The following is a 140,947-nucleotide window of genomic DNA, read 5'->3' as shown; positions in this document are numbered from 1 at the left end:
CATTTCACTGCTTCCCTGTTGAAGTGAAGAGATAAACGTTCCATTCTGGCCCACCTTTGAAAAAGTTATTTTGCCCCATGGATTCCTTGTTCATTTAGAAAATCCTGGGGCAGGTGACCCAGTCTTAAAGACCAGACTAATCACTGCAGAGATTGGTTGCTTTTTGCCTTTCGTCAGCTGCAAGATTAACATAAAAATCACTTAAGCTGGAATTCAACAAAAGGTATGTTTGAATTTTTATTCTCAAGTTGAAATGCTGAGTTCTTGCATCATTTTCAGACTTCAGATAAATGCTAAGAACCTAAATGAAACAAATGAACACTTCGTGCTCGAGTGTAGATTGCTTCACTAACCCGAATGATAAAGCTGTTTTATTTTTTTTAAAGCTGTTTTATAATTCTTTGGCTTTAGGAAGAATAATACGGTTTTTCAGTACAAGTTGAAAATGAAAAATTTGAGTTTTTCTCTACGCAAGTATGTTACTAACATCGTGTCTTTTGTGTGGTATTCATGTAAACATGCTCAAACTGGAAATACACAATCTAGGTTATTTGGGAACCGGTAGTCCGAAATAAGTTTTGAGTTTTATTTCTCCCAGTACATTATGGTTTTTGTAGCAATAAAGGTATACGGGTTAAACAAGCAGGTATTTAGAATACAAAGGATGTTTGTGTACTTTACCAGCAGGCTGTCCTTGAGAGTTTGAATTACAACCATAACACATGGACTACCCTTGCCACTTACTAATGGTGTTATTTTTCAGTCTGTTCTTAGGAATTCTATCCCCACCCCCTCTAGTTTTTCAAACAGATTTACAATAAAATAGCTGGTAGTATGGTTTTTACACAGATCTTACCCCAGTGCTGACTGCTGCTGTTTACCAACTACATTTCATCTGCTAACTCATTTGAAGCTGTGTGTGCCTGTGCTCAGAAGCTAGTAACTGGTAAAGCTTTACACACTAGGACTGGGGCAGTTTAGGGGGATATATTTTAGTACCTGAAACTTCTGTCAAGCCTTTTCTCAGATGGGGAGTCATTCTTGAAGATACTGACATCAGACTTTTTGGTACTTTTAAAGAAATTTGATGCGAGGAGAACTTAATGAAAACAGAATTCAGGTGATACCTGGCATATAAGGAACTGGTAAAAGTTCCTCTTTAAAAGGCTTGCAAACATCACTAAGACCTATCATCCAGCTATTTCCTGTGACTTTAACCTTAACATTCCCCAGACAATTGTCTCCAGTTTAGTAACTATTTAATACACTTTTTCATTGCATCTGAGAATGTTGTACGGAGACGTTTTGATAAAAGCATTTGAGTCTCTGTTGTATGTGTGTACAGGTGTGTGTCAGGCCTATACACGTAGACATTTGTAACTGTGTGTACTTTTTTAAAAAAACTTTAATTGTGATAGAATTTTAAAGGGCATTTTACACTGCTTGAGTTAAGAGTTTCTTGGGGATCCTTTCTTAAAAGGATCTGCTTTTTTTCTCTCTAACTGCTTTCAATATTGTTAGTTGCCACTGGCCCCAAGATTCATATTTATTGGCACTAAGTTTAGAAATAATTACTTTGAATTTTAACAGGTAGTTTTAAAATTGCTTTCTTTTCTTCAAATGTAAATACTGCCTTGCTCTATAATGCAAGAATGAAGAAGGTTTAAAGTGGATTGTATGGAGAGAGTTACCCTAGTTCCTGCAGGATAATGGGGCTGTTTGCTTTCCCCCTGCATCTGGAATGACAGTCACATGTTAATCACTCTTAATTTCCAATATTTTTGTAATGATAGACTGGGTAGGCCTCTAGAAAATTGCTTTCTGGTACAACTGCACAAATGATTTCTCCCACATTGTAGGCAGACATTTTCACCATCTGAGCCACCAGGGAAGTCCTTCCTTGAGTCACTATAACTCAAATTGCAAGTAATGTTGTTTTGTATAGGTGTTACACATCACAGGATTGGCCTTCAAATTAAAAAGAAGTAATAATCCTGACTATTCTTGAGTTTCATGACCAAAGGTTTCAAGCTCCCTTTAATCTCAGGAACAAATAAATCTATTGACATTTTCTTTGGCGATTTTTAACATATCTGATACTGTCCTTCCTCTTTGCAGAAAAAAATAAGATTACTGCAACAGTCGTCTTCGGCCTATTGAAGTTTAAAGATACTGCCTCTCCTCTTTGCATCCTTATTTCAGGCGATATGATAAGAGTCTATTGATAAGCTTTGTGGGGAGATTTTGTCCATAGTTACATACACATATATATACTTCAAAAAGTGTATTTTGGATTGTCTGAAATGCTGGATTTTGTACTTACCTGAAGGTATGCAAATAATTTAGTCTCGTCTCTCAGTCTCTGCCATCAAACTTTTGTATATGACTGCTGCCAAAAGTATAGCAATTGTTTATTTTTCATGTTTGAAACCTATCAGTTTGAAAAAAATCTTTTGTAGTGAAATGGTTAGTAGTTTTTGCTACTAACCAAATCAAAACCAAGCTGCTTCACTGAGTCCTTAGGTCATTTACATGAATACAAAGGTGCCAGAGGAATTTGTGGGTTGAATTATTTCTTGTTATTTCTGTAAATCTCTTGTTTTCTTCTGAAAGTGAAGGAAAATCATTAAGCTAGATGTTAAGTTTGGTAATTTTGAGATGCTCCTGAGCAAGTAAGCCTTAGATTGTATCAATAGTGAGGGTTGACACCATTTCCTCAACAGACAATTTGTGGAGTATAATTGACAGTTATTTTGACTGCCATCTTGACTTGATGTACCAGTTTTTTTTGGCATTGATCAGTGTGTCAAACAGGAGTGGAAAAACGGTAAGGCTTCCCTCATAGGATACTCAATTTTCTTTTTTTTTCCTTAATGCTTTGTCATCTCATAGTTGAATAATCTTACAGGGAACATTTGGGAGTTCAATTTCTGACTTTTATATAAGTCTCTTCATGTTCATTTGTCGTTTTAGTGGGGACGGTGCAGTGATCTTTGGGGATTCTGCAATTATAGATGATTAATACTGAGAGAAGGACTGATTCAAGTCCAGGGTTGGATACAAAGGGAAAGGCTGGAGAAAATGAAAAGTAGGAAACTTAGCTGAAATGGAGGAAGTTAAAGGTTTAGTAATCAAAATGAATTTGCTGTGGTCGTAGATGTTCATCAAAAGAGGTTTATGCACCTTGGTCTTTGGCAGACAGTTTGGGAAATACTACTGTAGGGATTCTGTAACTCATGAATCTAGGACAAAGTCTACATTCAGTTTGTTTGTGAACAAGCGGGTCAAAGTGGTAGTGAGGTTTATGACCCATATTAAGTGGAGACTGAGCTTGGGGTAAGAGTGATGAAAAGCATAAAGCACATTCCTACAGGCATTTTTAAAGAAGTTCAAATAAGTGCTCAATGCCTTTGTCTCAGTGTTTTATAAAGGGAAAAGATTTAAGCTGTCTTAGAGACTTGGATGATGATAGCCTCGTTCCTGGTACCTTTAAGTTGTGAAGGCATTTGTGACTGCATTCCTGATGATAGAAGGATAATTGAGTGTAGGCCAGACACCTATCATCATAATAGGGGCCACAAAATGGAGAAAAACTGTCATTAACTGCATTCCTGTGTTTGGAGAATATTACATCAAACACTAATTATTTCAAACTGTACATTGATAAAGACATATTTACTCATGGGTATACTTTAGTAATTAGATAGGTCATCCCCAAAGTTATGTCATTCTTTTAAAATGTTGCTTGTGTTTTCATGTGTGTATGCAAAAGCACATGGTACATTTTATAAAGAGATGTATGTATATTGGGGATATACTAAAAACTTTATTGATGGGGTGCATGAACAAAAAATGGAAACTATTTCTCTAGATTATCACTAAAGTAAATGAGTGTTTTTTCTCTCAAGAGTAAGCTCATTATTATATTCTTTAAGTGATGATATTGTCTTAAAAGAAGAAGCTGTTGTAGCAACCCAAAGAAAGTTGTTTAATTTTTGTTAATCTGCATGAGTGCTTAGTTGTAAAATTAAGACTTCTTTTAACACCCAACAGGTACCCCAAATTAAGTGCTAATACCAATTCAAAGTCCATGTGCTCCTGTATATTAAATTATGTGTTGACATGTTTTCAAATTCATATTTTATGTTCTTAGAAATTTTCTTTTTAAATGTTAGGGTTCTTGTAACATTTCATTTATTTGCATGATTGTAAAAAAACGGACTTAATGTAGTAGTAGGTCAGTGCTTATTTAGTTTTTGCAATTATGATTTAGCCAGCAATCTCGTTTCTTTTCTCTCTTGTTCTGAGCAATCCCTAAATTTTTAGGAAAGGAAGATGACTAACCAACTGGACTTTATTTGAGAAGATTCTATATATGGGCATAAACCTAAAATGGTAATATGTAACAACTATGCTATAAGTTAGACTGAGTGCATTTTTCAGTCCTGATTTATGGCAGTTTGTTCCCTCAAGTCAATAGACTAAATGGAGTTGTATTTTCTGTAAGTTGCACTTGTAAGCCTTTAGGTTACCAGTGTCCGTTTTTATTTGACTGCGCAACAACTGGGTGAGATTGGCAGGTAGGTAGGTCAGTATTTTTAATCTTTATTTTATGGATAGAAAATTTGAGGTTTAGGGAGTTAAATTTGCACCAAAGATAAACAGCTAGTAAATGGTTAATTCATAATTTGAACTCAGGCCTTATTGAACCCAGAATCCAAGTTGTTAACTCTCAGTATATTGTGATATAGATTGATTTATCTTGTTGTCACATTGTTAGAACATGCATGCCTTAACTTCTCATGATTAATTAGTCATCTTTGGTCATTTTCAGCCTTGAAATCGTAATCTTTTTATTCTCTGTGCCCAGGAAGCATAAAACTGTCTTAAACTAGGCTTCTTTCTCGAGGAGGCAGTTAGAATTTAGTATAAAGAATACTTATCTTGGACTTCCCTGGTGGCTTAGATGGTAGAGTCCACCTACAATGTGGGAGACCTGGGTTCAGTCCCTGGGTTGGGAAAAGGAGGGCATAGCAACCCACTCCAGTAGTCTTGCCTGGAGAATCCCCATGGACAGAGGAGCCTGGGGTCACAGAGAGTCAGACAATTGACCGACTAAGCACAGCACAGGGTCTTGGACTTGAAAGAATGAGTAGGAATCCAGGCCTGTACCAGCTTGCACCTTGTGGCTTTGGACAGATTGCCTAGCCTCTCTGGGCCTATTCACTTCATATGTGAAACTGGAGATAAAAACCAGTCTGTTGTTAAGGTCAGACACCTAGGAAAACACTGAACATGGAATGGCTGGATTCCTAGAAGTTGGGTCTATACTCTGTATCATGGAAGCAGATGAAGTATGGAAGATGGTTTTCTTGGTTTCTTGAAAGTTACATGGTGTCTCCTGACAGTGCTTGGAGTTTCTTGAAAGTCTTGCTTTAGCCAATAGCTGTGAGAAATGTGATTGTGTTTTTGAAATAATATAGGAAGGAAAATGAACTGCCCCTCCCCTGCTCCCCTCTGTCTTGTAAGGGTGAAAATACAGATAACCTAGGTCTTGCATATTTATTTTACAGACTTTCCCTTAACATTGCAGTTTTCAGAGCTATATTCTCAGTAAAGTTGGGTGGGGGGAGAAATTTTTCAGATCTTTTATTTGTATTGAAGACACACTTTAAGTTGGGACAGGGAGTGAAATTATCAATTACCACTATTCGTGTGTACTGTATAGCAGTGGGACCCACACAGTGCACATTTGCATCTAGTATCTTGTTTAATCCTTACAGCTCTTTGCTATATAAAATATGTTGCCTTTTCTCAGGGTTTGCAGTCCTTTGAGCCATATGTATTTGGCTGTGTTTTCACAAGAGATTTTCAAACAGAACTCAGTGGTTCTCAATCTTCTTAATCTAGAGTGGTTTGAGTGCCTCCTTTACAGCAAAGAAAAGCAGTCTTTTTTAATGAGCTATCAGTTTGGGTTTGAGTTTCTTCTTGTGATGTAAGCTGATGCAACGTTTGCTTGAATCACTAGTAATATAATTGATTTTTTTCTAGTCAGTCATTGGTGACTCATTGACCATGAGTTCTTTCTGGTTTTAAGCTCAAGTCCCTTTTTCTGTGAAGATGTCTTCATTGAGCTAGATTGTGTAACACTGCATAACTCTATGAAGTAGGCACGCTCAGCCAGCAGAGTTTCTTGCTAGTTTATTTTGCAGTAGTATATATTGGAAACTATTGGAAATATATATATAGAGAGAGAGGAAACAAAAGCCTTCAAGAGACTCAGAGGCAAAATTCCTTAAACCCTTTCAGAAGTCTTGCATCTTAAAGCTCCTGTGTGGTTCAGACCTTGCTTGGAGTTGTGTGTAGCTTTGTAAATTAGTCATTGTGTTCCTGTCATGTTTAAGATTGTGAGGTAAGACTAAGCATTGGGAACTAACTGAAACAAGGTTTGGGTGACCAGTGTTGTCAGAACAGTTATCCCTTGAGACAGCAGTTATGGTTGTGAAGTTGAGAGATGGGGTCCTTGTGTAATATTGAAATAATAGATGTCTGCTGTCTTCTAGTTCCCAGATTCTTGCCTTTCCTCATTTCCCTGACCTTTTAAGTCTACTGGGATCCTTTCTAGTGGTTGACAAATGATCAGTGTTCTGTTCTGTATCTGTTACATTTATTGAACAAATACTTGCTGAGCCCTTCTATGTGCTAAGTACTGTGCTATAAGCACTGAGGATACAAAAATAGTCCCTGTCTCTGCTCTGAAGGGGCTTGGAATCTAGTGGCAGAGAGTTACCTAACAAATGTAAAAATTGGGCCTGAGAGATGCTCAGGGAAGGAACATGGTAGAGTGGTGTCCTGAGAGACATGACTCCTGTAGAAAGACTTCCCCGAGAAAGGGCTACTTGAGCTGAGACCTGAAGGATGAGTAGGGGTTTTCAGTGAGGAAGGCAGGGAAGAGTTAAGTGTATGGCTGAATTCCCAGGTGGTTCAGTTCAGTTCAGTCACTCGGTTGTGTCCAACTCTTTGTGACCCCATGGGCCACAGCGCGCCAGGCCTACCTGTCCATCACCAACTCCCGGAGTTTACTCAAATTCATGTCCATTGAGTTGATGATGCCATCCAACTATTTCATCCTCTGTCATCCCCTTCTCTCACCTTCAGTCTTTCCCAGCATCAGGGTCTTTTCAAATAAGTCAGTTCTTTACATCAGGTGGCCAAAGTATTGGAGTTTCAGCTTCAGCACAGTCCTTCCAATGAATATTCAGGACTGATTTCTTTTTGGATTGACGGGTTTGATCTCCTTGCAGTCCAAGGGACTCTCAAGAGAGGGACTCTCAAATACCACAGTTCAAAAGCATCAATTCTTCAGTGCTCAGCTTTATGTATAGTCCAACTCTCACATCCGTACATGACTGCTGGAAAAACCATAGCTTTGACTAGACAGACGTTGGCAAGTAATGTGCTTTTTAATATGCTGTCTAGGTTGGTCATAACTTCTCTTCCAAGGAGTAAGTGTCTTTCAATTTCATGGTGGCAGTCACCATCTGCAATGATTTTGGAGCCTGAAAAAATAAAGTCTGTCACTTAATTCCATTGTTTCCCCATCTATTTGCCATGAAGTGATGGGACCAGATGCCATGATCTTCATTTTCTGAATGTTGAGTTTTAAGCCAACTCTTTCACTCTCTTTCACTTTCATCAAGAGGTACTTTAGTTCTTCTTTGCTTTCTGTCATAAGGGTGGTATCATCTGCTTATCTGAGGTTATTGATATTTCTATCAGCAATCTTGATTTCAGCATGTGCTTCTTCCAGCCCAGCGTTTCTCATGATGTACTCTGCATATACGTTAAATAAGCAGGGTGACAATAGACAGCCTTGACGTGCTCCTTTCCTGATTTGGAACCAGTCTGTTGATCCATGTCCAGTTCTAACTTGCTTCCTGACCTGCATACAGAGTTCTCAAGAGACAGGTCAGGTGGTCTGGTATTCCCATCTCTTTCAGAATTTTCCACAGTTTGTTGTGATCCACACAGTCAAAGGCTTTGGCATAGTCAATAAAGCAGAAATAGATGTTTTCCTGAAACTCTTGCTTTTTTGATGATCTAGTGAATGTTGGCAATTTGATCTCTGGTTCCTCTGCCTTTTCTAAATCCAGCTTGAACATCTGGAAGTTCACGGTTCACGTACTTTACCAGGTGGTGCCAGTGGTAAAGAACCTGCCTCCCAATGTGAGACACCCAAGAGATACAGGTTCGATCCCTGGGTCATGAAGATCCCCTGGAGGAGGGAATGGCAACCCACTCTAGTATTCTTGCTGGAAGAATCCCATGGACAGAGGAGCCTGGTGGACATAGGAGCCATAGGGTCTCACAGAGTCGGACACGACTGAAAGCAACTTGGTGCAATACCTGCGGAGGAAGACCAGTGTGTCTGGAGAGGAGAGGAAATAAGGAATGAGGCCAAATCATGTGGGGTTTTCCAGGTAGAGGAGTGACCATGTAATTTGATCAATAAATTTATCAATCAGACTGTGACTCTTTAGAATAAAACAGGGTGCTGTTAATAATTAAACCCAGACTATAAGCATCGGCCAGAACATACTCACTTTTATGAGCCATGTTGATAGGATCTCTTTGAATAAGGGCTGGGCAACCATGGGTGCCTCTCCTTCCTAGTGAACAGGTCAGAGGATTGGAACACCTTATCCAGTCCAAAAGGAACTCAAATAGAATTCAAAGGTGTGTTTTTCAGAACAGTTAGATTTATGGTTTGCTTTAGTACGGGCATAAGTGACTTTTATGTTATAAACATTTAGCATGGAAAGTTGGGTTTTCATGTGAGGTACTTCCATGGTATATGATTCAAATATTTCTCAAGTATTTTCCACATTTTCGTTGTTGTTAAATAGCGCTTGTCATTTGCAATGAGTGTTTATTTAAATGAATTTTTTTAAAGTTTCATTCTGGGTTTACATTTTGAGTATTAGTGAGCCACTTAAATTTTTTTCCTTTAAATTGATGTAAAAACTTTATATACAGTTAGATGCATCGAGTCCAGTGAATTTTGCACACCTATGTAATCCACACTCAGATCCAGAGATGGAACATCTCTCTTTTACCCCAGAAAACTCCCTTTTGAGGCACTTAAAATTTGATTAAGAAATATGGTTGTGGAGCCAGGCCTCAAATTAGAAATGAGTTGTTTTCTCTCTCCTTTTATAATGTTATTTTTGCTTCCTAAACATGCGGTAGCGGTTTCTTTAAACATGAAGGAAATTGTCCCCAGAAGAAACCGTTGCCTTTCAACTAGTTATTATTTAGTGGTTACTAATATGGTTCATCCCTGCCCAACTGGCTATGGCTTTTTAGTCTTTTAAAGTGAGTAGTAACATTTGAGTCATATCTCTATCACTGACTCACAAACTTACTAAGGGTTGCCTAGTGTTTATTATTAGACTGAAATTTTAGAATCTTGAGCAACTGAAAAAGATTGTGATAATGCCAGATTTACATAATATTCTCTCCTGGTCCCCACCTTTTTCGTTTAGCCCAATGATGTCAGTCAATAGTAGACTTGGCAGGTAAGGAGAGGAGATAAGGCAATGTTAAACCTGTATGTAGAGCTGAATCCTTGCCTTGAGTACTTCCATCTCAATGTTCTCAACTCCAGGTGCCAAGGAGCAGTTAGAATATCCACCTGAGTTATAGCACAATTAGTTGTGAAATTGATTGAGCTCAAGAGCTGTATGTCACTGTCTTTAAAGATTCTTAAACATGGAGATGGAAAGACTTGTTCTGAAGAGACTGTTAATGAGTGTGGGACCTATGGAGGGATGGGGAAAGGGGGTCATTCATCAGTGACTGAAAAGGGAGTTTTTACTCCCCTTTTTCCCATAGCTTTAATGTGTTAATTTGTAGCCTGATCTGGAACCAGACCTTTTTCTTCTCCCAACTGTATCAGGTCTTCGTTGCGTCCCGTGGGCTCTGTAGTTGGCGGTACACAGGCGCTCTAGTTGGGGTACATGGGTTCTTAGTTCCCTGACCAGGGATTGAACCCACATCCCCTGCGTTGCAAGGCAGATTCTTAACCATTGGACCACAAGGGAAATCCCTGCAAGCAGGTCTTGAATTATTTTTCCTAAGGAAGGTAATGTGTTTTCTTAGCAAGCCCTTTGCTGCCAAAGCAGTGCTGTGTTGTGATGGTGATGGTGGTTAGTGGCTTAGACATTTCTTTCCCAGGGCAGTACTACCTAATATTTCAGTACTAGTTGGACTTTCCGCCCCGCTTATACTGCATTTTAAACAGTGAGTTTAGATGTATGGAAGGTTAAAGCCGTATTTGGTTAGGACGAGGCTTGTCAATAACACTTCCAGTTGGAGAGGCTGCTACTCTGATCACATATTACTAGCAGTTTCATTCCTCATTTTCAAAAACTTCTGTGCATTAAGCGCAGGAAAATTGAATACAGCATTTCCATTGTATGTACATTGAGGAATTTTCCTTCCTTCTTACTGCAATCCTCTTACTGGCAAGCCTTCTGGTGGCACCAGACAGCTTTAGACTTCCTGCTCTGCTTCTCCGCTTCCATGAAAAGCAGACCTGAAGCTTCAGGCACTTCCTGTAGGCTTCCTGAGTGCCAGGACTGTGCACCTATGTGTCCCTTCACTGACTCCTCATCACTGGCCTGTAAGATAGACAGACTGTTACTGTCATCATCTCTGATTCTGGTGGTATAGCAATGTTACAAAACTTGCCCAGGTTCACAGAGCTGTGGGACAGTTTGAGGCTGGAATCCAGGTTTGTCTGAGGTCAAGCACCCCTGGAGAAGGAATTGGCAACCCACTGTAATATTCTTGCCTGGAAAATTCCATGGACAGAGGAGCCTGGTGGGCTACAGTTCATGGGGTTGTAAAGAGTTGGACATGACTGAGAAGGCACGCACCAGCTCCTAACTGATATCACATCCCAGTGTCTTGCTGTCTGAGCTCATAGTATTGTAGTGGTTTGTATTCATGTCTGATTTTCCCATTAGAAGGAAAATCTTAAAGTCAGGAACTCAGCCAGAGCTTTAGAAGAGGTTACAATTGGTAAATGTGCTGATTCATAAGTATTTATTGAGCACCTCCTCTGTGCTCAGCATTGTTCTAGGCACTTGGAGTTACAGCAGCGAACCAAAGCAAAATTGTATCCTTAGAGCCGGAGGGAAGGAGGCCAGTGAAATGTACAGCATCTCAGACTGCTGGTGCTTCGGAACAGAGCTGCTGGGTTGGTATGCGAATATTGCTGTGTGTGGGCCCAGCAGAAAAGGGTGTGATCTTGGGAAGGGGTGCTTGGGGAGGGGGTCAAATGGCTATTTTAAGTAATACGGTCAGGAAAGGCTTTACTGATAAGGTGACATTTGAGCAGAAACTTGAAGGAGACCAGAGAAACAGCCTAGGAGATATCTGGGAAAAGAACATTCCATTCAAATAATTGAACGAATTCCCAAATCCTTCTAGGCTCATTTCTCCCCAAGTACATAATTGTAATTTGGCATTCTTGGACACCATTATAATGTCAACTCACCTGGTTTATGGCAGTGTTTTCTTGATCACTTGTTACTTAGTTTTCTGGTTGGTGTATGCCCCAGGAATCAGCACAACTTTGATGACTGGAAAACTCAGCTGGATTCCCACCCCCCCCCCCTTCTCTCCATCTTAGAATTGCAAATCATAATAAACAGGCTGATAAGAAGACTTGAACTTTTTACAAAAAGGGTCTGGTTTCTTTAAACTCTGTATCTACAATAACTATGAAATGGGAACTGATGCGTGGTATGATACAGCAAGGTGCTCAATATTTTGTTAGGATGTTTAGCTAGGCAAGCTAACACACAAGCCCTGCAAACACAAAGGTTTTTCTTGCTGACATTTGGATAACTGGAAAATTCAGTTATCCAAAATGCCTAGTTCTTACAGAATATGAGATAACAGAGACTTGTTATCATTTAGAGCCCCAGGTCTTTCATATATGAGATATGATAAAAGCAAGGGTAACATTACCTTCATCATACAATCACTTAAAAATCATTGAATACTTACTCTTTAAGATTCTGGAGGGGAATCTGGTCTATTCTTGAGTTACGGAAAGTCCCTGGTGTTAGGATATGAAAATGGATGTTTCTTTGGTTCCACTTGCCTTATCAAAGATGAATGAAATGTACTTTCTCAAATATGTTCCCCATGAATTTTACCCCATCCTTGATCCCAGCCCAAGAAGTAATATATTTCTTTCAGTTTGAAACTTGCTGTATCCATCCAGTCGAGGTGGTCTTCCTCTTGCTTTGTAAAAATTGGAGTACTTCAGGCATTTCAAGGTTGAGTCCAGATAAATACAAGATAATTGTGGCCATTTGATTAAATATGGTGGGGTGGAATTGTGGGAAAAGGGGAAGAGAATGAATTTAAAAAGGGAGGTACACTTTGAAAAGCAATGGCGATCTTATGTAGGATTTCATGCAGAACTTTATAAACTTTTTATCCAAAGCATTGTGCTAATTGCAAAGTCATTTCAACTTTGCAACCAACTCTTTGCAACCCTATAGACTGTTGCCTGCCAGCCTCTCCCCTGTCCATGGGGTTCTCCAGGCAAGCATGCTGGAGTGGGTTGCCGTGCCTCCCTCCAAGGGATCTTCCCTACCCAGGGGTCAAAACCCACGTCTCTTAAGCCTCCTACATAGGCAGGTTCTTTCTCACTAGTGCCACCTGGGAAAGCAAATATTTACAAAGAGTGCCATAAGGCCTTTTTGGGGGTCAAATAAGTAGACTCCCCCAGACTTGTTGCTCTTGCAAATGCTAACTGCTCTTGTACTATCTAATTATCTTCATTTCTGTGTATTTGCCTGATGATGACAGGCCCACAACCGAAGTTCCCTAATATTGCATTTGGGGTCAGAAATAAAATAGCCATGTTACCTGAAACTTGGTATATATACAGATAGTGATTAGAGCCTGTGAATCTGGTAATAATGCTGCTGCTGCTGCTGCTAAGTCGCTTCAGCCATGTCCAACTTTGTGAGACCCCATAGACAGCAGCCCACCAGGCTCCCCTATCCCTGGGATTCTCCAGGCAAGAACACTGGAGTGGGTTGCCATTTCCTTCTCCAGTGCATGAACAAGTGAAAAATGAAACTGAAGACGCTCAGTCATGTCTAACTCTTAGGACCCCATGGACTGCAGTTTACCAGGCTTCTCCGTCCATGGGATTTTCTAGGGAAGAGTACTGGAGTGGGGTGCCATTGCCTTCTTCACTGATTCTAATAATTATTGCAATAATCTGTGACTTCTAAAAGATCTCCCAGATTCATCTGTGCGGATTAACATTCCTTCTCTTATCAAGATGCTGGCTATGATTCTTTGACTATGAAAGGTGTGTTTTTGCCCTTCTGTTTCCACGAGAAAAACCCTGCCTTCATTTCTTAATGAGCGTGCCCTTTGTTTTTCTTCCTTCCACCTACTCACACTGAACTTATCAATTTAGACAGGAAGACACACTACTGTGTAGGATAAAATAAAAACATTTAAAAGTGTGGTTGGACAAACTTATTTTTAACCTTTTGGTGTAACGCTTTGTGTTAGGCAGTAACTGAAGTTCTGATAAAGCTAACTGAAATGGAGTTCTTTCATTGAGTCTTTCATAATTAAAGGGCTTTAGGGTGTTGTTAGAGTAAAACTATATTTCAGTATCTTGAGTATAACTCTCTGACCTAGTATATTTTTTTTTGTGAAAACTCTCGTTTCACTAGAAATTTATTTCGGGGGAATAAAACCCAGAATGCTTGTGTGAGTGGGTGTGTTACATATGTTTGCTGGAGGTTTGAGGTGGGTAGAGAGTAAGCATTGGAAAGAGAGGGTAAAATTCAAGAAACAGTACAAAAGGAACATTTCTGCGTCCTGTGGGTTTCACATGTGTATGCCTGTGTATGGTCTTAAACCAGTGCAGGGAAAGAAATGTGCTGATAAGCTTCAATTTTTTTTTTTTTTTTAAATACTGTTTATACTGATGCCTGGCGACTGATTTTGATAAAAGCAAGTAACAGAGAAAGAACAATATTTCTTTTACCCTAGTCTATCACCACACCAGGAAAGTATGCCCCTGGGTCCATACCACTTAAAACCTTATCCTGTTTGGTTGAGACTGGCATGCCTGACAAAGTATGTGAACCAGGAGGATAGAACTCGCATAAGCTTTTCAAAACACCAACCTTTTGGAAGCGCCTACTATACGCAGGGACTCTCCTTCTTAGAATTGAGTTTCCCATGTTGGAAACAGCAGTGTACAACTTGGCAAACCCAAAAGGTCCTAGTCAGTGTTGGCGGTCAAAGACCAAAAGCTATAGCATTAAAAAGGATAGACTAGCAAATGGAACCTTCCATTACAGAAAGAAGAGGTGAAGTTAGAACTCCCCTTTTATCCTTAGACCTGGATGAAATGTCCATCTATGAACTCAACTCCCAAGACAGTAACACGGGAATATGATTATAAGATGGGCTGCTCCAATTTCAAGGACAGAAGGCTGCTGTGCCCATGCGAGCCTCTGATTCTGTGGGCTTGGGTTTTTTTGTTTTTTGTGTTTTTTTTTGGGCATTAGTTTGGCCACCAAGCTCAAGTTTTGCTATTCGGATTTTCAAATTTTAAATGCCAATGATAGGTCTCAACCCTTTTCTGCTTTTCTAGGCCCTGGCAAAGAGCAATCACAGACCACATGTTCCCCTGATCATTTCAGGGTTATGTGTAATTTTGGATACACTCCGTTCTCTCCTGGGAGAAACATATTAGAACATAGGAGGGAAGAGTAATGGTGTTGTAAGTACCCTATCTCTGTATGTGAAAAAGTTAACCCTCCACACACCATGGTACCTACTATAACCTTGATGCCCCCCAGGGTCACCTGAGAGCTCAAGAGCTGGATCAGTCAGACCTCTGTTCTTCTGGTGTGATGAAATCCAGTGTCATTCTCAAGTTTTTTCACATCCCTAGGCAGCTCACCCTCTCCTCTGAACTCTGCCCTTGAACCCCACCTCTGCTGAAGGAGGTCGAGTGGCTTAGCATTGTAGTAGCCTGCATGGACTGTTGTGCCATCCAGCCCTGGAGCTCAGCCTTATCTGCATTTTGGCATCTTTTCTCTTAGAATTAGAAGCATCTCTTTGTGTATCCGGCTTTAGCAAAGGAACAAGAAGATGGAGGAGACTGACACTGCAGCAGCTAAGACATTGTAAATTCTTAGGATTTTTTTTCTTTTTTTTTTTAAATGCTTTGGTCACTTCTGGATCCCAAGCCCTGCTGCTAGTGCCAAAGGAAAAGGCACATTTCATCCTCACCAGGTTCTTGGCCTGGAAAATGGAGTTGAGAATATATCCAACCTTTTAATTCTGAAATTCAACAGCTGAAAGTAGATTTGGGGTTTTCTTCCATCCAGGTTTGGCAAAAACATTTTTGGCAGTCAAACCTGACCTGATGTGAAGAAGCAACCTTCTTTCTGTCTCTGTCCACACATTGTGCTGCAGGAATGTTCACGCGGTTGAGTTCCAGTCCCCAAGAGAGGCATTCATACCATGTGATACATGATCCCTATAGACTCTCCAACATCTGAAAAGTGCTGAATTGCAGAAACTCAAGTGGCCCTTAGGTGTGGAATAGAGTTATCCAATCCAGAGGGTATTGTTGTTGTTTATCGCCTGGTCGTGTTCAACTCTTTGCAACTCCTTGGACTGCAGCCCACCAGGCTCCTCTGTCCATGCAATTTCCCAGGTAAGAATACCGGAGTGGGTTGCTATTTCCTTTTCCAGGGGATCTTCCCGACCCAGGGATCGATCCTATGTCTTCTGCACCGATAGGTGGATTCTTTACCTCTGAGCTCACCAGGGAAGCCCTCAGAGGGTTATTAGGGAATAGCTAATAGCTGTGAGGGGGTTGGAGGATAATCTGTTAGTGTTGGCCACTTTTGCCGTCATACTGCTCTTGAATGACAGTGGGAGGCTATGTCTAGCTCAAGGAATAGCTACAGAATTTTGTGTTAGGAAGTACCTGTGAGCTTGCAGTTTATACTTTGGCTTATTTTATTTCTGTTGTTTACATTTATCTTGAGTGTTGAATTTTTATTTTAGTTTAAATTTATTTTTAATTGGGTATAATTGCTTTACAATGTTGTGATAGTTTCTGCTGTAGAACACCATGAATCAGCTATAAGTATATATATTTAAGGATAAGCTCTCGCTCTCTCTCTCTCTCTCTCTATGTGTATATATATATATATATATATATATATATGTATGTATATATACCCTCTCTCTTAAGCCTCCATCCCACCCCTCTAGGTCATCCGGAGCACTGGGCTGAGCTCCCTATATTACACAGCAGCTTCCCACTAGCTATCCCACTAGCTAGCTATTTTACACATGGTAGTGTATATATGTCAGTGCTCCTGACTGTTGAATTTGCTTGCGATTTTCTTTGGGGGAGACTTCTCAGTGCTCTCCAACTCCATTTTTTTATGAGGAAAAATAGCATTTTCTCTTTTCCCCCCATTTCTCTCTCTCTAGTGCTTAAATGCCCTTTCTTCCTGATCACAGGGAACCAGAGAGCTGATTATGGGTGATGCATCAGAACCTTTCTCTGACAGTGGTGATTAATGGTCAAAAGATGCTAAATGTGAAACAGTAATTCAGAAAAGCTCTCAGGACATTTTCTCTGGAGGCAGGTGCTAAGAACTTCTCAACAGGGACAAATTAGTGGGGCAAATGGAAAATGAACTCACACGATGTAAAACTTTGGCTATAAATATAAGCTGATTGTGGGAGAGAGTGGTATTTTGTTTGATGTTTTCTCTGTGGTATAGTCTGTTGCCTGAGGTAGCTAAAATTATTTTTCCAGCACATAAACTTAGGAGCTTGAGTATGGGGAAGAATAAAGGGAGCTAAGGTAGAAGAACTTGATTGATTGAAATAAAAAATCAAACACTTTTTGTCCCATGGTGATAAGATAATCAAAATATCCTTCTATTGTGAGAAATGTTGGTGTTTGGTAAAAAACAAAAGGAAAAGCAGGCAGAGAGTAGTGGATTCATTTTCCCTGTTGAAGCCTGTTTCCCAGACTCTTACTGAATGGAGACTGTTTTCTGAAAATGCATTCTACCAAATATTTCAAGTTGTTAGAAGTATTTTTGTTTTTGTTGTGTTTTGTTAAGATTTTGTCTTCTCAGATTCTGAGGTCTCAATTTCTATGTTGTTGTCTTCATCAAAAACAAAACAAAAAATGTAAATGAGCAAAATAAATCATAGTTAAGTGGAAAGGAGATGTAAACAGCAATGAGAACTTAAAATTTTAATGTTTTACATTTACTTTGTAAACTTAGCCACAAGTCTTTTCTTTTCTTGCTGTTTTAGAGGCCAAAGAAATAAATTTGTCTTGAGCACAGTTACTATGAATTTTTCATAGAATCCATATTTTTTCTCTTTAATTGTCATGGCTTTCTGAGTTCTGAATGGCACACAGCTCCCCCACTTCCCCAGGTTATATTGTCTCAAGACAAATAGAGAATTTGTTGAAAATTAAAGCACTCACCATTGATGTTAGAGGAAAAGGAGAATATCACCAGAGCTCTCTCCTTTTCCTGTAACAGAAGAGCACGGGTAACCATGTTTTTGTTGGCCTTCTCTAAGGGTGCACACAGACCATGGAATCAACTTGAAAATAAATCAGTATTACCCACTCCCCCCAGCCCCCACCCAAAGTGATCAGGGCTGCATTTATATTCGGTCCTTAGGTATGGTACCACACCAGACAAAAGTCTGATCTTCCCCTCAAACACAATAGAATTTAATCTCTTGTTTCTTAAATGTCTTTGTAAATTTCTGAGTCTTTGTTTCTTAATTTTCTTTTTCATTCAATGACTGATTTTCATTTTGATTTTTGATAAAAAGTAAATCTACCTCCCAGTGTCCTCCTCCTTCTGTACTAAAAACACATCCATGATAACTTTCCAAAGAATAAGGAGAAAATAGCTCATTCTTGAGTGATGTGTTCAGTAGAAAAAGAAGTTAGGATTTGCAGTGTTTCTAATATATATGAAAGAATCTGCACAATCTCTTGAGAGAGGACTTTGAGGTTTTTAAACTTTGTTTCAAGCTGTTGTTGGGTCCACTTTAACCAGTGCAGGCCTACTTATTGGATCTAAACCTCTTTTCCTTTCCTTTAATTTTTTTTTTTAAACTAAAAAATTATTTATTTACTTGGTTGTACTGGGTCTTTGTGGCAGCACTTGGGATCTTTAGTTGTGGCATGTAAGATCGATTTCCCTGATCAGGGATTGAACCTGGGCCCCTTGCATTGGGAGCTTAGAGTCTTAGCCACCAGGGAAGTCCCTTCTTTCTCTGTAAATGTGTGTTCAATATCTGACTTTATGAGCATCAACCAACGTGCAGGATTTGGCTCAGTTGAATTCAAAGGTCATAACAACATGGTTTATAATCTAATGCAGAAAAGGGATGTGACAAAATCTCACAGTAAGAGTATTTTGTGTCATGGTAAAGGTACAGAAAGAAATGTCTACTTTAGGGAAGGTTTCGTAAGGGAAGTGCCATTTAAAGAAACCTGATGGGTTGAGGGAAGCTGATAGTGAAAAGGGAATGATGTCAAGACTGAAGGCTTGAGTTCAGTGAACAGAGTATTCCAGTGTACCTAGAGCTCAAGGTATGTGTTTAAGACCTTGTCCTAAAAAAAAAAAAATCAGAGTCTGGTGAGGGAGAAATGTAAATAAACGAATGAATGCAAGTACATTTTGCACTCTGAGTTATGCACAAAGGCCTTTGGAACATCGAAGAAGAAACTCTAACTGTGATGGAGACTGGGGGTTGGTTGGAAAGCTTCACTGAGATTTGAAACTTAAAGGAGTAGTAGTTTGCCCACAGAAATATTAATAAGGGGAAAGTGCATACAAGTTCCCCTTGTCCTTTGAACTTGTAACAGACACACAACTTTTCTGGGACTTTCTAAGGAAATTTTATTCCCAGATTCTGCTAGGCATTAGTTCTCCCTTCTCTGAATTGAAGTGCAAAGATGCCAAGTTCTGCTCTTTCTTTTCTTACTGATTTTTCTCAGTTTTTTCTCTCACTGTTATTTTTGGTATTTATCTCTTTTCTTTCCTCAGCAAAGGTCCATTTGCTTCTCGGCCTGGACCCTGTAGGCAGCACCCATACTGTTTTACCTTCCAGAGGAGACTCTCAGGTCATCTTCCCCAACATCCCTTCAGTTTCATGAAGCAAGAAACCTAGTTATTACAAAAGCGTGGCGGGACCCTTGCTTTCTGTGGTAGAGTGGTATAAGAGACGTTCTTAGGATTGCACCCAGAGATGGTATTTCAAGTTGAGGCTCTGAAGTCTGATTGCTCAATTCTGCCACTTACTATATGTTTAATCTCAAACTAGTTGCTCAACCCGTCAGTGCCTCAATATCCTTTTCTGTAAAATGGAAACAATATAGTACCTACCTTACAGGGTTATTGTGAAAATTAGATGAGATAATTCATGGAGAGCATTTAGAACTGTGGTTAGGATGTAGTGTAGTCACATTTTAAGAAATACTGGCTGTTGTTTAATTTTTCGATGAGCCTTGTAGCACTTTCCTGCTTTGTATGCTGCCTAATGCCAACCTTTGATAAGACTGTAGATGTTTTCGGTGTCGCCTCGACTGGGCCTATGGGATGCTCAGATAGATTGTTTAAAACTGTTTTTGGTTGTATCCGTGAGGGTGACTCTGGAAGAGATTAGCATTTGAATAGGTGCCCACAAAGACACGGCTGAGCAACTGAACAATAACAGTGTGGCCTGAGTAAAGCAGATGGCCCTCTCCACTGTGGGTGGGCATCATCCTATCTGTTGAGGACCTGGAATTGGACAGAAAGACTGAGGAAGGCTGTTCTGCTGACTGAGCTGAGGATCAACCAAGCTTCTGCCCTTGAGGACGATCAAACCTTTGAACTACATCCTAGGCTTTCTTGAATCTCCAGCTTTCAGACAGCCCATGTGAGACTTCTCAGCCTCCATAATTGTACAAGCCGATTCCTCACAGCAAATCTCTTTATGTATATTCCTGTTGGTTCTTCTCTCTGGAGAACCCTGACTAGTCTACAGCCTTTCTAATCAAAGTGTGGTTTGCAGCAAGCAGCATCAGCATCATCTCGCTAGTTCATTAGGAATACCAGTTCTCAGGTCCTAGCTTGCAGTTTTAACTAGAGTCCCGAGTGATTCCCATCCACATTAGAGTACACAGTTCTGTGTTCCCCATGAAAACTTCATGGTTGTATCAATGCTCCAACTATGGAATAGCCGCAGCCTCATACCCCAAATTGAAGATCTGCCAATTAAAGACAATTTCAGCAAAGACACAGAATTAACAAAGATCTAGCCCTATTTCAGATGGTACAGTTCTTGGGGGAAAAATTACATGGGTTTTTAAGGCCTACCAACTCCGGAAAGATGAGAATAGGAGGAATGGGTCCATACTTTTTTTGATCATAGTTCCATACCACAGAGGGATAGAGGAGCTGGAGGGGAAGAGAAATCTAGTGACCAGGAGCAGTGTTCTTTACCCTGCTCTTAAAGAGGCAACCTATGGGGCTTCTCTGGTGGTCCAGTGGTTTAAGAATCTGCCTCCCCAGCCTGGATGGGAGGGAAGTTGGGGGAGAACAGGTACATGTATATGTGTGGCTGAGACCCTTCACTTACCTGAAACTGTCACAACGTTGTTAATCGGCTATACCCCAATAAAAAATAAAAAGTTAGAAAAGAAAAAGAAGGGATCTGCCTCCCAGTGCAGGAGATGCTGGTTCCATTTCTAGTTGGGGAGCTAAGATCTGACATGCCTCGGGGCTACTGAGCCTGCAACTACCGAGCCCAACAACGAGACATTACAATGTGAGTGATGCTAAGAAGACCCCGTGTGCCACAGCTAAGGCCCAACACAGCCAAATAAATGAATGAATAATAATTTTTTTTTTAAAGGAGCTACCTAGAAAAGAATGAAGGGGTCTGGGGAGAGGAGTACCTAAGAGTCAAGCATCTACTGAGGAAAGCTGACCAGAGATAAGTTAAGAACTAATAAAAGGACTTTGAGCCAAGAGCTCTTACACTGACCTGGTTTCCTGTTAGTTAAACTTTTTGCCAAGAAAGGGGAGAATGACAAGAACTTAAGAGGTATTTTTCTTAATGGGATTGACTGGGATGGGAATCAAGACATTTGTTGGGAGAGGTACCTATGTCTACCTTCCCTTCCCTCCTCAGTTTTCCTAATGGCTGAAAATAAACCACACTCTATTCTCTCAGATGTTCAGATTTCCAGCCAGAGTCCTCAAGAACTATTCAAGAGAACCAGGAAAACATTGAACGGATATGATGGTAATCCTCAAAGCTATTGGGCAATATCAGGACCAAATGAAACTGTGTCCAATAAAAGTTGAAAAAGTAGCAGGAAAAGTGGAATTTCCTTATAAATCATAAAAAAAAAATAATGGAAAAAGAATGCAACATGTGAAAGAAAGGTGACACATAATGCATGTTAAAATAGTAATTACTTCAGGAAATTAAAAACAATAGACTAAATTTCCTCCATCTTCTCAGAGGAATTTTAGTGCTGGTGAATGGATAGGTGAGCTGGCACGCTGAAGAAGGGAAGAATATGATCAGTTTTGAAGTGACAATGGCTTTAGAAGCAGAGAAGAGCAGAATCAACATGGAAAGAAGATCAGAGTTATGGAGGGTAGGCACGAGAAAAACCACGCAGAAGGCAGTGGAAAAATAGCAGGCAATGAAAGAAATTAACTTGGAGCTCCTAGAAGTGGAGACCCAACACTGGGATGATGCAATGCAAATCTAGAATGAGCTGTTTTTAAAGATTAAAAACATACTTCTGTATGTATAACATGTTGTGAAAATATAAAGCAATGGATGGAAATAATAACTTCTAATGTGAAAGAGTGACTACCTTGAGGGATTGGAAAATGGAATCTGAACTGTATACAGGGTGATGGCACTGGTTATGTCTTATTTATCTTTCAGGTAAGATAGTGGGAGGGTGGATATTCACTGTATTATTATTTATAACTCTTCGTTTTATGCTTATCAAGATGTGGTAGAACAGACCTCCTCATACTTTATAGATTAGGAGTTAAGTTCTAGTTAATTATTTCTGGAACTCAGCATTTTCAAAAATTCATATTCAAAAATTTCTTTATTCAGAATTTCTTCTATTTTTATCTTAACATTTTTATATTATAAAATGTTTATAAAGTATATAACCAGGTTTAAAGAAAATCTTTTGAAATTGTAGTTGCATTAATTTTATATTTTTTTTCAAGGATTAACATTTTAATGACATTAAGTCTTTCCATCTAGGACATGAAAAGTACTGCAATATCTGATCATATTTGGTTTCTAAAGTTTGGATGAGAAAGCCAAATAATCTGTTCTTAAAAGTTGAAAGACTGAAGAATTTGTTAAAGTTTTCTGAATATATTGAGCTCCTAAACTGTATAGTGAGAGCTCAGGTTAGTAAAGAGAACTATCTGAACTTTTACTTGTTATTTTGCAAGTCAAATTCTGCAGTAAAATGAACTGTCTAATGGTAAATTGTTCATGAGTTTCTTCTTTGGTAAAGAAGAGAGGGAAAGTGTTATTTTTGTTTTACATTTTCTCTTTTGTATTATCTATATCTCCATGTCTTTGCTTTTTTTGGGGGGGAGGGGTCTTTGTTGCTGCATGCAAGCTTTCTCTAGTTGCAGCCAGCCGGGGCTTCTCCAGTTGAGGTGTGCAGGCTTCTCATTGTGGTGGGCATGTGGGCTCAGTAGTCGTGGCGCATAGGCTTAGTTGCCACCCAGAGTGTGGGATCCTCCTGGACCAGGGATCAAACCCACGTACCCTGCACTGGCAAGTGGATTCTTAACCACTGGGCCACCAGGGGTGTCCACTTTGCTTATTTCTATTTGCTCGATTCACCAAATTCTCATGCAAAACTCCCCACTATGGCTTTGGTTTCTATGATGGTTACACCTGATTTTGTCAGAGTGTTGCTTTATGAATTTTGCTGCTGTAGTTTTTGGTCTGCAGGAATTCATTCATTATACTTGTGGATGTCATAATATGCCTCTTTTCCCTGCTTAATCGTCTTGAATTCTTCTTATCTGATCTTGATTCTGCCATTTCTGCTTGCTGTTTGCCTACATTTGCCTGGTATAATTTTCCACAAGCTTTTGTTTTCAAGCTTTTTTTTATCAATCTGTTTTAGGCGTGTTTCTTGAATACCACACAGGGCTGGTGTATCTGTTAGGATAATTTGGGTTGCAAATAAGGTGCACTGGTTTCAAAAGATAGAGGAGGATATATTTGGTCCTATATAGTTGCAAGATAGGTTTCGTTTCAAGCATGGCTTGTTTCGGTTTTGCTGCTTGATTTCTTTCAGTTTTTTCAGCTCTGTGTTCCTTTGTGTATTGGACTGTTTCACTCATGGGAGCAAAATGGCCAGAGAGGTCCCAGGTCTCCCATGTCTTTATACCTCACAGTTCAGAAAAGGAGAAAACTCTTCTTCTGAAAACCTTGACAACTCTTTAATCATGTGTCAAACCCTTTAAAAAAAAACAAAACACTATGACCAGTGGTGTGCCATGCCTGATTGAGTCTGGTCCTGTATTACCCATCCTTAAACTAATCACTTTGGGGAAGAGATTGGTATTATGTTAAGTGGTAGTTTGGGTGAAATAAGCTTCAAACCTATGGGACTTCCCTGGTGGCTCAGTGGTTAAGACTCTGAGCTTCCACTGGAGGGGGCGTGGGTTTGATCCCTGGTTGTCTGTCACATGGCATGGCCAGAAAAAAAATCTCAACCCTAAAACTGAAATTTGAGACTGATTTCCAGCCAAACTAATGTGCCATTATTCAAGAGAACAGAGTAAGTAAGTATTGTATAGAAAGAAGTTAGTACAATTCTCACTAACAAATAGCAAAATCATTGTATATCTTCAGAAGTCAAAAGGGTCAACTGATAAAACATCCCAGAAATAATTAAAAAATAATAAATAAGATTGTTGTTGCGATATTGACATTCACAAGGAAAAAAATAATAGTTTTCCTACTAGAAAGAATAACCAGTTAGAAAATATAATTGAAGAAAGTATTTCATTTATAAAAAGTATAAAATATATTGGAATATATTTATTTAGAAGTATGCAGTATTTATATCAAAACATGAGTTTTTAGATTTAAGATGTTTCTAGCTAGAGAAACTTAGTTTTGTAAAGTTATCTGTCCTCTTTAAAATACTCTTTTTTGGGTGTGTGATGGTGAGACGCGGTTTGGCAGCTGAGATAAAACATTTAAAAGTGCATCAAATAAAATGGATTGTTATACCATCCAGAAAATTTCTAAAAAAAAAACAAAACATGTAATGGGCCTGTGTGGAAGAAGAAAGCCTTTTGTCACCAGATACATAAACATAGTATAAAGCTAGAGTAATTAAAAGCAATGGTGTGCTGGTGTAAAAGCAAATAAAGAAAATAGCTAAACACAAAAGAAAAATCCAGAGAAAGAGTAAAGTAATGTAAAGATGGCTTAGAACATTAGCACATTAAGTATGTATGTATATTGTGTGTCTATAAATCCAAAAGTTATGAATTATTCAATATATAATTAGACAATAATTAATTATTTGGGGAAAATACAGAGCCAGATCCTTATCTCACATCATACTAAAATCAGTACCAAATGTAATTAAACTCTAAATTGAAGTAGAGTAGGCCTTTCTATGAATGATGGGAAAACCAATCAAGAAATATGACTATATAGGTTTTAATTTTTTATGTGAAAACAAATGCATTAGCAAACAATTCTTTCCCTCTAGCTAAGAAAACTATAAAATCTGAACAAAATTTTAAGAGGAATAAATGATTTAAATCACCACTGAGCTAATAAGTCAAAGAAAAAAAGGGGGAGGGGGGAAGGAAAGAAATAAAAAGGAAACCCAGAGAACTGAGATTCCCTGGGATTCCCTGGTAGCTCAGATGGTAAAGTGTCTGCCTGCAATGCAGAAGACCCAGGTTTGATCCCTGGGTCAGGAAGATCCCCTGGAGAAGGAAATGGCAACCCACTCCAGTACTCTTGCCTGGAAAATGCTGTGGACGGAGGAGCCTGGTAGGCTACCGTCCATGGGGCTGGTAGGCTACCGTCCATGGGGCCACAAAGAGTTGGACACAACTGAGCAACTGAACCTGCATACTCCCAGAGAACTGAGCTTTGCATTTGGGACTGCTTTACCCTAGGGGCATCCACCAAGTTTGGAAATTAAGCAGGAGGCTGATAAGGTGAATTGAAACCTGAAAGTCTAGTGAACTAAACTTGAAGATCTAGGGGAGGAAAAGAATTTCAGTGCTGCCAAGGAGGGAAACCTAAACTCATAGGTTTTAGGTTGGGACTCCAAACTAAAGAGCTACATTCCATGAATAAGGGTGGTCCTAAATAGATCTTTCCCAGAAGGGACTGATTTTGTTATCTTATGATTGAATTAGCATTATTTAGGATTGTCAGTGTCCCTAGCCACCTATCAGAAACAAATAAAGTCTTCTCTGAAGGAAGGTAGCATTTCATGTTCAGTTTAGTTCAGTTGCTCAGTTGTGTCCAAGTGTTTGCGACCCCATGGACTGCAGCACGCCAGGCCTCCCTGTCCATCACCAACTCCTGGAGCTTGCTCAAACTCATGTCCATCTAGTTGGTGATGCTATCCAACCATCTCATCCTCTGTCGTCCCCTTCACCTCCTGCCTTCAGGGTCTTCCAGCATCAGGGTCTTTTCCAATGAGTTAGCTCTTCGAAGTGGCCAAAGTATTGGAGTTTCAGCTTCAGCATCAGTCCTTCCAATGAAGATTCAGGACTGATTTATTTTAGGATTGGCTGGTTGGATCTCCTTTCAGTCCAAGGGACTCTCAAGAGTCTTCTCCAAAACCACAGTTCAAAAGAGTCAATCCTTTGGCACTCAGCTTTCTTTATAGTCCAACTCTCACATCCATACATGACCACTGGAAAAACCATAGCTTTGACTAGATGGACCTTTGTTGGCAAAATTACCTCTTACTAGTTTTTATATAGAAATTACCTCTTACTCTTTTTCAGATAAAACACATCTGACACTCAGTCAAAAATAACCAGACATATAAGAATCAAGATAGTGTAATGGAAAATCAGAAGAAATAGCAGCTGGTTTAAGGAGTCCACCAGGTATCTTAAAATTGGAGCTTTCATGCAATGGATTTTAAATTAAATATAATGAATATATCTGAGATAATAAAACTTGAGATTGGTAATTTCAACAGATAACAGTAAATTATAAAACCATACACAATGGAAATTCCAGAACAGGAAAAACTGAAATCAAGACTTTAATGAAGAGGTTTAATATGAAGCTAGACAAACAGAAGAGAGAATTAGTGAGCTGAAGATAAATGTGAAAAAATACACAAAATGAAGTATGAAAAGATTAACACACAGAGACAACAATGTAAGAAGCATAGAGGAACCAGGGAAAAGTTTTAACCTATATGTTAAAATTCCCAAAAGGAGAAGACAGAGACAATAAGGGAAAAACAATATTTAAGGAGACAATGAATGGTAATTTTCTTAAAAAAATCTCTGAACCCAAGCCAGATGAATACAAGTCATACAAGCTATGACTGTTATAACAGTGATGAAAATAATAGCATGAGGAAAAATAATGCCATGTAACATTGATTGACAGCATTTTATGCATCAGGAATTATTGCAGAATCTTTTAATTCCATTAGCATATTTAGTCCTCACTTTGAGACAGATACTATTGTTATGCATATCAGAAAACATTTTATAAGCCAGTGAAAACACTAAACCAGTGGTAATGGTAGGTTATGTTATTTACTTTATATGCACAGTAGACCTCACCTGCCTCTTATTTTCCTTACATATACATCTTTTCTCGAGTTTTGTGCCATAGGCTAAAGAGAGAAAGAGAGACAAAAACACAGAAGAAGGAGAGGGAGAGGGAAAGAGGCAAAGACAAGGAGAAAGAGAAGAGGGAAATGGGGAAAAGGAAGATCTTTGTGAAGTTATTATCCCTAACTGCAGTTTGAGTTTTGTTTTTCTTTTTAAAAGTCATTTAGGGAGAGAGAAAAAACAAAAAGGCAATGCTATCATATGAGTATTATTCTGTCTTGCTGATTTTCCCAGGTTGAGATTGGTAGGTGCTGAATTAGAGATTCTGGAAGATACATGGGGTTTAAAGTAGATGGAGAGTTTGTCTTCTGTACTTGCCTATCAAGCCAGACTCAAAGTAAGTGCTATAATGCAATTCTCCTCACTCACTGCATTTGCTCAAAATCAGGTTCTTAAGTAACAACTCAAGACAATCACTAACTTTCCACATAGAACTTTTACCTGGTTACGGGGAAAATTAGAAATGGACTTTTGAGGCTCTCAAAGTACTTTTAGGAAGATACTAATGGACAGCCCCTTAAGAGTGTAATTAATTCTGCAGAAAAATTATGATGGAATTGTCTATTTAGAAATTTAAATTTTGGAGTTAGATTAAAAATTTTTAAGAAGAAGAAAAAAAGACAACCTTGCATAAGCAGGGATTCACTTAGAGTTCTTTTTAATCCCTAACAACTGTGGGTTTAAGAGTTCTACAAAACGAGAGGAACAAAATGATGTGTAATTTTCTCATCTGCACCAGTCTCTCTTTGCCCAGTCCTTCCCAAATTTCAGCTGCCTGGCATGTCAGCCAAATCCTGCAGTGCACGTCACTTTAGAACAATCTAAATGCGGAAGCCACAGAGCTCCACTTCTTTAAAATTATGCACCAACAAACTGAGAATAATCAGAGGAAACACAAAACAGATAGATTTTGATCTAAAGTGGAATTTAAGACCGGTCACAAGTAATAGATTCTCTTTCTAGGATGATCTGAGGACAAAAGGTTATTTGACGTCAACAAAATAGCAGGTCACTATTTTAACAGTAGTGTCAAGCTAGAACCACGAAGACCTTTGCTGATAGAAGCGATCTGTTTTTTCATTTTGTCACCACTGTGGCACCCCGTCTGTTTCAGTACCTGCTGCCCTCTGTTGCAAATCCCAGTTTGTATATGCCTGTCTCCACTATTAGGTTATGAGTTCCTTGAAAGCAGGCGTCTCTTCTTCTTCACGCTTTTCTTGTTTCTTTTTGGCCGTGTTGGGCTTTCCTCTAGTTGCACTGAGCAGTGTCCGCTCTAGTGGTGTGTTGTGGCTTCTGCCGTGGAGCACGGGCTTTAGGACGTGGGTTCAGTAGTTGGGTGACACAGGCGTAGTTGCCCCATAGCATGTGGGATCTTAATTCTCTGACCAGGGGTCAAACCCTTGTCCCTTGCATTGCAAGGTGAATTCTTAACCACTGGACCACCACGGATATCCCTAATGTACTTTTTTTGTTTTTCCTTTTCTTATTTTGGCAAAGATTTCAATTACTCTCCTTTCTGGCTCATTTTCTTTCTTTCCCACAGATTCTTAGAGTGAGAAAAGAAGTGAGGGAAACAGTCATTGTATTAAGGATATCAAAGGTCAGAAAAAGTTTAGTTTTTTCTTTCTTTCTTTTTTTTTGAAAAAGTAGTTCTTAATGCTGGCTGCTAGGGGCTTCATTTCTCTGAGTTGTTTCCATTTCTTAATGCTGGCTGCTAGGGGCTTCATTTCTCTGAGTTGTTTCCATAGCAGCCTAAAGTAGCAACCTGGTCTCTTAATTGTGCTGTAATTCTACTACAGTTTATGACAGTGACAGGAGATGCAGTGGGAGAGGTAGATCACATTGGATTTTCTGAGAAAATTTCAAACCACAGGTTGGTTATTGGGTGATATCTCCTTTTTAAAATCATCTGGATTCTAGGGTTTCCCTGGGTGGCTAAGTGAGTAAAGAATCCACCTGCAATGCAGGAGATGCAGGAGATGCGAGTTCGATACCTTGGTTGGGAAGATCCCCTGGAGAAGGAAAGGGCAACCCACTCCAGTACTCTTGCCTGGAGAATCCCATGGACAGAGGAGCCTGGCGGGCTACAGCCCACGGGGTTGCACAAGAGTTGGACATGACTGAAAACACTCAGCATGCACATGCGCTCATGCACGCACAAATTCTATGTATAGGCAACAATTGCCCTAGAAAATTTCCATGCTTTGGGAAAGCTTACATAATTGCTTATGCAGATTGCAAAATCATCCCTTGATGTGAACTTAACCCAGAGAAGGAAAAATCCTACTTGAAATTTCAGGCTTCCCCTCCTGCAGAGATGGAAGCAGAGATGGGGGATATTTGTAAGGGTGGAAGAGGGAGGGTTTTGTGTAATGAGTGGAAAAAGCATTGAAGAGTTTATAAACAGTCACAGTGCATTGAGGCCACTGCATCTGAGATTTTCCGGTGGGGATGGGGGGGAACACAAAACCATAAACTCAATCATTTGTCCTCATTTCAGCAGAGAAGGAGATTGTCCATTTTGTGTCTTGTTCATTTATGTTTTGAAGATTGATGTCAAAATGAAAGCACTGAGCTACTCTTGGTCTTTTCTTTCCCAATTTGTCAATTGAAAATCAACTTCTGAGGTGGCGGGATTTTGCATGTGTTACAGATAAGTTTTATTCAGAACCTCTGTGAGTTGTGACTTCAGAAAATTCTTTCTCTTTAATTTTAAGAGAGCCAATGGAAGAAGCTTGTTACTGGAAATCAGTTTAGGAGTCTCTGATTTGGGAGCGGGTGGGTGGCTTGTGATATCAAATCCAAGGTGGGAGGGATTTTTCAAAATTAATGAAAGCAGGGTAGGTGCAGAAGATGTTAAACTCTTACTATTAATAGGGGGTTTCAAGGCCAGTTACTTTGTTTTCCCAGACAGTCCTGTAGCTTGGAAAGGAGAGTATCTCTAAATCCTGGTCTCCTCCATGTGTATATGTGTGTGTGTGTTTGCTAAACAAAAAGACAACGCCCCTTTCCCCAGATCTCCTGACTTTTGCAGGTTCAGGCCGGCTTGCCCTGTGTAAGACAATAAATATGCAAGATAGCAACAGGGCAGTTACTCTAAGGCCTTGGCCTTTGTTGGGATTAACTGTTATACCAAGAGGCAAAACAGGGCGACAGGGTTTTTTTCACCACTGGCCTTTGCTGTTCCTGGGTGCCAGATGGCATTATATCCATGAAAAAAAAAAAAAAAAAAAAACTGCTGCAAGTTATAATGTTGACCAGGCACTGTTACTTCCACTTGATCACACTGTTTGGGACATGCTTTGATGTACAAAACACTCCTAAGATAATGAAATGCGTTGGCAGCTGGCTAATGGCTGGGAAAGTGCAAACCCTGCATTGAACTCTTCCTCCAGACTATTCAATGGCAAGGTAACGACAGGCTGGGGCTGGACAGGGAGTAAAGAGGCTCGTTGCCAGGCAGGCCCGGGACTCCTGGGCAAGAGGCTGTGGAGTGGCTGGTATTTTTCTCCCTTCAATAGATGTGGTCTATGCCGGCAGCAAATGAGAAATAAATCCATCAAGGCCAAGCTCAGGCTGATTTTGAAGCAGCTGCTGGAATTTTCATAAGAGCCTGGTGCACACAGGTAAACAAAGTTGGACTGAAGTGGAGGTGATCTGAGAACTGTTAGCTTTTGTTTCTCTACAAAGTTGGGCCTCATCTTTATGCAAAAAAAAAAAAAAAAAAGTCTTTTGAATTAAATTTGACTTCGCTGCCGCTAATCTTTTCACTGGCCTGATTCACTGGGAAAGTAGAGCATGCATAATTGGACAGGGAGGCGTTTGCTCACCCCTCTCTCCTCTGATGCTACAGGCCAGCTCCATGGAGGTACATCTCTGGTGGGTACCAGCCCTGTTGGGAAGTCCTCCTGTACTAATACTCTTGGCCCAACAACCCTACCCCACCCTCCACTCATTTGCTGGCCACCAAAATTTCTTCTACCACTCAGACTTCCCCCATCTAAAGAGAAACCCTATTTCAAATGCCTCCTGATTCTCCAGTCTGTGCTCTTATCTATGTTGTCAGAACATAAACTCAGGGCAGAAACTCTCCTTTTAGACCAAAGGTCAGGAAATGACTGGCCAGCCCTGGAACCAGATCCAGCTGGCCACCTGTTTTTGTACAGCTCAGAGAGCTCAAAAGAGTTTTTATATTTTTAAAGGATTGGGAAAAGTCAGAGGAATAATATTTGGTGGCACAAGACCATTCTATGAAATTCAAATGTTCATGTCAAGAAGTGAAGTTTGATTGGCACCCAGCCACAGCGCTCACTCACTGTATGTATGGGCTGTGGCCGCTTTTCACAGCTGCAAGGCTGAACAGTTGCTTCAGAGACACTAGAATGGACCGCCAAGCCTAACATATTTACTAGCTGACCCTTTACAGAAAGAGTTGGATTCCTGCCTTAAGCTTTCTGCAGAGCCACAGAGGGGGTGCTTAGTACACCTTTCCGATCCTTTCTGAAGTCGAGAGTAAGTTTAGCTGGGTGAAAAGTTCTCCACAATCCCAGCGTTTGCATCACCTTTATCTGCAAAGGTTGTTAGTGTCACCATCTGAGACACTTTCCTTCCTTTCTAGCTTCAAATGGAACCAGTTTTTGAAGCTCTTGCTAAAGCTTCCTTTCTGTACTCTCGTTTCTCCACTGTCAAACTATGTGGCCTTTAAACAAATACTTCAGGTTTAAAATGCCCCAAGGGTGTCTGTTCAGCTGAAGTAGAAATCTGTGGGGGAAAGTTGGTGTGGGGGGAATCTGACGATAAAGCTTCTTCTTGTGGCATTTACACTTTGCAGATGCCTTCTGCCAATCTACAACCTTGGGTTCACAGCTCAAGGCTGGAAGCTTATCTGAGCCAACAGAAATGGATCTGCCCATCCCATCACTAGTGTCTGTTTCTGCTCGGAGCTCTGCCTGTCTTAGTTTCAAAAGTGTCTTCTTCAAAAAAGGTCACTGACCATATTTTTGTTTCCTCCTCATCCTGTTTGTCAGAAGGTTCTGGGCATGTGGTCTGTAACTTCCTACCTACTCCACTTTATCTTACAACGCTGGGACCTTCTTTTTGAACCCAGGCTTCGCAAGACTGTGGGCCAGAGCTGTTCTATGTATAATACATAGAATCTTTCTTTATGAAAAGATATATCAGTTGGCTCTCTATGGTAGATTATGGATGACTATTTCTTTCCTGTGCTTTTTTGTGTTTCTTAAAGGGGAACATGTATTTCTTTTATATCAAAGAGGAAAAAGAAGGTTTTAAAAGGAAAAAAGGGAAAAGGTTTCTAAAAATACTATTTGGTAACAATTGCCACTTACTGATGAGTGTCTCAATTCCTTCCTTCCTTCCACTTCTTCTTGAAGTGTGCTCACACGTGCACAGATAGTTATTTAAACCCATGAAACTAAATTGATCAACTTTGTATATTATGATTTCATCAAAAATTAGGTGTGAGACAGAATATCTGAGACTGTTGTATTTTCGTTATAAACCAAACAAAACTGGACTTCTAGTTTCCAAGGACAATAGATAAAAAGCTGAAAAAACTGAAAAAGAGACCTGTAATGATTCTCACAGAAATAGCAACAGTAAGTATCTCTATACAAAGGTTTAGGGGGGATGGGTACTTTTAGTTCATGCTAAACTTGTTGAATTGTTTTAAACTTTTAATTGTGATAAAGTATTGCATTTGGAATGGTAAACAATATTTGGAAATAATTTTAAAACTCCAATCCTACATATATTTTCCACAGACTCTTTGAATATCCATTGTCCGCACCTACATCTGTTATTCATCAGTCTGTCACTCCCACCCCCTCCCACCCTCCCTCCCCGGCTCTTAGACCCCCCTCAATCACCCTCCATGGAACATTTGAAAACTTCGAGTGTTATAGCTCATCTGGGATGGGAAAGGGAGTCAAACTTCCTTTATGGCTTCAGATTTTTGAGTTATGCATAGAAAACTCTCTTTACTCCAAGGTTATATTGTGTATATATAGTCAGCTATGCTTTCCTTTGTTATTTGTGCTGTTGTACAATTTCTAACCCATCTGGAATTTATTTGTGTATAAATTGTGAAGTAGGAATCTGATGTAGGATGTTTCGATCCTACCATTTTGTGATCAACACAAATTAAAGCTGACAGTTACAAGTGCGCATGGTAAAATCAGTTACTAACTAGTTGCTTCCAGAAGAATAAATCTTCTTGACAAATTTATATCTGCAGTATTTGACTTGGGGAAAATTGGATTTGATAGAAACAATAGTCATAGACAAAAGCTAACAGTGGCAGAAGTTTTAATTAGTAAGATCTGGTAAAGATAAAGGAATGTTTTGTAAGCCATTTATAAGATTTACATGACATAAATCTTTGGTTTCAATGAAAATCATTTTTGATAAGAAAAATGGAAATGATAATTAGAGAAATGTTTTAAGTATTTTGTGTAGCAAATTCATCAAGGAAAATTAAAATTGCTTGATTCCAGAAAATTTTCCAAGAAAAATTCATTCAGTGTTGGTAAAATCATTATTTTTTTAAAAAATAATTTTGTTTATTTACATATTTATTTTGGGCTTTGCTGGGCCTTGTTGCATCGAAGGCTTTTCTCTATTTGTGGCAAGCAGGGGCTAGTCTTCCCTGCAGTCTGCAGGCTTCACACTGTGGTGACTTCTCTGGCCAAGGAGCACGGGCCCTAGGGCATGGAGACTTTAGTGGTTGAGGCACGTGGGCTCAATAGTTCCGGGCTCCAGAGCGCAGGCGCAATAGTGGTGCACAGGCTTAGTTGCTCCGTGACATGTGGGATCTTCACACACCAAAGTCAAACCTGTGTCCCTTTCACTGGCAGGCAAATTCTTCACCACTGAGCCACCAGGGAAGCCCTAAAATCATTATTTTAAAACAATTATTTCTATTGATAAAACCAGAGTGAAAAGGTTCTTTGGTCATATCAATGGCGTTAAGATGCTGCTTTTTGTGGAGATCATCCTTTATCGTTCTACATGAGTTTCTTACTTTTCTGACACCATGTATGTACGCACTGATCATTCTTTAGAACTGCTTTGAAATAAAACTTTTGCATTCACTGAATTCCCATACCTGGGTCTAGATCTGAACTCTTTAATTTCATCAGTCTGCTTTGCCTCATCTGCACTGTTTTTAATTATGGTAGACTTAAAGTACTATTGATAACTAGTGAGTAAGCTTCTTCTGCACCTCTCGTGGAATTATTTTTCAACATGTTCTTAGCTGCTCTCTCACGTTTATTCTTCTAAGGAAACTTAGCATCAGTTAATTAGACCAGATTTTTTTTTTTTTAATGTGTTTATCTGGCCACATCGGGTCTTAGTTGCACCACTTGGATCTTCGTTGTATCTTGCGGGATCTGTTGTGGCGCATTGACTCTAGTTGTTCCATGTGGGTGCAGTAGTTGTGGTATGTGGGCTTAGTTGCTCTGTAACATGTGAGATCTTAGTTCCCTCACCAGGAATTGAACCTGTGTCTCCTGCATTGTGAGGTGAATTCTTAACCACTGGACCATCAGGGAAGGTTCTAAATAAGCCAGGTTTTTAATAACTCATTGATGAGCTGCATGTTATTGTTTAGGCAATAAGTCGCATCCAACTCTTTTGTGACCCTATGGACTGGGGCCCACCTGGCTCCTTCTTGTTTCCTTCTCCAGGGGGTCTTCCCGACCCAGGGATTGAACCTGCATCTTCTGCTTGGCAGGTGGATTCTTCACCACTGAGCCGCTAGGGAATCCCTTGACCAGCTGCATGATATAGATATTTTAGCTTTAATCTCCTACTTGGATTAATTCTATATGTGTTTAGGTCTATTTAATCTTTGGGCTTCCCAAGTGGCACATTGGCAAAGAATCCCCTTACCAATGCAGGAGACTCAGGTTTGACCCCTGGGTCAGGAAGATCCTCTGGAGCAGCAAATGACAACCCACTCCAGTATTCTTGCCTGGAAAATTCCACAGACAGAGGAGTCTGACAGGGCACAATCCATGGGGTTGCAAAGAGTCAGACAGAACTGAGAAGACACATCTAATCTTTATATATCTTTACATCTGCATATATATATATATATATATATGTGTGTGTGTGTGTGTGTGTATATGTTTGGTTTTTAACTCTTAAATTAATCAAATATATTTATTCTATTTTTGGTTTCAAACTTGTTTTCTTTTTTTGTATATATTATTTATTTATTGGAGTATAGTTGATTTACAGTATGTTAGTTTCAAGGGCACAGCGAAGTGATTTAGTTATCCATATACATCTATTCTTTTTTTTTATTCCTTTCCCTTATAGATTATTACAAAGTATTGAATATAGTTCCCCAGGCTTGTTTTCACATTTTGAGCCTTTAATGATCCTTTGTTGTTCATTTCATTTGAAGATAATTTTTGGTACTATGTTATATGTTGTCCAGTATCTGTTTATTTCCAAAAATGATAAGGCCTGAGAGCCCTAGGATCTTCAATATGAGATAATTTTGGCATCTACTTGGAAGTAAAAGTGGCAAAGGTTTATTTTTTTCCCCTGAAATTCAGTATGTCCTCTGAGTGTTGATGAAGGGCTAAGATGTTTAAGTGTCCTTGCGAGTGGGATTTCCCTGTCTTCTTTCTCTTTTCCAAAGAATAAGAATCTATTATTTATCCTGTCCTTTGCTGTGTCCTCTAAATTCTTGGATGAAATTCACAAGGAGCTTTTGAAGTCTACCTCCCCTTTGATGAGAGCTGGTGGCTTGAATTTGCATTCTAATGTCTCTCCTAAGAGGAGAGCCTTAACCTTCACAGTGCTATACTTTACAGATGTGATACTAGATAACGGACAATTCTTTGAACTGTTGTTTCACTTATATATCACTTGTTTATGGTTTATCAGGGGGCTCATCATGTGACCTTTGGGTTTCTGTGGGGTTTTTTTTGTTGCTGTTGTTGTTTGTTTTTTTGAAAAACCCCTTTCATATACAAGTCATATTCCATGAAGGCAGAAATTAGTTCTAATTCTTAATTCTATTCAGTGTATGAAATACACTCCCTGGTATACAGTAGGTACCCAGAAAATATTGTTGGTTGACTGACCTGTGTTCTTTTATTTCCAAATACAACTTTTGAAAAAAAGCCAGCTTATCACAACTAGCTATTTGTCTGCCCCAGATGTCATTATGGCATATCTAAAATGAATCTGACATCCCCAAGCCTTTGACTCTCCTTATTCCCAAATTCTGAGTGTGTCCTCCTCACAATGTTGAAGCTCATCCTTTTTCAGTTGTTGTGATCCCTCTCTCTTCCCCACCTGCCTTCACATCCCCAGAACAGGGTCAATTCTACTTTACAGCATCTCTACACCTGTTCCGTTCTGATGAGTCCCACTGCCCTAGTTCAAGACAATGTTTTGTTTCTCTTGGCTGCTCATATTTCCCCTTAATCATTATCCCTTCCTTTTCTCCTGCCTCTTGTCTCACCAAAATCCACTTTAATATTGCTTCTAGAACAACCACCCTTGAACAAGTACGACCCCATCCCTATATGCCTGTGATTTCTTGTTGCCTCTAGAATGCAGTTCAGACCCTCCAACCTGCTTTGCGTATTCTTCTACAATGTGAAGGACCCCAGTTATTATTTCCAGTTTATTCTGTCTCCTGCCATGCACATTTTTCTCTAGCCTGGGTAGGGTACTGTTGAGGCTTCCCTGGTGGCTTGATGGTTTGATTCCTGGGTCAGGAAGATCCCCTGCAGCAGAAAACTGCAAACCAGCCTAGTATTCTTGCCTGGGAAATTCCATGGACAGAGCAGCCTGGTGGGCTACAGCCCATGGGATTGCAAAAGAGTCAGACACAACTTAGTGGCTCAACAGCAACAGTGTACTGCTATCCCATGGACAAACCCGACCATCTCTATTGCTGATCTTTGTTCCATGTCTGCGAGCTCTTTTCAGTTAATTGCCTCCAAGGCCTCTCCCACTGTAGACTTGGCCAGCTGTGTCCTCCCTGGCTGGTCTGCCAGCTGCACTTGGTTGTTTAACTGTCATTCATTCTCCCGATCTCATTCCAAAATCACTTCACAGGACCGCCTTCCATGATCCTTTTTCAGAGATCCTTTCCTGATTCCCATTCTTAATCTAGGTCAGATGAAATAGATCTAGTTCAGATCATAGCTCTAGTATTAAAAAGTATGCGCTATTATACACATATTCATGGGATTATTTGATTAATAACTGGCTCCCCCACATTACTTTAAACTCGGGATGAAGAGATCTGGACCACTCTGCTCACCACTGAATCACCCCTTATACCCTGCACGGGAGTACATACTAAATTCTTAGTGAATGAATCTGACACAGTCTATACAAGTCTTGGACTGCTACTTACCCCATCTCAGAAACAATCTGAGATCCCTCATTTTGAATTCATCTCTCATCTCTTTCTACAAAATTGGTTTTCTTTCTTTCTTTTTTTTTTTTTTTTGGTGGCACAGCATGCGGGATCTTAGTTCCCCAACCAGAGATGGAACCTTCGCCCTCTGCAGTGGAAGGTCAGAGTCTTAGCCACTGGACTGTCAGGGAAGTCCCAGAATTCATCTCTTTCTCTCTGATATCACCACACTTAACCACTTCTCCAGTAGATGGTACTTTCTAGAGAATAGCTATCTGTCTTATCTACACCGTAGACCCTGCTAGGAAGACAGAAGAATGATCAAGTTTGTGTTTAAGGAAGAGCACTAACACAAGGTTTTGTTCAAGGGAATAAGTTGTAAAGGTTTGTAAATGTTGAAATATTGGTTCCATTTGGAATGTTCTGAGTATTACATCATGCTTCTAATGATATCAAGTTAGGGTCAGAAGCCGGTCTGAACCAGTGTCCTCCACTTATACCTCAATCTTAGGAGTCAATTCACAGATGTATGAGGATACTGATTAGAGTGACTGGAAGGGAATATGTGATGAGTTCAGTGGGGATCCATTCCTGCTAGTAGAAACCTATGCCCTGGTGCTTGTGGGTTAAGACTATCTTCTTATATTTTTATTTGGTCTTCTTTTGCACACCTCACTTGATAATCTTGTTAACAAATTCTAGTGGGTAGTGATACTCAGGAAATGGTAGGAAATGATGCTTAACTAATCTGTGTTTATCCTATCAACTTCATCCTAGCTGAGGACCTAAACATTCATGGAAAAATTTGGCCTTTGTCTATTTAAGTCTGTTTTCACAAAAGAAAGGTGGTCCTTGAGTTTAACCAAAATGTAAGTGAAAGTTGCACAGTCATGTCTGACTCTTTGTGACCCCATGAACTATACACAAGTCCATTGAATTCTCTAGGCCAGAATACTGAAGTGGGTAGCCTTTCCCTTCTCCAGGGGATTTTCCTAACCCAGGGATCGAACCTAAGTCTCCCTCATTGCAGATGGATTCTTTATCAGCAGAACCACAAGGGAAGCCCCACGGCTGCAGGTTTATTGCTCTTAATTCTACTCACAGCAAAATGAATTGTCCTTCAGTCTGCTTTCACCAACTATGTCATTTTGGACTATAGGATGATGTATTTTAAAAAGCCGTCAAGAAATGTTCAGAAAATGATATAACACAATTGGTTTTGGATTGCCACAGAGAGTTTGGAGACTTTCCTGGGGCCTATGCATTAATCTGAAGTTACAGTAAAGAAAATGGGAAGGGATGGGAAAAGTTATACTCTAACCTGTAGCTGCCATGGAGGAAGATATCAATGGTGTGGTGCAAAGTTGCATTCTATTTTTTTTCTTTTTGAACTTTTTATTTTGTATTGGGGTATAGCCGGTTAACAATGTTGTAATAGTTTCAGGTGAATAGTGAAGGGATGCAGCCATACATATACATGTATCCAAAAACAGAGATGTCACTTTGTCAACAAAGATCTATCTAATCAGAGCTATGGTTTTTCCAGTAGTCATGTACGGATGTGAGAGTTGGACCATAAAGAAGGCTGAGTGCTGAAGAATTGATGCTTTCGAACTATGGTGCTAGAGAAGACTGGAGTCCCGTGGACAGCAAGATGAAACCAGTCAATCCTAAAGGAAATCAACCCTGAATATTCATTGGAAGGACTGATACTGAAGCTGAAGCTCCAATGCTTTGGCCTCCTGATGTGCAGAGCCTACTCATTGAAAAAGACTCTGAGGCTGGGAAAGATTGAGGACAAGAGGACAAGATAGGGACAGAGGATGAGATGGTTGGATGGCATCATTGACTCAATGGACATGAGTCTGAGCAAAAAGATAGTGAAGGACAGGGAAGCCTGGTGTTCTGTAGTCCATGGGGTCACAAAGAGGCTGACATGACTTAGTGACAGAATAAAGGGCAATTCTCCCACCAACCCTCCTCCCATCCAGGCTGTGACATAATGATGAGCAGAGTTCCATGTGCTATACAGTAGGCCCTTACTTATATTCATTTTAAATATAGCAGTGTGTACATGACCATCCCAAACTCCCTAACTGTTCCTTCCCCCTGGCAAACATAGTTCATTCTCTTCCTGTTTTATAAGTTCATCTATATCATCTCTTTTTAGATTTCACATATAAGGGGTGTAATATGATATTTCTCCTTCTCTGTCTGACTTACTTCACCCAGTATGGCATTCTGTTTTTTTCTATCTTAACCATTAGAAAAGTAGGGTATGTGTGTGGGTAGGTTTTAATAGCAGAAAATGTACTCATTTATCTTTCTTGCTCTTGTGAGAAAAATTCCTAGGAGATATCTTTCTGAACATCAGAAAAGGTATTTTCCAATCTCCATAGGTGTCAGAGATGCAAATTCCTCAATTTTGATCATAGCACCTAGTGTGTTTCTTAATTGGTTCCTTGATAAAAGGAGAGCTTTCCTGGAAGATAAGGGCCAGGAGAGGGAGAAGACAAATTTCAGTGCTCTAAAAGAAAAAGCTGAGATCACTGGGATTTCAGGTAACCTGCTCAATGGCTGGGGGTGGGGGTGGGGGGGATGGGGGGGGTCAGATTCTATGGTCAGAAAGAAGGTCAATGAGATCATTGTCAGGTTCTGAGACTTTTGTCACTTCCAGGTTTGCTGTGGTGATCCTTTTCCATCCCCATCAGGACCACCAGAAAAATGCTTAAAATGAACATTATTCATGGGCAATATGTTAATATCTCCCCTCAGGAAGCTTCCATAAGCCTCTTATCCTTATCCATCAGAGGGCAGACAGAACGAAAACCACAATCACAGAAAACTAACCAAACTGATCACATGGACCACAGCCTTGTCTAACTCAGTGAAACTATGAGCCATGCCATGTAGGGCCACCCAAGATGTGGCTCCACAGGTCATGGTGGAGAGTTCTGACATACCATGGAGAATACTGAAGTGGTCCACTGGAGAAGGGAATGGCAGACCACTTCAGTATTCTTGCCTTGAGAACCCTGTGAATGGTATGAAAAGGCAAAAAGGTGTGACACTGAAAGATGGACTGCCCAGGTCGGTAGGTGCCCAATACGCTACTGGAGAAGAGTGGAGAAATAACTCCAGAAAGAATGAAGAGATGGAGCCAAAGCAAAAACAACCCTCAGTTGTGGATTTGATGGGTGATGGAAGTAAAGTCCGATGCTGTAAAGAGCAATATTGCATAAGGACCTGGAATGTTAGGCCTATGAATCAAGGCAAATTGGAAGTGGTCAAACAGGAGATGGCAAGAGTGAACATCGACATTTTAGGAATCAGTGAACTAAAATGGACTGGAATGGGTGAAGTAACCTCAGATCACCATTATATCTACTTCTGTGGGCAAGAATCCCTTAGAAGAAATGGAGTAGCCCTCGTAGTCAACAAAAGAGTCTAAAATGCAGTACTTGGATGCAATCTCAAAAATGACAGAATGATCTCTGTTTGTTTCCAAGGCAAACCATTCACTATCACAGTAATCCAAGTCTATGCCTCAACCAGTAATGCTGAAGAAGCTGAAGTTGAATGGTTCTATGAAGACCTACAAGACCTTCTAGAACTAACACCCCAAAAAGATGTCCTTTTCATTATAGGAGACTGGAATGCAAAAGTAGGAAGTCAAGAGCTACCTGGAGTAACAGGCAAATTTGGCCTTGGAGTACAAAACGAAGCAGGTCAAAGTGTAACAGAGTTTTGCCAAGAGAATGCACTGGTCATAGCAAACACCCTCTTCCAACAACACATGGCTCTACACATGGACATCACCAGATGGTCAATACCAAATTCAGATTGATTATATTCTTTGTAGCCAAAGGTGGAGAAGCTCTATACAGTCAGTAAAAACAAGACCAGAAGCTGACTGTGGCTCAGACCATGAACTCCTTATTGCCAAATTCAGACTTAAATTGAAGAAACTAGGGAAAACCTTTAGACCATTCAGGTATGATCTAAATCAAATCCCTTATGATTATACAGTGGAAGTGACAAGTAGATTCAAGGGATTAGATCTGAGAGACAGAGTGTCTGAAGAACTATGGATGGAGATTCATGACATTTACAGGAGGCAGTGAACAAGACCATCGCCAAGAAAAAGAAATGCAAAAAGGCAAAATGGCTGTCTGACGAGGGCTTACAAATAGTTGAGAGAAAAAGGGAAGCTAAAGGCAAAGGAGAAAAGGAAAGATATACCCATTTGAATTCAGAGTTCCAAAGAATAGCAAGGAGAGATAAGAAGGCCTTCCTCAGTGATCAACGCAAAGAAATAGAGGAAAACAATAGAATGGGAAAGACTAGAGATCTCTTCAAGAAAATTAGAGATACCAAGGGAACATTTCATGCAGAGATGAGCCCAATAAAGGACAGAAATGGTATGGACCTAACAGAAGCAGAAGATATTAAGAAGAGCTGGCAAGAATACACAGAAAAACTATACAAAAAAGATCTTCATGACCCACATAACCATGATGGTGTGATCAGTCACCTAGAGCCAGACATCCTGAAATATGAAATCAAGTGAGCCTTAGAAACAAAGCTAGAGGAGGTGATGGAATTCCAGTTGAGCTATTTCAAATCCTATGAGATGAAGCTGTAAAAGTGCTGCACTCAGTATGCCAGCAAATTTGGAAAACTCAGCCATGGCCACAGGACTGGAAAAGGTCAGTTTTCATTCCAATCCCAAGGAAAGGCAATGCCAAAGAATGCTCAAACTACCACACAATTTAACTCATCTCACACACTAGCAAAGTAATGCTCAAAATTCTCCAAGCTAGGCTTCAACAGTAAGTGAACTGTAAACTTCCAGATGTTGAAACTGGATGTAGAAAAGGCAGAGGAACCAGAGATCAAATTGCCAACATCCGTTGGATCATCAGAAAAGCAAGAGAGTTCCAAGAAAACATCTATTTCTGCTTTATTGATTATGCCAAAGCCTTTGTGTGGATCACAACACACTGTGGAAAATTGTGAAAGAGATGGGGATACCAGACCACCTGACCTGCCTCCTGAGAAATCTATATGCAGGCCAAGAAGCAACAGTTAGAACTGGACATGGAACAACAGACTGGTTCCAAATAGGAAAAGAAGTATGTCATGAAGAGTACATGCAGAGTACATCATGAGAAACACTGGGCTGGATGAAGCACAAGCTGGAATCAAGATTGCAGGGAGAAACATCAAGAACCTCAGATATGCAAATGCCACCACCCTTATGGTAGAAAGCGAAGAAGAACTAAAGAGCCTCTTGAAGAAAGTGAAAGAGGAGAGTGAAAAAGTTGGCTTAAAACTGAACTTTCAGGAAACTGAGATCATGGCATCTGGTCCCATCACTTTATGGTGAAAAGATGGGAAAACAATGGAAACAGTGACAGACTTTATTTTGGAAGGGCTCCAAAATAAATGCAGATGGTGATTGCAGCTATGAAATTAAAAACATTTATTCCTTGGAAGGAAAGTTATGACCAACCTAGACAGCATATTAAAAAGCAGAGACATTACTTTACCAACAGTGTCCATCTATTCAAAGCTTTGGTTTTTCCAGTAGTTATGTATGGATGTGAGAGTTGGACTGTAAAGAAAGCTGAGTGCCAAAAATTGATGCTTTTGAACTATGGTGTTGGAGAAGACTATTGGGAGTCCCTTGGACTGCAAGGAGATCCAACCAGTCCATCCTAAAGGAGATCAGTCCTTAATATTCATTGGAAGGACTGACGTTGAAGCTGAAACTCCAATACTTTGGCCACCTGATGTGGAGAACTGACTCATTGGAAAAGACCCTGATGCTGGGAAAGATTGAAGGTGGGAGGAGAAGGGGACGACAGAGGATGAGATGGTTGGATGGCATCACCAATGTGATGGACATGAATTTGAGTAGGCTCTAAGAGTTGGTGATGGACAGCGGAAGCCTGGTGTGCTGTAGTCCATGGGATCACAGAGAGACTGAGTGACTGAACTGAACTGATTGAACTATTAAATATGGTGAATTAATTATTTCAACCAATTTTTTGGAGTGCCTATTCTGTACCAGGGGTTCTTCCAGAGCCTGGTATTGAATACAGTGACGATCTGTGCCTTTGCTGAGCTAGCATTTTAGTGGCAAAACACACAGTGAAATAAATAAATAAAATCTTAGATTTTTAGAAGCTGTTAAGTGCTACATGGGTGGTGGGGGTGGGGAGGAAGGAGAATGGACATGTTGAAGAGGAGGGTTGCAGTTTTAAATATGATCATCAAGAAATGTTTCATTGTATTGGTGCCATTTAAGTAAAGATTTGAAGGAAGGCTTAACTGTGTGGTTATTTGGAGGAAGCGTGTTTCAGGAGGAAGAATGCAAGGTTCAAAGATGAATTCTAAGTTAGAAAAGCAATTTATTGACTCATGGTATCTGAAAACTCTAGAGTTCAGGCATGACTTGATAAAGGGATTGGGAAAACATATTTTTTTTTTTCTCTAGGTGCTGGTTTCATTTTTGCATAGATTGGTCTTTATAGTGGTAAGATAGTTGTGTCTCCTGTTCTTACTTCCTTGTAGTCCTTACTTCCTTGTTCTTACTTCAACTATATGGGAAGAGTAAAGGACTTTGTGTCAGCATCACCAGCAAAAATTTTATATTGCCTCTGCTCTGGTTGGCGTGTTGCAGATTTCTGAATCAGTTTTTGTGATCAGAGCAAATGCTGTGTGCTGATTGTTTTGTACTTGTTTTACTTGTCCCATTGGAATGGCAGGGACTACAAAAGTAAACATGTGTCTTCTTTTTTTTTAAAGGAGAGTGTCAGGGGATGTTCCCTTAGGGAAATTTGGGGAACGAAGAGAAAGGTGAGTGGATTTAGAAGAGCAAAAGCAGAAAGAGTCCATTGTACCTTATCTTGAAGCTTTAATGAATTTTTTTTTTTGTTTGTTTTAATTTTTGGCTGCACCCCTTGGTGGGGGAATCAAACCCACACTACCTGAAATTGGGAGGTGGAGTTGTAACCACTGGATTCCTGGGGAAGTCTCCTTAAATGAAATCATTAATAGAGCTGTATCTGTCACAAACTTGCTGGGGAAAGTAACTTCATCTCTATTATATCTCATTTTTCTTTCTCAAAAATTAAAAGATTAGACCCATGAACTTTGTCATATCTAATTTATACTAACTGTATTTCTTAAAGTCTTAAATTACATTATTATAGTATGATATTACACATATAATGTGTTGAAGAAAAAGTAAAAATAGAGAAGTTAGTCTTTATTATGGCTGTTGATATTTGCCATAAGGGCCAACATGAATTTTTTTTTTTTTTTTGGCCATGTGGCACATGGGATCTTAGTTCCCCAATCAGGGATCGAACTCACGACCCTTACAGTGAAAGCTCAGAGGCTTAACCACTGGACCAACAGAGAAATCCCATGAATTTTTGAGGATAAGATTAAAATGCAAGTTTCCTAAAAGTTGGTGTGATCAATCCCAGATGATTTTGTACTCTGATTTCCTGTTTCCTCTACTTGATAAGCTACTGGAAGAAAGAGACAAAGAAAGGTTAGTATATCAGAATTCTCTGCTGGGTGAATTTCCAGCCTGGGGTTGGGGGACTCTGTTGAAAGACCAGCTCCAGGAGCATATTTAACATAGCTTTCTATATTTGAAACTGAGAATGGAGAGTCTATGCACTCATTTGTGTTGGCCTTTGTGGCATTATGATAATGAGAGCATAAGATCCCCGAGAGAGAGGAAAGCCCTGTGACTCATTTCCTGAACTTTCAGGACTGCACAGCCCTTAGTGCTGAGTGGAGGGAGAATGGGCCAAAGAAGTGGCCTGTCCCCTGTGTGGCATCTTGAGCCCTAGATTCTCCTAACAGCTGAGATTTCCAACAACAGGTCTTCATAGCTGTTTTGCCTATGAGGAATATCAGAGCTCAGCATTTTATATTAAATTTGTGAATGTGTGTGTCTGACATATGGCATTGCATCATAGAAGCCAGTATCTCCTTCAAGCTTTCTGCATGATTTGGGCAACACCTAAAATACCTCCGTGTACAATTTCCATGTGTCACACACAATGCACTTAGGTAACCTGAGACCCGCCTCTGGGAATATTTTCTTGGAAACTTTCATGCACTTGAGCATAGTGCACAAAGACCATATCAGACCGAGCATATCCTTCTTCCTCTATGACAGATTCAGGGATTTATGCCCTTCTTGGCTTCCTTAGCCAAATCAAGATAAATTCCTATCTGGTTTCAGGAGGTCTTCAGGGTTCCATGAAGACCATTTGCTTTATTGCAGCCCGGCTTTGTCTCAACTTGGAAGGACTATACTTCAGAGGAAGTGGGGTCCTGCAAACTTGCTCCCCAGCCATCCAAAATATTCTTCTTATTGTGGTTTTTATGTGATTGACTCATCAGAGTGATATTTGTCTGTGAAATATTTTCCTAAAATAAAATATATGTAATAATTTATTACAGTACACCACAAACACATATTGTTTCCACACTCAGAGTATTATCATGTACTCTCAGCCAAGAGCTGACCCAGCAAACTAGACTATATGTGTTTGATCAATGGTTACTATTCTGTGCTTACTGAATGTGTCTGCAGTGTGTGTTGTTTCTTTTATTGTGGTCTCCTTTTCTGTCATTTCTTTTTTGTGTGTGTTATTTTCATGGCTTACAGAAAAAGGAATAGCAGTAGTCTGGCTGGAAAGAAAAATTGCAATAGATGTGAAAATGTCAGTTTTATCAAGAGATGAGATGAGATGAGAAACCAGGTTGCAGAGAAAATATTTGCAAGAGGCATATCTGATAAAGACTGTTATTTAGCATATGCAAAGAACCCCTAAAACTCAACAATAAGAAAGTAAAAAACCTGGTTAAACAGTGGGAAAAAGACCCAGATAGATACCTCAGCAAAGAAGATATACAGATGGTAAATAAGCATATGGAAGGATGCTCACCACCATATTCACTAGGGAACTGAAAATTGAAACAACAATGAGATGTCACTACGTACCTATTAGAATGGCCAAAATCTTGAACACTGACATCAAATGCTGGTGAGGATGGAAACAGCAAGAACTCTCACTCATTGCTGGTGGGAATGCAAAGTCGTTTAGCCACTTTGGAAGACAGTTTGGCAATTTCTTACAAAAGTAAACACACTCTTACCAAATGATCCAGCAATGGCACTCCTTGCTAACTACCTAAATGAACTGAAAAAATCATGTCCATACAAAAGTCTCAACAAGAATGTTTGTAGGAGCTTTATTCATAATTACCAAAACTTGGAAACAACCAAGATATCCTTCAGTAGATGAACTGATAAATAACCTGTAGTATGCCTAGACGCTATGGAATATTATTTATTCAGTGCTAAAAAATACTGAGCTATCAAGTCCTAAAATAGACTTGGAGGAGACATAACTGCATATTACTAAGTGAAAGAAGCCAAACTAAAAAGGCTACATATTCTATGATTCCAACTATATGATGTTCTGGAAAAGGCAAAATCATCGACAAGATAAAAAGGATCAGAGAGGAGGGAGGGGTGTGTGGTCCTGAGCACCAAGGATTTGGGGGCAGTAAAACTATTTTGTATGACTCTAGAATGCTGAATGTGTGTTGTTATACATTTGTTCAGACCCATAGAATGTCCACCACCAAGAATGAACCCTGTTGTAAATGGTGGGCTTTGAGTGATAATGATGTATCTTCATGTAGGTTCGAGGATTGGAACAGTTCGTGGGAGATAACAGTGGAGGAGGCTGTGCCTGTCTTTGTTAGGACAGGGACTATATGGGAAATCTCTATACTTTGCACTCAATTTGCTGAGACCCTAAAATTGCTCTAAAAATAAAGTCTATTAAAAATGCAAGTGGCGGTCCAGTGGTTAAGAATCCACCTGCCAATGCCGGAGACACAGGTTCGATCCCTGGTCTAGGAAGGTCCCACATGCCACAGGGCAACTGAGTCCATGCGCCACAACTGCTAAGCCCACACTCTAGAGCCCAGGAGCCACAGCTACCGAGCCCGTGTGCTGAAACTACTGAGACCTGCACACCTAGAGCCTGCGGTCCGCAGCAAAAGAAGCCTCCCAGAGAAGCTGGCCATCCGCACATAGAGGAAGCCTGTGTGCAGCAACGAAGACCCAGCACAGCCAACAATAAAGAAGAATTAAAATTTTTTTGAGATATGCCATTTATATGGATTTTTGAGGTGCCTTCTTGTGGAAATTCTTTGATATGATAAAGGGTGTCATCACCACATCCTCGGAAGACTAACACAGCTCCACGGGAAAGGGAAGGAGAAGAAGGCAAGGGGAAAGCAGCTGTGGTGACAAGGCCTGATCCAGCAGCCACGAGGAGACTGACGGTGCTTCTCAGTAAGGACTGTGCAGTGTCCGCCTGTTGAGAGCCGTTCAGATAGCCCGTTAAGCTTTCCCAGCCTCACCCTATGCCTGAGTCTCTTCTTCCAACAAAACCAAGGACGGAGAGTGGAGATGACTGCTTCTCACTCTGAGTTTCCAAAAGGCTTTCATGGGAGATCGTTCCCCTCCCTTATCAGAGCTGGGCTGTATCGAGTCCTGCCTTATCTGGGAGGACAGCTCAATTGCAGCTAAAACTGTTTTCCCAGCACAGCCGCCGTAGCCGCAAAGGCCCACTCCCCTGCTCACCCCTCTCTGCCTCTGGCTCGCTGGACAACGAGGAGGGTGTGCTGAGTTACTTCAGCTAATAATTATGGTGACAGCCAGCATGTAATGATTGCACATGTTGTGCCAGGCAGAACGCTGAATGTTTTATATGGCTGTCTCAATCTCAGAAGAATAACAGCCAGTAGCTCTTAGTAAATGTCAGGCACAGTGCAGACATATTATCCTGATTTACTTCTATGAGAACCCTAAAGAGGAGGCTCCATTATCTTTCTTGTTTGACAGATGAGGAAACTAAAGCTTATAGAGACTGTGTCACTTGCCCAGAGTCACACAGCTGCCGAGTGGTGGTAGCCAGTAATCAAATTCGAGGGCTCTAGAACAGTCTTTTAATTTATAATGGTGCAGAGTTGTCCCACTACAATTTTATTCTCTCTAAAATATTTTCTAAAAATAAAGGGTCTCTAAGAATCCCAGGGACGGGGGAGCCCGGAGGGCTGCCGTCTATGGAGTTGCACAGAGTCGGACACGACTGAAGCAACTTAGCAGCAGCAGCGGCTAGAATCCCTGATATGACCATGGGCACATGTGTTTTTCCTCTGCCTTTGGTGTTCCACATGATCTTGGCCAGTGAGAGCTAGTGTAACAAACTCCACCACACACAAGGTGATTGTGTCCCACTCTGATTGTGAAAGTCCAGAAGAGAAGCAAAACCAAAATTTGATACACAAGCAGGATCCCTGTTAGTATGCCAAACGCCGTTTAGATCTATCTCTGCCTGTTCCTCCGTGTTTATCCCTCCCAGGTGTTAGGGTGTCTTCTTTAGCTTCATTTTTATGTGCTTTATCCTGTAGTCACTTCTCTTTTCATTTTCCATCTGAGCTAGTTTGAACTTGCTGGCCTCTAATTTTAGGCCTTTCACCCTCCCGTCCAAATCACTTTTACCAGAAACACACTACTGCCAGAATGTTCCTTCTAAAGACCAGAATGTCTGGATAATAATCTTCATGGTTGGACCCAGGTTTTCCTTCCCAGCCAGACCTTCTACCACTTCCCAACTTGTCCCCTAAGACCAGCCACACACAGTCATTTGCTATCCCCCCAAGTCACCCCTCCTAGCTTTGTGCTTCTGCTCAGATTTCCCCTCTGCCCAAAGCATTCGGGTCCCACAGGGAGCTCCTTTCCATCCTCAGTACTCAAGTCAATCTATGCTATTCCAATTTCACCAGCCTCTTTTCTTTGAAATAATGGAACCTTGGACACGCCTTAATCTTGGTGAAATAGGTACGCATTTCAGCTAACAGTTTTTGTTTTTTTTCTACTGACCAATTTAATTCACATTGTGAACTCTCTGCCTCACGGTAAAGCAGTGTACTTCTCCCATCTCTTCTCTGGCGTTCTGTCTAAACCCATGTGAGTTCATAAGGCTCCTGTAAACCAGAGCATTCAGCTTGGGGAGTGTGGTCTTGGCCATCACCTCTTCCAGCTAGCCTCCACTTGATGCCGGATGTCCTTTGGCTATCAGTCCAGACAGGTGGCTATGATATCACTCTCCCTCCCATCTTTGAAGGCCTCTCAGGTTTAGCAAATGCCCTGCTTTGGTGCCCTTTTTCTTGGGCATGCAGACATGTTTCTAGGCTGTGCTGGGCAATGGGAAAGTTTAGGGTGCCAAGGCCTGCATCTTTCTGGCTCACTCTCAGAAACATGAACCCATTCTGTTAACTCAGGGAGGATTTCCTAGCTACAGCTTGCATTTCTTCTGTGGGGTCTGAATACTTCTCCTGGGCTCCCCGAGAGATGGAAACACAAATTGTTCCATTCCTGGAGCTCTCAGTTACGGCTGGGAGCCCTGTCGTTTGGTCTTGCCCTCTCCACAGGCCCTTCTTGCACTCCTGGTTGCATGTAAGTTCTACTGTGTTTATTCTGACTCTTCTTCCTCCCCACACTCTGAGGAAATGTTATTCAACAGTTGGTGAGTTGGGTGGAGGGTGAGGGGAGGGTGTGGGAAGTCTAGCTCTAACCCCATCCTGTCTCTATGTCCTCAGGCCTGGCCTTTTGAAACTCAAAAACTTTTACCCTGTTTTTTTGCTATCACAGCCTTTTGCAATGAATCCCATAATGCTAAGGTGGGGCAAAACCTGGGGGTTCTAGAGATATATCTTTATCTCCCTGTCATGGTATTCACCTTACTTGGATAATAGTATTCATTACATTAAAGGAAAACTTCTATCTTTCCTTTATGATACCTTCTAAGTCATGGAAAAACCCCAGAGAAAAGATGAAGTACCTGGATTTGTCTGAGCTTAGTATCTGTCAACTGGAGAAGGAAATGGTAACCCACTTCAGTACTCTTGCCTAGAGAATCCTGTGGACAGAGGGGCCTGGTGGGCTGCTGTCCATAGGGTCGCACTGAGTCGGACACGACTGAAGCGACTTAGCAGCAGCAGCAGTGTCTATCAACAGGCAGAAGGAAGGTTCAAAATGTAAAATTCTTTTTTGTACTTAATTTTACTTTATTTTCTTCCAGCTGTATAGAGATAGAACTGACATACAACACTGTGTATGTCTAAGGTGTATAGCATAATGACTCAACATATGTATACATTGCAAAATGATAGGATTTACTCTCTTATAACTTTCAAATAGTCAAAGTGTAAATTAAATTGAGCAATAGAAAAAAAAAAATACGTGAGTTGAAATGTATACCTAGTACTCTAAGACCAAGGTATGTCTGGGGTCCCCTGAAGGCGCAGGGAAGGAGAGTAGGAACTCAGTGTCTGGTGAATGAATCAAGCAATTAAATGATTAATGCTAACAGATTTTGTTTCTCTAGTGCCCACCACATGCCAAGTACAAGCTAGCCTTCTCAAAAGTCTTACAACATTTCCCTTGTTTATACTTAAGGAAAGCAATATAGCTCAGAAAGGCAACATATTTCATCCTGGATCAAACAGCTAATGAGCAGTAAATACAGAATTCTGACCCAAATCTATTTGATCCCAAATCCTGAATTTTTTCCTCTAGGCACACTATGTAATCAAATTTATTTAACCTTTGAGGTGCTTGCAGGTATAAAATCCCATATGAAATGTATATATATATATATGAAAATATGCATGTATATACAGATGCATATATCATATATATGTATATATGGTGAAGTCTCTTGCTTTGTAAGAAATTAAATGCACTTTCCAACTACTGGAAAGGATTGTTTAAAAATATTCTCTTGCTCTGCTATTCTTAGAATTTTTTTGTGTTATTATTTTCTGGGAAGCTTATTGATCCTGCTAATATTTACTGCCTCACTTATCAATAACAGTAGGATGCAATGTCACCAGTTTACACTTGGAATCTTAACATTTGCAACGGTGGTATATTTCCATCAAATGATGTATTTATCATGTACACCATTTAGATGTTGGTGAGGATGGAGAAAAAAATGTTTGTGTGACTTACATGGGGATAAATGTTTTCTTTTTGCACTGCCTGGCAAGATGGTGGCAGTGTTTTTTACAAATAAGATATGTAATTGTGTGTCTATTCCAAGCAGCTTGTTTATATTTTCCCTCAGGGTTTGACTTTCTTAGATGTCTAAAACACTCTGAGGGGAGGGAGGGAATGCCATAAATTTTTTACAAACAGACATTGTCCTTGTTTCCCAGGCAAATTCAATGCACCTTCTGTTGGGTAATTGGAATCCAAGAAGTAACATGGAGTGTTTTAACAAAATGTGAATGAGCTGTATTTATAATGAAACGACAGAGATTTGGAAACCCAAACTATTTATGTGAGAGAAAGTGATTAAAAAGACACAGTGAGAGATCAGAGTGTATTGACTCAGTTGTAGAATTTGGCATTTAACACAGTAAACATAGGTGAATGTGAGTAAATATTTCCAGAAGATGGGTCCCCCAGCCTTTCTATTTCTGGGGTAGCATCCCACTGCGTTTTGCTGGTGTTGCATTCTTTTTTGGGGGTGGTTGTGGTTATAAACTGTACTGTTAAAAATGGGCTGTAAACAAAAAGTGCATCTCAGAGTGGCTCCTTTTCTCTTTCTATTCTGGGTTAAGTTGATCAGAAAGAGATCTTGGGGGAGCTGTGAATAAGCTTCACGTTAATTTTTTGGTGCAGTAATGGCCCCTTTTGCAAAGAGCCATGTGTCCATGTGTCTGTAATTGTGTCTTTAGAACATCTGAGCTTCTACTGCCTTATAAATGCAGTCCCTTCATATTTGAGACCATTGTCCCAAGCAGTGCCAAGAACTGAAGGCAAAGGCCAGATGCCACGTTGCTAGGAGAACCAGGTGACAGGGTTGGGTTGTGCAGTGTGGTGGGAGGAAGAGAGAAATGCAGCTGGTTATGTCAAAAGCTCCGTGAGCTTTCCATTTCCTTTGCTGTTCGTTTTAGAAACAATGGTTTGATGACTGTTTACTCATATGAAGATATAAATATGCCTGCCGCCCTCTCTCTCTTCTTCCGAGTCATTCATTCCAATTTTCAGCTTTACTGATTGGTTGTCATATCTCTCAAAATTCTCAGGTTACTGTTTCTTCCATGTGAGAAGAGTGGTTTTCAACCTTTGGGGAGTCACATACCTAGGAGAATCCTGTGAATGGTAGGACCTTTCTCCTAGTTCACACATAGTCAGAATAGTAGGGGTTCAGAGATCCTCAGAAGTTCATCAATGGACCCCTGGTTAAAACAACCATCCCCTGTGACCTCCTTTCCCCATTTATCTGTAATGCCAAACCCTGGCTTCGTGTCCTTTTTTTTTTTTTTTTTTAATAAATATTTATTTACTGTTTATGGCTGCATCAGGTCTCAGTGCAGCAGGCAGGATCTTTGGTTGTGGTGCACCAGCTTCTAGTTGAAGTGCCCAGGCTTAGCTGCTCTGCGGCATGTGGGATCTTAGTTCTCCAGTTAGGGATTGAACCTGGATCCCCTGCATTGGGAGGCGGATTCTTAACCACTGGACCACCAGGGAAATCCCTTCTTGTCCTTTTATAACACCTTTCATTTGCAGCGTGGCGAATTGCTCCATTTCTAGTGTTGGTTGAACAAAGGTGTGTTGTTTCTTTTGTATCATAGGAGAGCAGGCGGTGTAAGTTTCTCCAGTTCTACACTCCTTTAGTATGAATCTTTTCCCCATGTTATTCTGGAAGTGGTGTCTAATGCATTCTTCTTTCCACTTGGTGATGATGACACATATGGACAACAGTAGAAAATGATTTTTGAGTTGAAATGTTAAGAGACCTTGTATATGACTATCTGTACTTCTGAACATGGACTCTCTTGAATTCAAAGTATTTTACACATATTTGCAAAATGACGTCCCCATCTGATGGAGTCTTTGATGGTAGAGTTAAATATAGTTAACTGGTTTCCACGGGAATCCAATCTCTGATTAGACAATAGGTCTGAACTGCTGGAAAAAAAGCTAAACGTGTTTCTGAAACTACAATATATCTGAAAAATAATGTAGATTTTCAGAATTGTGTGTCCATCCACTCCGATTTGAAAAGTGCTGATTTATGAGGCTAAAATCTTATTCTAAGAAATTGTTTTTTAGTTGCTAGTTATAAATGAAAAAGAATTCTAGTGTTATGCAGATTATTGCCTCTCCTCCCCACCCCCCACCCAAGAAGACATCCACACCCTAATCTCCCAAACCTGTAAATATGATCAAAGGGACTTTGCAAATGTGATTAAGTTTAAAGACTTTGAAGTAGGGAAATTTCCAGTTGGGCCCAGTCTAATTACCTGAATTCCTTATACTTAGAGAATCTTTCCAGGCTATGATTAGAGAAAGAGATACAGTAGCAGAAGCAGGGTTACAAAGACGCTACATCACCAGCTCTGAAGATGGATGAAAGAGGCCACAAGCCAAAGAATGTGGACACCCTCTCAAAGCTGAAAAGGCAAGAAAGTGGGCTCTTTCCTAAAGCCCTCAGAAAGGAGCCCAAGCTGGTTGACATCCTGCCTTTAGCCCAGTGAGACCTGTGTCAAATTTCTGACCTTCCAAACTAGAAGATGATGAATTTGTGTTGTTTTAATCCCCTAAAGTTATGGTAATTTGTTGCAGCAGCAAGGGAAAGGCAATGCAGTTCTGTGGTTATGATTGTAAAATAGTGGGAAAATATACAATTCATGTAAATACGCAAATGTTTAAAAACTTTTATGTGATTCATGAACCCTTGAGTCTCAGAGTGAGAAACACTGCTGTATTTAACTTTTTAAGAAGTTGGTAAGGGGATCCATAGATTTTCTTCATGTGTGCTTTTTCTGGGTGGTTTGTAAATTCTTTAATTTAGTGCTTTAAATTTGGTGAGCCCATTTTGGGAAACAGACATCTTTTCCTATGTGCTGAGCCACCTTCCCTTATATTGTTTGAACTTCTCATCTCTCAGCACTCGGTTACCTATGAATGATGTAACATGGTACCTAGTGATGTTTTAGTAATAAGTAATACATTTTTTAGTAATAGGTAATAAGATCTTAGTAATGCATTCTATAGTCACCAGAAGCTCTGCATTCCTTTTTTTTGCATGATTCACATTTACTCTCTTTAGGATGAAATAGCAGTTTGGTTTATCTGCAGTGATTTTTTTAAAAAATCTAATACAAATTTAACTAGTTGTTAGTAATATCTTGAAATGTAATTGTGTTATCTCTAGGAATAACTCATTTGTACAAGAGGGAAAATATGCACCTCTTTCAGATAATATTGTTGTCTCATCTCTGTCAAAATTTATTGATAAATTGATTTTAAGAAAGAGGAGAAAGAGAAAGAAGGAGAGAAGGAGAGAGAGAGACAGAGAGACTAAGAAAGGATTTTGACAGGCCGTTTCTTTCTTCAGGCAGAAATGTATTTAAGAGACCCTGAACAGATAAATATCTATCCTAGGGATGGAAATGGAATTTTTTCCCCCCTAAGGGAGCCCTAAATATATTTCAGCTAGTTCATTTGCATGAGTCATTTACATTGATTTCCATGAAACATTGCTGGGTCTCTATTCTCCACATAACCCTCGACTTAACAAGATCTCTCTCTCTCTCTCCTGCTGCCCCTTCCCTCTCTTCTCCCCCTATTTATCATTCATTCCATTCATATTGAATGTCTACTCTGGGAATGACTCTGTGAAGGCATCATGGGAATCTCTGAGAAATAAATGCAGAGTCTCACCCACAGCAATTTACAGTCTTCTGGGGGAGAGCATGGGCCTAAGGACAGGTGAAATGACAAGAGACGTTTATAAAGTGTCACGCAAGGCAGTGTCAGTGGAGGATAATCACAGCTGAGAGCATGGGTCACGGTGATGGCAGAAGAAGCATTCGAGCACCCCACGAATGTCAGGCTCCTTGTGTATGTTTCTCCCTTTATCCTCAACAAACTTGTGAAAGAGATTATCCCCATTTATGTAATTATGGGACATTGAACTCAGTATTCCAACTGACTCAGGTTCACTTGAGTTGAAAATTCAACTTCATCTCATTGGGACACACTGTCACTGATGTGCCAACACAGAAGTGTTCCGTGTGGATCTCAAGTCTTCCTGGAGGACGTGACTCATTTATCAAGCATCTGCTACTTGCCAGGCACTTGCTAGATCTATTTTCTCATTTGAAGAATGAGAAAAGTGGGCCCTACACAGGTTCAGTAACCTGCCCAAAGGCACATCCTAGGTGAGTCATAAAGCTAGGATGTGGACCCAAGTGGGCTAATTCCCAACACAACGCTGTCTGCTCTGCACGGGGGGCTGGCTTTTATAACCTACTGCTGGGCGGGATGGGAGGTCTTTTCAGTCCTTTTAGCATGACATGGAAAGAAAAGAATTCAACAAGTTGTTTCATGAAGTGTGATAAGTACTTTGATAGGGGGAGTAGAAATGCTGTGGGGACACCAGGAGGAAAGAGTTTCTAACCTGAACAAGAAAAAATTAAATTCTTCCCCAAGGAAATCATAGTTAAGCTGAACCCTGAGGGAGGAGTAGAAAATAACCAGATGAGGATAGGAGCACGTCCACAGAATCATAGCCCCCAGCCCTCAGTCAGCAATTGCTTCAGAAATATGTCAGCTGCATGTAGCAACCTCTTCACGTAGGTCACCACTAGGTTCTTGCCCCAACTGCATTTAGATCTTGACTCAGATGTCACGTCTCCATAAGGTCTTTCCTAACCACCCTGCTTAAAATGATACCACAGCCCCCAACCTTCCCAGTCTCTTTCCATGGCATCTCTTTTCCTCTATGGCATCTATAGAACTTACCACATCTTATTTATTCATTGCTTTTGACTGTCTATTTCTTCCCATTGGGATACATGCTTTATGCAGGCATATTTTTGTTTTTTCACTGTGTTTTGTTCACGGGTGAGTCTTAAGAACCTAGAATAGTGCTTATAACATGGTGGGCTCTCCATGAATACTTACTGAATGCACGTTGAGATATTCACTTGTTCCTGATTTCATGACCACCGTGTCCTGTGAATCAGAGACGCTCACTCGGGTGCTCTTGCTGAAATCTTCCTGATGCCCTTCGGGTGCCATGCTCTATTCTAGATAGCTTGGGAGCCGCCAGGCAGTGTGGTGGGCGGGCACCTTTCAGCAGGGTACTCCTTGCTCTACAAAGTCTACGTACAGATCACTCACAGAATTTTCTCTAACTTTGTGTGGAGCCGAGAATCTTAGTGTTCATTTCTACCCATCACCTGAGCACTCTCCGTTCCGTTTTCTTCCTCTGCAGAAACTTGTTTCTAGATCTCTTTGCCTGGTTAGTCCCTTGAAGCTCACCCCTGGGAAGCATTTCTGTGCCCTGATGTTTATTATACCAAAATTTAACATTGCCCTTTCTTATTTTCACTTATCTGGTAAGACCTTTGACTTTTGGTGACTAAAATGTTTACATTTAAAAGAGTGTACTATCAACAATATTTGGCATAGCAGAGTTACCAAATAGATCCTGTTTTGTCTAAGTTTACAGCTTCTTTTATTTTCTCAGATAGGCTGGTTTACTTTACAGACATGGGCTGACAGTTTCTTGCCCTTTTTTGTCCAGGTGGAGGAATTCAAGCAGAGAGCCCAAAATGTGTATGCAAAGAGCTCATGACTGCAAAGGAATCCAAAGACCTTAGAGATGAGAGTCACTCATTTTATGAGAGAGACAGAAACACAGAGAGAGAGAGAGGCATAGAAAGTATCCAAATGTAACAAGTACTGTATAGTGGTTGTCTGACCAGGAAACTGCAGAACAAAATTATTTCTCCTTTACCCTTCCTGCATGGAAGTTTCACAGAGGTTGTTTGGAATTTGTTAGTACTAACTAATGTGAAAAGATTTTGCTTACAGTTACTGTGTGACCTTTGGGGATAGTTTGTAGAATCACTGGTTAACTAGGTCAACTCTATCCATATGGTATCATTATGGTCATGATGCCCGGAGAGGAATAGCAAACTAGAAATCAAAGCTAGAAAGAAAAGTATGAGGTAACATTTAGTCTCTGACTGCCTGGGTGACCTGAGCTTCTGCCCAGTGGTAGCCGTATCTAGGATAGGTGGGGAAGGCCGAGGTCAGAATAGCAGACTGCTCCCTGCTGCTACTTCCCTACTAACCTCGTTCCAGATCTTGGGTATAAAACAAGCTTGGTTTCCAATTTTATCAGCTGCAGAAGTATCAACTTAAGGCTCCTTTTAGGTGGTCTGCCTCTTGTTCCTCCAATATTAATTCAGAAAAAAAGCAGAAGATCATCTCTAAGTCTTTTAATCAACTCATTAGATGTTTTTGTTGGTATCTGAACAGACAATTACCACGAATTCCTGAAGGCCAAATACATAATTCTGAACAAAATATTGAAGACAGTTTCAGGTTTCATAACTCGAATTTGGGGATAATTGTTTCCATGTGTTTCCTGCTGATGAATCAACCTATAGTCATTTAATAGGTTGATTTAAAACATTTTTTTTTCTTTTCACAGTTTTGTTTTTCTATTACATATGGGTTTCTCTTTATCCCACATGAAATATTCCATTCTCCAAGAGCATTCATGAATGGGAAAGAGGAGAGGACAAAGCAATGCAGTGCTGAGCAGGGGGTCAGTTGGGGCAAGTCCTAAGGTTCTTCACACGTGAAGGAACAACAAGGGTGGAGTGTGTGTCTGGTGGGAGCACTTGGTGGCTGAGTCATGTGGGGACTAGGGTTCCACACTGGGATCAGAAGCTCTTGGCAGACTGGCAAGAGTTTATCTCTGAGTGTTTTCTGAGGTCACTGGGATGCCTAAACCACGCCCTCTAATCACACAACAATATCACATCCCATGACTCAACTTTTAAGACTCCTTTGATTCATGGTCCTTATTGCCCCATAAAGATCATTTCCTGAACTGTTTATAGTTTAGAAAAAGACATGCAAGAAGGTTGAAAAGTATAAGGTAGCTTCTAGAGTTAGTTACTTTGTTCAGCATCCACGTATGGAATACCTGATATGTTTTGGCCCTGGTTTTTTTTTTTTTTTCCTAGGAACTAGAGATAGTAATGGGTTCCTTATCCATGAAGCTTACATCCTAGTGGGGGGTGGGGAATGGTGCAGATGGACATTCAGCAGATAAGCCAATAAACAAATATGGTGATTTATGATGGTAATGTTTACCAAGTAAATAGACCTGAGAGTTATGATTGCAAGTGATGAGAATGAGGTGGAGGTGGGGGAATTCCAGGCAGAGGGAACAGAATATGCAAAACCACAGCAGCAGACAACAGTGACTTCCACCCTTGCTTCATCAGCCTCAAAAGGTTTCTGGAAACAGTGGCAGAAGTTCTGACATCACCAAGGGGCAGGGCCCTGCTGTCAGTTGTTTCACATCAAGGAAAATACAAGCACCCCAGGCAGCCTGGCCTCAGCTAAGGACAAAGAAGACCATGGAAAGAGGTCAATGGAAATTCACCCGTATCCACTTCTTCATTTTACTATTTCACCTTTCCTTTTAGCTCTAGCCACTTCAGGGGAAAAAAAAAAAAAATCTCTTCTTTAGGGCAGCTGCATACACAGTCCCCAGGGAAATGCTGAATAAAAGTGTTTGAGGAACTTGTGTAAATAATTGTGTGAAGTGATACTGTAATTACACTGGGTTTTTAGGTAAAATGCTTCATTAGGGGATGGTGAGCTAGAGTCCATTAAGCCAATGATCTCAATGGGGGTGATCCTTCCTCACCCACAGGGGACATCTGGCAAAAACTGAAGATAATTTTAACTCACAACTTGAGATATCAGGTATCTAGGGAGCAGAGGCCAGAGATGTTGCTGAACATGCAACAGTGCGCTGGATCCTGCCCACAACAAAGGATTACCTGATCCCACACTAAGTGCTGAATTGGGGTTGTTCTAGTTCTTTTTACTACCACGAGTTTAATCCTCCACACCAGTATTCCAGTGTTTCAGGGGACAGAGGAGGTTAGGCACTTCTGAAAACTGCTAATCTTGTAGATCCATCATGTGCGCCTGCTCCGTCGCTTCCGTCACGTCTGCGTCTTTGCGGTCCTATGGAGCTTAGCCCGCCAGGCTCCTCTGCCCCTGGGGCTCTCCAGGCAAGAATACTGGAGCGGCTGCTGTGTCCTCCTCCAGGGGATCTTCCCGACCCACATCTCTTACGTCTCCTGAATTGGCAGGTGGGCTCTTTACCACTAATGCCACCTAAGAAGCCATCACTGGGGTTCCAATCCCAGCTCTGCATCTTACTGGATGTGTAACTAAATGTGTATATGAGACCTTGGCAAGTCACTTGATTTCTGCATTTCTGTTTCTTTTAGCTGTAAAATGGAGACAATGCAGGTCATAAAGTGACTTTGAGGGAAAAGTAAAGTGATGTATTTGATTATTAATGAAGTCTGGCATACAATGGTTGCTCAATGCATGTTAAATATTGTGTGTGTGTGTGTTGCAGTTGCCTGGCTTCTGGGAATGTGATTGGTAAATATCAGGAGAGAGCAGCATGGGGATCACTTACTCAGTATATACCATCCCCCAATTCAGTTCCATCTCTTCATTGATTAGCTGCTTCATGCCAGGCATTCTGCTGGGGATTTAGAGATGGATGACGAATATGAAGTAGATAGACATGGTGAAAGTTTTCTCCTTGGGTGAAGCTACATGATGACCCTGGAGAAAATCAGTAGACATATTTGTCTTTCCCTTGAAAGGAGAACTGATGTATTAAAGCCTCTCTAAACCATCTTGTCTATTTGAAGTGTGTGTGTGTGTCATTGCACCACTAGCTGCTGCAGCTAACCCTGAAGCATTATTCAAACTGAACTTAAATTATCTTTGGGATCTGCCAGAAGGTTTATTAGACAGTTTCTGGGGACAAATCCCTAAGTGAGTGTATTAGTCAGGGTCCTCCTGAGAGAAAAGAACCAACTGGACATGCGTACATGTAGAAAGGGATTTATTTCAAGGAGTTGACTCCCATGGTTATGGAGGTTAGCAAGTCTAAAGTTTGCAGAGTAAGCTGGCAGGCTGGAGATTCAGGATGCACCACTGTTGCACATGAGGTCCAAAGGCTACCTGTTGTTAGAAATTCTTCTTCTTTGGGGAGGCTCAGTCTTTTGTTCTAGTTGGGGCTTCACCTGATTAGATGAGGCCCACCAACACTATAAGGATAATCTGTTTTACTTAAAACCCATCATTTAAAATGGCCATCTCGTTCAAAGATACCCTTACGGAAAAACCCAAAATAATTTTTGACCACATATTTGGTCATTATGGCCCAGCCAAACTGACACAAAGAATTAACTCTCACAGTCAAGAAGGCAATGTGGTACAATACTGGTCCAATACTGAAACCACCTAGGTTTCAAAAGCACTCTACCTCTAAAGTGTCTCTGTCAGATGTATGCTTGGAGGAATAGGTCAAGTGGCAAAACTGGCTTTTCAATTGCACATGTTATCTGGCAGAAGAAACCTCATCACAAAAAGTGCCAGCTCCCTTTTTCTAGAACACTGGAGAACCTCTGGTTTTCTCATTGGCAGATCAAGATCTCACCTTTTATTAATGTCATTCTACACAGCATTTTTTCTGCGATTTTGTCATAGCTGGAAAGAAACAAATCTTCTTCGTGTTTGGATAGTTTTCTTAGATTCTCCCATCTTTTCAAAGCTTATTGATATGGGTAAGTTGAAACCTCATTGTCATATTTGTATCTCTTACTCTCAGAATAGTGATGTAAGAGGCTCAATCCTTACAGGAAATTTCTCTGAGGAAATTGAGCAGAGATATGAAAAATAAATTGTCGTTTGTTTATAATCAAATTCATTCCCCTTTAATAAATTTTGCATTAGAAGCTGCCAAATCTAGTCTCAGCTTCCTGTTTCTCCTGCAACCTGGATACAAAAGTGTTTCATTCAACCACCCCTCCTAGTGATTGATGCCTTGCCAGGAACTCCCAGCATGCACTGCCATCTGTTCACCTCTCAGCTGCTTGAATCCAGTCCCCTTTCTAAATTAATTCTAAAATCCTTTCTTCCAAATGCCAGTCCTTTGCCTAGCTTTTTAGGCAACAGTTTACTCCAACCTGAGACAAAGTATCAGTCTCCATCCACTACTCTCTAGGAGGAAACAACAGCTACACAACAAAGAAACCAAACCTGTCTCAAGGTATGTTTAGCTCAAATAGGTTGCTTAACAACAGTGCTGCAATCTTGAAGTGCATATCCCTAACAGAATATCTGAGTCTAATTATGTTCTTTGATATGAGATTTGAACTGAAGGACCCTTTAGAGCCACATCCTGTTTTTGTCTTCCTCAACTGCTGCTGGATCATCCAGGCCCAAGAGTCCTTAGCGCAAGCCTTTGGGGCAGGAACGCTCCCAGATCACTAGTTACTCTGTAGAATCTAACACAGCATTGTAGAGCAACTATACTCCAATAAAATTAATCAAAAAGAAGAACATTATTCTTTATTTTTAAATAGTTAAAATAGTTCTTCTTTATCTGTCTTCCTACTTGGCTCTTGGGTAGAATTCGCCACTTACTGTTACGTCGGAGGTTTCTTATGAACACCTCTTTGGAAATTAGGAACGACTGGATTCAAGAATGGAGAAGGAAATGGCAAGCCACTCCAGTACTCTTGCCCAGAGAATCCTGTGGACAGAGGACCCTGGTGGGCCGCTGTCCATGGGGTCGCACACAGTCAGACATGACTAAAGCAACTTAGCAGCAGCAGCAGGATTCAAGGAGGAGAAGATGGAGGGAAAACCTATCTCTTCTCAAACATTTCTCTATCCTTTGAAGATGCCTTGTGAATAAAGGAGTGAGAGGAAAGATGCGTGGTTGCAGGAGGTGACCTTGAGAAAATCCAAGTGTATTTATTTGCTAGGACTGCCATAACAAAGTAGTTGCTTTAAACAACAGACCTGGAGACTAGAGTCCAAAGCAAAGGTGACAACAGGGTTGACTTCTAAGGGCAACGGGGCTTACCCGGTGGCTCAGCAGTAAAGAATCTGCCAGTGCAGGAGATGCCGGTTTGAGCCCTGGGTTGGGAAGATCCCCTGGAGAAGGAAACGTCAACTCACTCCAGTATTCTTGCCTGAGAAATCCCATGGACAGAGGAGCCTGGCAGGCCACAGTCCATGGGGTCACAGAGTTGGACACGACTGAGCAACTAAACAACAACAAAGACTGTGCGAGAGAACCTGTTCCCTTCCTGCCTCCTAGTTTCTGAGGATTCGCTGGTCATATAGAGTCTTCACGGGCTTACGCATGCTTCATCCTGAATTCTGCCTTCATAGTCACATAGCTGTCTCCCTGTGTGCATATTTGTCTCTGAATCCACATTCCTCCTCTTTCATGAGGGCACAGTCATATTGGACTAGGGCCTTACCTAATGACCTCACCTTCATGTGATCATCTGCAGACCCATGTTTCCAAATAAGGTTACATTCACAGGTATTGGAGGTTAGGACCTCAACATCTTTGGGAGGGAACAATTCAGCTCATAACACTTGGATTGACTGGAGGTGGAAAAATCCATTTTCTTCTTCTGTATTGAACTTGGATATGGAGGTTTTGGGGCTGTGCATGAACGTTACCTGTTGCTTAGCATTATAACTCACCAGTGCAAAGACTGCTCTTTTCCACCTGTCTTGTGTTGTATGTTCTCCTATATAAAATTGCTTATTGCTTTGTTACTATCAGTACGACTTTCTCCAAGAGAATGATTATATATGGTTTTGGAAAAAACTAATGAAATGAAATTTTCCATTTCAACGATGAGAAACTGATCCAAACCATAGAGTACTTCAGTAAGTAAGAATTGCTTTTAGATTCTTGCTGGCTGTTCTTTCACTCACAATTCCCCATCTCCATCCCATGCAGGCATTCACATAATTCTAAAGCACACACATGCATCTGCATGCAGACAGGCAGACAGACACACACAGAAAGTATGGTTTCCCAAAAGAAGACCTTGCTTTGGTCTGAAACAAGGCTACCCAAACAAGGTATTGGTTTTAATTCCTCTGATATAAAAGATTCCTTTTATGTTCTTCTTTGTCTTATTTTTTTTGTTGTTATCTGTTTGGTTTTGTGTGTATGGGTGCGTGTTTTGTCTGTTCGGTTTTACGTGCATGTGAGGGTGTGCACGTGTGTCTTATTAGCCTCCACTGGTAGATGATTGTCTCTTAGATGCCCAACCAGCTGTCTGCCGGCAGTAGAGAAAAAAGATAAACCTCTACTGGTTTCCCCCAGAGAAAACCTGCTTTATCTCAAGGAGCCGAGCTGCCAGGTGGGGTTGAGTAAACTCTGGGGTTATGATACAGTTGAGGCAGAAAGTTCACCACCAACGTAAACCAGCCAGCCCAGTTCTGCTTTTTAATGAGCTCTAAACTGACAGAGCTGAGCAATGTAAACAAGGGCGAAGCAATAGCTTCAGGAGAAAAGGGGGCCGAGATCTATTGACCACTAATGGGTGAATGGCCGCTTTAGCATCCTTATGCTTGGAATACCATTTTGTTAACTTGCCCACAAAACTTACTAGGAAATTAAGGCTGAGAGGGGAGAAGGTGTGTGGAAATTTTAAGAGAGAAATTGTCCGTTGCCTGCTGGGCTTACAGAGTTAGAAGGACTTTATTATTAGAGCAACCAGTTCAACTATCTTGCCTTCTTAGGTGAGGAAACTGACACTTGGATAAATTAAATGCATGGGCTGTATGCTTTAACGCAAAGTTTCAGGACCTTGGGTGGATGTCTCTAACTTTGTAAATGGATATACTAATAGGTGAACACTGTAGGTGATGGGTTGTTATGGGGCTTTAATGAGAGAGGCACTGTCTGCATTTCTAATGTGTCACCTTGTGAGTTACCTTTCCTCCTTAGACCAGGATTACTCAGCTAATTAGTCCCAGAAGAGGGACTTGACATCATTTCTTAGCTGGATGTTTTACCTTTGCCTGTGTTACCTCAGCTAAGAAGCACATGATTTTGGAAATCCCCAAAAGAATGAGCTCTACGGTTAAATGAAAAACGCTCTTTCCAAATAGTTGTTTCTAGCAGCTCCACCAGCAACTTTCGCCAGAGCTGTTAATAATTAACCAAGGGGAGTGACTGGATGGAAACTTATCCAGGCCTCTCCAGTGTGTTCCTTGCCAGAAACGGTGTGAGAAGCAGCCAAAAGAAGGAGGAGAGGAGAAAGCCAGGGGCCTGTGAAAACACATACGCTTGAGTGAACGTCCTGGCTCTTGGACAGATGGAGTCGCGAGACACGGAAGCACTTTCTCCATTTGTGTATTTATGGGCTCAGGACCTCATTTCAGATCCATATTCAGAAGAGTGGACCAGCTCTAGGTTTTCTCAGTGGTGTTTACTTACTCGATAAATAAAATTGATTCGTGACTTTCTGCAGCCTTATCTGAACCCCAGTCACTGTGATGCTGTGACCTTAGTAAGGGATCGCGTATGGTGGGCTTTGGAAGAGAATGGGGACAAATAGAGGGGGCGGAGGAGGAGTGTGTTTGAGCATCAAGCACTTTGTTGTCCAGGCTCTGGTGCTTGGCACTGCTGCATCAAGACCAGAGGGCAAAGAATGCTTAAGTTAGATACAAAAATAGAAGAACTGAGGGTCCCTAACTTCTCTCTGAAACACCAGTGAAGAAATTTTAAGTGCCTGCGGTGAGCTGCCGGGTGAAGCCTGTGTCCCCGACCTTGTTCAGTTTCACTGTTTAGTTCCACTGAGCAGTTGGTAGCATGGCCATGTCACTGGAAGCTGTCCTTTTCTCAGGAATGATCAGAATTTTGTCCAACAGTGTCAAAGTAAGGCCACATCATTTTCCCACCCAGTTTCAGAATGGGAGGTCAAAGTGCTCCAGGTGATGTGAATTGATAGTCACCCCAAGGTATCAAACACTCAGAGGCTGTCATGGCCACCGCCGTCCAACAATTTCTCAAGGGTTCCTTGTTGAACAAATAAGTGACGGAAGAGGCTAATGATGAAGGCCATTGCCCTTGATTTAGATGACTCACACCAACCTTGACTTGTTGGGCAATTATAGCTTTATTGATGGTAACTGTTGAATTCCACCTTTTAGATGCAGACACTAAAGAAAACAAACCGCCATCACTAAAAAAGCAAATGAGATGGATGATTTCATTTGAATTTTTCAACTGTTCAGCTCTCAAGTTATAGAGGTTTAAGTGGGACTCCTCTCTTGTAGAAAATAAAGATATTAATATCTTCACTGTAGGGTTGCTGTGAGGATTAATAAGTCAATACATGCTTAGGACACTGCCTGTCAATAGTGAGGGCTCAGTAAGTATTAGTTTTTATATTATCATGTTTGAGCTTGCTTTTGAAATACTTTTTTTTTTCTGTTTATAATTTTTCATGTGCACACGTTATATAATTTTGCATAAATACATCCATTATTTCACACGTATATTTATCTGTTTCTTAGAGAAGTCTTGTTCCTTTCTTTTTTTATTGAAATACAGTTGATTCACAAGTTGTGTAGATTTCAGGTCTATAATAAATTGACTCAGTTTTATATATATATATATATATATATATATATATATATATCTGAATCATTATATGCTTTTTCAAATTGTTTTCCTTTAAAGGCTATTACCAAACATTGAGTACAGTTAGTTTTGTTTTATTCTTGATGTTTAGTCTTATCTTCCCTCTCTTTTCTCCTTTGCATCCCCTCTGGCATGTAACTATTGTTAGTGACCTGATACATGCTTCCACATTTTCCCCCTCACTCATATGATCACATATATACATATTATACTTACACATGTTTATGGGGGTGATCTGTCTATTTTTCATTTTATGACCACTGAATAATGCACATTTTCTTTCTTTTGCTATTTTTTTAATATTTCTTTGGCTGCTCTGAGTCCTAGTTGTGGCACACAGGATCTTTGATCTTTTTTGTGGCATGTGGGATCTAGATCCCTGACCAGAGATTGAACCCAGCCCCCCTGCATTGAGAGTGCAGATTCTTAGCCACTGGACCACCCTGTTATTATTTTTCTCATTTATGATGTATGTATAGAAATCCCTCCAAAGTGACTGTTCAGTTGTAACTCTTTTTTTTTGGACTGGCTACGTAATAACTCATGGTATGGATGAGCTGTAATCTATTTAGATGTTCTCACTGCTGAACATTTACTGGGATCCCTGTCTCCCTCTCCTTTTCTTGCTATGAATAGTATAAGCATCCTCTTATATTCGCCCCTGTGCTCTGATGATCTTGGAGCTGTCAAGAGGAGATTGCAGTGTTGAATGGCACATATAGGTATGTGTTTAATTTTTTATATATGCTGCTAAATGGTTTGTCAAAAAGTTTTAACAGCTAAATTTCTCACAGCGATGTATAAGCAGCAATTTTTCCATATAACCATCACCAGTAGAGGCTATTGATTATTATTTTTTTTGCCAGTCTGATGCATATAAATATACATTGTTGTTATTTTAATTTGCATTTCCCTGACTGATTTAATGTGAGCATGTTTTCGTTTTCTATGTGGGTTTATTCCTCTTATTTCTTTATTCATTTTCCTATGAGTTTGCCTACTTTTGTCAATTTGTAAAAACAAAACGAAAACTGTTGTCATCTGTGATACAAATATTTCCAGACCTATCCTTTGTCTATTTATCTGGTAAGAGAAACTTTCTTTTGTCCAAAAAAGATTTTAAATCCTTATATGATCAAATTTTTTGTTATGTCGCTAAGCTGTGTCCGACTCTTTTATGACCCCATGGGCTATCAGTGGGATTTTCCAGGCAAGAATACTGGAGTGGGTTGCTATTTCCTTCCCCAAAGGACTTTCCTGATCTTTTCTTTATAGTTTCTGTATTAGATCAAGAAATGCATCAGTCAAGAAAGTTGGCTTTCACTGGTGGTTTGTACATATAAGCACATACAATGTGTTAGATTTTCTTGAAAGTATTTTTTTGTACCATTGTCTTTAATTTGGTCATTTATTTTTTGGAGCTGATTTAAGACTGGGGTTCAGTTGTTTTTAAATGCAGTTGAATAACTGTGCCATAACCAGTTAAATCCATATATGGATATATGTGCACGTATATATATTCATATACAAATGGTCCTGACTTATAAGAGTTTGATTTTATGATGGTACAAAAGTGATATGCATTCAATAGAATCTGTACTTCGAGTTTTGATCTTTTCCTGGGTTAGTGATATGTGGTCTGATATTTCCTCAAGATGCAGGGCAGCGACAGCAGCGCCCAGTCAGCCCTGCAAACACAGCTGTGAACAATCGATGCACTTACAGCCATTCTGGACCCACACAGCCATTCTGTTTTTCACTTTCAGTTCAGTATTCAATACATCACGTGAGATATCCAACACCTTATTACAAAACAGGCTTTGTGTTAGACGACTTTGCTAACTGAAGGCTAGTGGAAGTGTTCTGAGCACGTTGAAGGTTGGTTAGGCTAAGCTGTGATGCTTGGTAGATTAAGTGTATTAAATGCATCTCTGACTTTTATGGCATTTTCAATTTATGATGGGTTTATCAGGATGTAATCCCACCATAAATCGAGGAAAATCATTATGTATGTGTGTATATGTACCATATGTATATGTGTACATATATATATATTTATGTCCATTTATGTATAAGTATGTATGGTGTGTGTATCTCCATATAGGTATATGAACAGATAAATATCCATGTGCTTGTGGGTGTGTGTGCTCAGTGGTGTCCTCTGTCCATGGGATATTCTAGGCAAGAATACTGGAGTGGGGTACCATTTCTTACTCCAGGGAATGCTCCTGACCCAGGGATGGAACCCGTATCTCTTGCATCTCCTGCATTGGCAGATGGATTCTTTACCACTGTACCTCCTGAGAAGCCCATATATCCATATATAATATATCCCCAAATGTATGTGTGTATATGTATACACATATTGGTATGCATATGTATACAAAAATTTTTTTATTCTCTGTATAGTTTCACTGAATTCTACTACTACCTATAGGCCCCATAAAACATTTGATTAAGGATTTGAAGAGAAATTTGAATTAGTTTGAAAAGGAAGAACGCTATGTTTAAGCCCCCAGAACCCCAACATTTCCTTTTAAATCTTTTGATCCTGTGACACTATAATTCATACTCGCTTCTCAAAATGAGCCACTATCTTTTTTCATGGATGTCATTCTTGTACTACTTACTTCTATTAGCCATTAAATGAGTTTGTTCATGTCCAGTTAGACTCAAAACAGTCGACACAACTTCTGTCTTCTTATTCTTCCTATAGAAAGCAGCTAGAGAAGCAACAGACTCTCAGATTGGTTGTTAGAGAAGAAATAGTTGATATATCGTTTTCCCCCTTAACACCTTTCATCACATAGCCTGTTTTGGCGTTTTGGTACCCGAAACCCCATTTTACTTACAGTTACATTAAAATGTGGATATTTATTTTGGAGATTTGCTGGCGACAGTTTTGCTAGTAAAATCAAAGAGCTACATCGAAGCATTTCAGAAAAGCACAGATGTACTTAGAAATATTTCCTAATAACCTAGGTTTACTTTAACATGAATTCTATATAAAGTCATAGGGGAAAGAAAAGACATAGCAATTTAATTGTTTAACCTAAAATGTAACACGCTATAACAGTTCTCCTCTATCCAAGGACAATGTGTCTCATACTTGAAAGTGACTAAAGGGCAATAATTCTTTATGAGTTTTCCCTTCGGTGACCTTTATAAAAAATCTAAGGTAAAGTTCTAAGTCAGGGCATTCCTCCTTCCCCTTGCCTCTCTCAAAGAAGTATTAGAGAAGTGTCACTTGTACAAATCAAGTCTGGACTCAACGCCAAAGCAATTTTAAGGAACGGAATTTTGTATGCAGATTGCCTAACCCAAGACAACTTTATAGTTTCTAGAACATGCTTTTTCAGTGTTGTTCCTTGTTCAATTTTATTACATAAAGCAGTCCTTTTCCTCTTTCTTTTTTGTACTTAAATGAGAAAATAGATTTGCTTCTTCTCATCCCAGAAATGTGCAGAATCATAGGGTGTTAGAATTGTCAGGGACATTATAAGCCAGACAACCTTAGGAATTGCCTACTTTAAACTCTTGCTAAATGATTCTTTTCTTTGCTTTTTTTTTAAAGCTGCCAGTTGATTCAAGGGAAGGCAAGACTCTGTGAATGCCTGGACTCTGTTTCATGTCCTACTTCTGTCTTCCTCTGAACTTTGTTTAAATGGCTCTGCCAGGAGGACTTTCCAGGGGGTGGGGTTGTGTGCTCAGACACATGTGAGAATCCACTTGTGCCTGGCGTTTTTTTGGGAGGTGATTTTTGGCAGGGGATTTTTGCTCCATGGAGGGAGAGTGTATGAGCACTTTTTTTTTTCCCCTACTCAGCACAACAGTAGTTCCCTACTGACTGGTATCTGTTTTGAAGTCACATGGCAAAGGGGGTTTCTGCAATGTTTATTCATTGCACATTCAAATATGACACTCTGATGACCATTCACAGGATCACATCAGTGTTAGCATCCAGTTTTTCTGCCAGCAATGGGAAGTTTATTCCCAGAGCTAAAGTTGCTTTATTTGAAAATGCAGGGGGTTTCATGCACAATAGGCATATTTTAGAACTTTTTTTTTAATATTAAATTTATTTAGTTATTTTATTTTTACATTGTATAAGATGACTGCTTGGCTGAGCCTTCTGAAATGTTTCTTAATCGGTACCACATTGATTAGTGAATACCTTCATGGTACATGGAGATGATGGATAAAATGACTTTATCTATCACTGCCCTAACATAAATTGAAACATTTTACTCCTGTTTGGGCCCCCACCCAGTGGAAAGAGAAAACATCTCTGCTCTATTATATGGGGTAAGCTCATGTGACTTGATTTGGCCAATGAACGGAAACTGACAGCCACTTTCTATCAGAGGTTTTCAGAGCTAGTGTGAGGTCCATCACTCTTGCTTTTCAGTCTGCCCCATAACTGCCTGTGTTCCAGGTAGAGGCTGCTCTGTCACCTGGATTCACCTATAAACAAAAAGTCAACCAAAGCCACAGGTGACATGGGACATGAGCAAGAAATCGAGCTATATTACTGTGAGCCCCTGAGATCTGAAGGCCATTTGTTACTGCAGTGTAACCTCGCTCATCCTGCCTCATGCAGACTGCATACCAGAAACAGTGAACAGAACCTGAGTTCACATCCTGGTTCGGCCTTTAAATAGTGATGTGAACTTGAGCATTTCTAAAACACCTGTGACCTTCACAACCTGAACTTCCGTTTCCTCAGGAATGGATACAACAACCATCACCTTGGGGATCTCACAGAAGATTGATATGAGGCTAAAATGACACTGTTTCTGTTATCATTCATACACTGAAAAGAGTGGTGCCCTTTATAAATGCAAGGCACGAGGACAACTGGATGTTCCATCTTTTAGTGAGTTGCATATACTAATCTTTGCTTCTTTATTTATTTATGGTGAATTGGGTCTTCAATGCTTCAGCTTCAGTGCTGAGCTGGGGATACTCTTTGCTGCGATTTGAGGGCTTCTCATGGCTGTAGCTTTTCTTGCTGCGAAGCAAGGGCTCTATGGCGCTCGGGCCTCAGTAGTTGTGCTGCATGAGCTTAGTTGCTCCAAAGTACGTGGGATCTTCCCAGACCAGGGATCAAACCCGTGTCTCCTGAACTAGCAGGCAGATTCTTAACCACATGACCACCAGAGAAGTCCATTATCTTAGCTCCTTTTCAACTTTGAAATAGGTAAACATTCTAAAATGTACCATCCTCCCAAGGCTTTATAAACCATTAAATGCAGACACTTCCATATACCTGTCTGAGAAAGGCACTTCTGACTGTAGAAGACCATTCCTTTTAAGCATCCAGCTTTGGAAAGGGCACACGTGCAGTAATGTTGAGGCATGTAGATACTTGCCTGGCCAAGATGATCAGCCTGATTATTTTTCCTGAGCCATGAAGCCAAACTGCTTCTCTTTTGGAGAAAACATAATTAATGATAAGAACACTATTATATCATTTATTTTACTAGGAAGAATTAGTGAAAAGAACATTAGCTTTCGAAACATAGACCTGGCATTGGTAGTCATTCAGTAAATATTTATTGACTAAATGACCAAATCAGCTCAAATCTCACCAACAATTTCTAGCTATGTGATTTTGTTCAAGACATTTAACCCCTCTGAGGTTCCGATAGTTCACTTGCAACATACAAAATAATAATCTCCTCATAGGGCTTTTTTTTTTTTTAAAGGATTAATGAAGTGGTTGATGTATGAGATCTCTCAGAGTGCTCAGTAAAAATTTAATAAGCATGAAAAGTTTAGCTGATTAGCTATGCTATGTCCTAGAGTGCTAGCCGGCTTGTAGAGAAAAGAGTGGGCTTTTGATACTGTTTGCAACATTCCATTAACAAAGTCTTGAGATTCCTTTTGAAAAAATCAATTCCATTTTGATAAGACCATGCTTTCTTTGCCACAGAAGCAATTCCATATGTGTGCACCTGAGGAAAGCATTTAAAATGCTTTTGACATGCAAAGGCTTCCAGGCCTCTGCTTTGGAAAAGCTCTCCTAACAAAAGGAACCACACTGCCTCCCGTTGCCTGGTTTCTGGATTGGTTTTCCATCTCTTCTTCACTGCACTGCCTTTATCTCTCAGTGCCTGGTATCTGCCTCTTTAATACACTTGCAGGTCCCTGAAAGGCCCTTCTGTAGATGTCCTTAGGAACTTACATCAGCAACAATAAGGTGGCTGGCAAACTTTTAAAGGATCTGCATTAACAAAGAGGGAGGAGAGAAGGAGCCAATGACACACCTGGTGATTAGCTAGGTATTTAGCATTCATTTAATCCTGGTAGCAGCTCTGTGCAGTCAATGGCTTTATTTATTTATTTATTTCAATGGTGATTTTAAAACAAGGACATCAAAGTACAAAGAGGTTCAGGAATCTGCCCAACGTCATACAATCAGTAAGTGGTATGGCTCGAAATTGAACACAAATCTGTTTAGTTCCAAAATCATCTTCTTTCCTTGCCATTACCTTGCCTTGCTCTTTACTGACATCTCTCTACCTCTACGCATGGTGCAACGAAGATGTTCAGACAGCACGCTGTGTTGTGGAGAGAGCCACCTGAGCTAGAGAACCTGGCTTCTCACGCTGATAAAGTCATTTACTACCTATGAACCCTTGAGCAGTTTACTTATCAACTCTGTGTCTCAAGTGCTTCGTTGCTCAAGAGAGGAAAGTCATCCCTTTCTGGCAGCGTCAGCGAGAAAACTAGACACAGTGTAAGTAGACTGAGTGCCTGGCATAGAGGACCTTCAGCCAGTGAAAGCTACTAATGTCATTATTGTTGCCCTCAAACGAATCCCTGAATAGGATGATTCACTCTACAAAGCCCTATTGGATGAGTATTCAGTGGGTGGTATAGATACAATGCAGATTTGAAAGGAGGTGCAAGAGAGAGTATTTCTTGCTTGAAGAACTGTTTAAGAGTGAAGCCTGGACAGTCACAGGAGTGCAGATCCCACAATGGTAGAAGTTGTGCCTGTCTTTCTTTTCCTTAGCATTGCTTCTCTAGGGCTGAGTACAACAGGTTTGAGCACAAAGTGGATGCTCCTTTAAAATGTATTGAATGATTGAATGAAAGTGGATCCTTCATGATGGATTTTGGAGGGGCAGTGAAGTGAAAGTTGCTCAGTCATGTCTGACTCTTTGTGACCCCATGGACTATACAGTCCATGGAATTCCACAGGCCAGAATACTGGAGTGGGTAGCCTTTCCCTTCTCCAGGGGATCTTCCCAACCCAGGAATCAAACCAGAGCCTTCTGCATTGCAGGCGGATTCTTTACCAACTGAGCTACCAGGGAAGCCCTAAAGAGACTGGTTCAGTTCAGTTCAGTTCAGTTGCTCAGTCGTGTCCGACTCTGACTCTTTGTGACCCCATGAACTGCAACACACCAGGCTTCCCTGTCAATCACCAACTCCCAGAGTCTACCCAAACCCGTGTCCATTGAGTCAGTGATGCCATCCAACCATCTCATCCTCTGTTGTCCCCTTCTCCTCCTGCCCTCAATCTTTCCCAGCATCGAGGTCTTTTCAAACAAGTCAGCTCTTTGTAGCAGGTGGCCAAAGTATTGGAGTTTCAGCTTCAACATCAGTCCTTCCAGTGAACACCCAGGACTGATCTGCTTTAGGATGGACTATCTGGATCTCCTTGCAGTCCAAGGGACTCTCAAGAGTCTCCTCCAACACCACAGTTCAAAAACATCAATTCTTCTGCCCTCAGCTTTCTTTATAGCCCAACTCTTACATCCATACATGACTACTACAAAAGAGACTGGAGGAAAAGCAAAAGGTGATTTTAAAAGGTAGGTGGGTCAGAAAACCTACAGCATTTATCGAAGACAAAAAGGAAAGTGATACAGCTGGAGGAGAGGTGGTTGGGTGGGTAAATCAAGAGATCACAGAAAATGGGAATTTCAAATGTAACATGATAGTCAGTAGGAATGAATCCTGCAGAGAGTTCGAAGAAAGGCTAATTTAGTCATCAGGCAATGAAGAGACCGATCATTGTCCCTATTTTAAGATAATTAGAGTACTAACTCATCTGAATGTTGTGAAGATTTAATGAAGTATTACTTGTAAGAAGCTTGGCCTGGTGCCTGGCCCTTATCAGGCACTCAGTACATTAGTTATTATTCACATCAAATTGTTGTTTTTACCTTTGTGATGTTTCGGCTAGTGATGATAACAGAGGCTACTGTGGAGGTGGAGGCAACAGACCAGAGGGAGTGTGGAGGCCAATATTTATGGAGAACCTGTAAGTATAAAGCATGAGCCGGGTCTGCTGGGCACACAGAGAAAAACCTTACTCCTACTGATTCTCGAAACACTGAAACATCCCTCAAGTTTACTGCCAGGTGTAGAGTTAATGTCTGCATAACAGGTATATTGTCACAAGCCAGTTTTGTAAGCTGATCTTTGGGACTCCTTCCTGTGACTTCTCCCAAACACAGTTAGTTTCTCTCCTGCACCCAAATGCCATCCTGGGGAAAAAAAGAAGAGGAGTCGGGAGATCTAAGGTCTGGCCTTTATCCAAATGTTCCTGGGTTACCTAAAGCAACTGTTTCAATTCTATGATCAATCTGAGATAACAAGATTGGACTAAAATGTACTTTGATTTTTTTCCACTGCTTGCAGTAGCATAAGATCTCATGAGGAAGGACAGAGATGTTGTAGACTAAATAAAGAACAGTTTTAGAACAAATGTTCTCTGCATAGCTGAGTGTTGTGTTAGCAGTTTTATGACCCACTATGTGAGTACTTAAATAACTATAATGCAAGGTAGAAAGTGATAAACACTGAGTACATAAGTGATATGGGAATTCAGAGGAATTATTTCAGCTAATTCAGGAAAGGCTTTGTGGAGGAGATAGAATTAGAGTTGTTTTTCACTCCAAAATTTGATCTTGAAAACTTTAAAACAGGCAGAAAAAGGGAAAGAATTATAAAATGAATAGCTGTATACCCTTCAGTGAGATTCAACATTTAGTCTTGCTTTGGTGTTTGCTTTCTCTATATATACATACATATAATATACATATTATGTATTTTTTCAGAAGCATTTGAGAGTAAGTTGCAGATAACATTCCTGAATAATCAGCATGCATCTCTTGAAAACAAGGACCTTCTCTGGTATAACCACACCATCACTATCACTGAAGAAAACTGAGGAGTCATGACAGAGCTGGATTTTGGAGGAAAGGGAGAGCTGGGTTTTTGATGACCAGTGGTAGGTCTTCCTGGGTAGGAAATGCTGTGTGAGTCCAAGCCAGTATATTTTAATCCCTTCATCTGATGAGAAACTGCTCCCAGACCAGAAAGCCCAAGTGATTTGCCACAAAGGTAGTTTGGAAAGAGCTGGAGCCGGCCGCTGCATTTCCTGATTCCTTTTACCTCACTCCCCACCACACTCCTCTTGCTGGCTAAATTTAGAACACAACACTCTTGGTTCTTACACAGGCCCACTTTGAAATCAGTCTCACTTTAAAAAGTTTTTTGGATGTCACCTTTCTGTGTGGGTTTCCAAGATGGTGCCAAGCTGAATCTTGCCAGTTCTCCTGGAAGATCAAGGTTGAAACAGGTGGAGAAGCAGAAATAGGGATGACTAACTGCACAATAAGTCATGGAAAAAGCCAGGAGTGATGTCTCAAGTTCCCGAAACAAACAAACAAACACTGCTGAAACCCCGCCAGCCTTGAGTTCTGTTCTAACCCACCGCACCCGTCCACCCCTGCCTCTACCCCAGCCTCCCACAGCCAAAGAGGATTCAGCAGATTTGGGGGTGGTGGAGGGTGGCATCGCTGAGCTGTGAATTAGGACTCCCGAATGCTGTGGTGCCTTTGCTTCTGGTTATTGGTGTGGCTTTACACAGTGGTTCTCAATCAGGGGTGCCTTTGTCCTCCAGGGAATATTTGGCCATGTCTGGAAATGGTTGGGGACACTCCTAAACGTCCCACGGTGCACAGGACAGCCCCCAACAACAAGGGCTACTCAGTCCAAAATGTCAGTGCCGCTGATGTGGGAGAGGAAGAGACTCAAGAGGCGGGAGCTACATGCATACTCACAGCTGATTTATTTCGCTGACAGCAGAAACCAACACAACTTCACAAAGCGATGATATTCCAATACAATAAAGTCAGTAAAGAAACGATACCATTTTGGACACATTGCTGCTTTTCTTCAGTTCTCAATATCCTCGAAATGGGAACAGGTGGTTTTCCATCGTGAGACTGCTGAAGAATCCCCTGATGCTTGTTTTAAAAGGCAGGTTTCTGTCCCCACCTTCAGGAATTCCTAGTCAGTCCACATGACACGCCTTGAGAAAAGCTGTTCTGAATGGTTCCTAGGGTCCTTCTCTGCCCTCCCCTTTTCCAATTCTAAGAAGATAGATGAGTAACAAAAGTACGTCAAGAGTTCCTGCCTAGGCACAGGATGAATATGGTAACCGGAAGCGCTAATCTTCCTTCCGACCTCCTCGCGCATGCGTGTTCCTCCGTGCCCGCGGGCCGCACGGAGCGGTCGAGCACGTGTGTGGCGAGGTTTGAGGCCTTCCCGTCTCTCCAGCTCGTTGCCCACTCCAGACTTGGAGCTGCCTTTCACTTTCTCTCAGGTACTGTGCTTCCTCCTGCCTTCGGCTGTTTCCCATTTGCTGGGCTCTGCCTGCCTCTTCCTCCTCCTACTTTCAAAACATGCACTTTGGCTAAAGCTTACTCATCCTTCAGGTCACAAGTTAACCATCACTTCCTCGGGGAAGCCCCCATTGCTTCCCAACAATCTTACTCATTACACGTCACTGCAATTGCTTATGTTTAGCCAGATCTGTCAGGAGACTTCCTTGGTGGTCCAGTGGCTAAGACTCTGCTCCCAATGCCAAGGGCCTGGGTTTGATCCCTGGTCGGGGAACTAGATCCCACATGCTGCAACTAATGATCACGCATGCCACAATGAAGATTGATGATCCTGAGTACCATAACTAAGACCCAGCACAGCCAAATAAAATATAAATAAACAGATCTGTCAGCCCTTCTAGATTATAAGCTTTGCCAGGGTGCAGACACTGTCCTTCTGATCTGTTACTAATCGCCAACCCCTACACCAATGCCTGAAATTTTAGAAGGGCTCAAAAAATACTTGTTGAATGATGAAATGATTGTGAATGATTGGCTAACAGCAGATAAATAAGGGTGTGTGGGATAGTGATTACAAAAAAGGGAAGATGCAACTTCCTTTGACAACTGGATATGGGATCCAGCTTGCACAGAAGCTGGGCTTGGCCTGGGTCAGGGGGATGTTGAGTGCAGCCATGTAAAATACTGATTCTCACTGAACCTTCTCTCTTTCCTGTGTGACAACACCTGACTTTAATTTTTTGGCCACATGGCATGTGGGATCTTGGTTCCCTGACCGGGGATTGAATCAGTATCCCACCCCCACCCCCACCATCACAACTAGAGAGTAGCCCCTGCTCACTGCAACTAGAGAAAGCATGCACACAGCAACAAAGACCCAGTGCAGCCAAAAATAACACAAGCAAACAAAATTCAACATCTTCTTAAAAAGTGAGCTCTTTTCTTGTTAAGAGTCCTTGGTGACTTTCTGTTACATGTGTGGTAGAGTCTGAAGACCTCAGCATGCTATATGAGTCCCTGAAAGTCTGACTTCCACTTTGCTTCCTCCCCACCACCTTCTCCATCCATCCCAGGCATACTCTGCTTTAATCATATCAGATGTTTCATCCTCTCTGAAATATACATGAAGCTCCCATCCTGCCACCTGGCCAACTCTTAACTTGTATTTTAAGAGTCAGGTTAAAATGTCACCTCCTCTGTAAAGACTGTTTTAAGTCCCACCGGGTTGGATACTTAGCATTTTGAGCTTCAATAATGCTGTGGATTTATGTAGCACATACAGCATAATTATTTTTTTTTCAAACTTTAAACTTTTTATATTGTGTTGGGGTATAGCCAGTTAACAATGTTGTGGTAGTTTCAGGAGAACAGCAAAGGGACTCAGCAATACATATACATGAAGCCGTTCTTCCCCTAAACCCCACTCCCATCCAGGCTGGCATATATCATTGAGTAGAGTTCCATGTACTATACAGCAGGTCCTTGTTGGTTATCCATTTTGAATATACAAATGTGTACATGACCTTCCCAAATAGAACATAATTATTTGTTTACCTGTGTGCCACTCTCACTAACAGATGAGCAGCTCTGAGTGGGGGCTCTGTGTAACTCACTCATGTTTTATTTCCTACTATAGTGCCTAGTCAAAAAGGAAGCTCTATGAACCCTTGTGGAATGAGTGGATGAATGAATGAATGAACAGAAAGAAAGCTAGAATGTGACAGTGGATGCAATTTCTAGTTTTGCTCTTCGTTTTAAAATATTTGCTTTTCTTGAATGAAAATACTTAGAGGAATGGAGGTAACATAGGGGGAAAATAGCTTCTTTTAGAAATCCAGTTTTCCACTTTTACATTTTTCCTTAGGATCAATTAGATTTCAAAGTGTTATATAATTGGACAGCATACTTAATACTTCAAGGCTATTTAGAGCTTAGTAGCAAAATTTTTATTCAGAATGCACATACCTTTGATTTCTGACAAATAGAAAAAAGCTTTTCCTAATTGCCTTAAAATTAATACTTTGCATATATTTTAAAATATGAGCTTTTCTTTTGAAAGCTTCCTTTCTGGGACACATAAACTTAACATTTTTCCTAGGTTGAGAGTGGGAGGAGTTTGATTTACATCTATCTTTTCTTCCAATTTTAAGTGTTTTTTAAATGATTATTTTTAAATTATTTTCAGTTATTCATCCCTGAGCCCTGGGAAAAGCTCATTTCCCCTTCACCATCAGGGATATTATTGTGAAAATTTATTAGTTTTGACAACTCTCTGAGATAGTGTCACTGGCCCATGATACTAGATTGATAGAAAAAAAAATTCACATATCTCAGTGGACTGACTGTTTTTATTTTGACTGCACTGCACAGAATACGGAATCTCAGTTCCCTGATCAGAGATCAAACCCACGCCCCCTGTATTGGAAGGGCAGAATCTTAACCACTGCACTGCCAGGGAAGTCCCTATTGGATTGACTTCTTAAGAACCTATTGAAATGATTCCCTAAACACCCAATGTTGGGTCTGGTTTGCTCAGACAGGTCTGCCTCATACCCTTACTGACTGGCCCCACCTCTCCCCACCCCAAAGAAGGTGGGAAGGTTTTGAAAAGTAGCTGCTTAGGCATTGGGGCAGACACTTTAGGAATAAATAACACCTGGAGGAACACCATGTGTAGCTCAGGATCTCCAACTGGGTGAAGGGGCCTGAGATTATTTGAAGGAGAGAGATTCTTACTCTTTTCAGATCAGTGTAGAGTTTTAGCAAAATCACACACAAAGAAGGAGTGGGAGGTGGCAGATTTCAGCTATATGTGGTCTAGACTTTCAGACCTGACATATTCCACTTCAACCTGGCTAAAAGATTCCCAGTGTCATCTCCGGGACTGTCAAGAACAATTTTTGTGTGGGTATGCGTGTGTATGTGTATGTGTGCTTGTGGGTTCATACATTTCCATCCTGCAGGGACAATTGCGTTTTAGCTTACAAGTATAAAGTTCTGTTTTCCTCTGTCAGGTGACCATGGATTTTGTCGTATTCAGCAGGCCTTTTGTCTAATGCATTGACATCTTAATGAAAAACAAAAGGTATATTCATCAAAAGAGACAAGATTACTCGAATCATAAATGGAGAGCATTGGGGAGGCTAGCAACAATAATAATAATAAATTGCAGCTATTGTCCACAGAAACTTGCTTTTCTAAGGTGCTTTTGATAATTACCTGTCAGTGTTCCTGTTTCAACACCCGCTCCTTGAATTGATGGAGTCTATTTATATCACATGAAATTCTTGTATTTGCTTCTTGAAGTGAATTCCATTTGCAGGCATGAAAAGGGTGGGGGTTATTTCATTTTTTTTTCCCCAGCAAGGGTACCTGCCATTGTTGAATCTGACACATGTAAGCATTGCTTTCTGGATGAAGGGAAGCAAAACAAAGCAAAAAATGAACATCCGCCTTAATAAGGAAGTGAAAGGTGGGAGCTGTAGCGTGGATGGTTTGGGGGGCAGTCTGTGTTTGCACCTCCAGCAGAGTGGTGCCTGGTCCTTTCCAAGAGGTTGTCTAACTCAGGTAATGTCTCCCTCATTATCTCTGTCAGGTGATGGAGTGAAGCTTCTGAGAAATGCCAGCACAAGGGAAGATGGGTAAGAATGGCATCAGTGAAGATCTATGTTAAGAATGTAGGAACTCCAGGGATTATAGTTTGTCTTTATTTGAAGACTGTCTTGGTATGAATGACTGAATTAGATAAAGCTATGAGCATCTAAGCAAACTCTAGGAGATGATGAAGGACAGAGGAACCTGGCATGCTGCAGTCCATAGAGCCACAAAGAGTTGAATACGACAGCGATTAAACAACAAGCATCTAAAGAAAAGGGGTGTCTCACTGATTCAGTTCTTTCTGGTTTAATTCATAGAAATAGAAGTGGGGGAACAGGTTGCACAGGGGAGTGTGGAGGGAACCTGCACTTTTCCATCAGAGGAGAAGGAAGCCCCAAATCAGGAGACGTGTGTCTCGGCATCAATTTTGCTACTGTGTGACTTGGGACAACTGGTTTTTCTTCTCTCAGGCTCAGATTCCTTATTTGTTAAATGAGAAAGTTGGGTCAGATCCTATCCAGCTCTAAAATCCATTTTAAAAAAATCTTAGTATCCTTAATTCTTCACACAGTGTCTGGACATGACCCTGGGTATCAACCTGTGTTTATTAAGTGACTAAAAAAAATGACTGTGTGTTTCTTTTTGGCATAATTGCCTATGCAGGTCTCTTGTTCAGTTAGTTGGATGGCTGGATTTCAGAATTACAAGGGTTATCAGTAAGGATAACCCATGTTTAACAAACGCACATTTCCCCAATTTCTTGCTACGTGTGGAAACAGCCTCTAAGATGGACTCTGGGGACCCCTGCCTCCTAGGGTCCAAGTTCCGTGGCATTCCTTCCTCTGGTAGACGCTGGGTATATTGACTTGCCTTTAACAAGTAGAATACAGCAGAAGTGATGGGTGCTCACTTCTGAAGTTAGCTTACCAAAAAAACCTGATGACTTCTGTTTTGTTTTCTCTCTCTCTGAGAATCTCTGCTCCAGGGGAAGTCAGCTGCCATGTTGTGAGCTGTCCTTTGGAGAGGCCCACGTGGCAGAGAACCAGTGTCACCAGATAGCACCCAGTGGACCTGGGACTCCAAGAGTCACATGTGTGAGCTTGGAAGTGGATCCCTCCCTAACTGAGCCCTAAAACGGCTGCAACTTTGGCAAGGGTCTCAGCTGCAGCCTTGCCAGAGACTCTGAGCCATGCCCAGACTTCTGACTCACAGAAACTGAGATCATAAATGCTTATTATTTTAAATGGATAAGTTTTGAGGTAGTTTGTTACACAGCAATTGGTGACTAATACACTATGCTGCAGAAGGAATCTCAGTCAGATATTTTAAAGTGCATATAATCCAAATAAGGGATATAACAAATATACCAATAACTATTATGTACAATTGTAATATTAATAATAACCAATTCCTACATAGCCCTTACCATGTACCCCAAGCACATTGTGTGTGTGTGTGTATATATATATATATATATACACTATACACACACATATATGTGCTTATATATATTCAGTAACCATGTATATATATATACACACACATACACACACACACATATATAGGTTTCCTCAGTGGCTCAGCTGTAAAGAATCTGCCTGCAATGCAGGAGCTGGTTCAATCCCAGTGTCAGGAAGATCCCCTGGAGGAGGGCATAGCAACCCACTCCAGTATTCTTGCCTGGAGAATCCCATGGACTGAGAAGCCTGGCGGCTCTAGTCCATGGGGTCACAAAGAGTCAGACACAACTGAAGCAACTGAGCACATACTAGTGCTCACATGCACACACACGCACATAATAACCAATTCCTACAGAGCCCTTATGATGTGCTCCAAGCACAATGTGTGTGTGTATATATATATGTATATGTGTATATGTGTGTGTGTTAATCACTCAGTCATGTCCAACTCTTTGCGACCCCATGGACTGTAGCCCACAAGGCTCCTCTGTCTGTGGAATTCTCCAGGCAAGAATACTGAAGTGGGTTCCCATTTCCTTCTCTAATATGTAAAATACATATATATTAATATATACACAGACATGAATAATATATACATGTATAAATATAAATATATATTAACCCATTCATTCCTTACAACAACACTATTAAGTATTTGACATGATTATCCCCACTTTACAGATAAAGAAATGGATTCATAGAAAGGTGATGTAAATGACCCAAGGTCATCCAACTTGTAAAGGTAGGAATCCTAGACCAAAAGTTCAAACCCAATTTCCAGATAAATTGATTGTCACTACTAGGTTCATTCACCATAAATGAGATAAGAGAAGTATCATGAAATGATAAAAGGTTCTGATTGCATTCGATCTGGGGGATAAGAATAGGACTTTACGGAGGAAGTGAATTGTGAGATGGGGAGGGTTAAACAGAGTGAAACAGAAGCATGATGTAAACAAAGTTCCCTATTGCATTGGACAGAATGTGTTCTCCCCAGATTCACTGTACTTTTTGTTAATTGTATATAGTTATTGCTAAAATTGCTGCACTCATATTGTATACAAAACAAAGTGAAGCCACTCAGTCGTGTCCCGACTCTTTGTGACCCATGGACTGTAGTCAGCCAGGCGCCTCCGTTCATGGGATTTTACAGGCAAGAATACTGGAGTGGGTTGCCATTTCCTTCTCCAGGGGATCTTCCTGACCCAGGGATCGAACCCAGGTCTCCCGCATTCCAGGCAGACTCCTTACCATCTGAGCCACCAAGGAAAAGCCCTATATTGTATAGTTATTGCTAAAATTGCTGCTGACATTCATTCATTTTTTCACTAATCATTTCTTTCTTTACTTGTGCCAGTGATGTGGACACATTGCCTAGTATTCAGTTCAACAGCACAAATATAAAGTCAGCCTGCAAAGGAAGAGTAGGATGCAGCTTCCCATTTTCCTGCTGGGTGTGGGCTGCCTGCTAGAAGGTTTCAAGGCTCCCATTCCACACCACAATCTGGGGTCTCAAGAGTTCAACTCAGATGCAGAGTCTCATTTTCAAAGGTGTTACATTTGCATAATTTTACATCTGAGGATATTGGTAGCTCAGATAAATCAAATAAGTTTGTGCCTCTGCACAAATAAAAACTAGCTCCCTTTCCCCAGGCCCCCATCATCCTCTTATAACCATTCCTTCAGTTCTGGCTCTTTCTCAAACCTCCCCACGTTGCATCTCATGCTCAGAAATGACTTGGGCTCTGTAGCCATTTCACTTCACCCTGGCCTGTGTGCCTCCCTTGAAAACACAAAGCTTAGCTGTGGTGGTGCAAAAGGGCACGAGCCTCAGTCTTAGGAGACAGATTCAAATTCTATTTCTGTACCATCAGAAGCCTAGTGATCAATGTTTTCTGCCTGGCCAGTTGCAATAGCTTCTTACTTTGTCCCCTTGTACTATCTCCCACCTTCAATGTTTCTTTCCATACAATGGACAGACGAATAACTCAAAACAATTTGCTTTTTAAAAAAAAAATTAAATACAGTGTATAAATGTAGATAAGAAAACATAGAGGAAAATTCAAATTTGCATGCAATCAGCAATCTCTCTACTCCATTAGCCTTCTAGTCTCCAAGGACTTCTTCCTAAGAAGCAACCACATTCGCCAGTTTACTGTTTATTTTGCAGAGGTAGCCTATGCATATACACATATGTATAAGATACATAGGCATATATTTTTGATAATTTTTTCTTTTACACATGAATATTTTTAATATGTAAATTTTTTTCGTGACAAACACCAGAAACTCTACATTAACTTTAAGAAAATGTCCAAATTTTTTTTTTTTGACAAATGAAAAGTAATTTTATTTTTGTTTAACCTTAAACTTACCAAACTGCTTCTTTCTTTGAACAGCAGTTATCTTCTGTTTGATACCCAGCTGCACTTATACTGAAAATTAGTGAAAACTACTTAACGATTCCACTTTGAAGTTATAAGCATACAACTAAGATGTTTTGAATATAAGCCTATCTGTATGTCAGATAAACTTTAGGAACTCTTAGTGTCTCTTCTTTTACAGAAATTCTCTCTCTATCCTGATATACTTTGGTTATCAAGAGAACTAAAGACTAAGGGCCAGAAAACTAATTTCCTTAAATGAGAAAATAGGAAAAGTTTTTCCAACTACTACTATAAATGAAAATCTTTCTTTCAGATACCAAATCAATTTTCCCAAGTGTACAATGAATTCTAATTTGATGGTTTTTTCCTTACTGCTTCACTTTAAACAGTGACCTATTAATTTGTTTCAACAACAATAATAATTATCTTTTCTGTTTTTCCAGAATAAAAAAATTAAATCATCTGTTGAAGATACTACTAAAAATACATCACCTTTCGAATATGGCCCCTACAGTGAAGATCTATGGGAATTTTTCCAATTAAGTTTTGGAAAAATTTAATTGGAACCTGTTTTTTAAAAAGAACACAGGTTTTAAAACACAACCTTTAAAAAAAATTACCTTTGAAATAATTTGAATGAATGCTCTACAAATCAAAAACTGAATTCACAAATTACCATAATCATCAACTTTAACAAGTCACTTAAATGTGTTCTGTATCAGTTTTCTTGATGATAAGATGTCAATAATATGGAAACATTTTTTAACATATAACAGAATATTTAATTACATCACTCTCCTATCAACAGATAAGTTAGTTAATGCTGTTTATATTGGCCATTTTCATTGGCTGGCTGGAGGCTGTTCCACTAAAGGCTCCCATGGTTTCCACTGGATCATTTTTCTTGCCAGACTAAGTTCGTTTTCAGCCTGAAGAATCACCTCTTCTATTTGGCCACCCTGCAGTCGCTCTTCCAGTTTTTTAGCATCTGGTTCCGCTTTAACCATACTCAGCTTCTCGTTTGTAATCTGTTCTGTATACTTTCTATACACTGCATTTTTAGGGATGTGTCCAAGAACATCAAGAATTTTTGTATACAATATTTTTAGCCTCTCATGTGGAGTTTCACAAACAGCCAATCCCACCAGGCCAGTGGTCTTCTTCAGCAAGCCCGCCATGGCAGCGCCCTAAAAATGTCCAAAATTTTTAACATGGTCTTCAAGTCCCTGCATGATCTGGCCCTTCCTGACTATGCAGCCTTGTCTCATGCCATTATCTCTTTCATTTAGAGGACTGTAAATTAAGTAAAATCTGGGCTATGTCTGTCTCATTATTGCTTGCAGTTCCAGATTCTAGCATGTGCCTGAGCCTTATTAACTGTTCAGTATATTTGTTGCAAAAGTGAATGAATAATAAAATTTATTATAGATAACTTGATCATTCACAATGATTTTGAAATTGGAGTTAGTATATTCCCATAAGTTGAACTATATATATATATGTATAATAAATATATATATATATATATTTATCTTTGATCCAACTCAGGCAAAATATTCTGAGTCCCTAAGATATTTTACTCGCTGTAATCTGATTCCCATCACTGAATCTCTGTAGAGAGGATGTGTAGGTGACAGTAAAGAGTTCCATTCTAGTGCAGATAGGAATCCTGGATTAGAAACCTGGGTCTTTCATACACTAGTTTCTGGTCTTGGACAAATTACTGAACTTCCTTAAGTCTTAGTTTGCCATTAATATGAAGATTATTATGGTATCAGCCTCACAGAGTTATTGTGAGGATTCAGTGACAAATCTAGACAGCAAATTAAAAGCAGATATATCACTTTGCTGACAAAGGTCTGTATAGTCAAAGCTATGGTTTTTCCAGTAGTCATGGATGGGTGTGAGAGCTGGACCGTAAAGAAGGCTGATCAGCACAGAATTGATGCTTCCAAGTTGTAGTGCTGGAGAAGACTCTTGAGAGTCCCTTGGGCAGCAAGGAAGTCAAGCCAGGCAATCCTAAGTCTGAATATTCATTGAAAGGACTGATGCTGAAGCTGAAACTCCAATACTTTGGCCACCTGATGAGAAGAACCAACTCATTGGAAAAGACCCTGATTTGGGGAAAGATTGAGGGCAAGAGGAGAAGGGGGTGACAAAGGATGAGATGGTTGGATGATATCATCGACTCAGTGGACATGAGTTTGAGCAAACTCCGGGAGGTAGTGAAAGACAGGGAAGCCTGGTGTCCTGCAGTCCATGGGGCTGTTAAAAGCTGGACACGACTAAGTGACTGAACAACAAGAGGTAATGCCCTATCTCAAAGAATAAGTACCTACATACAGTATTTTCCATCATGTAGTAAATACTTATAAACATATTACATGATATCTGTAGCTACTTGCAGTTATTATTTAGAGGTGGATCTTAAATTCTAGGGCCTCAAAATGAGATTACTCTGAACTCTATGCCAGGGCTTTGAGATGCTTTATGAATGATTTAACATACATAGGATTGGCCAAATGCTGGATATTTTATTATTTCTGCTTGATTCAGATTCTTGTTTAACCCCATGATTTTGGACAGTCATTGTTGTTCAAAAAAGAAAATGGATTTGAAGGAGTATTCATATTGATTTATTGTTGGTTGTCTGCAGAAATGTAAATAGCCCTGAATGTGTCACTCACTGGGACAGGATAGTGCTTCTCATAATGGACAAAATAGCCTTGTTTCACTGTAATAACCTGCTTGTGGTGAAACCAGTCCTGGGATTCCTTCAACACAGCAGAATGCCTGCTGTTGTCATCTGCGTTATCAATGAGCAGACGTCTCTCTGCTGTGGCTATTACACAGCACTGCCGTTTCCCTAACTCGGGAACTGCACTGAGGGATTTAAATGTGAAATGCACACGGCTGTCTCTTTCATACAGACGTGCATCTACTAGGCACAGGCGGCAGCTGCCGAGGAGTTAACACACCTAATCTATTGTGTGTGTGCACAAGTTGTAATGGTTAGAAATAGATCACCCATCCCCACGGTCTTATGGACATATGAGTGTACATTTCTTTTATAGAAGTATGCTCGGAATAAGCATTTGGGGCTTTTTAAGTTGTTTGCATTAGATGAGATAGGTTTACACAATAATTAAAAAAAAAAAAAAACACTCGCTGTTTACACAGGAAACTGACTTTAAAACTCAGTGGGGAAAAAAACCCCAAACTTGTTTCCTTTGCTATCACCCTGTTCCTGCCTAAGCGTTTTCCCAGAATTGGAAAGAATCCTTCCATTTTACCCATTTGGAAATAAATGGGCACATCAGTCTCTTGCCTAAGGGTCACTGTGGGCAATGCAGTTGGATAGTTTCCTGATTTCTAGATGGATGCCCAGAAAGTGAGGACCACCAATTAATTGAGTGATCATCTCTAACCCTCTTTGACAAGCCCTGGCAAAGTTTTTTTTGTGTGTGAAATTTAGCTTCCCACCAGGAATCAAACCTGCTCTCCTTGCAGTAGAAGTGCAGAGTATAAGCCACTGGACTGCCAGGGAAGCCCGCCTAGTGACCTTAATCACAACAGCAGCATTAAACAGCAGTTTCAAACCAGAGCCACACTTCGAATGAGGACTTATTACTCAGATCAGTTCAGTGGGAATGCCAAGCTGAAGATACAGAGTCTACCTAATATTATCAGACAGGTTACGACTTCACTTTATACAATGAAAGAATCAAGTATGGGAAATATCCATGTGATAGTAGATTTTTTTTTAATTGAAAATGGGTTATCAGCATCATCCTTATCTCTAGAAAAACATGAGATGCACACGTGAAATAATAATCATATTTATCATGTGCTTGACACTGTTCTAACCCCTTCCCTGGTGTCTCAGATGGTAAAGAATCTGTCCGGATTCAGGAGACCCAGGCTTGAACCCTGGGTTGGGAAGATCCCCTGGAGAAGGGAAAGGTTATGCACTTCAGAATTCTTGCCTGGAGAATTCCATGGACAGAGGAGCCCGATGGGCTACAATCCATGGGGTCGCAAAGAGTCAAGACATGACTGAGAGACTAACACTGTTCCAGACCTATTTGAGCATTAACTCATCAAACTTCTTTCATCATCAACACAATGAGACATATACTGTTACTGTTATGTATTCTGTTGAGCAGCTGAGGCAGGAAGAGGTCTATGGCAGGTGTAGAGAGGTAAAATCACACATCTGTCACTTTCATGTGACATACAGAACTGACCTGGAGGCCACCAAGGTAGTTGGTTAATTTCTCTATTGTGTATTTATAGAAGTTGTAACAGTAGGAAATAAACTGCTCAGTCCGAACATCCTTTACTACACTAAGAGTAGATTGCAGAGATGTTAATGAAAACAATAATAACAACCATGAATTGAGTGTTTCCTGGGTTAAGCCAGGCATGCTTTTAAGGGCTTTATTATTTAATTCCTACAACAGCCCAAGGAGAGAGTTCTTATGTTCGTTTCAGAGCAACAAATGTTAAGGACTTTGTTCTAAATCTTGGGAACAGGAGAGTACGGGTTTGACCTCCCAAGCTTATGTGATAACCATTGACCAGTAGTGTCTCTGCCTGGACAAACTCTTCAGCTTGGTGGCCAGGAGAATGGTGTAGGCCTTTGGCTGTGCTGGCTGCAAAGACACTGGGCTTACCTATTGGGTCTCCTCTCACACGACCAAACCTCAGGACCATTCCAGCTCCTTGTTCTCACGTCTCATTGCCACAGTCAACCGCTTTCCTTCCTGATGTTCCATGTCTCTAAGCGCATCCTCTGGCTTGTTAGCATGTGGCCCATTTGAGAATCTACTTCATAGCTACGTATACGGTGGTCTCTCCTGCATCTAGATTCACTTTCTACAGTTTGAGTTACCTGTGGTCAAATGCAGTTTAAACATGCATGCATGCTCAGTTGTGTCGACTCTTTGAGACCCCATGGACTGTAGTCCACCAGGCTCCTCTGTTCATGGGGTTCTCCAGGCAAGAGTACTGGAGTGGGTTGCCATGCCCTCCTCCAGGGAGTCTTCCTCACCCGGAGGATGAGTCTTCCTCACACGCAGGATTGAACCTGCGTCTTCTGTATCTCCTGTATTGCAAGCAGATAGATTCTTTACCCACGGAGCCACCTGGAAAACTCCATAGTTTGAATGCATTCATTGGAAGTTCCCAGAAATAAACCATGAGTTTTTAAGTTGCGTGCCATCGTTCTCAGTGGCATGATGCAACCTCATATCTTGGCTTGTTCCATCCTGCCCAAGAACCATTGCTTTGTCCCACCCATCCCACAGCTTAGTCACTTAGTAGGCATCTTGGTTATCAGATCTACTGTTGTGTTCAAGTCATTTTTATTTCACTTAATAACAGCCCCAAAGCACAAGACCAGTGATGTCATTCGGATATGCCGAAGAAAAGCGGGTAAAGTGCTTCCATTAAGTAAAAGGGTGAAAGTTCTCCACTTAATAAGGAAAGAAAAAAAGAACCCTATGCCAAGGTTGCTAAGATCTATCTTCTATCTGTGAAATCATGACAAAGAAAAAGAAATTTGTTGGTTTTGCTGTAGCATCTTAAACTGCAAAAGCCATGGCCACAGTGTGATAAATGCTTAGTTAAGATGGAAAAAGGCATTATATTTGTCCAATAAGATATTCTGAGAAAGAGACCACATTTACATAAATTTTATTGCAGTATATTGTTATAATTGTTCCATTCATTATTGTTGTTGTTAACCTCTCACTGTGCTTGATTTGTAAATTAAACTTTATTATGTGTATGTATGTAAAGGAAAAAACATAAAACATAATATAGAGAAGATTCAGTACCATCCATGGTTTTATGCATCCACTGTGGGTCTTGGGAATGGATGCCTTGTGGTAGAGGGGAGGCCAAGGGAATGGGAGCAAATGAGTTAATATGTTTCAGAGACTCACATATATTTGGCATAGAATCTAACCAATATAATCACAGCTTATTATCCTTTGCAGGCAACAGTCATTCTTTTATTTGTTCAATAAACACTGAGTGACTGAGATGGTCTGGGCAGTGTGTGAGACCTACATTAGTATTTGTGACAGGAGCATTTTGGAAATGCAATGCCCCATTCATTGGGGTGACTTTTATGGTGGAAGCTGTAGGCACCTTGGCAGCCAAGTTTTTTGGCTCCTCTCAAGTCACATTAACTCAATGGCCATGGACTGCTTATCTGAAAGGCTGGTCTCACTGGCACCATGTTAGAAAAAAGTGATGAATTTGATTCCATTGCGAAGAAAAGAAGAAAATGGCTCATTTGAGGTTAGCTGAACTCTTTCAGATATAGAAGGTGCCATTTCTCTGACCTGGGAATATAAAATATATGAAATGGAACTTAGCTGACATGAAATTCAGCTTCAGAAAAGAAGCTTAGTTTCCATGATAGAACAGTGTCTTTGTAATTTTTTGTTGTTGTTGTGAGTTCATTGAAATAAGTGGGTTTTCCTTTCCCCATTTCTAGGCCGTTTGAGAGGCCCTTTCTTTGGACTGGCTTTGCCGTTGCTGCATTATCTCCCCCCACCCCCACCCGCTTTGAACTTCAGCTTTTTATGTCATCCAGGATGACTGTCATCTGTAAGCACTTTGTGGAGAGCTTTCCCTGACTCTACAACAGTCGGTTTGCTGTAATATGAACAAGTTGGGAGACTCGGATCTACCACAGACAGGACTTTTGGGTCTAATGAAGACTCTCTGTCAGGCCTGATTTGGATCCAGTTAATGAGGGTCTGATTGAATCTGCCATCCTCACAGAACATCGTGAGGTCTTTTGGGGCCAAGAAACGATTCCCCTTATTTTTCTGCACAGACACTGAGCTGTCAGTGGAAGCCTTTTGTGTCACGAGTGATCGGGAGTCATGTGTTTGGTGGATGACTTGCTAGGTCATCTTAGATAGGCCGTTTGATCTTTTTGTGTTTTCGTTTCTCCCATCTGTGAAAGCATGATAACGCACAGTGGGCTTCTAAAGAGAGAGCTCGTAGGAAGGATATAGACGGTGTGTTACTCGAGAGGCTTTTGCAAAAACTCTGGATCACTGTTTACCAGAGATTGTAATCTGGAGGTAGCACAGTAGCTTTATGGCAAGTTTGGGCCAAAGTCTTTGCCAAGGAAATTTCAGATCTGAAGGAAGGGAGGGGGCACTCCTGGTAATTCCTTCCAGAAGGTCATCAGAAAACCCTTGATAAGGGCTTGCTTGTTCATGCTGTTGTTTTGTTGTGAGGATACCATTTGAGAGGCCGAACTAAATCTTCCCACAATGAGAACAGGCAAATTCCTATGGGCTCAGCTTCAGATTATAAACCACCACTAACATCTGGGCCGTTTTGTTGCTTTGGAGGGACTTTTCCATGCTTAGGAGCAAACTCAGTAGAAACCCTGATTTTCTGTCACCAGCTTGTTTACCTGCTCTCCGCCTCCTCCCTCCTCCTCGCCTCTGAAACTACTAGGAGCGAGGTTCCTGTGGCCCCCTTCTGTGTGACTTTTCCATTGGTGGTGACCCAACTCTCAGAATCATTCTATTTTCCCCAAAGGGGATCACCAAACGCTCCAGTCTGTGATCAATGAGCAGTGTGCTCTTTGGCTTTGCCTGGGCTTGCCCACGTGTCCCTGCAAAAAAAATGTAAAGAGAGCTGCCGCAGCTCTGCCCTGGGGGGATGGGAAGGACTTCAAGTCAAGAAACAAAGCCAGACAAAGATGGGGAACATCGTTCCTTTCCCTGAGTAGCTGGTACTTGCAGGAGAATGGGTTTTCTCTGTAAGAGTTCTAGGGTATTGGGTGGTGGTGTTCTAGCAATGAGGGGTCCCTAGGGTAGATAGTCATCTCCTAAGAGCTGTGACAATTTGTCCATCTGTGTTACTCCACACTTAAAAAATTCTCAGCCATTTCATGTCTTGCAGTCTTGCAGCAAAAATACAGAGTTATGTGGTTAAACTTTAAAGCAATAGTTGTATTCACTGTGTATTGTTTATATCAGCCAGAAACTGGAATGGACCTAAATGTCTTATAAGACTAATTTGGTTAAACAAATCATGATATCTATCTGTTTATTTCCCTGCAGATATTTCTGTTTCTACCATATAAAACGAGGATGTAAAAGACTGGGTTTTTAATTTTAAATTTCCGATGAGCTTGGAGAGCTTGATAAAAGTGATCAACCACTTCCTCAGAAAACAGTGTCTATATGCTCAATATTTTCAGGGGATTCCAGCATAAACTTCTCTATCTCAAAGGTTAAGAACATTCAATATGAAGAATTTAGTAGAAGTAATATTGAGTAATTTCCATATATGGAGTAGTGGAACAAGCAGCTTATAAAAGAGTAAAATATCATTAAAAAAAAAAAAACTCACCTACATATGTATTGGGAGAAAAAAGTTTTTCTCAGTCCTCTTAAGATCCCTTGCTGGGCCTGAAAATTCAACTGACAAAGATTAACAGAAGAAAAGCAAACACATTATTTAACACACTTATTAACACATTTATGAAAAATAAACACATTTATTTAACATAAGCTTTACATGATACTGCAGCCTTCATAAGGAAATGAACACCCAAGTGAAAAACAAACTTGAATATTTTATCCTCATTTCATTAAAGAGGACAAGATAAGTTAAAGAGTATGAGGAGCCTGCACAGAACTGGGGAAACTTAGCAAAGCCAGTTTGCTAGGATTCTTCATGGTGTCTTCTTGCCTCCAGAGATAAGGATGCTCCCTTCCTTTGGGTGTGGGGGGAGCCCTTTCACTGGAGGGTTTTATGGCCACTTTGGGGAAGAAAGGTGAAAGAGGAAGAGGTCAGGGTGATCTTCCAGTTTCCTTTTTTTTCTTTTCCAAACTCCTTCAGCTTAAAATATTCCAGAAGCCAAGGTGTCATCAGAAAGGCTTTGACAGGCTAAACATAAAGATGTTTAACCACAGCTTCTCTGGAGGATGATAATACAGTCTCTGTGTGCTTATTTGTAGCCTCTGACTTTCTAGAACTATCCACAGAATTGCTTTCATAAGAAGAAATATGTTGCATGAGAGTGAAAGTGAAATTCACTCAATCTTTGTGACCCTATGGGCTATACAGTTCATGAAATTCCCCAGGCCAGAATACTGAAGTGGGTAGCCTTTCCCTTCCCCTGGGGATCTTCCCAACCCAGGGATCAAACCCAGGTTTTCCACATTGTGGGTGGATTCTTTACTCGCTGAGCAACAAGGGAAGCCCAATATGTTGCATAAGTTTGTTTAAATTTTCTTTAAGAAGCTGTAATCTTTTTTGGCAAGCGTGTTAAAAACCTGGGGACATTTTTAGCACTGCTGTTTATTCAGCAAATGATGAAATGCTAGAATGAAGGGACATTAGGATGAAGGGACACAATTTTCAAGTGACATTTAATTAGGGCCAAATAAGAAGATACCACATTGACAAATTTCTTTTCATTACAAAATCTACAGATAAAACAAATTTAAATCAGAACCAATTAAAACATTCCAATCTTACACAGAGTGTGCAAGAAAAGCCAGTTTATAAGTAACCTTTAACTTGTCACCAACAGTATTTTCACTCCCAGAGTGGCCCTTGGGGACCTGTTCTGGGTCTGTGCTTAGTCACTGAGTCATGTCCGACTCTGCGATCCCATGGACTGTAGCTCACTAGGCTCCTCTGTCCATGTGATTCTTCAGGCAAGAATGCTGGAGTGAGTTGCCATTCCCTTCTCCAAGGGATCTTCCTAACCCAGGGATCAAACCCCAGTCTCCCTCATTGCAGGCAGATTCTTTACCATCTGAGCTACCAGGGAAGCCCCAAAATGAAGGATCTGCCCCCCCTGAGGACCTAAGACAACCCAGTATCTCGAGAGATTACGGGTCTGTCATTCTTGTCTTGCATCTTAGGAGGCAGCTGAGAGAACTTGCTCCACTCCCTCTGACCTTGCTGTCACAACTTGAAGGTTAAGTTTGCACATCCCCTCTTCACAGGCAAGAGTCTTTAACAAAAGAGAAATTAGTTTGGGAACTGCAGTGGTAGCTACTTGGCATCCATGCCCCTTTTCTTGGGTAGGAGGGTGCCTTCATCTTCTTTCGGAGAAGCGCCTTCTTGTGGCCTCAGTGGCCGCAGATTCTGTGAGGCTGGAGGGCGGGCATCACCCTCCTGTCCAAGCCAAACACGTGACCCAGGCCTGAGTAATTAGGACGATCCTGCAGAAGAGTGAAGGCCACAGGGCAGGGCAGAGAGAAGAAGGCAGGGAGGGGTCGGGGCAGGAAATCAAGTCCTAGGGCTTCATCAGATCAGGGTGTGCTTGGACCAGAGTGGCCACGGTGTGTGGGAATTATTTTTTTGTTTTGTTTTTTCTTTGTTCAAGTCAGCTTGTATTAGAGCTGTTTTTCACTTGCAACCTATTGGGTCCTCATTCACATACTAGTATGATAATAATAACACCTATTGACTGTGTGTGTGTGCTCAGTTGTGTCCGACTCTTTGAGACTCAATGGATTGTAGCCCACCAGTCTCTTCTGTCCGTGGAATTTTCCAGGGAAGAATACCAGAGTGGATTGCCATTTCCTACTCCAGGGGATCTTCCCAACTCAGGGATCGAACCCGTGTCTCTTGCATTGGCCGACTGATTCTTTACCACTATGCCATCTGGGAAGCAATGATACCTGTTGAGAACTCCCCAAAGAGCAGATCTTGTGTAAATCCTTTATATAGATTCTCCTATTTAATTCTTATGATAGATTTTTGTCTTTTTAAGAAAAGAAACTAAAAAAAAAAACTAAAGAAAAGAAACTGAGGCTCAGAAAGGTTAACTAACTAGCACAAGATCCCCCAGCAAGTAGTAGCGTCACATTCAAACGCAGATATGTCTAAAGCCCTGCATTCCTAACAAGCATACTCTGAACTTTGCAGGGATACTGGATGAAAGGTAGGCCTGACAGCTAGTGGGCTGTTCATTTTTACAAAGGGAGGTACCGAGGATGACAAATGAGTATTTGATCAGCATGGCCAGTTTTAGGGGGTTAAACTTTCTTCGCCTTCAGAGGGATGGTCAGGGCCCTCTTGCTATCACTTCGTTTTGTTTTCTGACTACCAAACAATGTTTAACGAAAGGCTCTTAACTGTCTTCATGTTTTAGTCAAAGAGTCTGGCAGAGACGAGCTGACCTGCAGGTGCATCTCCCACAAGTGCTTTGGGGCTCCTTGGGCCACAGACAGGCAGACTTGTGGGCTTTTAAGTGTGGGTCCTTCAAGAGTCAAGGAGGCGCTACCGGCCACTTTGGCGCTCCGTTGTCATAAACCAGAGTGGGCTTTCTTTTCAATAATGACATGAAAACAAGGAGATGGATCAGTTCTGCGCTGCCCTATTCCCCGGGTAGCGTTTTCTTACCCTTTTACAGAACGGAAGAGTTTTCTCTTGAAGTTTGAAGAAAACAAGGTAAACATGTGCCTGGGAAGCGCCGGGTATGGTTTTGACTCTGGCTGTGAGGTTCACGCTGTACTCATAACATCCTGTTCTTCTCTGCCGGCTGTGATGTGGTAGATAGCAGTCCCTCCCTGGGCTGTGAACAGCTGAGCTCATTTTTCATAAAGATGCTGCTCTGCGAGACTGAGGAAGTGGGCCGCGGCCACCTCCTCCTTTGTTACTCTTACGGTTAAGGATGGGTTTTCCCAGTTGCCCTTGCCGTCTTCTCTAAAATTAGGTCTTTAATGCCTTTGGGATATGTGGCAAACTTAAAATTTTACTGGAAGCCCACAGAGTATTAGCGAGTGGGAAATATGCCTCAAAAAAGTCATTTGTTTAGCACAGGAGAAGTCTGCTCTGTCAAAACCTGCAGCTAACAGAGTCAGGAGAGGAACAGTGGCTGCCGGAGAAAGGTGTGATGACAGCTGATACTGAGATCAGGCAGAGTAAGAGCGATCATCCTAGGGACTGGGATTCCTGCCTTTGGATCCATCCCTTCAGTAGGGGACTGGAGGGCTTAGAGCTGACTTTTTTACACGATATCAGTTTCCAAATGACCTTGAGCCTAAAAATCACATCTATTACAGAGACACAAATGGAATAAGGAATAGACTTTCACTTCTGTGGTCAGGGAGCTGACCCAAAATTAATTCATTGCATTTGGAGATTCTGAAGGCATAACTAGAATAGGAATGACTTCTGCTAGTCAGTTACAAAGGAAATTGTTTCCCTTCTGTCTTCGCTGAGTTGCAGAGTCACTGCTTTGCCATCCAGGAGATGGACAACACAGTGGGTGTGTTTTTAGAGAGCAAGATGGTATCCATCCTTGTGATTGTGCGTCTCATTGGGCAGTTCCAAAATTTGCCTCATCACTGGAATCAGGAAGATGCTTTAAAAAGGACAGAGAGATCCTTTGTCAAACTAAGACCTAATGAATAGCATCACGTAAGAACAGGGCCATTCATAATTTCATCTGGGTGATTGTTTTAGTCGGCCAGGGAGCCATCATTCTAGTCTTTCCTCCTTGGAATAGATAAATTAATCAGATTAGCAACTTGCCATTTGAGATCTGTAGGCATCACCTATTGGACAGGCCAGCTTTCAGTTTGGAGTGGAAGGCAGGGTATGAAAAGTGAAGATTAGAGGGACATGGCAGAAGCAAGACCGGACTGATGTTAGCGGCATGGTAGAATCATATATGAAGGCCCCAGATGGATACAGAGGATTGTTGAGAGGGTTGGCTGTCTGGCTACCCACTCCAGTGTTGACCTGGAGAATTCCATGGACTGTATAGTCCATGGGGTCGCAAAGAGTCGCACAAGACTGAGCGACTTTCACTTTCACTTTAGCAACTAAACAATAAAACAAAGGACATCACATGCCCATTTACTCATTCAGTCATTTAATTCAGCATCTTTTATTGAGCAGAACCCATACTTGTTGGGTATGGGGGCAGGGGTTGGGGAACTTAATAAATAAAACACTGTCTCTTCTTCCCTCTAAATGGCCCCAGTTCTAAGGGAATGTAAGAAATTAAGAGGAAATAATCAGCTGTCCCTGGGCAGGAGAAAAGGGTATGCTAGAGAAATCTTAGAGAAGGAAGTGCCTGCCCAAGGTGTTTAAGAATGGAAGGGAGATTCACCTGGAAAGTAGACCCAGTCTTCTCAGGCAAAGGCAATAGCTTGAACAAAGGCAAAATGGCCTGTGGGTCTGTAGAAGTCTATGAATCAATAACTTGCCGTTATAGTGTGAGATGGAAAGTGGTGGGACATCTGGTAATTTGGCGGCATCCAAATCATACAGGGTCTTCAATGTCCACACTTCTATTCTAAGGAAAGAACTTGGCACAGCTCAAACGTGTGACCATATAAATGTACAACAGAAGAGAACAGAGGCTGTTCAGAGACATAGGTGAGTGTTCATGAACTCTTGCTTTTATTATGTATATACCTTGGAATCAGGGTTGTTTAAGATTCTACTTCTCAGAGAAGCTGGATATATTAGTATAGCAACTCACAACTTTTGGAAAATTAGTGTATTTTTTTCTTAACTGCAGGATATGTTTAAAAAAAAAAAAAGAAAACCACTTCTTGCTTAGATTTTTAAATGCCTTAATTTGAGAGACTGTTAGTCATGAAGGTGTTTCCATAGCAGATGTGTGTGGGACATCTTAGCTTTGTTGGCAGTGGTTTAGGGGAACTTATCTTATTTAAATTGGGACAAGGCCTGGTATGACGGTGGATAAGGTCATGGCACTTCTCCCATACCATGAGGCCTCCATTTAAGGGCAAGATAAAGAAAGGCAAAGAGCAAGAAGAGAAAGTGCTGGAATGAAAACAAGTAACAAAAGGAAGATAAAAATGGAAATCCCAGTTCAATGTGAATAATAGGAATGCAAATGGTGCTGCTAAAATAGAAAGGAACATTACTTTTCAAAAAGGCAAAGCAAAGGAAAATTGTAGTAGCAGAAGCATTTTGCATGGTAAAATTGTACACTGTGTATGCCTCTCAGAAGCAAAGCCACCTACTCTAATTTTTCCCAGCACGATGCTGTGAATTTGGTGAGTCATTTTTTGAAGGTTTACTACAAAGCTCCAAAAATCTGCATATTTTTTTAAACATTTGGATTAAATCTTCTTTTTTTCCCAGCAGCTGGCCACTAATGCTCCTATTTTATAGCCAAATTTTTCACCTGGGCTACAAAATAACACACTTTTTAAAAATCAGTAAGTTTATGGAATGATCTCTATGATTTATTGTTAATTAAAAAAAACCATGGTGCAAGAAGTGTTTATGGTATTCTGCTTTGAGAATAAGGTAATCTGAATATAAATTTGCTTATATTAAAACAAAGACTCAGGAAGAAGATACTTTGAGGGAGTGAGAGAGGAAATGAGGTCAGAGGGGACAGGGTTAGATGTTAAATGTGTGAATATATTTTGTTTCTGATTTAAATTTAAAAAAACACACAAACATTTTACATGACTCTAAAAAAGCTAATCTCAAGACAAAGCAGTCTTTAAAAATTGAAAGCAAGATGGCACAAATGAACACGAGTCTCAAATTAATGGCATAAACTCAGAGAGAGTACTTCAAGTGGCTAACTCATCTGCAGAAATACCCTAAGGGGGGAGAAATGTCAAAAAAATTTTAAACTGTGTTTTTTAATTTAATTGTTGATGATAGTATTGTTATTGTTTTAGATTCTCTCTCTCCTTCTCTCCCTCCCCTTGTCACTGTTGTGTACAGTGTGTTAGTTGCTCAGTCATGTCTAACTCTTTGCGACCCCATGGACTGCAGCCCACCAGGCTCCTCTGTCCATGGGATTTTCCAGCAAGGATACTGGAATGGGTTGCCATTTCCTTCTTCAGGGGATCTTCCCGACCCAGGGATTGAACTTTAGTCTCCTGCACTGCAGGCAGATTCTTTACCAGCTGGGCTACCAGGGAATACTACGTATATACTATGGAATAAAACAATGAGAAACCATGCTGGTGTTGGGAATTAGATTTTTTGCATGGAAGAAGGTCGTTCAAGTATAAGATCAAAGAGGTTAAGTAAAAACCCTGTGGTCTTGAATTTGTATTGTAATTGTCAATTGAAATTGTGATGTATTTTAATAGAAAAAAAATGTAGTTTCTCTAGCTCTACTATCTTTTTTAGATATGTTGAGGTACTCACCTAGTTGTTGGTATAGGGGAGGACTTTGGGGGTCTGACTGCCCCTTATTTAGACTTTCTTCGAAGATTCCTTTCTCTGGTTTCACCCTATCATCTGTATCTTCAGAGATACTTGGAACCTTCAGATCCTAAAGTATTCTGGCTTTCTTCTGCACAAGTTGTCTTATTTCCTATTAGCATTCCTCTCTTCAGGCATAAAATTTAGCTTTATCTAATCTATCAAATAAGTTACCACTTATTCAACTGTTTTCCTTTTCTCTCTTTGTTTTGCATACCTCATTTGCTAACATTTACTCCTCAGTTCTTTGCTATCAATATTATTGATTTAGAGTGTGAGTGTGTGCACATGTGTGTACTTAATTTCCTTTAAAGATTTTAGAAGCATTTCAAAGGAAATAGGAAACAAAATGAATATGGGTATTTAACTCACTATGTTTAATCAGTAGATTTACCTTTAAATTTTTTTTATTTACTTATTTTTATTTTATTTTTCTGGCGAGACCACGTGGCTTGTGGGATCTTAGTTCCCCAAGCAGGGATTGAAACGTGGCCCTTGGCAGTGAAAGCATAGAGTCCTAACCATTGGACTGCCAGTGAGTTTCCTAAATTCTTAAGAGATAGCTTTAAACATAATTAGGTTTGGACAACATATAGAGCTCATCAGCATTATATGCTCCCAGAAAACAAAATAAGAATGTTAATACTGTTTCATTTCCTTGTGTTTCATCACTTCCCAATTTGAGATCATTTGAAATTTTAGTAAAAATTTTTTTTCTATTAAGCATAAAAGATTTAAGCTTAACAATACACTTTTAATTGTTTCTTTTGTTCTTTTACCATGCTTTCTTATATCCCACATCTTTCCTTATCTCAGCTTCTTAGTTTCGTTGGTATATAAGTTTGAATAACTTGTTCCCATGTTAATAGAAATTGGCTCAGATTATAGAGCTCATCTCAGCGATTGTGGAGGTAGAAGGAGACATCCTGCAAGGAGGACATGTGAATATCACTAGCTGCTTGTGACAATGAACTGCCCCAGCTCTTTGGTCTCAGAGCCCACAGTCTTGTATTTTAGCCTGCGGGCAATCACTACTGTGTCTTGCTCCATGTATTCAGGAGGTGGGGGGCAGACTGACAAGCCTAGTTCCTTTGAATGCACTGCCCCAATTAATCACTGTGACAATTGCTCCCTGACCTCCTTCTGCCTGAAGTTCCCTGTAATCACTCTCATTCCACACTGCTTCTCTCCTGTATGCTATTCTCTGGTCTTGCTTCCCCGAGAATTCAAACCTCTCTGCTCTGTATCTCTTACGATGATTTTCCTCTTTGGTGTTGACATTACTCTTTCTTGTTCTCCAGCGCTGTTATGAATATATTTCTTTGATCATATCAGAGACAGAGTGGGAGGGAGTGTGTGTTCATTCCACTATTTTGTTCCTATTTCTGGATTACACACATAACATGTAACAATGCTGCTAACATATGTAACGAATGAAACAACTTCCCTGCTGACCAGCTCCTCTATTCCTGCTGTGTTGTTTCAAAAAGAAATTTTAATTTTTTAATTTGTTCTTCCTTTCCTTTGGTCTTGTCTTTTTTTTTTTTTTTTCTTAGCTGTTTCTCCTTATTTTTGTTCGGTATAATCGAACATGATGGTAAAAGTCTGTCTTTTCAGCCAGTCACACATAAAAACCAACAATAAAATCTTAACTCTGTTACTTATTTACTATGTGTACTCTGCCAAGTGGCAAAGAAAGAATTTCCAGTATAGATTCCCCTACTGGCACTAAGAGCATCTGTAAAATCACAGTGATGTGAAAGAAAGCCAAAAGCGTACAATGGAAGTAGTGTTGTTCAAAACGGTTTTCTTTAAATGTACTTATCTTAAAAGGACTCTGTATGTTCCTTCAGTGAAATGGATACTTTCTTTTCCCATATGTTCAATTGGCAATCACCTTATTTTCTGGAACTGCATTGTCAACTTTTCTTGTTTGCTACTGAAATCAATGCAAAGAATATTAATATTTTATCAGAGAGTTACTGTTTTCTATAAAAACTATTATAAAGTTTTTTTTAAGCTAAAAGAATATATTTTTGTGCTCTTTAAGGTAAATCATTCTCATGAAGAGAAATTGTTCTCATTTATTGGTTCCAGTTATTGCTTTTGCCCTGCAATTCCATCTCTGCAATTATAATGGAAAACCTTAGACTAGAAGTTAATTTATAATATTTCATGTAAGGCATTTTTGGTATGAGTGTTAAGGTTAGTGATAATGTTATTATATTGTATGTAATAAATGGATACCAGGAAGTGTGGTTTACCTAAATTAATGCAATTCTCATAGAGCAAAGGAATGATATTCTCCTTTCAAATTCTTCAAACATACTTGAAGTTCTGATATTATTCATATAAATTCAAGAAAACTGATCAGTACACAAACAACAGTAGTTCGTTAAAAAAAAAATCTGTAGATATTTAATGCTTTTATCACCTTGAAATCTGTATTTTGAGAGTACAGTTTTACCAGCATCTTGAGATATATTTAACTTCTGAGTGTCACTTATATAATTTCTCTCTCTTTTTATTGGAATAGAATTGTTTTACAATGTTGTGTTAGTTCTGCTCTACAACTATAAATCAGCTCTAAGTATATATATACCCCGTCCCTCTTGAGCCTCCTTTCCGCCCGCCCCCATCTCATACATCCAGCTCATCACAGAGCACCGAGCCTTTTTTCCTAAAACATGTGATCCTTGTGTACCTTGAGATTTTTACCTGAAGCCTCCTTTTCCTTGTGCTTTATTCTTAGGCCAGTTCTCTCTGTCCCTGGGACATATGTTGAGTCTTATTTAGATTTTGGAGCAAATAATAAAAGTGGGAATTAAAAAGAACAGGCTATTCTGATGCTGCAAGAACTAACAAGGTAATTTATCCACTCTTCATTGTTTCCATGAGAAAACTTAAGCCTAGGGGAAAAAAAAATGCTTGGTTAAATTTTCATGACAGGCTCACACTAATGAGAAAGGGTGTACACCCTTGGTAAGTAGATGAGGTTTTCTGGCATCTCTTACTCCTGTCCCTGCTTTGAGCAGATGATTCAAGTTAAGATGATGCCAAATTTCAGGAGATTTAAAAGAGTCTTTAGCTCTAGAATGTGGATCATACATATTAAACTCCTACCTTGATTTTGAAGAAGTCTACACTTAAATTTTTTGTTTTTTGCATTGTCTTTTTTTCTTAATCACCTAAGCCTATGCTATTTGAATATATAAAATAAATTAAGTTGCTAAGGCACATTCTGAAACCACGGTATGGAAAGTCCATGAATGTCACCTTGGGAAAGTTTTGCTTGTCAAAGACTGAGTGTAATAATGTAATATTTTGAGTCTTTGAAAAAGTTCCAGTTTTTTCCACATGGGCTTTTATGTGGAACTAACTAAACCATTTTCTGTATAAAGTCAAACAAACCCACAAGTAGGCAGCAAAGAATCTAGGGTAATTGACTGGACTTTGTCTGAAAGCTTCATTTAGGGATTGAATTAACAAAGAACACATATTTTTTTTCTGTTTGTCGTGTAAGTCTAGTAGTGGAAAGCTAGATTGCTATTTAGTTGATAGCTTTTGCCTTAAGCATATTCTTCTATTTCTCTCTCTCTCTCTCTCTCTCTCTCTCTCTCTCTCTGTATGTGTGTGTGTGTGTATGAGGGACAGAGAGGGGGGAATTTTAAAAGCAAACTCTGACCTGTTGGGTAATTAACACCCTTACAAAAAAATAAAGGGTTTATTGTAACTTGGTTTGGAGGAAAGAAGCCTGAATGAGGAAACCCAAGTTTCACTTCCAGCTCTTACACACATACTTGTGTGATGTCGAGTAAGTCACTTGCTTTTTCTGGATCTTAGTTTCCTCATCTGTGAAACTATAAAGGGGGATAGGATTTACTTTCAAAACCTTTTTCCAACTTTAAACTTTCATAATTCTCTGAAATAAAGTATTTGTACTTCACTGATTCTCACAAAATAAACAGATAACATTTAGTAGCCATAAATATCAGAATGAGTTTTTACATCACTTTTTTCTTGGAAAGAAATACAGTACATGAGAAAATAGCCTTTCTTACTGGACAAGCTTACACTTAAGAATAATTTTATCTTCATCAACCCAGCAAGCTCTATCTTTTGGGGACTTATTAGTAGCTTTTTGGTTGTTACAGCCAAAATTTCAATTATACCTCTTTTAAAAAATTTGCTCATTATATAATTTTTAAAAAAACCTGATTATTTTCTTCAAGAGGGATATGATAGTGTATACTCATCTATATATTTCTGTGATTATTCAATTACCTGTTCTCATACTAGACTATATGGCCCAAGAGGGCAGATATCATTTTTGTGTAGTTAACAATTCAATCGTAGAGTTCCATGTAGTGCCTGGCATCTAGTATGTGTTCAATGAAGGAAGAATATGGTTGTATAGGTCTGACCGAGATGGTTACATCAGAGGCCATATGTTATCTTTGAATCCTCCAAGAACATTTCCGAAAGCAAGTATGAGACTCAGCTTCATTTCTGAGTTCCCTAGAATGTATTGTTGATGGGGAAGCATTTTCTTAGAGGTTTTCTCTTTTGGGAGGCGAATAAAGATGGCATTGATCTGGCCTGATAAATCTCACAGCCACTAGGTGTTAGACAGTTTAGATCTTATCCATTTTTCCTGTGTCTTCTGTGTAGAAAGGCTGTTTGTAAACCAGATGTAAGCAGCTAATTGATGATGCCTCCTCCCCTACCCCCCCACAAACTTCTATGACTTTTCATATAGATCCTTAACTTCAGTTTGCTAAAGACTTGACTGAGCATTTCGACTCACCATCCCCCACAAGAATGAAGGGATCAACACCAACAAGCCAGAGAAATCTCACCAGAGCCAGGATAAAGGTAACAGATTCAGAACAAGCCCATCAATGATGCTGCAGCAAGAAGACTCTGTGGATCGAGCCTCATGCTGGTTATGATACCCAAGCAATGTCACAGCTCAGTGAGATCAGGCTTTTGATCATTGTTATAATATTCCTTCATAAATCTTAACTGTTAGGTGGAGGTGGGTCCTATATGGAAAGTGATGCAATGATGTTGCTTGAGGAATTTTGCAAGGATCAGGTTTAAGTAGGTTTAAAAGAAAAATCCTCTCAATCCTCTTTCCTTTCTTCTTTTTTTATATCTCTCCTCCCTCTCTTCTCCCCTCCCTCCTGTCTTCTTTTCCTTCCTTCCTCCCTCCCTCCTTCCCTTTTATTTCATAAACAGGCTGTATTCTACACTGAAAGATCTTGGATTTTAGAGTGAAACAATTATTATTTAGCATCTTGACTATGCCATTCTCTATCAAGTCACTTTGACCTTTCTCAGGCTGTTTCCTGAAGTATTAAAAGGCAGATCATATATGCTTACTTACATCATAGGGTTGTAGGGAAGTTTAAGTATTATAACAACATCAGCTACTGCTTATTAAACATCAAATATGTGCATTATCTAATTTAATACTCACAATAACTTTGCAAGTAAAATGTCTGGTACATGGTAGGTGACATATAAGTAACAAGGTAATGGACATATTGGGTGCTCTCTATACCATGTTTTTTTTTACTAAGTGCTTCCTTAATTGTCAGGTGTCCTTATTCATGCATTAGGCTGCACAGTTCCTGCCACCAAAGTGAAATTGATCATTCATTCATTCAAAACATGTTCTTTGAGTATTTGCTACATACCAGGTATTGTGTGTGTTACTTGGGAGAAAACGGAGAACAAAGAGCAAGACAAGATTCCTAACTTCAAAGGGGTTGTAACTGGGGAGAGATTATAGACAATAAAGCTTCCCTGGTAGCTCAGACGGTAAAGCATCTGTCTATAATGTGGGAGACCCAGGTTCGATCCTTGGGTCTGGAAGATCCCCTGGAGAAGGAAATGGTAACCCACTCCAGTATTCTTGCCTGGAAAATCCCACGGACTGAGGGTCCTGGTAGGCTACAGTTCATGGGGTCACAATGAGTCAGACACGACTGAGCGACTTCACTTTTATAGACAAATAAAGAGACCGTTATAACCAAATGTGTTAAGTCCATTGATGGCAGGAAATACAAAATGGATGTTTTAGGAGGAAGGATCCGATGATTCCAGTTTGGTGGGTTTCAGTGAGAGTTCCTGGGAGGATATCATATCTACGCTGAGACTAGAGAGATGTGTAAAATACAGATTAGAGGCTGCAATGTGTTCTAAAGAACTCCATATTCCAAGGCACTAAGAAGAGAGGCAAGCTCCGGGAGCTGGTGATGGACAGGGAGGCCTGGTGTGCTGTAGTCCATGGGGTCGCAAAGAATCAGACATGACTGAGCGACTGAACTGAACTGAAGAAGAGATTCACTGTGACGGATCTGAGAAACTGAAAGCAGTTCAGTCTGGAATTTGAGGGGGTCAGTGGTGAGAGTTGCAACTGGGAGTAAGCAGGACTGCTGGTTCTGGAAATATTGGGTACCCTCCTAGCAGACATTGTCGAATTCCCAGCTACCTTTCAGCTGTTCCCAAGTTCTCAGTTCCTCTCTTCCTCACGGGATGCCTGATCTGAGTGGGCTTATAGTGATGGTGCAAACTCCTGATTCGCATGTAGCTTTTAAGCTGTGTTCTTGGGCCTGAAAAGGAAAGGCTTATCTTGCTAGCAGCATGGCAGGACTTTCTCGGTCAGTTGGCTGTCTGTAAATATCAGCCCTCCTCTTATCTAAGGGGGGTTGGGCTCCAGGGCAAGGAAGCTCTTATCAAGGGACTCTTCTAGCCAGCACCTGGCAGTCTGGGGCCCTTTTAACAGGCCGAGGAATCTGAGGCCAAGGGTGGTGTGGGTCAAGTTTCACTGAACTTGGCCTTGACTCTTAAGTGCCTTCTGGGAATCCTGAGCAATCAGGATCCGGGGACATGATCACCTAATTGCCAGACTCTGGGATGTGCCCATCTAATTACCATTTCACTTTTCCTGGGACTAGAGAGATAAGTGACACATAGATCAATAAGCTGGGAGGACTGATTCATTTATTGACTCCCAGATAGTTTATCTTTGAGCTTGTGTTACAGAAAGTTCTCTTCCAGGAGCTATGCTGCCGGAGTGCGGAGAAAAATCTGAGGTGTGGTCGGGATCCAGAGATAGGAAAACAGATGGCCAGTTCTCAGCGTTGCCTTTCTTTTGTGCACGAGTTAAATGTTCACTAACTGAGTGTAAATGTGAGTCTATATGTCACATCCAGACCCAGACATTTTGAAAATGGAAGAGGCGGCTAGTTCTGAGTGTCCTGGGAGAGCAGGCGTAAACTGGGGCTGTTTCAGGCGGACTCAGACACGTGTGCATTTGTGCTCGGTTACTTCAGGTGTGTTCAACTCTGTGACCCGATGGATTACAGCCCATCGAGCTCCTCTGTCCATGGGATTCTCCAGGCAAGAACACTGGAGTGGGTTGCCATGCCCTCCTCCAGGGGATCTTACCGACCCAGGGATGGACATAGGGGTGCTGTAACCATGAGCTCCCTGTTGGTCTAACACTGCTCCCCAGTTCATGGTGTGTGTACTTAAGGGGGAAGAACCTGTGGCCAAGGCATTTCTGGGTCTTTTTATGGCATTATGTGTTTATGCTCCCCAAAGCAACTTTTGGAACATTTCCCATTTTATGTAATCCTCATGTTTCTGCAAGGTCACTATTAGCCATTTGAGTACAAGACAGTTGGTTTCTTTTTTTTTTTTTTTCCCATTTAGACAGTTGGTTTCTATTCGAAGCAAAGGAATGGGAAATCTGTAAAACGGAAAATTTGAAGGGAGAGATCATCCTGGAAGGGAAAGCTTGAGCTGTATCTTCTGACTTTTTATAATCTTTTATTAGTTAGAATGTAGAGGTAGAGACATCATTCTCTTTAAAAGATTGGCTCTTAAATTCTGTCTCATCCATGATTAACTTTGATGATACCTGATTAAGTGGGTAAGGATAATTATTTGTATTATTATTGTTTATCCAGAGAGGTGACAAGGAAGAAAATATGTCATGTGCAACTAACAGATGAGAGACTAAGGAGGCGCTTTCTCGATTTATGAACTGTTTTCTCCTGAACAAATTTCTTGGTAAAATAACTAAAATGACGGTGTGCTGCAAAGCCAATACCCATCTCAGCACCAGTATTTTTCTCCACCTCAAGTCAAACAGGTTGTGGGAGAATTTGGTGACCAAGTGCTGCTTTCATTTCTTGCTGTTTCCTCCATTCTAACAATGTGAATAATAATTCTAACAATATTAAAGAGTAACACTTAGGGTACTGACTCCCAAAGCAGATGTCTTCACCTTGGAACTTTGGCCAGTCAAGGAGTATCTGGCATCGTTGGGGCATATTTTGGCCTGTCTCAACTGAGGTGGAGCGTGATTGGCATCTAATGATTAGAGGCCAGCAACGCTGCTACACATTCCACAAAGCCTAGGACAGGCCCCCAAACGAATTATCTGGCTCCAAATATCAGCAGTGTTGAAGCTGAAAAACTGCTCTGCAATATCCCAATCATTCATTCATTTATTCACTCAATAATTTTTTATGGAGCATCTACTATGTGTTGGTACTGCACTGCTAAGGATATAGCAGTGGATAAATATTCACACTCTGGTTTGTTGCATTCTAATAGGAAAAAAAGATAATAATCAAGATAAATAAAAAGTTATAAGTATTAGTGAGGAAACAGAAAATAAGCCGGGGAAAGATAGGGAATGGTGAGATGGAAGAGCTCACATGAGTCACTGAGGTGGGGATATTTGTCACCACTTACGGATAAGGGAACTGCATCTTGGAGAGGTGAAACATGTAGTCAGGGGTAACACTGCTCCCAGGAGATGTAGCTGAGATTTGGTGGTGGATGTGTCTGATGTTTTACAGTCTAAACGGTTATTTCCACTTGCTCTCTGAGGTATATTATTCCCAGAGGTTTCCTTGCTGCTTTTGAAGAAATTGCCCTTTTTAATTCTCCCCTTCTGAATTACAGATAACCGTCTCCTGCCCCACCCAAATTTTCATTTCTAGCATCTGTATGTCTGTTGGTTCCCTGATTACATCCTTTCCCCAGACTCCTTACCCTTGTGACTTAAGCAGGTTCCAAGCTCTCTGCCATTTACAAACTAAAGTGGAAAAGTCCCTGCTTTCATTCTACAAACCCTTCCATCTGTAGCTGTAGCCCCTCCTTCTCCTTTTTCATAACTTAAATGTCTTTTAAAGATGCTCATTTACGCTGTCTCTTTCCCTTTACATTCCCCCAATTTACTTGTAAAATGACCTCTGCACGCTTTACTCCACACAAACTGCTTTTGTCAAGGTTCAGCAGTGACCCCATAGCCTCCATTGTAATGGACTCTCCCCCATTTGTCTGCCCTCTCTCCCACGGCCTCCTCCCTGCCCTTGGAGCTCATGACCCTTTCCCCCCTGTGTCTGACATACTTCTCTCTTGACCTCCACTTGTTTACTCTGGAAATTCCTCCTTGCTCCTTGGCTTTCCTTCTAGGTAGCCTTCATGGGTTCCTCTTCTCTCTCACCCCTTCTCAAATTGGCGTGCTTTTGTCTCTTTAGCTTTACTTTCAACTATGGATTCTATTGATTTGTTGCTTACAGTAATGCCAAAGGTATATAACACATTCTGGAATCTGCTGAGATGCAGATGTGGCTTAATGTGATAAGCAGATGATGTGGGAGAGTGAGGAACACCTCTGATGGTGGCCAACCCCCCCAGAATCTACACTCTTGAACTAAATTGACTAAGCATCACAGCAGGGGTCCCCCTGCAGCCTCCCAAGTGATGCTGAGGCCTCCCGAGCTGATCTCTCTGTTCCCAGCTCTAGCTCCATCCTTTCCTCTCACCATATTCAGCTTTCCAAAGGGCAAAGCTGATCAGGATCTAGTTACAACTCCCATGTATCAGCCTGTTCAGTCTGCTATAACAAAATACCATGGACTGGGTGACTTATAAACAACAGACTTTTATTTCTGACAGTCTGGAGGCTGGGGAATCCTAGATAAAGGTGCCGGCATGGTTGAATGAAGGCCTTGTTCCCAGCCCACCGATGTCTGTCTTTTCACTGTGTCCCTACATGATGAAAAGGGCAAGTGACGTATGTCTTTTGTCTTGATTTGTGTCTCCTAACTGGAAGCTTGTACCTCTTCATCCCTTTCATTCACTTGGTCCACTTCCTAGCCTCCCCTACCCCTGGCAAGCCTAGTTTGTGTATATGAGTCTTTCTGTTACTGAAAGAGTGTGTGGTGGGGTTCAGCTGCTCTCGGCTCAGAAGTCAGTAAACAGGCCAGATTTGTGAAAAGGAACGTTTCCTTTATTTCAGATGCTGGTAGCTGGCGGGAAGGTGGAGGGGAGGGTGGCAGACATCTGTCCAAAAGTCGACTGCCTCTCCCCCCTCCCCCCATGACCCAACAAGCAGGGGATGAGCGCTTTCATAGACAGAGTGTGTGGGGTGGGGGGCACGACATGCAGAAACAGCGCAGTCGTCTCTATTAGTCATCTTCAGATTGGCCATTGGTGGTCTGAGCAGTGTCATCTTGATTGTTTTAGGTACAGTTAATCTTCAGTTCCATTTGTTCCCATTTCTCTGCGGCTAATTCTCAGAATTGTTGCAGCTCATGTCCTGGGTACAGTCTGCTCATCATGTAGTTAACTTCTCCATCAGGGCGTCTTAGTATCTATAAGACAGATCACAGGGTATGGCTTAGAATATCATTTATAGCCCTTGGGAAAGACTGAAAGATCCTTGAGTATGCCTACTGACTACCTTATTACTGTTTAGTCTTCTTTGATTGTTTTCCTTTGTTTCAGAATTTCTCACTTCTCTGATTAAATTTCTTCTTTGACTAAAATTTTCCAAAATCACTGCAAATGGTGATTGCAGCCATGAAATTAAAAGACGCTTACTCCTTGGAAGGAAAGTTTTGACCAACCTAGATAGCATATTAAAAAGTAGAGACATTACTTTGCCAACAAAGGTCCGTCTAGTCAAGGCTGTGGTTTTTCCAGTGGTCATGTATGGATGTGAGAACTGGACTGTGAAGAAAGCTAAGTGCTGAAGAATTGTTGATTTTGAACTGTGGTGTTGGAGAAGACTCTGGAGAGTCCCCTGGACTGCAAGGAGATCCAACCAGTCTATCCTAAAGGAGATCAGTCCTGGGTGTTCATTGGAAGGACTGATGCTGAAGCTGAAACTCTAATACTTTGTCCACCTGATGCAGAGTTGACTCATTGGAAAAGACCCTGATGCTGGGAGGGATTGGGGGAAGGAGGAGAAGGGGACGACAGAGGATGAGATGGCTGGATGGCATCACCAACTCAATGGACATGAGTTTGAGTAGACTTCGGGAGTTGGTGATAGACAGGGAGGCCTGGTGTCCTGCGATTCATGGGGTCGTGAAGAGTCGGACACAACTGAGCAACTGAACTGAACTGAAAGTTTTCCACAAACAAAAGGCAGGCAGAGCACATGGTGGTGTTGGGGTTGGGGGAGCGAGGCCCGGAGGGTCCTGCTCCATTCTTGCTCTGTTTCATTTGTTTTATGGTTGTTCTTTCAGCTTTTAGATTCTCTGGATCAGTGAAGTCACACAGTATGTCTTTTTCTATTTGACTTATTTTACTTAGAATATGCCCTCTAGGTCTCTCGTGTTGCCCCAAACAAGATTTCACTCATTTTTATGACTCAGTAATATTTCACTGGACATATATAGCACATCTCCTATATGGGTGCAAATGATCCAATCACCACAAAGTCCCCACCTCCAAATATCATCATATTGGGATTTAGGTGTCAATATATAAAATTGGGGGCCCTAAACACTTTGTCTACAGGCCCCCTTCAAGTTTCACAACACAGCTCATTTGCACTCATGGTTTCATGCTCCTGCACAACTCTCCCATCTGCTTGGAGCAAGCCTTCCCTCCCCACCCCTCCTCCATGGCCTGGACCATGGAGGCCTTACTCTTCCATCAAAGCTCACCTTGCATGTTACTTTTGTACCCCTTGTCAGCTTTCCAAGCAAAGTACTATCTCACATATGTCCCACTGTGTTTCTCCTTTCTGATGAGATTGTGCTTTTCTTTAGGGTATGGAGAGGAGGATTCAACAGCAAAGTTTTTGTCCTCAAGCAAACCAAGTTTCTTACCTCTGGTTTCTCATTGTGAAGTTTATGCACTCTCTTAATTTCAAAGTATTGAATTTCTGTCACTAATATGCTGTGTGACCCTGTATATTTCACTTAGCCTCTCTGAATTGTCATTTTATCAACTTAAATTCTGTCAAATAATGATTTTGTTATACCTCAAGGACATGTATCAAATCCTCTGAGTTCTCCAGAGGAAAAGATGTCATAAGTCAAAGATAACATAAGTTATCATTCATTAAAATAATGATTTTTATCAAATATTTCATTCAGACCCCAGCAAAGTGGAACTATTTCCAGCAAAAACGTGCTCCTCCTTATATATCTTTAAAGCTTGAATCCACATATAGCTGGGCTTTGCCATATAATTTTTTTCTTGTTCTCAAGATTATCAATCATTTTTTTCTTTGAGTTCTCTAAATTTTTGAAAAACTAAAGATTCAACTTTTGCTATTTTACCCTGAAAAGGAGAGTTTCATGTCAGAGAAGTGAGCAGATAGAAGTTTAAAATTATATGTCCTTGATCTTGGTCTGAAGCTTTCTTATATTATCAGCGGCACTTACTGTCACAACCTGGGGAGAAGAAGTGAAGAAATAAGAAAGGGGGAATTGGAAGTAAAGAAATGTCGAGACGAATGCCAGGTACCTTTATTCACTTTATTACTGTTAGTTTTAGAATTAAAATCATCTTTTAAAAATCTCATTTTGGTGAAATGGCTAAATGTGTGTGAAATGAATAATGCTAAGAGAAAATAATGGAAGAAGAGTTTCAGTCAGGACATCTTTCAGTCATGACACTTCTGTGTCCCACTGACATTTCCCTGGAATATCTCTGTGCCTGGAAAACCGATGCTTAGATATTAGGGGTGGGATAGTTATGAAGAGAGAGAAATAGAATGCATTGATTATGTCTCCTGTGCTATGTGTTTATATAATTTATTTCATTTAACCTTTCCAATAACCCTTTGTAGTCTATTTACCTACCTTTGAGTTAAACCAACTGGAACTCACTATATGGTTAGTAGTACATAGAGTCAAAATGGAAACCTCAGATTTTCTGACTCAAACACCATACCACACTGATTCTACTGATTATAAAAGTAGAAATAAATGTCCTGACCTCAATATTTATGGCTGAATATTACTCAGTCATAAAAAGGGTGAAACTGGGTCAGGATATTTAAACATTAAGGCTGCTTTTAGAAAGCAATTTTAAAAAATTGGAATATAATTGCCTCACAACACTGTGTCAGTTTCTGCTGTAAATGAAGGGCCTCAGCTATGTGTACCCATTTATCCCCACCCTCTTGGACCTCCCTTCCACCTCTCCCCCTAATCCTACCCATCTAGGTCGTCACAGAGCACCGAGCTGAACTTCCTGTGCTTTACAGCAGGTTCCCGCTAGTTATCTATTTCACACTTGGTAGTGTATGTATGTCAATGCTACCCTCTCAATTTGTCCTACCCTCCCCTTCTGCCCCTGTGTCCACATGACCATTCTCTACAGCTGCATCTCTATTCCTGAGCTAGAACTAGGTTCATCGGTACCATTGTCTAGGAAGAGGTGGTACATATATACAGTGGAATACTACTCAGCCATAAAAAGGGAAAAATTGGGTCATTTATAGTGATATGGATGGACCTAGAACCCATGGTACAGAGTGAAGTCAGAAACAGAAAAACACATATCTCATATTAATGCCTCAAGCAGTTTACAATCCAGAAAAGACAATCAAATGTCTCCCTAAAAATCAAAATCGGCAGACCGCATATTTATTGTATTTTAAGTACTATAAAAATAATTTCATCTGCAATGGATGAAGGTTCAGTCTCACTGTCAAAAGAACCCATTCTGAGTTGTTTTTTTCTCAACAGTAATGCAGAAACAGAGATATTATTTTGCTAATTTTTTTCCAGCAAATAATGTTAACATGTCACATGAGCTTTGAAGTTATCCAGATTTAACCTCACTTGCCATGCAAATTTGGTAAAGTAATCTCTATAAGACTCAGTTTCCACCTGTTAAATTGGGAAGATGGTATTGATAGAGTTGGTGCTAGTGGTAAAAACCCTGCCTGTCAATGCAGGAGATGTAAGAGACACGGGTTCGATCCCTGGGTTGGGAAGATCCCCTGGAGAAGGGAATGGAACCCCACTCCAATACTCTTGCCTGGGAAATCCCATGGACAGAGGAACCTGGTGGGCTATAGTCCATGGGGTTGCAAAGAGTCACAACTGATCAACTGAGCAAACAGCACATAAAATTAAGGAGTTGCCTGATTTATGCCTTGTTTTCAAAAGTGATGGTTGTGAGAATTTGCAGCAGCCTTTAATGTTGGCATGTGTTTTGATACATTTTAATGTATTTTTAAGACCTTTGGTGGTAGATGGAGGGGGTATGGTTCTAGATGAAGCCTTTGGACTTCTGACCAACAGTTACAGTCAGTCTAATATGTGCACCAGAGTGCTAAGGAATTGGGTATGCAGAGGAGAGATGCTAGAGTCAGGGAGAAATCCGAAAGATGGAATCAAGTGTTTCACTAAAAAGTACTTTTCAAAATTGAGTCAAGGAGCTGGTAGTGATCTCAGGGAAGAAAGAAGGAAAGGGGCTGGAGTGAAAGATAAACATGAGCATTTGTTTTTCCTAAAGTGATCATCGCAGTTCTTGGGCCAATTATCACACAATTTTCCTCTCTTTCGAAGGACTAACCTTACAAAATACAAAATCACAAAATGATGTCACCCCGTATTTTCCTCTCCCTTATTTCATTCTTCGTATCAGATATTGAAAGGAGAAGTTATTTCATGTAAACCTGAAGAGAGTCATAATGCATCCAAACCACTTAAATGAAGGGAAAAGAAATAATCAGGCTCCCATTATGCAAAATGGTGCTCAGTTAATTTATTGCACTGCACTGAATAATAAGCTGTTAGACTCCACATTATGTTTTTCACGTTAGATCAAATAGCCTACTGCTGCTGGAGCTTATTTCATATCACATAAAATTTGGATATATTACAGTGGAGTAGATATTAGTCCATTATAAGAGACAGACTTAAGTACTTCATTGATAGGATCTCTCCATTTGGAAAATGGCAGGGGAGAAGAAGAGATGCAAACAAGGAAATGGACAGGGGGATTTATGTGTGTTGCCTATCAACCCGCTGTGCTCTGGGTGACTGCTGTTTACCGCACATGGGGCTGGTGCGGTGCCTTGGAGAAAAGCAGCGTTTCCAGTGGGAAGAAAATCCAAAGAGAGTTTATGTTCCTTTTCAGGGAAGTGTTGACATTTTAATTACTTTCTGTTTTCTTTGGAGCTAAACTTGAGAATTGGAAGCAAGTTAGAAAAAGAAAAATTAGCTTTATTAGAAATCAGATGAATTGACATGCAGCCATGACCTGGAGAAAGACCAGATTCAGCCCTTGACAAACTCAAGTCTCCAGCAGGACCCGGAGAGCCAAAAAATCCAGCCATTGAAAAATGAACCAGATGAATTCCTGCTTGGGGCGTGTCATCTGGGAGAGCAGACTGCTTTTTTCTGAGCAATTTCATCTTTTCTGCCCTGTGGGCCCCTGTTCTTCACTTTTGTAAATTTTTTCCTTTAAACTTTGGTCTCTCAGGGATTTGTGAGGATAAGTAGAACAGGGGTGCAAAGAGAATAATCTTGAAGAGCTGGAATGAGTTGTGGCAACTTGTGTGTTTAGCATTAGTAGTTTTTAAGATAATCTGATAAAGTTTAGTATTTCATCAAAGAAAAGTGCCTGTCTTGGTATAGGTGGAGCTGGAGTAAATGGTTTAGGGAGATGTGGTTTATTTGCACCATCTCCTTACAAGGGGATCAAACCAGTCAATCCTAAAAGAAATCAGTCCTGAGTATTGACTGGAAGGATTGATGCTGAAGCTGAGGCTCCAATACTTTGGTCACCTGATGTGAAGAACTGACTCATTAGAAAAGACCCCAATGCTGGGAAAGACTGAAGGCAGGAGAAGAAAGGGATGACAGAGGATGAGTTGGTTGGATGGCATCACTGACTCAATGGACATGAGTTTGAGCAAGCTCTGGAGTTGGTGATGGACAGGGAAGCCTAGCGTGCTGCAGTCCATGGGGTTGCAAAGAGTCAGACAAAACTGAGTGACTGAACTGAACTGAACTTGCATCTGCCTGTAATGCAAGAAATCAGGGTTTGATCCCTGGGTCAGAAAGATCCCCTGGAGAATGGAATGGCTATCCACTCCAGTATTCTTGCCTGGAGAATTCCATGGACAGAAGAGCCTGGTGGGCTATGGTCCGTGAGGTTACAAAGAGTCGGACATGACTGAGTGATTAAGACTTGCACCTGTAGTTGCCAAGAACTGAATAAATATTTAATAAAACTGGTGTACCTACATGGGCTCCAGGATCAGCAAAACTAAAAATTGTAACTCGGGACAAGATTGAAGCTGAAAACAAAACAAAAGGAAACAAACAACTCCACCCAGCATGTTGTGGTTCCCAAAATGGTGGCACATGAGGATATAAGCTCTTGTCCCCTCCGAAGCTTTCCTAGTCTTACTGTACTTCACAGTGTGGAGACTCTGCTAAGCTTAGATCAGTTAATTCAGTAATAAGTGATAAACCTGAGCCCCTAAAAAATAAGTTCTCAATTATCTACAGTATGCCAGGTGTTTAAATCCGTATTTTAAATTTTTCAAAAATCCTGTAAGGAGATGTTATTCCTGCTCTAGATAATATTATTTCTGTTTTACAAATGAAAGCTGAGGTTGGGCAGGTTAAGTAAATTTATAAGTTATACAAACTTGTATTACAAAACATTTCAAATACATGCAAAAAAAAAAAAAAGAGATAAAATAGTAAAATGAAACTCTGGATTTATTTTACTTGACCCACTCAGGATTGACACTTACCCCACCCCATTATTTTGAAGCAAATCCCAAACAAATATAGGTCATTTCTTCTATATATCTTCCAATAAGAGTCTTGAAGAGATATGGATTCTTTAAAACAAAATAACCATAATACCTTTATCACATCTAAAACATTAATGATAATACAACATATAGTAATATCAACAATTATGCAGCTAGCATTCACCTATCCCCAACTTTCTTACAATATGGTTTCTTTTAAAAAAGTTCATTTGAATCCAAATCTGAAAAAGTTCCATGCACTGTGCTTGCTTGTGAGTCTCTTAGGTTTTGTTAAAATCTGTGGGTTCCTCGTTTAACTCTATTTTTTTTTTCCTTAGGATTTTTGGCTGAAAAAATGAGAGTGCTTTTTCCTGAAATTTTCTAATATTCTGAATTGTTTTTCCCTGAAATTTCCTAACAATCTTGATTCTGTTCCTTGAAATTTCCTCAAATATATTTACTGCCTTGTACTTTGTACTTCCTATACATTTATAGGTAAAGACAGAGATTTTGTTAGATTCTGGTTCCATATTTTTAGCAAGACTACGTCATTAATTGTGGTATATATTTTCATCAATAGAAATGTATTTGTGTGTATGTAATGTTATCAATTATTGAGGATTTTTGCTTGGATCCATTATTTCATTAGCTACTGCAAAGTTGTGATATCCTAATTTTATGGTGTAAAAAGACTATTTTTTAGAGTAGTTTTAGATTCATGGTAAACCTGAGAGAAAAGTACATGTATATTCTTTCTCCCCCCACTCCCCTCCCCCCCCCCCTTCACTTTCAACATCCAACACCGAAGTGGTACATGTGCAAGGAGTGAACCTACACTGACACATCCTTGTCACTCAAAGTCCATAGTTAATATTACAGGTTCACTCTTTGTGTTGTATGTTCTGTAGGTTTTGATAACTATATAATGGCATGTGTCCATCAGTGATTTTATTTTATTAACCAGAGTCCTTCTACACTGAGAAACTTCCCTCTCATCACCTATTTGGTTATGTGAAGGAAAGTTCATATACATACATATATATATGCACGACAGATGCTTTGTTCTCTGCCTTTGTCTACTCGTTTGTAGAATAATGAGTTGCTTCTCTTTGGTATTCTCTGAAGTGAACAAAGTCGTTGCTTTTGCTTTTACTGCTACTCTCACTGTCACTAAGACATCATGCATTTAAGCCTACTTGATGTTTCAATACTCTATTCTATATGTGAATATACATATACATGATAACTTGTTGGTAAGCTTCTAGGTTCAGTTCAGTTCAGTCACTCAGTCATGTCCGACTCTTTGCGACCCCATGAATTGCAGCACACCAGGCCTCCCTGTCCGTCACCAACTCCCAGAGCATACTCAAACTCATGCCCATCGAGCCGGTGATGCCATCCAGCCATCTCATCCTCTGTTGTCCCCTTCTCCTCCTGACCCCAATTCCTCCCAGCATCAGGGTCTTTTCCAATGAGTCAACTCTTTGCATCAGGTGGCCAAAGTACTGGAGTTTCAGCTTCAGCATCAGTCCTTCCAATGAACACCCAGGACTGATCTCCTTTAGGATGGACTGGTTGGATCTCCTTGCAGTCCAAGGGACTCTCAAGAGTCTTCTCCAACACCACAGTTCAAAAGCATCAATTTTTCGGCGCTCAGCTTTCTTCACAGTCCAACTCTCACATCCATACATGACCACTGGAAAAACCATAGCCTTGACCAGATGGACCTTTGTTGGCAAAGTAATGTCTCTGCTTTTTAATATGCTGTCTAGGTTGGTCATAAATTTCCTGCCAAGGAGTAAGCGTCTTTTAATTTCATGGATGCAGTCACCATTTGCAGTGATTTTGGAGCCCCCAAAAATAAAGTCTGACACTGTTTCCACTGTCTCCCCATCTATTTCCCATGAGGTGATGGGACCAGATGCCATGATCTTAGTTTTTCTCAATGTTGAGCTTTAAGCCAACTGTTTCACTCTCCTCTTTCACTTTCATCTAGAGGCTTTTTAGTTCTTCTTCACTTTCTGCCATAAGGGTGGTGGCATCTGCGTATCTGAGGTTATTGATATTTCTCCCGGCAATCTTCATTCCAGTTTGTACTTCTTCCAGCCCAGCATTTCTCATGATGTACTCTACATATAAGTTAAATAAGCATGGTGACAATATACAGCCTTGAGGTACTCCTTTTCCTATTTGCAACCAGTCTGTGTTCCATGTCCAGTTCTAACTGTTGCTTCCTGACCTGCATACAGTTTTCTCAAGAGGCAGGTCAGATGATCTGGTATTCCCATCTCTTTCAGAATTTTCCACAGTTCATTGTGATCCACACAGTCGAAGGCTCTGGCATAGTCAATAAAGCAGAAATAGATGTTTTTCTGGAACTCTCTTGCTTTGTCGATGATCCAGCGGGTATTGGCAATTTGATCTCTGCTTCCTCTGCCTTTTCTAAAACCAGCTTGAACATCTGAAGTTCACGGTTCACGTATTGCTGAAGCCTGGCTTGGAGAATTTTGAGCATTACTTTACTAGCGTGTGGGATGAGTGCAATTGTGTGGTAGTTTGAGCATTCTTTGGGATTGCCTTTCTTAGGGATTGTAATGAAAACTGACTTTTTCCAGTCCTGTGGCCACTGCTGAGTTTTCCAAACTTGCTGGCATATTGAGTGCAGCACTTTCACAGCATCATCTTTCAGGATGTGAAATAGCTCAACTGGAATTCTGTCACATCCACTAGCTTTGTTCGTAGTGATGCTTTCTAAGGCCCACTTGACTTCACATTCCAGGATGTCTGGCTCTAGGTGAGTGATCACACCACTGTGATTATCTGGGCCATGAAGATCTTTTTTGTACAGTTCTTCTGTGTATTCTTGCCACCTCTTCTTAATATCTTCTGCTTCTGTTAGGTCCATACCATTTCTTACCAGTGTCTATAAATCTACACTATTTTGGTGTTTTGATTTGGAGAAAATAATTCTTGTGCTGATTTTACATTTTATATTACAATCCTTTTCCACTACTAATTCTTAAAAAGATTCCTGTGAGTCTTTGAGGATGGTAGAAAACCTTCGTCTGTTGCTAGACAAACAGAAGCAGCTGTGTTTATTGACAAAAGAGCAGGAAAGAAAGAAGGAAGGAAGGAAGGAGGAAAGGAAGAAGAAATTAAAACCAGAGCAAGCAAATAAGTATTAAAATATAAGCCACTTAACGGACTTCCCTGATGGCACCATGGAGGGGAATCCGCCTGCCAATGCAGGGGACATGGGTTTGCTCCTTATCCGGGAAGACTCCACATGCTGCAGAACAACTAAGCTCATGGACCACAACTACTGAAGCCTGGAGGCTCTAGGGCCAATGAGCTACATCTACTAAGTTCACACACCTAGAGCGCATGCTCTGCGCCAAGAGAAAGTCCACACACAGCAATGAAAACCCAGTGCAATCAAAAATAAATACATTGTAAAAAATATAAGCTGATTAATTAATAGGCTACTGCATAGTCTGGGGAAATTGTTGCAGTTAACTTATTTGCATAGGGTCATGTGACATTACAGTGAAGTGGTTAAGTTTGAAGCCTTGACATTCAGACACTTGGGTCAAATCTCTAGTTCTGGTCCTTCCTATTTGTGTCAACTCGCCCACTGTTACTTCTCTGTGACTTGGTTTCCTTGCCAGTGAAATAGGAATAAAATAGCACAGACATGTAAGGATAAAGTAAACGCTAGTTGGTTTTATTGTTATAGTGACGATGATGATGATGTGTAAATATGTGAATATTTACAAAGTAGTGTCTCTTTCTCGACACAGAAGAGAAGTATAGTAGGAAGCGATACCTGTTGAATAACTCTAGAGGCAGGTATCAAACTAGCATCTGTCTTATATTATACAATTTATTATCTTTAATATTTTTAAAATCTATCACCATTACTCATGATTTATCCTAGCACATACCTGGCACAGAGAGGAGATACAATATACCTTTTCTGTCAATTGAGGAATTACATGTATTTGACCCATATTAGGTTTTGCGAACATCTGTGAAGAACTTTTACAAAACAAGGGAGGATATGATACTAGCAAAGAACAGAACTTTAAAAATTTGTTAAAAAACCTGAACGATAAGTCCCAGTAAAGATGTTGAAGCACTAAAGTGAGCAGTGAGAGCCTGGTGAACCACACAATTCTAGTGTTGTCCAAGGCAAATCGATATCAGTATTCACCAGATTTTTATCATACACAGGAAAAGAAAGAAAACAAAGAGGAGCAATTTTGGAATCACTCCTCCAGCCACGGAAATGATTTTAATTACCAATTCATCTGTTGGCAGACTCTTCTGGCAGATGTACCTGCAACTTGGAAAGATAACAAATGAACCAATTCCTTGCTCCAGAGTTGACACTGATAGTGCTTGCTGAATTTGTTCTCAGAAAAGAATCCCGGGCAACAATACATCTGGCACTCTGTTCGAGGAATTTGTCATGTCGTTGACATGTTCAGCCTCCATTGTCCACACCACCCTGACAGCAGGTCCTTTATATTTCAAAGAAATTGCAGTCTGAATTAATATAATTAGAATGTAACTGCTATTCACTGCACAAACTCCTCATTTCCAGGAGTACAGATCTGATAGCATGTCTGTGTTCAGAATCTTTCCAGTGATGGCTGGAGGGGAGCAAGCAGATGATAAAATAATAGAATATACCCTCTTTCACCAGCCTCTTTAAGTACCAGCTAATAGAAATATAAGAGGAGAAAACTGTTCTGTCTCTGGCATATCTAAGTAGAAACACTTCTCAAGTTTACCAGCCTGTATAACACTGTTATAACATCAGTAGTATAGAGTGTCTGAAGTAAGAGAAAAAATGAAATAGGAAAGACAGTTTTATGAAGTAGAATGGATAATTAATGGATAGAATTGAATTAAAAGGTGGTAGGATAACTACAGTCATTCTTTACTATTTCATTTTGAATGAAGTAGTAATGCCACCGGCCAAGCAATCACCACCAAACAAACAGCTAGATTCTTGAATTTCATTCTTTGTCATTTTTGTATTTCCACAAATGTCTGACTATCAATATAGTAAAAACTGAATACCAGCATCTTTTTTAGGGGGGAGTATAAGATTGATTTACATTCTCTCAAGTATGTCAACTTTTTCACCTCAAAGGACTCATTTGAAGGGAGCAAAGACTGGCAAATTGCTGTGGCGACTGATGCTCACAGCATCTCCTCTGAAGAGCATAGAGTTTATCCTTGTGTATGCTAGGGACTGAATGTTTTTGCTTTTCCAAAATTCATATGTTAAAGTCCTAACCCCCAGTATTCTGATAGAGGTGAGGAGGTGAGGGCTTTGTGAAGCAATAGGTCTAGAAGCAGTCATGAGGTTGGGGTCCCCATGATAGGATTAGTGACTTTTTAAGAAGAGGGAGAGATGCCAGAGTTCTCTCCAGCCCTATCACTTCACTCTTCTCTCTGGCTCTGTCTCTTTCCCTCCCTCCCTCTCTCTCCCTCCCTGTCACGTAAGGGCATAGCGAGAAGGCAGCTCTCTGCAAGCCAGGAAGAGTCCAGGAACCACATGGGCTGGTGCCTTGACTTGAACTGCCCAGCCTCCAGCACTGTGAGAAATAAATGACTGTTGCTTAAGCCACCCATGCTCATGGTAGATCTAGCTGACTGACAGTGCACAGGAGTCATTTGTTAATGAGTGTCAAGAACAGATAATGGTTTTCATTTTCTTGTTTTTCTTAGAGGTATCTCTTGATCTTCACGGGGGAAATTCTGTATCAGAAATTGCAGGGACTTCCCTGGCAGTCCAAGGTTAGGTTAAAACTCTGCACTCCCACTGCAGTGGGCGTGGTTCCGTTCCTGGTTGGGGAACAAAAAAAAAAAAAAAGAATCGCAATATTAGAGACATGGAGAATGGGTAAGGAAGTACAAAAGTAAGGCTGAGGTTTATTATGAGAGAAGGTTTCAACAGAAGAATATCTTAATTTTAAACCAAATATATGCTATAAACCAAAAACATGTTAAAGAGCCATGTAGCCTGGTGGAAGGATCCAGGGAAATGACTTGCTCTGGATTGAATCTGGATCCCTTTAGATTCACTGAATCAAAATTTTCAGCTGTGCGCTCAGATGGCACAAGTTGAAGACCATTCCAAGTGCTTCTGATGGATGCCAAACCTGAAATCCACAGATCCATCTTCTGTTTCACTGATACAAATACTCAAATTAACTATCTGGGTGGATCTTCGTATAGATGATATGTGTGATTTTACAAATGGATACGTTTAATTTCTGTGTGTGTGTGTGTGTGTGTTAGTTGCTCAGTCATGTCAGACTCTTTGTCACCCCGTGAACTGTAGCCCACCAGGCTTCTCTGTCCATGGATTTCTCCAGGCCACAACACTGGAGTGGTTTGCCATTCCCTTCTCCAGAGGATCTTCCCAACCCAGGGATTGAACCCTGGTCTCCTGCATTGCAGGTAGATTCTTTATCATTTGAGCTACAGGGGAAAATGAAATCTATTTAGGATGTTTGTGGCTGGTCATTTTTAGAAGGACTTCTCAGAATACCTGTGTGTATACACTCCTCTTCCCCTTTGCCATAGTTGCCCTAGTTTATATTCTCAGTCTGTGTGTTCTGTCTTGGTTTAGGAAAAGAAATCTGGCACCTCAGAGTTTCAGGCAATTTACTTTGCAAAGAATGCAATAGGGATTTATAATTTCATGTGAAAAATGCTTTGATAGAGTAAATAAACGCCCGTCCCTCCAGTGCATTTGTCTTATTTCTCTAGATGTTTAATAATAGGATTGTGTGTTATAAACACATGTTTAGACATCCAAATATATGCACAGATGGAAAATATCAAGCTTGCAAGAAAGCCCAGCCTCTGAACACGAGCATTCAATGGAACTTGTCTCTCCTTTCTCTATGGAATACGAATGTCAGACTTCAGTTCAGGGGGCTTAGGAAATTCTTGTCCCTAGTCTCCCGATTTCTACCAGCTGTTGACTCTGACATTGTCTTGTTGATTTTTAGTGGTCTTAAGAGAAATCTCAATGGGGTGGGTAGGAAGTGGATTGGGAGGGGGAGTTCTTATTCCTTGTTTGAGCAGTGGATTGTGGGATAGACTTGTCAGGTGGAAAAAGCTTGATTATTTTGATTATCTAAGGGAGGTAATAGTGACTCCCAGGACCTAGCCCGCCACATCACATCCCAAAGGACTTTATTCTGAGGTTTACAAAGACACTTGGTAATTATAAATTTGATCAGAATAAACTGATTGGTGATCAACTAAGAGTAATGTATGTATTATACAACAATTATTTTCCAAAAGAGTTTTTTTTTAAATTGTAAAAGAAGTGCATATCCATGAAAGATTATGGGGAAAAATAGAGGAAAACAAAAAAAGTGTAAAAAAGGGGAAAAGTTTAGTTTAAGATGTTGATTTTAGAAAAAGTGAGATGGGGATTAGAATCCACCCTTACTGGTTGTGTACCCTCCTTAAGTTAATACTATTATTATCAAGAAATAGATTTGTTATGCCTGTTTTCATAATTTATAAGCTGAAATTCCCCAATTTTTGCCTTAAGCCTAAAAGCATTCTTCCTAGTATGTAAGAATTCTGAAAAAAATATATCCTTGGAAACAACATTCACAGTAAAGTAAGAAGTCTTTGTGGTGATGTTTCATTTTATTATTGTATTTTTCTCTTTCCTGAAAAATCAATGAAGAATGGCAGTTTTATATGTAAAACAGTAGTTAGCCTTTATATGGGTGACATTTTCCTAAAAGCCTAGAAGTATTTCACATTTATAGAAAAGCACTCTGTTCCCAAGTTGGATCTGATTAAAATTCAAATCTATATTAACATCTCGTTACGTCTTGAAAAAAGTGTATGCCATGCTTAATGGAAAATGCCTGGTGTCTGCTAGCTCTGTTTTTGTGGGTTCCTTAACAAGGCTGTCTGGGGACCCAGGAGGGCTGGGTCACAGCTACATCCTTGTTAAAACAGTCAGCCGGCGTGAACGCTGGCCCATAGTTTTTCCTTCCTTTCCCCTCTCCCATCCCTACATTGTTTTGGCTGCCAACCCCTCATTTTTCTCTGAAGCAAGGGAAAGGGAAGGGCAAAAATGAGTTTGAAAGAATAACATTTCTTTCTATGGACTTAAATAGAACGCTCAACACAAAACATCCTGTGTTTTCTTTTAATTGATGACACTCTGACTATAATAATGGGCGAACTAAAACCTAAGGCTTGCTATTGGCATAGGTATTGTTTTTGTGGCATTCTACCTGGTCAAGGGACAGGTACTTAACTACTTGCTTGCTACTTAAAATGACAACCTGGCCCCTGCCCCCAGGCATCTCTCATTCTCTGCTGTTTCTTCTCTCCATTGTACTTATTGCCTTTTAACATACCTTTATTTTATTTTTGTTTATTCTCTGACTCCTCTGGCCTTAACGGAAACCCATGATAGCAAGAATCTGTGTACTTTGCTCATTGTTGGATTCTTTGTTCTAAAAACATTACACAACGTAGGCACTTAATAAATATTTGCAGTATGAATGAATACTCATTTCTTCCTTGGTGTCCTTTCCCATACAACTGTGGGGAAAATAGCTGATAAAAATATGTTACAAAAATCTTGTAAGTATAATGTGTTTACATCTAGTAGGTGTACTTGAAAGTATAGCTCTGTTTGGATTTTACATATCTTAGTTGGTAAAGAAAAGGTACAAGAGTTAGATAAAAGAGAAACATCTTCTTGTTACTCTCTGTCCTCTTATTTTGCTTTATTTTTCTTCCAAGCTTGACTTCCTTACATGATATCCCTACATGATATATATTTCTTTACATGTTTATTGCCTGAGTGACTGAACAACAACAATAACCCCTTACTAGAATGTAAAGGGTAGGGACTTGTATATTTCATTCACTGTTATGGCCCCATTACTGAGAACAGTGTCTGGCACAGAGGAAGCTTTCAACATGTATTTGGTGAGTACTTGAGTGTTTAGATGGTGACTGCAGCCATGGAATTAAAAGACGCTTACTCCTTGGAAGGAAAGTTATGACCAACTTAGACAGCGTATTAAAAAGCAGAGACATTACTTTGCCAACAAAGGTCCATCTGGTCAAGGCTATAGTTTTTCCAGTGGTCATGTATGGATGTAATAGTTGGACTGTGAAGAAAGCTGAGCACTGAAGAATTGATGCTTTTGAACTGTGGTGTTGAAGAAGACTCTTGAGAGTCTGTTGGACTACAAGGAGATCCAACCAGTCCATCCTGAAGGAGATTAGTCCTGGGTGTTCATTGGATGGACTGATGCTGAAGTTGAAACTCCAATACTTCAGCCACCTGATGCAAAGAGTTGACTCATTGGAAAAGACCCTGATGCTGGGAGGGATTGGGGACAGGAGGAGAAGGGGACGACAGAGGATGAGATGGCCAGATGGCATCACCGACTCTATGGGCATGGGTTTGGGTAGACTCTGGGAATTGGTGATGGACAGGGAGGCCTGGTGTCCTGCGATTCATGGGGTTGCAAAGAGTAGGGCATGACTGAGCGACTGAACTGAACTGAACTGAGTGTTTTGATGAGTGTTGGAGACTGTCCAGGCTTGGTCCTGATGCTGTAGGGACTCTCCAGGGTGATTGAACACTAAGACATTGGTTGTTGTTGTTGTTCAGATGCTAAATCATGTCCAATCCTTTGTGATGCCATGGACTTCAGCACGCCAGGATTCCCTGTCCATCCCTATCTCCTGGAGCTTGCTCAAACTCATGTCCTTTGAGTTGATGATGCATCCAACTGTCTCATCCTCTATCACCCCCTTCTCCTCCTGCCCTCAATCTCTCCCAGCATCAGGGTCTTTTTCAGTCAGTCAGCTCTTTCCATCAGGTGGCCTGAGTATTGGAGCTTCGGCATCAGTCCTTCAATGAATATTCAGGGTTGATTTTCTTTAGGGCTGACTGGTTTGATCTCCTAGCAGTCCAAGGGACTCTCAAGAGTTTTCTCCAGCATCATAGTTTGAAAGCATTAATTTTTTGGTGCTCAGCCTTCTTTATGGTCCAACTCTCACATCCGTACATGACCATTGGAAAAATCATAACTTTGACTATACAGACCTTTATTTTTATTTACTTATTTATTTATGTTTGTCTGTGCTGGGTCTTTGTTGCTATGCATGAGCTTTTTGTAGTTGTGTCTATCGGGATACTTTTCCTTGTGGTCCTTGGGCTTCTCATTGTGGCGACTTCTCTTGTTGCCAGGTGCAGGCTCTAGGTGCATGGGCTTTAGTACTTGTGGCCCATGGGCTTAGTTGCTCCACAGCTTGTGGAGCCTCCCAGGACCAGGGGTTGAACCCATGCCCCTTGCATTGGCAGGTGTATTCTGATCTACTGTACCACCAGGGAATTCCAAGACCTTGTTACTGTTTGAGGTGGATTGTGGGTAGGGAGATGAAAGAAGGGAAACAGATGACACTAATATTTCCAGTTTTCCATCCACAGTGAAAAAGACATCCCACTCGTTGCACATGTGTGGTATATAGTATGAGCCTAGGGACTGTGATTTGGATCCTGAAACAGTCACCTATTTTCAGAGTAAGCTGAAATAATTTCTTCGTTTATTAATACCACAGTTTCATTGTTTGTACAATTAAAACAATGTTACATAATTCATGGCTATAGTGGGAATATAGAAAAAGGTTGACACCTAAGAGTTGCCTACTAAATGTATGCTATCATCATCATCATTCAAGAGTAGGCAGACTATAGCAAGTGGGCAAACCCAGCCTGGGCCTGGCTTTTGTGAATACAGTTTTCTTGGAATACAGCCATGCCCATTCATTTTCTTTTGTCCATGGCTGCCCCTACTCACTATAACAGCAGAATCGAGGAGTTAGGGAGTCTGAGCAGGCTTCAAAGCCTACAGTGTTATTCTCTGGCCCTTTACAGAAAAAGTTGGTGAACTTTTATCTAAAAGATGGTCTGTCAGCAATATAACAAAGCCCAGAGCCCAGCAAAGTGTGGTCCAGCGGCCAGCGTGATTCACAAACCATCTGTTACTGATCTGTGAGAAGCAAAGTGCAGAAGCTAAAAGCAGCTTTTGCACAGTAGCAGTATCATAACCAATGAGGTTTATCCTAAGCGTGGTTATTGCTAATTGAAAACTTGCCCCAGAAAGGAACAGTCTTTAGAAACATCTATTAACAATCTAATGTGCGGTTGACAACCAAGTGCATGATTTTGGTATATATAAAAGACTTGGTTTATGACAGATTGGAAATTAAAAAAAAAATCCTTGGCCTTTCCCATCGGGAGAGAGTTTGGTGTTTTGTAGGGGGATTTTGTTGTATTGATAACTTTGTAAGACATATTCATGCAGTTTTACATGAGAACATCTGGGGGCCCATCAGGTGGGAGTGAAGAACGGGTTCTGGGATTGCAACTGACCTGGAAAGGTTGATGAGTACGGCCATTAATAACGTCATGCAAATGGGTTTCATATGCAGATGCATAGGCAGCCACAGTTCACTTACCTGCTAATATAGTCATAATGTGTTGCTTCATATCTGAGACAAGGAGACCACCTCAGGATATTATGTGTGACTCATGCACATATATGAATGAATTCCTTTTGAGGTAAATGAATTTTAAGTTGACAATTCATCTTCTCTGAACAGTAGTAGGCCAACAACTTTCCTGGAAATCTAGCAAAACAACAGTTCTGTGACCAGCCCTATGCTTTGTTGCATGTGCACTTAAAAAAAGCAGACTGACTTTTCCTTTTTCTGTTTTAGAATCAGTTCCAAATGGTAAAGTCTGCCAGAAAAAACAGACACACTCTCAGGAACAACAATGCCCATTATGTGTGGGGTGGAAGCTGCCAGACTTTGATTTCTGGCCAGACATTAACCCCTTTTGTGTCTTAGGGGGGAAATGACGAGTCTGCATCCAGACGCTTCCAGGATTTTACAGCCACTAGGTGTGACACCAGGCGATTTATAATGACTTGTGCAAAAAAGGACTATTGCGAGAAGGAAGTACAAGTTCAAGGCTACATCTGCGTGTTTCTTGAATTCTGCCATGACTCATTCTAGCAAGTGGACGCTCGAGTTGATCTCCTGTGTGTTTCCTCTTGCAGATCTGCTGCTGGTAAGAGGCATGGTGCTCTTACCACCTGCTCCACCTGTGTTTTCAGCTGGATGTCACAAGGGCCAATTCGGCACTTTCAGAGAAAAACATGCGGATTCCTTGAGGTCACCAGTTACAGTAAAGCTGCTAGAAAAGAGAATTCCTGCAAACTCTTTTGTTATCCCTTTCTTTCCCTTGTCACATACCCCGCAGGTCAACATCCCATTTTGAGAGCTCAGACAAGCAGAGAACAATGCAATTTATAGTAGGTGGATGATGGTTTGTGTGTACGTTCTGTGTATATATTTGTGCATTTCATTTGTTCCTTTACTCTTTAATAAATATTTATTGATTGTCTACTGGGGAATGACTGGGGATACTAAGTTAATTGCAGTCATAATAATAGCTACCATTTATCTAGAGCTTATTGCATGTCAGTATTATGTTAAACGTCTTACATACATGTCCTTTAATTCACTTAATTCTTTAGCAACAACTTTATGAAACAGCCCCATCTGTCATTTTAGTAAAATGAGTTCAGAAAAGTCAAGGACACATAGCTGATGGATAACAGAGCTAGGATTCACATCCAGACCTATCTGATGTAAAACCATTTCCCCATTCATTTGCCTAAGTTGCCTTCCTAAAAATGAATACAAATATAAGAAGGCATTTTACTCAATTTCTTGGAATTCACATTCCAGTTGGAGAGAAAGGCATGTGATACAGAATAAAAAAGGGTATCTTACAGCAATGTGCACAGCTATATACATGATTAACTGAATCTGCTGAAGAAAGAGGGGGAGGGTTAGAGTGAGGCACCAGATAGAAAGTAGTATTTGAGTTACTCCTCTATGGAGTGGGATATGAGAGAGAGCGACCTGGTAGGGTGTGCTTTATTGTATGGGAAGCACACTAATTAATCAGTCATGTCCAACTCTTTGCAACCCCAGGGACTGTAGCCTGCCAGGCTCCTCTGTCATGGAATTTTCCAGGCCAGAATACTGGAGTGGGTTGCTATTTTCTACTCCAGGGAATCTTCCCTACCCAGGGATTGAACCTGCGTCTCCTGAATTGGCAGGTGGATTCTTTACCACTGAGCCACCTGGGAAGCCCTGTGTGGGAAGAGACCTGGACTTATCGGAGGCAAAGAGACTTGACTTACATAAAGTGAGTCTATGCACAAAATAGTGGCAGTAGCAGTGGGAGATTCTTCAAGGTTGCTTCTCTATGAGGCCCAGATCTCCGTCCTCTTTGTTCTCATGGCATTGCCGGTCTTAGTAGAAGAGGATGCAGGGAGAAAGTGAGTTCAGCGGGGGTAAATTAGGAGAAGTGATGACTTATGACTACAGGAAAAGGAATAAAGGTAACCTGTCTCTGCTTACTGCAGTGGTGGGACACTTATGAGATGACTGTCACATGAATGAAGATATCAGTCAGTCCTGGATGTGAAAATGCAGCCTTTGGCTGTGTTTTAGAACCAAGTGAAGGAAAAAGGAACTGATATACTCTGTTTTTTTCAATTTTATGTTTGACCCTGAAGGGCATGGTTACCTGACTCTTTCACTAGAGACACGGGGATGGATAAAGAACAGAAATAACATCCACAGATAAACCTATGTGAAGATGACTGTGTTAAAGGCAAGGGTCTAGCTGGACACTGGGATAAAGTGATCACCTATTCAGTCCCAGCCAAGGGAGCAATCCAGCTCAAAGAAAAGGAGGACAATGGTGTTTCAGCCAGGATGCTTCTGAGCCTTGGGCTGTTCTGTTTAGGGCATATAAAAACAATCAACATGGATGGAGCCCACATGGTTGGCAACCACAGCTTCACAATTCTTTGGGGTTTCACTCTGAGAAGCTGAGACTGCAGTTTGCGAGGGTTAAGACTTCAGACTGGAATGATCACTGGACTATTCTGTTTTGTGTGTGTGTGTGTGTGTGTGTGTGTGTGTGTGTTTTGGGTATTTTAAAAGGGATACTGGGCTGTCTCATATTCATTGCCAAGTCCTCCCAGCCTCCAAATCTTCCTATAAAATGCTTCTTCTCTAGTCTTTAACTATGTTCTGTGACTGCATATGATTATGGGATATTTACATGTATTCTTGTCTATTGTATCAAAAGATCGTGAAACAAAATGCCCATCATTAAAGCCCCAAAGTGATTGGATTGGCATGGGGACCAGAAATGGGGCTGGCATGGGAGAGAGGATCTGACTCTGAGATTTCATGAAATCTGAAACAATAGGACAGCTGCTTTTCCATAAACAGATTATTATTATTATTTCTACCTAGACAGCTTGATAGCAGCCATTATCTTCTTTCTGGGTGTCTTATCAAGTTCCGGCTGCATGCAGCATAGGCGATAAGGAAGGAGAAATGTCACCCATGGGATTGCCAAGGATTATTTCTATGCATGGCTGTTCAGCAACGGCCAACCCCTTAGAACTGAAAGTAGTCCTATTGTTCACGCTGGGCAGTTGCTATTCTGACAACACCAAGAGAGCAGAAAGAAGATGTAGCTGCCATTGTGTGAAAGATTGAAATTTCATTACTCTCAGCTCAAGTTCAAGCAGTCTTGATTTTGAAAAGCGAAATCATCATGGAATATCTTTGAAGAGGGAGAAGACAAGGAAAGGAAAGAAAAAAATGAGCTCAGGGCTTTTCAGGACTATGAGGGAGAATTGAAAAGAAAAGACACAGAGAGAGAGAGAAGTACAATATTTTTAATCACCAGAACTTAAAATGCCAGGCATATAAGCCTCAAAGGAATTGAGTATCATCATACCACCATTACCTGTGATCCAATTATCTAACATAAAGATGCCATCTTACATATTACGCCATCTTACATATTACTCACTGGAAAATAGTTAATTTACTGGGTTTCTGTTTAATTGTCTCTGTTTCACACTAAGTTCTTGAATGAGATTAATCTGTTGATATTGAAAAGTTTTCCTTTGCTTCTCAATGATGTGCTGAATTTAAATATTTCAGGAAAAAAAATACAATCTTATTGTATTTTTGTGATAGTATCTCAGCTTCCCAAACTTTTATCTTTTTTGAGGAAAAGACTGCATTAGAAAAAGACAAAAGCAATAACTGACGTGTATGATTAATCTGTACTATGTTCATACAGAATTCCTCCCGAAGTGTTCAGAGTACTTCAGTCATTTTCATACACGGTTGTAGGGTCATGCTGATATTATAATGTAAGCCACTTGGAAGTGAGCCAAATAAAAACTTTCCAACATCTTAAATCACTATTCTGAAATTGGAATTTCAAATGAATAAAGTGCTTTGCTCTTAAACCAACAACTTCAGAAATTAGATCTCGGTGGTAGAATCATTAAAAATGAAGAGTGGGAGGAGGTTGAGAAGGTAAAGAACAAAGAGAGGGTGCAGGGGAAGGAAGGAAGATGGGGGACGAGGGGACGGGGTGAAGTGCCCCCCTTGGGACTAGTGAACTCCAGCAGGGCAAAACCTGCTCTCGAACAGATTTTTACAACACTTCAGACAGAATAAGTCTCAGGAGGTATTTGTTAAATAAATTAGTGAGAGGTGTGCAAAAATATGGTGTCAGTGTTAATGTATCCAAAGCAACAGGCTTCTAACTAGACACTTGAGTTGTTTTTAGCCATTCAGCATTTATTAGGAAGCCTAGAGCATCTCCAGCTTGAACACACGCACGAATTATCTGGGGATCTTGTTAAAATCCAGATTCCAATTCAGGAAGCCTGGGAGAGGGTCTGAGAGTCTGCATTTCTATCAAGCTCCCATGGGATGCTGATGCTGTTGGCTCATGGAAGCACTCTGAGTGGCAGCGTACTGGAATAATAGGAGGGGAGGATGGTCTGGGAGTCAGGAACTCAGAGTTCCAGTTTCTGATGTCAACCATCTGTGTTTTTGATTCATTTTCTTAGCTTTAGTTTCCCCATCTATATAATAAGTGGGTTGCATCTACGTCATTTCTAGGGTCCTTACAGACTTAATATTTTAAAATGAAAGGAAGAAAGAAAAGAAGGAAGGAAGAAGGGAAGGAAGGAAGACATAGTTTAGAGAATGTTCAGTCTGTCTCTAGAAATCCCAGGGAGGTTAAATTATTTCCCTCAAGAGTCTCACAGATAATCTAGCATAACTGAATTATGATTCAGCTGACTCTTGATTTCTAATAGAGTAATTTTCTGTAGTCATTTCTGTTGTTTTGTATTTACCGTTGGTTCATTCAAATGTATTTATATTCCTTTTTCTCAGTTTTTTTTTTTTTGCAGAACAAAGTTATGTTCCACTTTATCTTACAATTATTTGAAGTAGATAAATTAATATTTTTAGTTGAAGTTTCAATATCAAACTCTTAAAAATTAATAGAATGAGTAGACAGAAGAGTAGAAGGATATAGTAGACCTGAAAAGCACTATGAATCAATTCAACATAGTTAAGATTTACACAATTTTCACACAACTTCAGGATACAAATTCTACCCAAGTTCCCATAGGTTATAAACCAGGAGATACTGGAATATATACAGGGACATAAAACAAAGTGCAAAAATTGCATGATCTAAAGGTATTGAAATCATACAGAGTCTGTTCTCTTATCACTGTGGAATTATGTTAGAAATCAATATCAAAAGATGTTTGAAAATAAGTCTCATTTTTTCAGGTGCAATGTGACATTTACCAAGAGAGATCTTTTATCATTATTAATAATTTTTGTGGAATGCCTACACTCTGCCTGATAAGATGCAAAGTGTTAGGAATACAAAGATGAGTAAATTATATTTTATGATCAAATCCCTTGCCTGATGAACTGAGAGGTTTCTATCCTGCAAAGTGAAGACCAACTGATGAATGCAAATGTCTAATATGTGTGTTAATATGCTAGCTCCCCACCCTCTGTGATATACTAAAAACATATCACTGGCTACAGTAGAATGCTTGCAAAGATGGCAAAGTCAATTCTCCCCATGCATTCTGTTAGTTGTGTGATTTTCCAGCTGTATGTATCCAAAAGTGGAATTTCTTTCTCCGCTTCCTGATTTGGGATTGGCTTTTGTGACTTGCTTTGGCTAATAGAATACAGTAGAAGGAACAAAGTTCTATTCCTACCTCCTGGCCTCAACAGGCTGTCTGTGAGTGTGTGCTAAGTGGCTTCAATCGGGTCTGACTCTCTGCAACCCTATGGACCACAGCCCACCAGGCTCCTCTGTCCATGGGATTCTCCAGGCAAGAATACTGGAGTGGGTTGCTATTCCTTTCTCCAAGGGAATCTTCCCAACTCAGGGATTGAACCCACATCTCCTGTGTCTTTTGCATTGGCAGGCAAGTTCTTTACCACTAGCACCACTTGGGAAACCCTCAAGACGACGTGCCCACTTTTATTTCCTCTCTCAGACTGCTGCTGCCTCCATAAAGAACAAGCCTGGGATAGCCTCCTGGATGATGAAGCATCACAAGGAGTGATGAGCTGTCCCAGATACATTAGCTGAGGCCAATCTAGATGAGCCCAGGGCAAGTCATCCCATAGACTTGTGTGAAAGCACTAGCAAGAGCAGCAGAGTTTCTCACTCAACCCATCGCTGACCACAGATGGACCCGTCAACTCAGCTGAGACTGGGAGAACTATCCAGTTCAGCCATAAACTTCTCAGCAATAATGCATGCCCCTGGTGACTCAGTGATAAAGAATCTGCCTGCCAACGCAGGAGATGCAGGTTCAAGCCCTGGGTCAGGAAGATTCCCTGAAGAAGGAAACAGAAACCCATTTCAGTATCTTTGTCTGGGAAATTCCGTGGACAGAGAAGCCTGGCAGGCGACAGTCCATGGGGTCCCAAAGAGCCGATCATGACATAGAGACTAAGCAACAACAACAACAACAAAGCTACTTAGTTTTAGAAAAGTTTTGCAGCAGTTAATACAAGGTGCATTAACTCTGATGCGCAGATCAGAGGATGTGGTGAGATGCTTACAGTCTGGGTTTATTTTAATGGTTGTTCTGATAGGAATTGTAGGTAAACTGGGATGAGATTTGAGAGAGATAGGAGTCCAGGATGATGACTACAAGATATTTAACCTAAGTAACTGATAGATAATCAGAATTTATTATTGTTATTATTATTTTTGATGGGTTGGATGAGGAAGTAAATTGGGAATTGTTTTTTGTATAAGCATTAAACCCTAATAATTAAGGATTTATTGTTAATGCTGTAACAAATTTCTCAACAAAGTCATGAATTAACACAACAAAATTCCTTTCTCACTGAAAAAAAAGACTACCTAGTTTTGGGGTGCTCTGTTATTCAGCATAGGTAAATGTCCAAAAGCATAGGTAATGTCCATAGGTAAATGTCCAGAAGGCCTATGCAAAGGACAACGAGCTTTGATTCAGATAAATGGTTCTAGTTTAGGTTCTCCCTGGAAGATACTAGGTAAGATATTAAGGGAGAGGTATGCATTTCACTATATCTTCCACATTTTCAAGCTGCCTCTCACTTACAAAAGGGAGGAGCTTAGCTTGAATTATGTTTTATTTTACATAAAAGAAAGATGTACACAACGATGACAGGAAATGCTGTTGAGAGACTGAAGTCAAGGTTAACACACCTGCCTTTCCCTTTTCTAAAGGAAGCATGAGGGACCGAGCCAAGACCAGCCATCAGAAAAGGAATGTTCAAATCCTGCTTTTGCTATGTGTGTATGGTAGCTTGAGCTTCTGTCTTCTTTGCGGCAACCAGTCAAACTACAGTGTTTCTTCAAACGTAGTCGTGTGTTACTCAACGTGTTTTACTCTGTTTTCATATAATGTGCTGTGCTGTGTTCATCACTCAGTCATGTCCGACTCTTTGGGACCCCATGGACTGTAGCCCGCCAGGCTCCTCTGTCCATGGGGATTCTCCAGGCAAGAATACTGGAGTGGGCTGCCATGCCCTCCTCCACCAGGGAAGCCCAAGGATACTGGAGTGGGTAGCCTGTCCCTTTTCCAGGGGAAATTTCTGAGCCGGGAATTGAACTGGGGTCTCCTGCATTGCAGGCAGATTCTTTACTAGCTGAGCTACTCAGGAAGCCCGTTTTCATATAATAGGGTCTAGTAATTATCGAGTAGTCATAATTCTTTCTATAAGCATAATGTGCATTTTGGCTTCCCTGCTGGCTCAGCAGTAAAGAATCCACTTGCCAGTGCAGGAGATGTAGGTTTGATCCCTGGGTCTGGAAGATCCCCTGGCGGAGGGCATGGCAACCCACTCCAGTATTCTTGCCCGGAGAATCTCATGGACAGAGGAGCCTGACGGTCTAGAGTCCATGGGGTCACAAAGATTCAGACATGACTAAACAACAACAATATGTACATTTTATAGTTTTCAAACTGCCTTTATGGAAATTATCTCACTTTGATTCTCCAGTGAGGCCTTGAAATACTTATCGGTAGATGAAGAACCTCTGCTGTCTTCTAAATAGCGGTGTTTCTGAGAAGTGTCTGAGCTCATGACAGACTTGCTAAGACAAGAACCTCACCATTTGTTTTTTTATTATTTTTTTAAGAGTTAAACCTGCGAGTATATCAGGTCTTTGACTTGTATTATCAAGTCGATACCTCACCTCCCTTTACAAGTTTTTTTCATAATAGCTCTTGTCTATGAGGTGCATTCTTTTTCTCCCCCAGACATTTTTAAAGTGCAAGGAAAGTAACGGTTACTCTGAAATTGCATCTTGGTGCCTAGGATTTATATTCTTAAGCCATCAGAAAGTGAGTGAAGTCGCTCAGTCGTGTCTGACTCTTTGCGACCCCATGGACTGTAGCCTACCAGGCTCCTCTGTCCATGGGATTTTTCAGGCAAGAGTACTGGAGTGGGTTGCCATTTCCTTTGCCAGGGGGTCGTCCCAACCCAGGGATCGAACCCAGGTCTACATGCATTGCGGGCAGACGTTTACAGTCTGAGCTACTAGGGAGGTCATCAGATTGTCTATTTAAAGATGTTGGTAGATTAAACAATTAAATTATTATCATCTGTGTGTGAGCCATGAATTTTTATTTTGATTATGTAGTTGAGTTGGCTGATAATATAGATTCTGGGCTCATCAGTTTCTATCTGAAATATGTGTAATGACCTAAGTATTTGGTGAATACAGCCTGGTCTTGACCAATGATTTAAGTTTTACCTGTGGTTATGAGTCTTATACGACAGAGCTATTTCCTCTCTTCTGCTTAATTTTAAGTGCAATACTTATTTTTATCATCTCTTGTAACTGTTCCAGTACCACATTTTGATAGTATGAAGGAGAGTGGCTATTGTGACATTATAATAGCCTTCATTTATTGAGAGCTTACTATGTGAGAGCCAACATGCTATGTGTTTTACTTACATAGTTCTCACAACAGCCCATTGAGATAGATGTATTGCTATCCCCATTTTACGGATGAGGGAACTGAAGTACAGGAAGATTAAGTAAATTGCCCAAAGTCACACAGTGACTAGTGATAGAGCTGTATTTTTAGCTCAGACTGTTTAAGTAGGAAATTCCTATTTCATATACTACTATATTTCTTGTATCTATATATACTATATTTCTTGTACTATAAGATTTTCTTTAACTCAGAGACCAAGAAAAATGATGCATATCAATCTAGCCATTCCAGTATCATCAAAAAATTACATGTGTTCACAAGCCATCTAGGTACTATGAATTCCCTTGCAGAAATCATGTCATAATCAGCCTGTGGTAGGATGTTTCCCTGTGCTAGACATACAGAAGACATAAAAGAAATGGAAATTCTCCCTCTAATAGACCTGAAGATTTGTAGAAGTAGATAATTATTTTTGAGAGTTGGGAAGATAGAGTTGGTTCTATAGGGTTTGAGGGTAATAGTGGGGAGGCAATGGATAGTCGTCCTTGAAATGACTTCATTTCCAGACATTGTCATCAGATTTTAGGTGAATCTGCCAGTCTTTGGGCTTCCCAGGTGGCACTAGTGGTAAAGAACCCACCAGCCAATGCAGGAGATATAAGAGACATGGGTTCAATCCCTGGGGTGGGAAGACCCCCTGGAGGAGGGCATGGCAACCCACTCCAATATTCTTCCCTGGAGAATCACATGGACAGAGCAGCCTGGTGGGCTACAGTCCATGGGGTCACAAAGAGTCAGACACAACTGAAGCAACTTAGCATGCATGCATGCCAGTCTATCAAAAGTGGGCAGGCTTATCTCTAATCCCAATTCCTCAAATTGAGAAAGCACTAGGCCACTCCAGAATTTCTTCTCACAGTCCTATTGATCAGATTTAGTGGTTTCCATTTCTTTCCATGTCAACTCAAATGTAGAAGTCACACTCTTTACAGGTTTCCACCAGGAAGCCAATCCATACCAGTAATGGCTTGAATTGTGTACTGCAAAAATTCATGTGCTAAAGTCCTGACCCCTGTGGCCTTAGCTGGAAGTAGAGCTGTTGCAAATGCAGTTATTATAAAAGATGCTGAAGTCATAAAGGAATGGGGTGAGCTTCTAATCAAGTACAACTGGTGTCCTTCTAAAAAGGAGAAATTTGGAGCAGATGCAGACACAGGGAGAACTCTCTGTGAAGATGAAGGCAGAGATCAGGGTGAGGTTTCCATACACCAAGGAACTCTAATGATCACCAGCAGACCACCAGAAGCTGAGGAAGAGGCACGGGACCAATCCTCTGCACAGCCAGAAAGAACCAACCTTGCTGATACCTTGGTCTTGGACATCTGGCCTCCAGAACTGTGACAATAAATTCCTGTTCTTTATCTAGTCAGTTGTGGGACTTTGCTATGGCAGCTCTGGTAAAGCAATACACCACCAAACATGTCCTGAGTTGGGCAGATTTTACTGAAGATATTTGGATGGAGCAATGTCATGGGAGGGATCACATCACACAGCCCACAGCATTCCCCCTAATTATACCGCCTCCTCTCTCCCTCAAACCTCTTTCCTTCACATCTCCTCCATTCTTGGTTAATCTCTAAATAGTCAGCTACAAGTTTGTCTCACTATTTTTTTCAGAATAGCTTTTTTCTTCCTCCAAAGTTATGGCAACAACCCACGTCTAGCTCCTAGGGCTCAGCTTCTAGCCCAACCATTAATCAAAAGACGCATCAAACACAAGCAGTCCATTCACTTAGAGAAATTCCTGGGCCAAATATTACAGTAAGAATATTTTCTAGGTGGCGTGGTTTCAAATCTTGGCTCTGCTACTTGGATGTGTGAACTTGAACAAGTTACTTCATCTCTCTAAAATAAGAATAATCATAATAATAATTCACTGGGTCTGTCTTACATTTGGTGACCCCTCAAACAGACTTCGACGCAGGTATTTGTGAAAGATGATGCAGTGAAGAAGGCTCCCAGGAGTAACATGAAAGAGAATGTGAGCTGCAGGAAGGGGTCTAGTGAGAAGTTGATAAGTGACTCAGGTACAGTTGGGGCCTCAGCCCTTCCCACGGGGAGGTGTGGAGCTAAATGGCCCTTCCGAGTGGTCTCATATTAAGGCAAGGGGGCTAAGACCTTGTCCCCTCTTGTGGCAACTAGTCATTAAAAGTGGGTTACCCCCAGTCAAGGGGTGGTTGGTGAGGTAGCTTCCTTTGGCTGAAAGGGATTTCTTTTTTCAAATCTTACTGGTTTATTTTTGGCTGTTCTTGGTCTTTGTTGCTTTCTATTGTTGAAGTGAAAGGGGGCTGCTCTTCAGCGTGGGGCATGTGGTGACTTCTCTTGTTGCGGAGCAACAAGGCTTCAGTCGCTTCAGCACGTGGGCTCAGGAGTTGGGGTTTCCGGGCTCCAGAGCATGGGACTCAGTAGTTATGGTACATGGGCTTAGTTGCTCCTTGTCTTGTAAGAAGTTCCCTGACCAGGAATCGAACCCATGTCCTCTTCACTGACGGGTGGATTCTTAACCACTGAACCACCAGTGACGTCCTGAAAGCAATGTTTTGAGAGCAACTTGGCTCTGAGTGGTCAGTCACCAGGACTGCTGCAGTAGCGGGGAAATGAGTGTCTCAGTTGCCTGGCTGTCCTGCAGGCATTTTTTAGGTGATGCGTCATAGCATTAACTACAGGGTGATTGTGAGTATGAAATAAATTAACGTAGAAAATGCTTGGAACATTACCTGGTGTGAGGTAAGTGCTGAGTAAATGAGAGACATCATATATTGAGGGTTCATGTTAGCATTTTTTCAGCTTTCTGTAGTTACATACAGTTCACAGCATGATTTTGCATGGATTTTGCTTCTTTATAAGAGGTGCTTATAGATGTGAGTGAAGTAGACATTCCATCTAAAATGCTTTCTATTAGGAAACTGAAGCTCAGAGCAGTTACATGACTGGTCTGGTTCCACTGCTAGCAGGAACCTGGTCCTTCCCTGTTTTCAGTTTCTTCCTCCCGATCTGCAACCACAGCTAATTTTTGAAGCCACAAGCACCCATGTGTAGCCTCAGTCTCACCAACCCCAATCTGAGCACAGACTGAAGGATTTACAATTCCCTAGCCTAACACCGGGATTCAGCATCCACGATCTTGTGGCTGACTTTGCCCTACCTTGAGCCATGATGACGTTGCAAAGTGGTCAATGGGGTGAACACATCTCACCCAGGGAGGCTGGCCAGCTTACTCTAAGAGCCCTTGTGTGACAGCCATTCCCTTAGCGGATTCCCTGTATAGTTGCCTATGTCTGGCCTCCCACTTCAAAGCCCTATTTTGTGTTGACTGATGGCAGAGAAAACTTTCAGGGCAAGAGTACACTAAATAAATACAGAAAATACTGGTATTTAAGCAAGAGTATTGTTTTTTTGTTTTAAGTTACCCAAAGTACTCAAATCCCCACAGCAACACATTTCCCCACCATAGGCAAACAAATCAACCATTTGCTTAGTGAGCATAACATCAGAGCAAAGAGAGTTGGTTGATCTTAAGAAGAATACCTTAGCTAAGATAACCAGGGCATCTTTTTGTCTTCTGTAGGAGTACAGGCCTTAATATCTTTGTCTGGTGACCAGAGCTCCCCCACCCCTAGCTGGAGTTGTATATGCACTGCTAGTCTTTGTCTCCAGGAGCCTCATTTTTCTGTGTTCCATGGTTGACCAGCTCCCCTTTTAAGATCACCACATTAATAACTCTAATGAGTTTACAGGGAAGGCTGACTCTAGCCAGATGGCGATTCTGACTCCTTGGAGAGATTTTGCACATTTCTGTGTTTATTTCATAGCTTACCATTCAGAGGGCAGTTCTATACCCCTTACTT

The 140,947-nt window shown here is 40.6% G+C and overlaps 2 long non-coding RNA genes, 1 other non-coding gene and 1 pseudogene across 4 annotated transcripts; 3 read left to right on the top strand and 1 right to left on the bottom strand.

The window, feature by feature from the left end:
* The first annotated feature begins 52,515 nt into the window (after window positions 1–52,515).
* On the top strand, window positions 52,516–129,065 carry LOC139030909 (uncharacterized). Its single transcript, XR_011483350.1, has 2 exons — window positions 52,516–52,741; window positions 128,709–129,065. It is a non-coding gene; the product is annotated as an uncharacterized lncRNA (long non-coding RNA).
* Window positions 68,456–76,358, top strand: LOC139030806 (uncharacterized). Of its 2 annotated transcripts, XR_011483194.1 has the most exons (3): window positions 68,456–74,011; window positions 74,386–74,463; window positions 75,263–76,358. It is a non-coding gene; the product is annotated as an uncharacterized lncRNA (long non-coding RNA). The 2 variants fall into 2 exon arrangements; XR_011483193.1 differs by having other exon boundaries at window positions 74,386–76,358.
* Window positions 85,037–85,460, bottom strand: LOC139030805 (NADH dehydrogenase [ubiquinone] 1 alpha subcomplex subunit 5 pseudogene; annotated as a pseudogene).
* On the top strand, window positions 127,667–127,804 carry LOC139030976 (U4 spliceosomal RNA). The gene has a single exon (XR_011483408.1). It is a non-coding gene; the product is annotated as a U4 spliceosomal RNA (small nuclear RNA).
* Window positions 129,066–140,947: the final 11,882 nt, after the last annotated feature.

Source organism: Odocoileus virginianus, chromosome 24, assembly GCF_023699985.2.
Source record: "Odocoileus virginianus isolate 20LAN1187 ecotype Illinois chromosome 24, Ovbor_1.2, whole genome shotgun sequence".
Taxonomy (NCBI): Eukaryota; Metazoa; Chordata; class Mammalia; order Artiodactyla; family Cervidae; genus Odocoileus; species Odocoileus virginianus.
Note: the sequence above shows the minus strand (reverse complement) of the source record. Positions and strands in the feature narration are given on the sequence as shown.